This window comes from Leuresthes tenuis, unplaced genomic scaffold (assembly GCF_036924035.1).
Source record: "Leuresthes tenuis unplaced genomic scaffold, fLeuTen1.0.hap1 SCAF_17, whole genome shotgun sequence".
NCBI classification, from domain to species: Eukaryota; Metazoa; Chordata; class Actinopteri; order Atheriniformes; family Atherinopsidae; genus Leuresthes; species Leuresthes tenuis.
Genome location: NW_027325371.1, coordinates 20461011 through 20592041, shown reverse-complemented (window position 1 = coordinate 20592041; position 131031 = coordinate 20461011). Strand labels below are relative to the sequence as shown.

General features: G+C 42.6%; 6 protein-coding genes and 1 non-coding gene across 11 annotated transcripts; 1 reads left to right on the top strand and 6 right to left on the bottom strand.

The window, feature by feature from the left end:
- Nucleotides 1-23168: 23168 nt before the first annotated feature.
- On the bottom strand, nt 23169-36204 carry LOC140273975 (ral guanine nucleotide dissociation stimulator-like 1). The gene is made up of 17 exons (XM_072369641.1): nt 35838-36204; nt 33529-33818; nt 32832-32876; nt 32542-32741; nt 32266-32423; nt 31932-32177; nt 31675-31778; nt 31218-31302; nt 29923-29994; nt 29270-29356; nt 27829-27861; nt 27380-27501; nt 26968-27057; nt 26608-26737; nt 25213-25536; nt 24963-25077; nt 23169-24863 (listed from the first exon to the last, which is right to left on the bottom strand). Exons 1-17 carry the CDS (start codon nt 35859-35861, stop codon nt 24724-24726), a joined length of 2265 nt encoding a protein of 754 aa, XP_072225742.1. The 5' UTR covers nt 35862-36204; the 3' UTR covers nt 23169-24723.
- Nucleotides 36205-40559: 4355 nt separating this feature from the next.
- LOC140273976 (choline transporter-like protein 2) lies at nt 40560-57407 on the bottom strand. 4 transcript variants are annotated; one of them, XM_072369645.1, is made up of 22 exons: nt 57224-57406; nt 50545-50593; nt 50383-50456; nt 50206-50290; nt 49318-49402; nt 49012-49125; nt 48859-48919; nt 47897-48020; nt 47719-47802; nt 47518-47630; nt 46280-46411; nt 46088-46187; nt 45864-45956; nt 45368-45452; nt 44997-45259; nt 44787-44881; nt 44580-44683; nt 43947-44020; nt 43792-43862; nt 43568-43656; nt 43387-43471; nt 40560-41257 (listed from the first exon to the last, which is right to left on the bottom strand). In XM_072369645.1, the coding sequence occupies exons 1-22, from the start codon at nt 57249-57251 to the stop codon at nt 41151-41153; spliced, it is 2115 nt and encodes a 704-aa protein (XP_072225746.1). In that variant the 5' UTR covers nt 57252-57406; the 3' UTR covers nt 40560-41150. The 4 variants fall into 4 exon arrangements, with proteins under 4 accessions (XP_072225746.1, XP_072225745.1, XP_072225744.1 ...); XM_072369644.1 differs by lacking the exon at nt 57224-57406 and adding an exon at nt 52810-52989; XM_072369643.1 differs by lacking the exon at nt 40560-41257 and adding an exon at nt 41279-42939 and having other exon boundaries at nt 57224-57407.
- Nucleotides 57408-60144: 2737 nt separating this feature from the next.
- On the top strand, nt 60145-64475 carry gcdhb (glutaryl-CoA dehydrogenase b). Its single transcript, XM_072368645.1, has 12 exons — nt 60145-60240; nt 60893-61008; nt 61228-61260; nt 61393-61533; nt 61657-61719; nt 61992-62162; nt 62288-62417; nt 62815-63031; nt 63204-63307; nt 63438-63563; nt 63677-63837; nt 63928-64475. The coding sequence occupies exons 2-12, from the start codon at nt 60897-60899 to the stop codon at nt 63999-64001; spliced, it is 1332 nt and encodes a 443-aa protein (XP_072224746.1). The 5' UTR covers nt 60145-60240; nt 60893-60896; the 3' UTR covers nt 64002-64475.
- An 8485-nt stretch (nt 64476-72960) lies between these two features.
- farsa (phenylalanyl-tRNA synthetase subunit alpha) lies at nt 72961-82239 on the bottom strand. The gene is made up of 13 exons (XM_072368978.1): nt 82068-82239; nt 81717-81854; nt 80894-80992; nt 80680-80798; nt 78926-79018; nt 78171-78299; nt 77975-78090; nt 77816-77900; nt 77625-77724; nt 77186-77354; nt 76975-77052; nt 75518-75632; nt 72961-73424 (listed from the first exon to the last, which is right to left on the bottom strand). The coding sequence occupies exons 1-13, from the start codon at nt 82212-82214 to the stop codon at nt 73319-73321; spliced, it is 1494 nt and encodes a 497-aa protein (XP_072225079.1). The 5' UTR covers nt 82215-82239; the 3' UTR covers nt 72961-73318.
- Nucleotides 78730-78864, bottom strand: LOC140274366 (small Cajal body-specific RNA 11). The gene has a single exon (XR_011908322.1).
- A 591-nt stretch (nt 82240-82830) lies between the features above and the next one.
- Nucleotides 82831-93424, bottom strand: ilf3b (interleukin enhancer binding factor 3b). Of its 2 annotated transcripts, XM_072369694.1 has the most exons (18): nt 93345-93424; nt 92043-92139; nt 91343-91566; nt 91073-91247; nt 90837-90984; nt 89268-89359; nt 87995-88090; nt 87778-87889; nt 87598-87695; nt 87409-87520; nt 87153-87266; nt 86754-86959; nt 86488-86667; nt 86121-86402; nt 85860-85983; nt 85725-85772; nt 83760-84164; nt 82831-83667 (listed from the first exon to the last, which is right to left on the bottom strand). In XM_072369694.1, the coding sequence occupies exons 2-18, from the start codon at nt 92043-92045 to the stop codon at nt 83540-83542; spliced, it is 2547 nt and encodes an 848-aa protein (XP_072225795.1). In that variant the 5' UTR covers nt 92046-92139; nt 93345-93424; the 3' UTR covers nt 82831-83539. The 2 variants fall into 2 exon arrangements, with proteins under 2 accessions (XP_072225795.1, XP_072225796.1); XM_072369695.1 differs by lacking the exons at nt 82831-83667; nt 83760-84164 and adding an exon at nt 84324-85170.
- Nucleotides 93425-96924: 3500 nt separating this feature from the next.
- LOC140273851 (prostaglandin E2 receptor EP1 subtype-like) lies at nt 96925-104190 on the bottom strand. Its single transcript, XM_072369524.1, has 3 exons — nt 103964-104190; nt 101778-102691; nt 96925-99576 (listed from the first exon to the last, which is right to left on the bottom strand). Exons 2-3 carry the CDS (start codon nt 102642-102644, stop codon nt 99307-99309), a joined length of 1137 nt encoding a protein of 378 aa, XP_072225625.1. The 5' UTR covers nt 102645-102691; nt 103964-104190; the 3' UTR covers nt 96925-99306.
- Between the last annotated feature and the right edge of the window lie 26841 nt (nt 104191-131031).

Sequence of the window (131031 nt, the reverse complement as noted above, 5' to 3'; positions counted from 1 at the left end):
CTGTTTCCACAGAGGAGAGATAGCCTTGTACGGCACGTACTGTTCCCCATGGGCAACTCGCTCTTTTTTGGCATTGGGGGCTGATCTGCAATGAGAGAAGCTCTGCGGTGACATACTGACACACATTGCTCGGATGGGCCAGAAACTCCCTGGCAAGCTCGTCTGATGTAACACTGGCCTACTTCTCCGAGCTTAGTGCACGGAAATACCATCAAACGCTGCGCTTGTGTTAGACAGGAACGTAAGCGCAAAATCTTCCCTGCTCTTGTGAGACGAGTTGGAAGCCCTTTTGATTTCTCCTTGCTTGACAGACTCCACGTAACCTCGAGTTTGCATGTAAAGGTACTTGGAAAATGAATCAAAATTCCGCTCCGAGACGATCCTGCTTAGTGAGGCACTTTCCCCACAAAGCCAGGGGGGGGATTACTCATTTTTCTAGCATTATGAACAGGTGTGCCTCATCAGAATCCTGAATATTTATAGCAGTGGAGCAACACAGACTGGACTGAACAGCATAAATCTGAACTGGGAGAGTCAGCTTTATGTGATGTGCGGGACAAAGCCGGGACAGAGCCAGTCTGAGCCTCTGATTGATGCAAGCAGCTCAACTGTCCTGCCAACCTCCTGACCAAGTCCCACAGTATTCTTTGTGCTCACACAGAAAAGCACGTTGTGTAACCCTGTTTAAGCCCAGGTCCATGTGAAACCCCTTGTTTTCATTCAGTAGGTTGTACATGAACTAATAGATATATAAGTCAAAATTTACTGATAAACTACATTAACCTAATATCTTTTTCCATAACTATTCCATTTATTTCAGTGCTATACTATTCATTAAGACATTGTACTATTGTTGCCGTTGTGATTTTTGACTACTCTTTAAATAATGGGGTTTCTTTCTCGTTTTTTCCCCCACTAAACCAGAACAGGGGAATTTTCATGAAGGCATAAAGGGCAAAAGGAGGAGCGGTGAGGGGAGGCGGAGAGTTAACCCAGAGCACTAACTTCATCTTAGTCTGCAAACAAAGCTCCTCTTTGAGGCTGACACATCAGTGCCCTTCACAATGCTCTCAGTCACACACACGCACGGTCGAGAACATGAACGAACACGAACGCACGCACATTCCCGCATGTGCAGTGAGGAAAATGAGGTCTGGTGCTGGTGTTTAGCTTAACAGAAAATTCCTTACGGTACCTGCCACCCAAGGGATCACACCAAGGTGACACTCTCTGCAAGCACAGCAAAGCATGGGCCGCATAGTGCTGCGTCTCTTATTTTCCTAATTTGCTGCTGCAACGGCGCTTGAATAAACAGGTCAGGAGGAAAGTAGGTCACCGTGCGCGAGACGGGAGCAGGGAAGGGAAGGGAGAGGGAAACTAAAGAGAGGAAGAGACTGAGGGAGTGGGTCGATGAAGGTTAGGGCTCCATCCATGCCACTGGTGTTTGTCTCTGGCAGCGCCGAGGCTTTGGGCAAACAGAGCACAGGCTCTCATGTTACCTGGTTCCCCTTCACAGCCCGTAGGGAAAGGGGGGGGGGGTTGACCCTGGGACTGTAGAAATCTGCCTTGTTCCCAGGAATACGCACTATACTTGTCGAAGGCATTTTTGTGGCAGGTTGCAGGTCAGGTTCAGGTAAAACGGTGGAGGAATTCCCCTGCCAGCAAACTTTAAAGCACAGCTAAAACTACAAAACTCCATTTCTCTAATATATAATCTGTCAGTACAGCAGGTTAGAGTGGCTTTATACAATATATGAGTGGGCTGATATGTACACAATACTTATAGTTTCTGCACAAGCACACGTGCAAACAAGCTCGCATTGCCTGTTCAGATGCAAACATGAAGAGTACATACTGGATATAAAGTTCATGAAGGGATGACTCATACGGTTGGACTTGACCCAAGTCAAACACAGCAAAAGGGGCGCTGGAGGCTTTCTTCACAGTGTCTGTTAAACTTACATTAGGACTCATTAAACATTGCGCAAACTGAACTTTGTTCTTTCGAAGAATAATACAGAGAACCCATTTCCTGGAAGAGAAGCAAGTTAAACATGTTAGGGAAGGTCTTACGCGACTAGTCGACAGCTCGAGGCTCAGAGCTCACTTTATGCCGTGTTGAATGGCATCAGAGGGAATGCTGTCTGATCAGAAGCAACCCCAGACAGGTTCGGAAAGGAGAAAATAAAAAGGAAAGAGTGACGATAAGATTTAACAAAAGAATTTGATAGTGAGGGATGAGATGAAGCATTTACTGCTCGGTGCAGTTGTTCACCTACATTCAAACTGGTCTGAAGCGGCTGCTGGAGTGAATAGAGCTGGGACAGGGAGCGGCCTGGCACAGATTTAGCTTTTGACTCATTCCAGCAGCCCCCTCCCCACATCAGACTCTTTGGGTCACATACATATATATATATATATATATATATATATATATATATATATATTTATATATATATATATACACACACCTGCAGTGCAGTGGGATCCCCACTACTAGTGCTCCCCCTGAACAAAGCAGCAGAGTACAAATGCAGCAGTGAGCCGGCTGCCGTCTGGCATGCGGCTAGCCACCAGGGTGAGAGTTTTATCTGCAACAGCAGGCTCTGCCAGCTCCTATTAGAGCAAAGGAAGAAAACAGTCCGGCGGGAGAGACTGACGGGGAGAAAAAGGCAGGTGAGCGAACCTGAATCCGCACTAACCAGTTGGAGCTAAATTGTTTGGCGGGGATTCAGAAGAATAACCGATGATGGAGGCCTAGAGGTTGCAGAGTGAGAGAGAGAAGGAAAACAAAGAGCTGGCTGTGTTATTTTTCTCACGGGCTTCCTTCCTGCTGGGTAACAAAGACAGCCACTAACTGCAGCTAGAGGAGAGAAAAAAAAACTGAAAAATCTGCCCAGTATTACTCCCACTGAAACCCAGACAACACCCCCCCACCACCACCACATACACACAAATGGCAGCCACACCTGCATCTTCCTGTCAAAACAGCAGGTTGGCTCACAGAAGTGAAGCAGCAGGTGAGGACAACTCTAATACCACAGTTTCTTTTGTTTGTGCATTCATTGCAGTTGTAGGTGTAACTCCATCAAAGCAGTGCAGCAGCAGATATAGTTTCCCAGTAAAACACAGAAGGAGATGCTAGAGCTCATACAGCAGCAAGGCATGAAGGGGAGTGACACAAAGCCCTCTGAAATCCCACCGTTAATCTAGAACTCACTGTACTTTAGGTGTTTTTTGTTTTTACTTTGGTTGAGTAAATGTGAAAAGCGTATCCCATTACATCACTAAAGCAACTATCACAATATGTCATCTCAAAAGGCCAAGACAATATATCAAAGAATGAAATGTTGGCTGCCAGTGGTGGGGAGATAATGTTTAGATTTCACAATATCAGGACTAGATCAGGACTAGATGATGAGACAACAGTAAAACTTAGCAGGTCTTGGTATTAGATCAATACAACCTCAGATGAACAACATCACATGACATGTTACATCATGTTCTTATTTATAGAACAATTACTGCAATCTTCCCAGGAGTGGATTTCCCAGCAAGTTCACCCCAAGGCCAGACAGTGCAACGCTCAGAGAAACAGCAAAAAAAACAAGAGCTACATCTCAGACTCTACGGGCCTCAGTGAGCTTGTTAAAGGTTAAAGTTCATGACAGCACAATTAGAAAAAGACTGAACAAGTATGGTCTGTTTGGAAGGGCTGCAGGAGAAAGCCTCTTCTCTCTAAAGAACATGGCAGCACAGCTTAGGTTTGTAAAGTTACATCTGAACAAACCACAAGACTTCTGGAACAATGTCCTTTGGAGAGACCAGACCAAAACGGATATGTTTGGTCATAATGCACAGCAGCACGGAGAAAACCAAATCTACAGCAGAATGACTGATAAAGAAAAGAATCGAAGTGTTGTAAAGGTCCAGTCAAAGTCCAGAACTCAACCTGGTTGAAATGCTGTGGTTGAACCATTTCTGTGCATAAACAGTTGCTGCCAACCTCAATGAAGTGATGCAGCGCTGTAAAGAACAGTGGGCCAGAGTTTCCTCACAATGATGTGAGAAACTGATACACATCATACTGAAAACAATTACCTCACGTAACTACTGCTGAAGGTGGTATAACAAGCTGCTGATTGTTGAGGTGTTCTTAGTTTTTCACTCTCTGGTTCTGTGTTTTGGCTTCAATTACGTCCATTGAATAACAGCAGTGTAATATGCTGTGCATTACTAACCAACTGTAAGAGCCGGTAAGAACTTTATTATGTCCTGATAGAAGGAGCCCCAACTGCTCCCATTGACTCTAATGTAAAATCAGTTTTTTTTCAAATTTCTGGCGTTACAAATACAATCTCCATGGGTTCCGGGAGGACTCACCCCAACGTACTTTCGTCATACGTAACGTGAAGATAGCTAGCATAACCACCACGCGCTAGTCCTTTTGTACATCCTTGAGTAACTCAATTGTTTCATTGAAAGAAATCCCCTTAAGTCGCCATAGTAAACAAAAAACCTTTGGCAACCAAACAATCAAGACCTTCCAGACCAAATTTAAATACAAAAAACAAAATATTACTAAATTACCTAGTATGTGGCAAAAAAAAGAACAAATCTTTATCTTGCAATTTAGTGCTTATAGGCAGCTTTGGTCATGTGAGTTAACTAGAAAAAAAGCAAATTATGACAGCTGACTTGCAACTTATTAATTTACCCATTGAACAGGTCACTTTAGTCATCATCGCTACTATTGCCCCCCCGAGAAATTTGTCAGGAGCCGCCACTGCCTGATGTATGCATTGATAGATTGATAGTGCAGACGTACTTTTTACCATGACCGGATGATCTGAGAGTGGACGTTTTTACAATTCCTGTAACACGGTCATGAGGTACAAAGTACACATAAGAAACGGAGAAGGAATGCGTCTGTACAGTGGGATAAAACTCCTCCAGGCGATTTGTGTGAAAGTCTGCTCAGGAAAGCAGAACCGCTGTTAACATGAGCCCTGAGATGAGTGTGCTGGGGAGCTCTAGAAGCAGTCATAAACAACTCTTCTAATCTCATCTAAATATTGACTTGATGGCTATCAAAGGTTTTGTGACACACACACTGAACTATTTAATAGTTATGTGTAATGAGGACTACATTACCATGGAAGTCCACAGAGCTAAGCGCAAGCAGTAACATGTTTATGTATCATCATTACAGACCAAACCCTTGTTAAAGCATCTCCTTTAACTCATCTGAAAAACGCTGTGGTTGCAATAAGATCTTACAACTTCTGTTTCTTTTTCACATCGGCTGCATAATGCCTTCACAGAGAGCATATGTTGGGCCATCTATACTGTAGTGGAGGTCACAAAGCACTGGGGGAGGTATTACAGAACAGTGAACAACCTGCAGCCTGGATTTGTAGTTGAGTAACATACAGCTGCCTGTGTCACTTTGGGTCCGGGCAGGGTGAGTGTGAAATGGTTGTTTGGATTTCAGGGGCCTCGGCCAAGGGGGCCCAGGCATGTGCACGTGCACTAAGGAGATGTGTGTGTGTGTGCGTGCGTCTGCATGTAAGAAATGGGAAGGCACAATCGCGGCAAATTACCCTCACTTGCCTTGTCTTTGTTTTTGTTTTCAATTCTCCATCCATGGCTGAAAATTAGGTCAACAGTCACATGTAATTTGTTCCAGCCAGCAGAGCAACGAGAGTCAAGACATTAAAAACAGTCTTAAAGTCTTCCACAGATATTTCAGCAGCATTCAATAGTCAAGCTTTAAATCCAAGCCCTTCAAGCTTTATGCTTTAGACTTTTTGAGGCCCTCCTGTTTTTGGCCATCATCACCCAAAACACGAAGAGAGGTTTTCTATTCCCACGGTAAATGGCAGTTGGCCGTATGTTACGTTTGCTGTTGACTCCAGGCGCAGTGACCTTGTGGAAAGTCACTGTCGCAGGTGTAGAAGTGAATGTGCACAGGCTGAAATGTCTGTTTACGGGGAGTGGCAGGAACGAGGAAAAAAAAGAGCTTAACAATAAGTGTTGCAGAGATAAAGTGTCGGGCTGATAATAAAGTCTTGTATGCTTGTGCTCAGCTCGAATTTGTGACTTAAGAATTGGAACATGATGACTTTGACGGCTAAGGAGTGATGCATACTTGAAGTGTGAGAACCAAAGATGCATAACTTCACGTGCACTGCACACCTATGCTGTGGCAACAACAGGCGTTTGTATATTGGAGATGAGGGTGACAAAGACTCAGGGGCTAAATGTTAACATGTGCATGAAGACCAGCTGCAACATAAGCATGTACGAGCACTTCGGTTCAGGTGTTTAGGTTTTAGACTGCTTTCTTAAAGGCTTTATTAGGTCTTGATGGGTTAAACAAAGCAGACTACACAGACTACAAAGCATTTCTTAATGGTAATGAGTCCATTTGTGAGGCTGATTCCTGTTTAAATTTGGCATTGTGTATGTGAAGCGTTTATATTTATTCTCTAACCTTTTTACTGTCTTACAGAAAAGCCTTTAAATCAAATGATAAAATCACTTGAACTAAATATAACCCAAAGGTTAGGTGCGATTAAAATGAATTTTTGTGTGTTGTCCCGGAACAGACAGAATATTCAAAGTATTCACAGTTTTACGTCAAGGAACCTTATTGTGGCCTGTTCCCTGCCTCTCGCCCAGTGTCGGCTGGGATAGACTCCGGCCCCCTCGACAAACTGAAATAGATAGAGCGGATCTGAAATTGCTCCAAAGTTCATAGCCACGTTTTTCTTTTAACAGATTGCCTGAACTTCTGCCCACATATACTTCTGAGAGGGTCTGCCTCTCTAAGGTGCTCTTTCATACCCAGTCATGTTGCCTACCTGTTGCCAGTTAGCATAATACGTTACAGCATATTCCTCCAGCTGTTTATTTTCAGTGCCAGCCCTTTGTTGCCCTGTGCCAAACAGGGAGGCTGCTGCACTTGTTGCTGGAGGCAGTAATCTTAACATTTTTTTACACTGATTCAGCTGAACTTTATTTTTGTCAGCTGGCAGCAACCTTTAAAGCTACAGTTGTCTCACCCTGACAGTTGCTGTTGCTATTTCAATGATAACTAGGCAACAAGCCCGAGCAACAATCTGAAGGTCTGACAGCAGGTGCAGAACCTGTGTACGCTGCTGAAGTCAGAACTCTTATTTGCAACATGTGGAATGTGACACAGAACGTGAATTCTTCACTGAGGTGCTATAAACACATTTCAGGATCTAGGTGTGCCACCACAGGGAAAATCTGCTGGATGAGGCATTTATCAATATTTGACACATCTCAGTGAGCTCCGAAAAAGCCTTTCAAAGGTGGCCAAAAGGTAAAGTACTTTCTCAGGTTATTATCCAGTGTCACCTAGTGTCTGCTGGTGCCTGACAGACATAGCTTCAACGAAAAAAAACCAGATATTAGTCACTCAGTCCTTTGTGGGAACGCGGCATCGATGTCTGAGTGCTGGAAGCAGTAGGCAGAATGTAGGTCAGCTCCTCCCGCTTTCTTCAACATGGCCCCACCTTGTTTTTAGCGTTCCACCAAATAAGTTTGCAAGCGGTGGACCCTCAAATGAACTCGGGGGGCAAAGCAAATGAAGATGTGAACAAAAAGCAGGGGTCACTGATCAGTTGCAAGAGAAACTACAGCAAAAGGCACACTGAAGAAAATACAGATTTGGCCCTCCCTTTATGGCTCTGTCTCTTGGCGACCCCTCCTCCCCCTTTTGGTCCTCCTTGACTTCTGAGGAATTACCTTCCTGGGTCCAAGAATTCTAACCATATACAGCAGCCTGTGAGCTCACACACCAACAGACTAAACTGCAGTCACGTGTCTGCCTTTGATTCCTCCTCATCAGCCAACTGCAGGAATGTCATGTCTCTGTGGCGACCCCTCAGAAGTCCGACCGTTATACATCAGAAACTTTAGTTCTCTCAAGTGTTAATGCAGTGGCATTTGGGACCGACACAAAGCCACCTTTTAAGGAAGAAACAAAGGTGATATCTGATATGTGCAAGGGTGGAGGGGATTCAGAAAAACAAAGAAAAGGAGAGAGTGATGGGGTGTTTTTACATTTCTTCCCAGACAGAAGCTTGCAAGCATACTCACTTTGGGGCTCCTTGGCAGCAGCTGACTACACGGCTGCTGGTGGGTGACTACAGCCTTCCGTTATGAGTCTGCTGGTCAGGGAAGTGTGTCATACACTGGGAAAAGCACATTTTGCATCACGCCACTGACAGATGGAGCACTGCAGCCATTTTAAGCTGGATGACTATGAGGAAGATTTGACATAACAGTAAAGTTAAACCATAGGTTAAAACTCAGCAATGTGAAAATATCATAGGGGAGGGAAATGCTTCTGAATTAAGACTGGTGAGTAAATGATGGGAAGACAGTGAAGGCGCTCAAACCTCCAATACACGAAGGGTCAACTTTTACATTCTAATATAACTCAAAAGTCTGTGTATTCTCTCCCAAATTCAGGCATCATAACGTAATATTGGCTAGATTTAGCCAATCCCAGCAAGATTAACACGAATCTTCCAACTTCGTCGAGGCATGACTCACATACTGGGTGCAGTGGCGGTAGGTGTGCAATCAGCAGCGGGACTTGAGCATCAAAATTGTTTACACAGGAAAGCAGAAATGATGGAGGAAAAAAGGCAAGATAAGTTTCTGGCAAGCGACTCCCAGTGAGATAAGTCGAATATGATCTGAAAACAGACAAGCTAAACTGTGCTCTGTGGCTGGTTACACAACTGGTTACAAAAAGGACCTCTGTACTGGACTGACAGCACAGCGACCTTTGCATCAAGATGAGATATCAGACAAACAAACAAATAAATACAAAAATCCTGAGCTCGTTTACAGCTTGTGACCGGCTCAACTGTTTGGCAATTAATCAAACATTACATGTTCTTCCACAATCTTATTCCATTTTTGTGCATAGACAGCAATGTCATCACCATCCAGTCACCCATGTTTGCGTCGCTGCCTTAACAATGCTTATCTAGTGCTCACGTTGTCTGTTTCCTCCTCTCCCGTTGTCATCAATCACGCACACACATACACTGCCACAGTTCCAGTGTGCCACCAAGTAACCGATGCTCCTTCCTCCACGCGTACAGCCACTGAACCCACCCACTTATGTAGTTCCATCTAGTTTATCACAAAGCAGCAGGCAATAAGCCTCAGGTGAGTGAAACCTGAGAGGATTTTGAGCGGACATTCCAGAGAGGCCGACAGAAGATTATTTCTGCGATCAGGTATCAGAAAACCACTGGGAAGGTTCTGAGGTCAAGGCTGCACTAAACAAACACCACGTGAGCGGCACTCTGAGGCCAAACAGACTAAATGTCCAAAGGATACCCGATACACATCTACATTCACTGCCCATTTAGAGTCTCAAACAACAGTTTCAAGTCTTTTTTAACACAGCGTGAAGCTCATTTCGTGAATGAACGCAGTCCAGTTGTGTCCAAGAGGAAGGCTGCGGATCATTTTACGCATAGTTTGTGTTTGCACTTTGCAGAAAGCATGACGGTGTCAAACGGCGCGGGTCTGGAAGTTTCCAGATTGGAAGGATGACACGATACGCACGACCCAGTTCTTTATGGAGAGCAGCTTGGTCTGTCCAAGTAGCTGTTGCTCCACAGAGAGATTTTCCAACTGCTCTGAATCATTTCAGCTGCAGGAACACCTGCAGTACGCTGTTATGTCTTATTTTCTGTTCGCTTTACCTTCACCTCTCTGAATTCTTAAATTATTTACAATAAGCCACGTAAAAGTCCATGGGTCAGTTCAGTTTGTAAACAAAGAGGTGTGTGTGGATGGATGTGAAAAATTACACCACAGTTTAGGTCAGCCTGGATAGAGATCCGAAAAAGATCTGTTTACATTCGTTCGCATGACCATCTGAACTTCTCAACAGCCGAAATGGGCAGTTTTTTTTTCTTTGATGCAAAGCGTTCCATTGCTGTCTTTTTGTGGTTGTAGTTATAGCATCTTTGCTCAACACTGGGCTAATTCCCACTGAGACGGAAAGGTGAGGAAAAGGGACCCTGATTTTAAAAGTACATGACATTACCTTTTTCTTCAGTCAGAGATAATAAATGTGGGCTTCTGCGGTGGATGGGTAAAACTATACAGCTAAGTACAGCATAAATAAACCTCTAGCAGGCTGTACACTCCAAGGACGAGACAACATGACTTATTACCTACAGCCATGCCAGTAGGGAAGGGAAGGAAATACAAAAAAGTGTGCAGTATTCAGCTTTAGGGGTGAGGTCATGAGATGACAAATCACCCGGGCTATGGGGTTTTATTCTCTGGGATGTGTTTGTGCAACACGTGTAACAACATGTTGATGTGCAAGGTGTGTACGGATATGATGAGGAAGTTAGGTAAAACAGAGGAGTCATAGATGCATAAATCTGAAATAAATGAGCAGATTGTTCATTTTATGTATGACTTCAGTTGTAGTTATTTTCATGTTTTAAATTTCATTTATTATTCCATAAAAACGTATGATTCATCTACCCAACTGCTGTGTAGTCAGATTCCAACAAACATACAAAGACGTGGTGGATGCAGGTGGAGAGACGGCGCTTTTCTGACTGACATGTTTCAGGATGTGTGATTCCTTCCCACAGTGGCGATGGCTTCCTGCCACAGACAAAGGACGTGACCATGAGCCTGGACTCCCCCCAGGCCTTCGTGCAGATCTGGTTAATTGTGCCAGCTTGTCACTTGCTCTCACACTGGCACTGTGTGTTAATCCCCAACACTCCTGCGTGTCTTCCCTCGCTGACTGCAGTGCGTTTAGGAAGCAGCAGCATGCCACGCCGTAGAGGATGAGCGTGGAGACCGTTGAAGAAACGTGCAAAAGAAATTAAATGAAATGGGATTAAGTGGAATGAGCACATAACACATCTTAGAGAGTTGCGTTTACTCAGTAGAGCTGTTACTAGTCAGCAAAGCATTGGATGGAAAATTAGATTCAAGTTATTATTTCACAGAGACATTTAGACCTCAAGCTTTACAGCATTTATTGAGGAATAAAGAAGAAAGAAACTTACAGTCCACATCATTAGGGCCACGCAGGACCACAAGAGTCTTATTCTTCTAGTTCTTACAAATATTGAAGGCCCTCCTTCTCTTTTTTGTCTCCAAACTGTAGGAACTGTGGCTAATTATTGCTCATAAACCTCCTTTTATCGGATCTTTTGTAGCTCCCAAGACAAGGGTAATCATCTGTGACTAAGCTGTACCGAGACCGATCCAAGTCTGCCAATATTACACTTAAACCTCTCTGAGATGGAGCTCGGGATGTTGCGTAAAATAACTGTAAATAAGAAAAGAATATAACTTACAAAGAGTCACACTGCTAATTTACCTGTCAGACAATCGAGATTCTTACCCTCTGCAATGATTCTGACAAAAGGAGCCAGTTTGAGGTGTGTAGGGCATCTGCTCAGGATGTCTCGCGGGGGAGGCGTTTTGGGCATATGCCACTGGGTGATGGCCTCGGGGTGAACTCAGTACTTACTCAAATATTTGCTCTTTTTTTAATCTGATATCAGCAACGACCTTAAAAAAAAGTTCGAAGAGGGGATCCGGTAGCTGTGCTCTGATGTGGGTTGGCATTTGGATGGCATGATTTGAGTCTGTTCGCGAGTCACTGCAAATTTATGGGATCTTTTGGACGAATGGTGTTTCATCTCTTTGAGACTTCAAAAGGTCTGTAGAATCTATGCCAAGGGTCACCGAGGGTACACGTGATCAGGTGGCCTGCGGTGCCGCGGCACCTTTCTAAACATTTCATACTGGATTCATTTGTGTTTTCATACAGTCAAACGTGTGGACAAGGGTAAGCAAACAGACTTCAGGCTATAAAAAGCTGCAGCTTTCTCCCGCTTTGTGCCTCTACAGCACTCATATACTATGCAGAGATCCTCTATCTGACAGAGTATTTAAAAGATAAAGAGGATATTACTTATTGTCAAATTGGAATTGATTCTAAATCAGGTCTAAGAGTAAACGTGTCACTTGATTGTCTAAAATGATTTAATTTCATCTCAACTCATAGAAGATACCCTGTGATCCCCACCCGTCCTTACCACATAGAGTGATTCACTTATCACTCTGTCTGAGTGGTAAGTGATTCATCGTCTCATTGCAACACCCAGGTCTTTCGAGCATCTGTGAAAATACACGTCTTTTTTTTTTAAAACAACATTGGGAGGCTTATGCACTAAAGCAGCGAGTCAATTAGCAAGAAATGATAAATAATTGTAATAACAACTAATAATGACCAAAAACTGCTCTGGCAGGCTTAGACAACAAATATCTGGTGATCTGTTAGATGTTTACAGTGGGAATATTACGCTTCATCACCACTTTAGTTAGGTTAAAGGATGGGAAAGTTGGTATGACGTCATCAGCGATAACATAAGAGGCGGGAAATGAAAGGAGTAAATCCAGACTCACTTTTGGAGGGTCATAGCCGCTGATGATCTGCATTTTAACAGCAGGGAACAGAGACTAAAAAGGTTGTCAAAATGCACAGACTTTCAGCACAGCCCTGTAGGAATGTGCCACTGTGACAATTTTCTGTGCATTTTGGACAAATCTCGATCTTAAAATGAAGAGCTGTAGAGTGTGGGGTTTTCTGAAGTGGGTTGTGATAAGAGATGCAGATCAGAAATAGAAACAGAGCACAGTTAAAGCCCAGGAGCTCAGCTAAGTTAGCCGGCGCAGGATACGGTGGAGGTTTGTCATGACTTCTGTGCTCCGCCTGCATAGTTCTCACACTTACTTATGATCAATTAATCAAGTGGATTTGAAGTGCAGCACATTGCTGCTACTTACCCTCTTAATTTGAAAGCAGTCACGGTGTAGTTATTTTTCTGCATTTTGTCTTAGTTTTTCTTAATTACATAGCAAAACAGTGTAACACATTGTCCATTGTTGTTCATCTGAGCTTGTATTTACCTACATTTAAGACCTGCTAATGACCAGATGATTTTTGATTAAATCTCTCATACATAAAACCTGAGTTTTAAGTGAAAGAAGATATTAATATACATACATGTAATGGGAACCTTGCTACATTTTTCTTATGCATTCTTACTTGAAATGTTTGAAAACATTCATATAATCGATTTCTATACGGCTTTTGACAGAGACCAGGTACTTTCTAGCTCCGAGGCAACAGCGCAGAGCGCTGAGCAGCCACGTTTGAAAAGCCTTTTACACCATTTAAGTTTCTGTTTCAGTTTAGTATGAGTGCTTTTGGCTAAACAACTGCTCTAAAAATCTCAAATTAAAGCAGACAGAACATGTCTAAGAAGAACATGTATAAGTACAAGAGACTTCTTTTGTTCTTACAAACCACAGGTGGGCAATATAGACAAAATTTCAATCAGAAGAATTACAACTGAATCATCCTTATGTCAGCTTCTAAGTATGTTAATTATTTTCAAGAGAGCAGTATCTGCTTCTAAGAGTTCTGCTCTCAAAAATTATTTACTGCCCCCTGTCATAAATACATGCACACTATACCTGGAATTTGTCAATGATTAATTCAGGTTGTTATCTCAACAAAAGAGTGTAGTATCACGCACGCACACACACACACACACACACACACACGCAGGCACGTAGAGTCTATTACTGACTGTATGGTCCAAAACGCTTCTGGGAAAAGCAGAAAAAAATGTGTGTGTGCTGGCTTTGAGGCCACGTGAGTTGCCGGTTAACTAGGTCAGTCAGTAAGTCAGGAGTGGCAGGGAAGGAGAGCACAAACACAGCCTAACTCCATTACCTCATCCAGTGGATTAGTGTCAACAGGCCCATCCATCTGTCTAGGGCCATCCTGGTTCAAGTGACCATAAGGAGAGCGGCGCCAACTTGTATTCCTGTCCTCTTTTTTTCATTTTTCATGCAAACCAGACATACAATGTGTAAAAAGTGGACACACACATCCAGGTGAGTGCTCAATGAAAAAAGGATCAAATATACCTATACGCGCACAAAATGTGATGCACACAGCACACCGTCGGACCGGTGAAGTTCCACCTGTAGACCTCAAGGCTGAATTAGTGTGAACAGGCAGCAGACAAAAGGAGCACTTCCTGTTTCTTGTACAGTGTGTCAAAGGATGATCTGAGGTGGGAGACAATAACAATGGGTAGGCAGGGGGCTTCCTGGAGCAATAACCTCATAAACAACCCTTCAGGAAGATTCCAGCTGCTGAGGAAAACAGTCAGAAAGTGTCCTGTAGCAGTTACTATGTTTAAGTGAGTAATAGGATTTTTTTTTTCCTATATGGACAGACTCTCTGAGAAAGTCTTGTTAAAACTTGGAATGCACCGATAACAAGCTGATTCTTTTTTAAGCTTGACCCTTATTTTTTTTTCAGTCACTAAAAGCATTATGTGCATCGCACTGAGAAATACAAATTTTCTTGTCCCCTGGTCAGTAAACGCGCCATTTGAGAAGCTACAGCTACAGACGATTACTGGCGAGCAATTAATGTTAAAGTGACCACACTGGGTCTACATTGCTGACAACAGCCTAAAAAGTGCCCTGTTTCCTTCCGCTGCTTTTATTAAAGGGATACTTCTTTTTTTTTTCTAAGTGGGGTTGTGAAGTTAGTAGTTAGCAGCGGTCAGAGAACTCTCTGTTTGGAAAAGCAAAGAGAAAGAGAGACGTAAAAACATCCACAATGTAGCCTTCGCCTAACTGTAATTAAATTTATTTTGGGTTAGGGATCTAAGGTTAGGTTCTAGTTGTTTTAGACGCTAAAAATATACTCTTCTTTTGTCCCTGCTCTCAGCAGCTGTTAGCTTGGCTCCCTCATGAGAATTCCTCGCTGCTGCCCACTGCATTTAAGGTACGAACTACCATTACGGGGACCGTACCATTACTCTATTTCTGTTACATTCTGAGTAAATACTATCTATCCAGGAACATGGAGATCTCTTTGTTCTTTTTGGGTTTTTTTTGTTGTTGTTGTTTTTTGTACCAGTGACAGAGAAAGAAGGGCCTGTGACTGCATTTGACTTCAGTTATTGGAAAAGAAAATCGGAATTGGCCAAAATCCAAACATGCCGGTCAGATTCTTAGGATATCGGAAATTGCAATCGATGCACCTCTAGTTAAAATGCATACATTCCAAAAAGGCCCGTCTTCCTGGAAAACGCTGATGATCTATATATATATATGAGTGTCAGTATTCAGTGCGAAAGCTCTGTGAAGTGCATGTGGAGACGTTTCTGCAATGATGCATTTTGCAGCACTGGTTGTCCAGAAAAAAACTTTGCAAAGGCTCGCTGATAGTAAAAAGAAGGCGATACGATACGGTTGCAAACACTGCACATTACAGTCAGAGACCCTCCCTGCTCCTCCCTGCTGCTCCTCCCTGCCTGTCAATCCTTCCTCCTCTAATCCAAACACCTGGAGGGGGAGGGAGGAGGGCGGACCGCGGGCCCCATGTGAGTGGTTGCTCACATGCAGCCAGGACTCAACGTGTTACAGTAACACCTTTACTGGGAGCTGTTACGTAAAGCGGCTCCAGGCAGAGATGCCGGCACGAAAACAGCACACACTGACCCACTGAGCCATGGGCATGGGAAAGCAAGGGGTGGTCGGCAAGGCAACTGGACAGTAGGCATTCAAAACATCAGCTGTTGTTTGCGTTTGCTGTCCCACTGCTTACATGGCATGTTAAAAGTATGCTCCACAGAGCAGGAGACATGCAACCACACCATGTTGCCTGCCAAGGAGATACAGGAGAGGTTCGCATTCATCTGGTTTATTGGAAGAATGCTACGTGTAGAGAGAGTGAGACAAGATCTGAACATAAACAAAACTTTGCAGACCGAGTTTTTATGTCACAGTCTTAGCTTACTTTGTGTCTGGCTGTGACTTAACGTGTCTGGAGTTGTAAAGTTCTGGGAGTCAGACAAACAGGAAAGGCAGAATTTCCAGAAGGCCTCAGAGAGAGAGAGAGAGAGAGAGAGAGAGAGAGAGAGAGAGAGAGAGTGGCGGGTTAAGCTGGGATTTCTCTGCCAGTATGTGGGTCACTGAACCTGTAACATCAGGTTTTACAGCGCCTGTCGTGATGCTGGAAATAACAGTTAACAATACGTGTTGATTCAAGCCCTTTTATTGTACGGTGACCTTCTACCTCAGCCATGAGCAAATAAATGTTCGGATAACAAAACCAAACATGCTTGGAAACGTAGGAGCTGCCGGGGGGTATAAAGAACGCCTTTTTGTCTTTTACACTTGGAAAGTAGCTTCTAAAGTCCTGCTGCGTGAGCGGCCTCTTAGATTTGATTTGACCTACTATCATCTCCTCACGAACCTGCTTTTCTAGGAAGCCCTCCCACTTTCAGAGAACCCGCTGGGATTCGTGGCAAATGGCTTTCCAGCTCTTAAGCAACTCCTACATGCACAGATTTGTAACATTAGCTGTTTACATTCAACTGTAGAAAGACTGCTCTAAATTTCAAGCAACAAAAGGAAAAAACGGAAAAATAAAATTGAGGTGAAAATGTCAAAGAGGACAAAGCGCCTCTAGCTGTTTGGCCCGCTGTTTTTCAGAAGAAACTAGGCTATCGACATCTACTTAAATCGGAGAATAATAATGGATGCCATTGTTCATGAAGCCAGAGCCGAGGAAATGGCTCGGTTCTGGGTGGAAGAGGAAAAAAAAAGGCGAGGCTCAAAGAAAAAGTGGAAGAGAGTTAGAATAAGGGGGAAGGACAGCACGTGAAGGCAGGGAGTGTGTTGTCTGAGAGCCATGTGCTGGGGTTAGGCATGTGAGTGACTGAAGCTGTTCACGTCACTGGATGACTCACTCTGGAGGAGGCGACACACACAGACGCACAAGCGCACGCACGGCCTCATTCACATACACACAAACCCACACGTATACACACACATAAATCCGTCAATAAAGGTAATGTGCAGAAGTACGCCTACTGTCTAAAAATAGTCGAGGGCACAAACATCGCATAAGCAACTCTTGCCAACGCACTTGACACCACAAACCAAAAAAGAACAGGACCGAAAATGATCCTCCGCTCCGAGTCAACGAGGAAATAATGAGAGGAAGCCTGTAGGAGTCAAGGGCCAAACACATCTTGAGGGACACGTCAAACAGCTAGCCGCAGAGTCTGAAAACTGGGACACATCTGGAAAACAGGTCTCCTTCTTACATAACGTGTGCATAAAAATAACCTGTTAATGCACACTGCCTGGCTGTAACCAAACTCACGCTCTCTTAATAATTTGTTGGACCACCTTTTGCTTTGATTATGGCACACATTCAGCGTTCACACTAGGGTTGCATTCATTTTTTCCCCAAGGTCTTGTATTAGTTATGAGAGATTTGGATCACCGTGTAATGTCCTCAATACAACCCAAAGATTCTCAGTGGGGCTGATATCTGTGGGAGACATTGTCATCTTGGATTATGACTCTGCCGTCAACCCTAGATCCTAACGCTGCCCCAAAGGCTTGTACAGTATGCAGCCTGCATGATGAGTGCATGAACTTTTTGCTTGTCTTGATACTGTCAGATTTTCTTATGACCACATTTCATTCTCAAACACGTTTCACCACAATCCCTCCAGAGATGAGTCATTTGTTGGACAGTTCTTAATTAAATTTAAGTAGCTTCAGCAATCCGAGTTTGTTTGACGGATGCAGAGCAACAATCTGTCCCTCTTGAAGCAGCGTAACAAGATGTGACAGGATGTGTCTCACTAACATAATTCATGACGACAAGAGAAAGCAAAATGGTAGCGAGCCCATGTGTGGAAAATACATCAAACAGTATTAGATGGGAATGTAGCCAATCATATCTGCAGTTTAATTCAATATATCATGCACCATCATAATAAATGACACAGTGTGATCTGGAATGCATTTTTTCTGTTCTTCCTTCTTGAGATAAAGCCTGCCGTCCTCACTCAGGAGTGATATATATATATTGCCAAAAGTATTGGCTCATCTGCCTTTATACGCATATGAATTTAAGTTACATCCCATTCTTAATCCATAGGGTTTGATATGACGTCAGCCCACCCTTTCCGGCTATAACAGCTTCAACTCTTCTGGGCAAGCTTTCCACAAGGTTGAGGAGTGTGTTTAAGGACATTTTTGACCATTCCTCCAGAAGCACATTTGTGAGGTGAGACACTGATGTTAGACGAGAAGGCCTGGCTCACAGTCTCCGCTCTAATTCATCCTAAAGGTGTTCTATCGGGTTGAGGTCAGGACTCAAGTTCTTCCACACCAAACTGGCTCATCCATGTCTTTATGGGCCTTGCTTTGTGCACTGGTGCGCAGTCATGTTGGAACAGGAAGGGGCCATCCCCAAACTGTTTTCACAAAGCTGGGAGTGTGAAATTGTCCAAAATCTCTTGTTATGCTGAAGCATTCAGAGTTCCTTTCACTGGAACTAGGGGTCCAAGCCCAGCTCCTGAAAAACAACCCCACATCATAACCCCACCTCCACCAAACTTTACGCTTGGCACAATGCTGTCAGACAAGTACCGTTCTCCTGGCAACCGCCAAACCTCAACTCGTCCATCAGATTGCCAGACGGAGAAGCGTGATTCTTCACTCCAGAGAACGCGTCTCCACTGCTTCAGTGTCCAGCGGCAGCGTGCTTTACACCGCTGCATCTGATGCTTTGCATTGCACTTGGTGATGTATGGCTTGGATGCAGCTGCTCAGCCATGGAAACCCATTCCATGAAACTGTCTACGTACTGTTCTTTAGTTAATCTGAAGGCCACATAAAGTTTGGAGGTCTGAAGCGATTCACTGAGCTCCTGAGAGTGACCCATTCTATCACAAATGTTTGTAGAAGCAGTCTGCATGCCTAGGTGCTTGAATTTATATACCTGTGGTCATGGAAGTGATTGGAACACCTGAATTGAATTATTTGGATGGGTGAGTGAATACGTTTGGTAATATAGTGTATACATATATATATATATACACATATATAAAACGTGGACTGGTATTACTGCAAAATAAAACAGTATGGTCTTAGTTTTAGAACTCAGCGGAGACAAGATGGCAAAAAGCTGCGTGGAACTTCTGCGAGTAGGATCTTTACAAAGGTTAAACCGATCTGGAACGAGCCCTACCTGCAGAGACGGACAGTTAAGTATATATTATTTGCAACTTTATAACACAAAAACAAACTAGCTAAAACCGCATAGCTGTGTCAAGTATGAGTAAGAAATTCCGTCCATGGTTTATCACCTATATGTAAACTTTGGTTAAATTTGCACATAAGTCTATCCCTAACTTTTTCAAATTTCAATTTGTCTGACCACATAACAGTTATCAACTTTGTCTCAGTCCATTTTAACAGTCTATCCTTTTGTTGGCCCTGTCCAAAAAGTTTGGAGACCTATTGCTGCCATCATATCCAAGATGGGGTCATGTTTTTCATGAAATAGTAAAATTTCCCACTTTCAGCACGTTTATGAGACTTGCCAATCACTGCAGTCATTTTAGTTTACATTTCACACAGCGTCCAAACTATTTTGGAATTGGGGTTGTACAGTATTTCCCTTTCTGGAGATTGCATGAGTTCTTCTCCAGTATCCCGCTTGCTTAACCCACAGACTAAGATGTTCGTTATTTACGCACAAAGAGAACAAAGTTTATAATGATGACGCAGATTCACAAAACACATGATCAAGATCGTCTTAAAATAGAGCGATGTCATTTCTCGAGCTCCATACAAGAACTTCCTGTGTGTGATAAGGGAGCTGCATCGTGGCAACGGTAGCCGTAGTGAAGGAAAGGTACCCACGTTCATTTCAGTGGTGAGGGTGAAAAACTATGAAGAACCCATGTGGGCAGCAAAACATCTGTTCATGCTGTTAGGTTTGAAAGTACAGAAATGTCTGCATGCCCTTCTGCCCGTATTGCAAAACCCACAGTTATCATTCAGTGGGTTACTGTCAACACTCTCCACCCTTGCTTCTCTTTCTGAGAAAATGGGGAGCAAGATTGCCATTATCAAGCGTATGCAGGACCGACACATGCAAACAAGGCTCCCAGCTGGTTTTCTTAACACATTCACAGCCAGTAGCACATCTGGAACATTTGTGTAAATTATAAAAAGATGCAGACACATATTTAGTATTAACTAAACAAAAGCTGACTTCCTTTTCTCCCCAACAAGGGGAGAATCAGCCAGGTCAGCCCAGAGGGCGTCAGCAGAGATCAGGGGAAGCCTTATCAAACACTTCCATCAGAGCTTTTGCACCCTCGTATGTTCCCAAAATCAAGCAGAGCAACCTGTTTTTAAGGCTTCTGCTTGCACCTGCTGAGCTTAATCCAGATGTTAAGTAAAAGCGAAAGAATGTGAGCAGCTCTGATAGAAAAGCTGCAACTCATATAGCGCATCCTCTTGTAGCCTTGTTTGACTTTTCAACTGACATGCTTCCTTCTTGCCAAGTACACAGGACATGAAGTCATCACACCTTGTGCAAACAATGCAGAAACAGGAAAACGCTGGGTCTTTAGAGCTATCAGCAAGAGCAGGCAGCATTTGTGTCATGACAACTTGTGCATCTTTCTTTCATTTTTGTCTGTAAACAAATCAACAACTGGTCATAAACCATAGACATGGCCTCTGATCTTACCCGCAGTTTTCACACCTCACATGAAAAGTACAAGCTGACACGAAACAAAACCCCCTCCAACTTCCTCAAGCACACTCTGATCACTGGAGGTGACTGACAACTCAACTCCGAGTCTCATCAATCCTCATTACAGACCTGCTATATCGATTTCCTGGACAAATTCAGATAAGACCTTGACCGCTTATCTGGGCTGCAGAAAACTACTTCAAAGGCAGATAAATATGGTTTTGATGTCTCTGGGCTAAGGGCAGAGTAGACACCATAAGTATTTCCGCTGCTACATATAGCTCCCACACACACAGCTAAGCTCACAGCCGGGCATCACATACATAATACATGAGACAGTATGAGGAGAGGGGCAACGACCTGGTTCTCCTCCAGAACTGCTGACCTACGCAGTAACCCCTACACACAATGTGAGGCAAATCCTCATCTAATGAATCCAAAGCACATCCCTTTGCTGAGTGTGCATCTACCGCAGCCAAGTGCCTGGCTGGGCCAGCAGCACTAAACACAATCTTTTCACTTCGGTCAGGAATCCATTACAGGGCTCATCCTGGGAGCAGCAGCTGGACGGACGGACTGAGCCCCGTTTCTATTTAAGACAGCTAACGTCATGTGTACGCTTCATTTAACTTGTTAAGATAAACTTGGACAAAATAACTGTCGAACGTTACTTTTGAAATGTCCACAAACACGACACACCTCTGTGCTAAAAAAAAAAAAGGACGGTGACACTCGGGGAAACAAAATGTGAAAACATTCAGTGGAGGACGCGGCCACGTGGCGTTTTAGAGTCAGTGCAATTCAAGGGCTGATTGGCTCGCGGGAAAACGAGCAGACAGTCCTCTGGCGCCATTCGGTGGAGCTGCCGAGGACTCTTCGTGTCAACCTGCATCTCTCTGCCGTTTCACCTGTCTTCAATTTAAAGGTTATGCAGGTGGAAGTGGTAAGAACGTCAGCCTGTGAGACGTCCCAACGAAAATACGTCGAAGAAATACGCGAAGCTGTGGAAATTTTAATTTAACCGAAATAAACAGGCTTTTGTCTTTTTTTTTTCAAAGTGTTTGCAACCGTTAAAGAGCACCAGTGACGTTGCGATGTACCACGCACGAGCACCTGCAGAGGTCAATGACGTCATATGCAACGAGCGAGATAAGCAGCTTTTTTTCCTCAGACGACCAACAAACTTATCAGGAAAGAGCTCTGAAATTAAAATAAGCAACAGGGAAAAGGCACGGTAAGACACAGTTGAACCCCTTTTAATTCTGTATCTTGAATAAAATGACACAAGTACATTTCTGCTAAATCTACAACAGCATAGCTGATTAGCTGCAGCTTTTACAGAGAGAAACTTATCCACATATGTGGTCACTGTTTTCTCAACAGCACACACTTCACAAAAGTGGACATTCTCTACCAATCTCACCAAAAGACGTCATTACTCAATATAAATGTACAACCCCATGACAAATCTCTCCCAAATAATTGCATTTGAATTCACTATGTGTATATGTGGATGCCTTGAACCTCATAAAACAAAATTTGAAGTAACTTAGGGAGTCTTGACTTGATATATCAAACCAGGCATCCCATGCTGAGGAAAAGATGTCATCATTCTTCTGAGTGTTGTGCCTCACGGGCCATATACAACTGGAAAAGGACAGTAGCATTATTTCAGTTACCTTTCCATGTGTAGCCTTGGAATGTTACCTTTATTGTTACATACCATACATGTGCAGTGGATTTCTGATTTTGTCTGATCTATATTCATACAGTCAATTGACAACCAACACCCATTTACTCAAATAATGTGCCTCATACATGTGCTGCTACATTATAGGACAGTTATTTCAATTAGGGTAACTTCATGGCTGTTATACAGTTTATGTTGGCTTGCATATGGAAGACAAAAAGTTTTCAATTCTTATTTTACCATCAATATAATAAACTTATTGGAAACAGCGCAACAAAAATATGAAAAGCACCACTCTCAGAGGACTTTTGGATCAGGTGGGTTCTTTTTTTTTTTTTGCTAACTGGAGATGGCAGTTGTGACCTCTACAATAGACGCACTGTTGGACACTTTTCTCACTCCATTCATCAAAAGGAGGTTTGGTGATGCCGAGGTGATTTTCTTCGGGGCGATAATGCATCTTGCCACAATATAAAGTGCATTCAAACTCCTTTTCAGGTAAGACATATCGGCTCAATGACCGCAAACAGTCCCGATTTCAATCGGACGGAAGATTTATGGTGAAAAATTTCATACGATATGAAAAAAAAAAGATAAAACAGCTAAATGTGCATCCTCCGAAGGTTAATTGTATAAAGAGGCGATGGACAAGACTAAATGTTACGAATACTAAACCCACTGAGAATATTCATGTATATGTTGGGGGGGGCTTAAGGATGAATAAAAACATAAAAAATAAATACAATAAAAAGCAGACATGTAATGCTGGAAAGGTTCTTTTATTTGGAGGTTGTTAATACAGCGTGGTAATTTCAAATTTCTAGATTAAAAACAGTTTATTCCTTTTTACAATCGTGCCATTTTCAATCAGCAAAAGAGTGAACAGAGAGCAGCTTTTACAGGAAAAGGAAAAAGAAATATCCTACACTTCCAGGCGTCATCTGCAAAAAGAAGGCATGCTTCAGAGTGTGTGGGGAAGGAACTGGTGTTCTGTCTTCAACAGTCATCCGTACCCTCGAGCAAACTTTTGACCCCACCCTCCCACGACTCTGTGAGGAGACTTTAGAGTGATTAAAAACTTGTGATTTAACATGTGCGTCTACTGTACTCCTTTGCAAGTACCGCCTGGAGCTTAGACTGAGAAGTTGTGATCATATCTTCCATCTCTCAGAATCTGGGCCTCAACGGACGTCATTGAAATGATTCCATCTGCACCAACATCTGGTGAGGATCTCAATCAAGCCATGTCAGCGCCAGCTACATTCAGGCTGCGTAAGGAGCAACCGCATTTGTTGACCGTAACTTAAACCGACAACTGATATAACTTAATATTTTAAAAACACCGAAATGGGAGACGTTTCAAAATTTTTTTTTTCTTTTTAAAAGCATTTTTCCTTCCAGTCGAGAGACAACCCAATGAGTCAGAGATGTGTGGATAGAATAAAGGTGCGGTTAAAGTGAATCACAGTGGCGCCAAAGTGAAATAAATACAAAACATTTATAAAACTTTTTTTTTTAAACTTGAAACAAATCAAACTAACACTGAAAATATGAACATTTCACCCTTATTAATGTTTCATCCACATACAGCAGTCACGTGCACGTGTACATCGCCTCTAGTCCATCGGCCCGTGCTGTCGCAGTCGTCAGCTTCAGGAATGCCGCCATTCCGGTTGGGAACGTGGCGACTGCCACAGCAGTGCCAGAGGAACCGCCCTGACAGGTACAAACTGATCCCTGCTGAGAACATTCCCACCCATCCCCGGCACACAAAGCACACAAGGCTATGTCACCTGGAGTGGCCGAAAGCCGGCGGCGGCGTTCCAGTTTAGTACCGACTGCACGGCTTCTCCGCAGCAACACACTCCGATCCCTTTTTAAACACGGCTTATTAAAAGACAACCGGCGAGGTTGGTCATTTCTCCATGTTCGTGTATAAATAGGTCACGGATATCAGCACGTTGCTGGTTGGGAGTGTGTTTTACACCGCGTGCCCTCATGACACCGAGCAGCAGCCTAATAAATCAATACTGAGCAACATCTTCGAAACCTAATGGTAGGTTTCCAACCTCCAAAATGCGTCTGATTCACATGTTTCCTGAGCTCCAGAACTTTCTGCTGAGGGGAGCAATCTTCTCCAAAAAGTGCTTTTGTGACATCTTGTCAGTTCTCAGAGAAACGTTCCATTTTCATCGCTTTCAATATTTAAAGAGGATGGACCATCACGGAGGAAGCTTCTTCCAACATAAAGGCCATTTTCCAGGAACATCCAGTGAGCTCAGTTCATTTTCCCCAGACACAATCTGTATATAACTAGTGCTTACTTCATGAATCGTCCCAGACTAGAAGTTTTTCGGAGTGTTTTTTGCTGGCCTTTGCGGTGCTGCCGCAGAACGAAGTCGAAGTTTGCCGTCGTGGACATGGCGTAGAAGACGTTCGCTTTGTCCGGTATGAGCAACTCTGAAAAACAGAACACACACAAGGAAGTGTCAAAAGGCGCTCCCTGTTTTTTTTGTCACCTTCCCAGCAGTTACTTTGGCAGACTTATTCTGTTCCAACCTCTTTCCGGCGAGATGACCTGCGTCAGGGTGAAGTCTTGCATGTTCATGTGCTCAAGGTGATGCTTCTCTAAAGCCCTCTGAATCACTTGAGCAGTTTTGTCTTGACTGGTCAACTATGAAAGACAAAGAATAACAATAAGTCGCTTGAAAGGAGAGGGAAGTTTCACTAAGTCCCATTACAACTCATTTTACACGTTCAGATATAAGCACGTTAGATCCTTATACCAAAGACCGGAACACCAACTCACCAGGATGCTTTTGTACATGTTGCCATTGTTATGGCCCAGGTCCACGCTAACCCTGACAATGCAGGAGTCAGCCACCTGACGGTTATACACAGGCAGGGAGGTCATGGAAACAGAGCGTTTGTGCTGAGAGGCCAGAGGAGGCTTCGGCCGCGCGCCGGAATCGGACGACGGTGTGGAGCAGAGGTCCGTGCTGCAGTCAGAACAAGAGCTGGAGGGAGTAGGGGAGTCGGAGGAGGAAGCCGCTGAGAAGCACGGGGAGGATGAGGAGGACAAGGAGGAGGAAGAGAAGGCCTCGGACACATTGTTGCAAGAGCTGTGAAAAGACTGCAAAAGGAGAGGGAAACAGAACCAGGAGAGAGAATGTCGATGAGAATACAGTCGATGAGGATATAGCGCTTCAAAGTGATTATCTTGCAGGGAACAGCTAGGCTACAGAGCCAATATACAGTAAAACGGAGAGAGCCGTGAACCATTAAACCCTTCTCCAGCTCAGCGAAGGTCACGCTCAATTCCAATTCCACTTGTGACGAGCTCACCGCAGTTTCGATGGTCCTCCAAAGAGGATCTTTTGTGAGGGGAGATTATGTAAGTTTCCCATCTTATTTCTCTGGCTTTGACTACTTTGAAAAAGGATGAGCGTTTGTGAATCGGAGAACTAGAAACATTCCGAACGCACAGTGAGCATTTTGTTGAAAGCAGAGCCTGCCAATGCTTTCAACAAAGAGTAACACTGTTAGCACAACTGAAAACAAAGGATGGACAGAAAACTGAGATGGGACAATGAGGGTGATACAAGTAGACACAACGGCCCAATCCCATCTTTTGGCATTACCCCTTCCCTTTAATTTAAGGGTCCTCTTGCCCCTAAAACTTGTCTACTGAGAATAGTTGTTGAAATATCCCTTTTCACAGGGTAATGTTACGGAAAAGGACAGGATTAAAACAGGCGCTCTCATATCTAATTTTGAAACCAACATTTTCATGTAGATTCTCAAAAAACAAAAACACCTTTAAGGCCTAAAAATGTGCAAGCAACACATTAGGCTTTCCAAAGACCCTTAACACAGATGAGATGAAGAAGGGATGTCAACTATGTAGGGCCGGGGCGAAATGGAGAGAAAGGCGGAGGGTGTTTAAACCGCTTCTTCCCTTGATTATCATGGACGATATGAGATCATCTGCAATAAAACTGAATATGGAATTCTCATTAGGACATGGTGGGAAACACATTTCTGATACCTCTCTTCCTGGCTTTTGGACAATATGGCCAGACAAAGTGCACATTTACATGACACTAGAAGAAGAAAAAAAAGACTAACTGCTCTGCTTGAAGCATGTCATGTAAGCCTCATCATTTTGCCCTACACTGCCATTCCCCTTCAAACAGCTGGTTACCTGCAGTCTGATGGAACAGGACGAGTTTGGTGCCGAGAGATCCTCCATCTCAGATCCACTGGATCCAGAAGATGAGACGCTGATCTGGTCAGCAGGGACTTTCCGAGATCCATCGCTCATTGTTAGGAGACTGGAGAAAAAGATTTCATTTGAGAACACCACATCATTCTATAAAAATAATGCAGTTTTCTATTAAATGATATAATGTTATAGAATGTAGTTTCACTGCATATAACAAAACAGAGTTTCTTACAGCTTTGGCACGCTATAGAGTTGTGTGCAGGCCCGTGTGCTCAGTAAAATGTGCATGCATGGTGCATGTTTGTATATGCAAAGTGGACCGCGTAGCGTGACACTCACAAGGAGAGTTTCTTTGAGAGTGTGCGCTGGCTCCAGGATGAAGGAGAACACAAATCCACCGGAGGCTCCAGCTGTCTCGACAGTTCATAGCTGTAACAAATAAAACACACGAGTCCTGTGCCATTAGCATTTTGATTTGTCAGTCTAAAGCCACTAAGAGAGACTATTTTAATTTTACAATGGCTCTAGTTTGTTAGATCAGAATAACTAAAAATCCCTCCTCCCCTTAATTTGAATATTGTCAAAGCACCTCACCTTTATTTGCCCTCTTTGACAGAAGAAAGGTTTTTATAACGCTGCTTTCAGATTATGTAACAACCAAACTTATCAAGCTTTCAACAGGCCTTTTCTCTGCTCGTGATCCTGTCATGTGTTGTGGGAAAAAAAAAGTACAGCTCTTTCTTTGGCTCACCTCTCCTGATCAGTGAGCAGCTTGTGTCCGTGCATCCAGGCAGCAATTCTGGGGTGATGGGGTAAGCTGTAGTGGGAACAGGATGCCTGCAGCAGACGGATCTGTGACAAGACATCAAATTCCTGTAGAGGGAGAGAAAAGTTAATGCATAAACAGAAGAACTGCAAAAACACACTGCAAGATGTCCTGCCTGTTGCCATTACAATAGCTGTTTGATAGATTATATCTCATTTATATATTTAAAAAGTACCATGAGACATCTCTAGCATTAAAGATTCACTAAGGAATGTGTTCTATCTTCTGTTTACTTTGATAATGCATAACTACCATACACACCCAGCCAACATGAATATGCCGAAACACCTTTGGACTTTTTATTTGACTGCTGTGAGCAAGAAAGGTCAAGTAAAGAGGAAAGTGTCAAAAATGATATAAGAGAAACAACTTACCCTTCTCCTCTTCTCAAAGTTTATGAGTCCACCCTGTCAAAAGAATGAATTGTTAGTACTTCAGTCCATTATTTATTACTCTGTACAATATATTAGAGGGTTAGCCCTACTAAGCACTATGTAAAGAAGAATGGAGTTACCCATCTAAATGTAATAAGTCCAGAAAATTCCAACAGTATGTGTTTGATAACAACAAAGACTCGTAATTATAGCTTTTGTTGGTGATTGATTGATTGATCTTGAATACAATTGCGATCCCTTAAAAAAGTCTTTAGATTGTACTAGAGATTAAATGCATATTTGAATGTATCAATATTTTCTACAGTTAATCTGATACCCGGTTTACCTTAAAAAGGTTTTACTATAGAAATGTTTCATTTCTACAGCAGCAATTTTACAGACACAAAAAATTGATCTGGAAAAAAAAACAACTAATCAAAACCAAATATACTACGTCAGATTAAAAATTTGTAATTTTCCCTTTGATGCAGGTTGTTTGTAAATGAAAAACAGACATTATCTTAGCAAAATACCATTAGCTTACACTGCTTTTTGAACAACTAAAGTTGGGTTGGAAATGGTCTGTAAATGGGATTGTTCACCATACTGGCCCCATGTGACTTACCCTCATAAGTTCTGTTTAGGTAGTGAATAAATATGGGCCCAAGTAGCCTTCTTATCTCGAGCCTACTTGGGCCAACCAAATAAACAAACTCAGCTACATTTTTCAGCACATGCAAGACTCGCATGGCCACACATTTTTCTCCATTACATTGTTTGGTACGATATGGTATGAATACGTACAAATAGTAGACATTTTGTTTTCCACTACAGGTAGAACCACCTCAAAAAAGGCGCAATTTTAAACGGGTGGCGCCAACTATAAATTTTGACATGTCATCTTGATACAAAAAACACAGCAATGAAGCCCATTTTATGTTCGATTCTCAATTTGCCACAGCAAAAGAACCTTTTTCTTAGAAAAAGGATGATAACAAAAAAAAGAAGAAATAATTGAGACTGCTCCGATAGCTCAATGACAATACTAAAGGCTAAGCTAACCTGAAAGCTAGTTTGCAAACAATGGCTACTGTAGCAAATGTTCACCATTAGAATGATAAAATATTTCATTCTCATAGTCAATGAACAATAAAAATAACCCAAAAAAATAAGTATTGTAGTATTTTTTGTTTTTAATAACCAGTATTGATGGTGCTGGTAGCGTTAGCATTATTAGCAACAATGATGTAGTCCCTTCTTGGAAGAGGAAGAGTTTTGAGTTACTATGCTACCTGGAAGTGACTGCAACAGGTTTAAGAAAACTTCTCACAACTGTGTACTGAACAAAATCCAACACTATACATTTTCAATATATACAAACTTAACCCTTACTGTCACTGTCAAATACTGCGGCAGAAATTTTACTGAGACTATGTCGTACCTCCACAGTGTCTGGCAGAGCAGTGTCCAACATGGTGAGGACAGTCAGGTAAGTGCCCAGGTACGGAACCACTCCACTGGAGGTACTCTGGAAATACACAGTACATAAACACATATTCACAGGTTTAAACAGTAGTTTATTGTGCCACTGTATTCACTTGTCATTTTTAAATCCAATCATTGGCCTTTTTTCCACCCTTTATGTCCGTTATACTGACTTGAGCTGAACATGACAATGTCCACACTGGGCAGAAGTCAGTTAGCAGCACTGTGGGCTCAAATTTCAGCCTGGCAGAATGTGCATGAGACTCATAAAAAGACACCAGTCTAGTCTATTATTACTGTCCTATAATCCTTGTGACCTGAAGCCATTTGAAACCTGCTGAGCACCGAGTGAGTCTAAAGATAGGGTTTGGACTCGGCCATGCCAGAGATACTCAACTAGCACTGAAGGGAATTCAGCTCTCTTGTGGCTTTTAGAGGTGGATAATATATGAAGTACTTTGGATGAGTCATGCGCGTTTGCATGACACCAACTCAAAGATAAAAGATCTTGTTTTACAACATTCCTATTGTGTGTTGAGTTCGAACTTGGTGATATTCAGCACTGGCTTTGTCTTTGCGCATGTCTTCTTCTTTTCTCATATAGCTTACCATCTGTCTGAGGAGTCGACACTTCTTGAATATCTTTGGAGAAATGTTATCCACTGTCACTTGGCCTCCATCCTGTCGAAGACAGACAGAGCTATATTCAGTTAAAGCTTTCAGACACATACGTGGGCACCTTACAGATTTATATAATTCATAAAGATGACTATAATTAGTCATCTTTCAAAGGAAGGGAGGCCACTTCCAAGCTTCTTACTCGTAGCAAAGAAACTTGGGCACCATCTACATCTGAGTCTATGTGTTTACGTCAATAAAAAGCATTCTTCATACAAACCAGCGCCTTCTCTCAATGACTAGCTGTTATTTTGAAGCAGCAAATACAAGTTGTTGTGAACAGAAAGTGCTCGTGATCTGCTGACTTCAGAGTTCTTTCACAAAAACCCGACACGAGACACCTCTGACACAGCTGCCTAAAGACAACTTCATAGAAAAGAAAGGAAATAGGGAACACCGTGTACTTGAACACAAGAGGCCTCGCTTGTTGTCCATTAACGCATATTTCTGTAAATATTAACTAAGAGAGGAAGCTTCTTTTTTTTTTTTTTTTTAATTATTAAGAGAAAGAAAAAATGTTTGTGGTCAAGAGAACAATAATTTGCAGAGTGTGAACCGATCGTTCAGCTATTTTTCCCCAAAAGTATTTCAATCAGCCTTAAAGTGAAAGATCAGAAAAATCACAGCTGCACCGTGTTAACCAATGTTAACATTAAACAAAAGATACAGAAAGTTATTTATAGCTTGTCCCTGCCGTGACATCTAATAGGAGAATAAGCAGAAACTTTAATTAAAATCCAAAGTCCTGCCAGCCATTTTAACACTTTGTCCAGCTCTGTCCCAGCCCTGGAGGGACTAACCGACCTTATCCTCTGCCACTAATGTATAGAACATGATTCATCAGGGTATGTTAAGTCAGTACTAACTCTCTCGGAACCATAATTGTTAACCGTCATCAAACCAAAAATCTGGATGTGGCTGCCAAGTTGAGGGCAAGGATTGGTCCAAAACAACCAAGTCTCAGCCACAAACATATAACATGAATCCAAGAAGAAGTCAAGATTCAACCACCTTGTGAGCCAATCAGTTTAGCAAGAACCCATCTGCTTTGCAGTGGAGAACTCTTGCTCAGTGTCATATTTGGATTGGATGAATACAGTTGATTTTTTTGTGACATTTGTGGCCAAATCGGTCATTTTCTGTGACTTTGGGGAAAAGCGTAGGTTCAAACAACGAGGATTAGGACTGAAACACCGAAATGAAAAGTAGGCGTTTTCCTTTCTCACCTCCACCAGGAGCTCTCTGTTGGTTAGAACACAATTCTCATCAGGGAAGGTCTCCAAGAGATTATCAAACGTGGCCATGCTGTCTCTACAAAAAAAAAAAAAAGAAAATATGAAGTATGTGCCCAGATGTTTAATCCAACACTAAATATTCTAATAATTCAACTATTATACAAAATAATTGGTGTCAAAGATTTACATATTTCTACTTGGAAGTCGTTTACACCAAACTGAGAAGCCAAAATTAGGCCATACTTGTTCATGACCTGAACTTGGATATGGGTCGTCACACAAAGGTCAAACATTTGCTGACTTGCTCCGTCAGTGTCACAGAATTGCACTCGATGAGGGTTCAACGTCCTCATTAAATGGTGATTATGTAAAAAAAACCATAAAAACACAACCATAGCGACGGAAAGAAGAACGTGGCCTTTGAAACGACAGCGAGCCAACCCCTCACCTGCTGACAGCGGCCCAGGTCTTCCTCAGCCTGTAAACTGCATTAGACTGCAGGGCAGACAGGATCGCCTTGAGGGAGGAGAAGTTCTTCAGCCGACGACAATCCTGCAAAAGACACGGCTTCATTCAAAAATATCCCCTTAGGCAAGCTTTGTGTTGACTAACCCCCCCGCAAAACATGCTCTTATAAATACCCAACAAGTTTCCAGATATTTTTCACTGAAACCACCGCAGGATCACTCCGTCACTATGACCGACCTGTGCCACTTTAATCCACTTTTCTATGACGCGAGCCCTCTGCACCGGCGAGGAGGCGGCAGGCAGAGGGCAGGAAGTGCGACCAAAGTCGTCCGGCTGGCAGAGCAGGGACATGATGACCTGGTTGGTGATGGCGTTGAACTGCGCGATGGTGGCTCGGATGGTGGGAGACATGTTTTCCTTCTTGTCCCTTTGGGACCACACACAGCCCAAACACTGGTAGGGCATCACTTTGACAAACAGAGCCTAGAATGTAAACAAAAGCCTTTAACAAAAGCGTTTAATCATTAAAAAAAAGGGAGCGTTAAAAGGTGAACAGTATCCTGCAACATACAGCGTCCGTTTGAGTGAGCTGTTCAGCGACGGCTGCAGCAGTGAAATCCATGATGCCACCTTGATCCGGAGAGTTTTCACATCCAGAGTCTTCATCACCAGATCCCTCTTGGTCTTGCTCAAAATCTGCTGCAGCAGAACTCGCTTTTGAAGCCACTTCTGAAAGGGGACCGAGGCAGGAATTGAGAAAAAGTGTAAAAGTTTTCTACTCATTATCTGCTTGAGAACAAAGGCTGCATTTCTGTCGTTATATAGACATTTTGGGGTACAGGCTCACCTTCTTTCTGGAAGCTCTTGAGCAGCGTCTCAGTTTGCCCAGCCAGTGAGCAGAAGTTGGGCTGGCTGCGCATGCCGTCATGCACCGCAGAGCTGATCCTCAGGTGATCCAGCAGCAGCCTGAGCGCCGGGTGCAGCGGAGGGTCCCTGAAGTCCTCGCTGTACTCATCCAACCATGTCTGGACGAAGGCCAACAGAGGGCTGGGGAGGCAGCAGAGGACTCGTTACTCTTTAACCAGTCAAATAACACTTAGAGCCAGAGTAACACTTAAGTCAAAATTATCCACCCACCTCCTATAGTCTTCAGCGTTGTGCAGGTCTGAGACAGCACTGTCTCTGTAGGATAAAAAGAAAAAAAGAATTAAAAAAAAAATAAAAAGTCAAAGTGCACACAGCCTAATGTTTTGGTTTCTTTATTTGGTAGATTTCTTCATCATTATTTGCCAAACTAACCCTGACCTCAAATCTTCCCGACCGCAGCCTAAAAGCTCTGTGCCTGTAATTGTTGTTGTTGGCGAGAGCCTCCAGATAATGAACACCTGCTGGGTACTTATCATTACATCAAAGCTGGCATGAGATGCTTGCTTTATCAGTGGAAACACGGAGTCAAAAGATCTCTACGCAACACGGTGACGGTGCATGCTGTTTTCCAAGAATTGAGCGGCTAAGAAATACCACACTGTGGGCCTTCAACATTCTGCATCAGGAAAGATGAAACTGTGCAATATATATATATATATATATATATATATATGTCAACGAAAAACTTAAAAATAATGCCACACAAAGCTTTATTGGTTTTTTTTTTAGCTTCAATCGAAAAGACTCAATACCAATACATTGTGACACCCATAACAGTGCATGAAGCAGTGTGTGTGGATGGGAATTCTTCATAATTTTCACATGATTGTCTTGTTTGTGCATCAAACTGAATGATTTAAAAAAACTCAGCATTCAGTGGCACAAAGAAAATAACCTACGACCGCACCTCTGGAAGAGCAGCTCTATGAGCTGTGCGGTGCTGGTGAAGGTTCTGTATGTGGAGAGGAAGATCTTGCTGTAGTCCTGCTCCTGGCTGTTCCCATCAAGGAGGCGATTCACCAGCAGGTCCAGGGTGGCGGCCTTCAGACGGCGCACCTTGCAGGTCCGGTACTGGACGAAAGCGCAGCACGGGCTCGTCTCGTCGGGGTTGGGGGAGGAGGGGACGGGCTCCCTGCGCAGAGTGACACCGTACACTGCGCCGTCCTCCTTCTCCTCACCCCACTCCTGCACTGGGTTCTGGGAACGACAGAGGTGGAAAAGGATGTTTGAGTTTCACAGAAATCCCTCCGTCACCCAATGCCTTGAAAATATTACAGGGACGTTCTCAAATGTAGAGAATGTTATGTTACTGGGTTCAACAGCAGGATCAGAGGTTGAGACATGAGGATGTAAAAATAGCAGCAAGCCACCACGGCCCAGTAGCCAGGTGAATCTACACAAAAACAAGTGACACATCAGCCCACCAAGGCTCACACTGATCCCTTAAGAGCCGCAGCAGCTACGTAATATTTACTTCTGCTAATAACCACCATCCAAGTCTGCACTGACTGCACAAACAGGTTCATTTGTGATGACAGTAACAATAATAATAACAGCTGTGGCGTTTTCATCCTCTTCACGTGCGGGTAATAACCGAAAGATGGAACAGATGTAGTTACTCTCCCATGAAGGAAAAGCACTCATATTTCCCTGCATCACGTGACAGCTGAGCTTCCCAAAAGTTTTCAAGGTACACATGATTGTTTTTGAGCAAATACTGGCACATCAAACCGTTTGCACATCAAAAAAAAACACAAGACGACCATGAGAAAGAGGCGGAGGGGCCACGGGCGACAGTCCAGCAGCGGCTGCAATGACCTCACTGACAAACTGGTTGTATTCAAACCGAAGGTCGGGCCTCGTTTGATCTCAAGAGGGCTTCTTTTTTTCTTTTCTTTTTTTGCAAAATCAGTTTAATAGTGAAGGCTCCTTCAGAGCATTCAACAGCACTCGACACAACAGAGGAACCGGTTTTATCAAATGTGAATACTGAACAGATACTGGCTTGTTCAGGCACAACAAGACTGCAGCTGTGTCGCATAATGCCAGCAAACATTATGCCAGTCATTTTCCAGTGAGAAACCAATGGCAACTGTGATGAGGGGACACCTAACGAGAGGGGAAAAAAAAATCGACACGGTCGCCATGGTCAAAGTGAAATCCATGTGGCAGTTTATATCTACATGTGCTGTTAATCTGATGTGAATGCAAAACCTTTCACTTTGTGAGTCTCAAGACATCTCAATAGTTGCTGTGCATACTCAGAAAATAGGATTTCTAATCGCTCCAAAAAATATCTGGATCTGTCCCACAGTTCAGCCTCATTTCATCTATCGTTACGCTTGTTTGGGGAGTGGTCGTGTCATTTAAACTCCCAAATTAAAACACCAACTCCGTCGACTTCAAATCCAACTGTAACACATAAGAACCCCAGACACTGGTAACAGTTTCTGCAGGACTCTAATCCCATCTGGGTTAAATGCAAATGGCTTGCAAATCTATAAAGCTGCCTTCAAAAGACAGCCAGTGCAGCCAATATGTAAGACTTATCATTAACACCAGGTTAGCAGAGAGGGAGGATGCGCATGACCACATGTAAATGATTATTGAAATTTCATTTCACTGTGAGAGTTTAGGTTATGTGACTGCAGAGCAGTATCACACAAACCCCCAGTGTCTCTCAAAGACAAAAAAAGGTTGGAACCATGCACTGTGTGTGGTGTCCGCAGAGGGCTGTCGGTGCAAAGCACTTCCAGCTCTGCACCAGAATAAGACAATGTACTGATGGAGTGAGCGGCTGGAACAAACCTCTGCAGGGTTCAGTGCTGAAGACAGCCAGGCTGCAACATGGAAGTCACTGTCGGGAGCTGCGTTTTTATTTTATGCAAAGCACTTTGAATTGTTTTGTACATGAAATGTGCTATACAAATAAACTTAACTTGACTATTCTTGTTCATCTGCAGCCTGATGTTTTTAGGCCTCTCTGGTGTTAACATTACATGTCACACAGACACACATACATATATCTATATCTATAGAAATAGAAATATTAAAAGAGTTCTGAGTTGAATCCCTCTAAGCCAGCATGGTGTTACTTAAGCTGTGCCTGAAAGTGATACTTCATATTTTCATGCAAGCGCGTCAGCGATTTTGCAATATTATAAGAAATGCCTAAAAGGAGATACTGAAAACACCAATGTCTCAGATCACACTTACCATGGTGAGCTCCCATTTCCCCATCTTGTCTGGTCGCTTAAGGCGCGTTTCCCTCCATCTTCACAGGAATTGCACTCAAACTTATCTATTTTTTTTTTTTTACAAACAGGGAACTCAGTTCATGGCTGCATGTTGGTAGAATTTCACAAACTTTTAATTTTCTTTTTCCCCCTCTCCTTAAATTCCCCGCTCGGGAACTACGTGTAGAATTCCAAAGACTACTATCGGCACAGTTTTCGCTGCATTTTGCGTAAAAGTGTCGGTTTTCGTCGTCCGAACCAGTGGAGACGAGCCCGGGTTGTTCCGACTTGTCTGCGCCGAGGAGCGAACCTGGAAGCGCCGAAACCCGCCGGGAGCTCTCCTCCGTGTCAGCAAGGTGACTGAAACCAGTTTGGCTTTATAGTGGGAGGCGGCTCTGTTGGCAAGCGCTGCAGGAGGTGTGTCTGCGAGTGTGCTTCATAATGCCTTCAAGCCTATTTGGAAGCAGCAACTTGAGAAATAAGACATTTTAGCCCATTGTAACAGAAAGCCACCATGTACAGTGCAGAGCATTAAGTCTTTCTTCCAAGCAGCCAGATCTTCGTGTAATCTTTTGAAGTGGTCTTTCTTGAGCAACAGCCCTCCAGGCTCTCTGAAGGCCTGCCGACCTTTTTCCTTTCACATTGGCTGCTTTTTCAGACGTTTTCAGTCTTTTTCTTCTTTCTTTCGTGTACCTGACCATTTTCAGAGAAATGTGTCTTCTTATTTCTTAACTCTGACCTGTGAATCGTTCAAGCGCAAAAAAAAAGAAAGAAAAATAGGCGCCGAACTCAGTGTCCAGTCATGCACATAACAGACAGCTTCGCAGGCAGCCCATCATAAATTTCATTTTCATGCTTTTTGCAGCTAATTTGCAGCTTTTTGCAGCTAATTTGTTCCCATTTATTTGGTTAAATTGACCGAAAGTACCAAAGATAACACAGTTTGACAGGCATAAATAGTATACTCACAATATTAAAACTTGGCATATCTCAGCATGGTGTGCAGCGTGTCCTTAAAGAAATGTGAGGAAACAAAAGTGGAGGACAAAAGAAGAAGTGACAGGCCTAAATAAAAACTATATACAGCAGATGAACAGTATCTGAAAGTGAAGTAAAGACCTGACATGGGACCTGAGAGATGCATCTGGACCTTCAGCTGATCCATCTACTGTTCACTGAAGCCTCATCAGAAATGGTCTCCATGGAAGGGTGGCTGTCAGGAAGCCCTTCTTAAGGAAGGGAAACAGGGAGAAAAGGCTATGCCAAATGACACAAGAAGTGGACTGAAAATCAGTGGCAGCAGGTCTTATGGAGGGATGAATCCTCCCCAGAGCCCGGACCTCAACATTACTGAAGCAGTGTGGGATCATCTGACAGAGAACGGAACAAAAGGGAGCCAACATCCAAAGAAGAGCTTTGGGATGTCCTTCAAGAAGCCTGGAGAACTATTCCTGAAAACTGCTTAAAGAAATGACAGGAAGCTTTTCTAAGAGGGTTCAGGCTGTGTTGGAGAATAAAGGTGCTCAGATTGGTTAGAATTATACAAACTCTAATTCAGCTTTATATACTGCGTATATTTTTCATGTTTGCACATATCTTTGAAAACAAATCACCATTTTAACTCTTTCCAAAAAAATCTGTTCACATCACACCGACGGTAAAACATGAGTGGCAACTAAATGTCTGATATGTTTCTGCATCAGTAGACAAGTTGACAAGAAAATGGAAGCTTTGATATTTGGATGAACATCAGTAAAGACAGCAGAACCAGTTAAACATGCCGTAGACGTGCAGACACATGAAATAACCAAAACAATGTAAGATTATAGAAAAACAACGTGACCACAGGTTTAACAGATTATCCTAAAAGGTGTAGATTGGGGAGGATTCCCTTAAAGCAAAAGCTAAACTCTTCATGTATTTTCCTCCAGTTACTGAGTGATAGCCTGAGTACCAATACCACTGTCAGCCCTCTGTTTGATGGCTTAATTCAAAGAAGAAGGGGCAAGTCTATGCAAATCCTTAGATTAAAAAAAAACAAGCACATTTCAAATTAGTAATATTGTCAAAACTCAATAGATTATATTTTTTCAAGAATTTTACAGTGAGGGAATACGATTGGTTTTCTATCAAAGCCTCTTTTATTATTGCCTCAAGTGTTGTTCCACCTGAAAACGACCTCCTTGATTTTAAACCCGGTAGCGCCACCGTCAGAATTCCTTCACTTGTTTCAGTTTTTAGAGATTAGATTTAATAGTGTTTGCCATGTTATCTGGTTGACCTTTAAAAGATAACATGAAGCCCAGTGAGATCACAGGATATTCAAATTTAGCTGCGATTGTAAAGAATCACAAGTGTTTATCAAGGTAAAGCCCGTAACCTTTTAGCTAGGTCAAAGAAATTCAAGGTGAGCGCCGGGGAACCATCAGAACCTTTCCTGGAGGTCACATCATGGAAAGGTTTGGGCAACGTTCACTGGAATTCACTGGAATTGAAAAAGGGAACATTGCCAGGATGTCAGCTAAACTTTTCGTCACGTTCAGACGATATTCGCAAAGTGTCACCGTTGACCTTTTTCGCAGACATTTGAGGAAAGCTCACATGTCTGCTAGGTGTTAGTAGAAGTCACGACAGCATGGTATCGCTCCTGTGGCACAGACAGATCTCCCCTGATTTATCAGTCTGAAAAATACGACTTTGTTGTCAGAATCATTGGCAGACACGGTTTAGTTTGTTTCACCTCCACTGGAAAACATAACCATTGTGATAAGTAGAGTCAAAAACAGCTGCTTGTCTCCTGTGGGGATGAGTTAGCGTCAAAAACAATGTTTCATTTAGGTTTAATAGTCCAATCCATAGGATTCAGGCTTTTGAACTTTGGATTCAGGAATTCAGAGAATTTAAAGATAGGTTGTAGTTATAGTGGTCAGGAATGTGGACAGACTCTCCTTTATCGAGAGAACACACGGGACAAATACCTTTTCAAAGACTTAGCATTCATGAGCTTCACGACAAGCACTGGCAGAGGGTAATAACCGACATCTTGGCACAGTTCAATTTGGCCTAAATCCTCGGTCATTTTTGCGTTCCATACAGCTGCGTTTTAAATGGTCAATGATTCAGCTTTAAAGCTGATCTAAACCATTTCCTGTGGGGAAAAACACTAAGTGTAGTGTGGAGGGTTTTGCTTGTTGTGATGAAAGCATTTTTGCAAGGTTCTTGAGCCTCAACATGCAGCACTCAGCAAAAAAAAAAAAGTTCTAAGTCCGCCGTAAACTAGCCACCTGGCACAAAAAGAGCAGTCAAAAGAAATCTTAACTAACTGGTGAACAGTATAAATTTCAGTCTAGAGCTGGTTAACTCTGGTCTTCCGCTTCTTCTTTTGTCCTCCATTAGTCCTATTTAATGACATTTAGAGACATGGCAAGTTTTCAGCTAACAGCTCTTTGGGAATCACCTTGTTGGTGAAAAAAAAACTATTTTGTGTCTGTCACACTTTGTTACCTTCAGTGTTTTTTGTAGATGTGTCTTTGCAACAGGCTGCTAGTAACAAAGATCCAAATGATGGATTTTTCTCGGCTCTGTGCTCAGTTGCTTGTCGTGTGCAGACACAACACTGGTTCATCCCTTTAGTTTGGGGCCTTGTCTATGCCAGAATAATTAATAGGTCAGTTAGTGTAATTATGTGCACGGCATCACCATCCTTACCCAGTTATACGTACATGCATGTGAGCGAAATCAAGTTTTTGACTGAGGTATATCCAACACTGTGGCACTGTGGACTTCATGGGGAGCCATACATGCTGATCGGCCTGTTGTTACCTCGTCTCTGGGAGAAGTACAGCTGAATTCACCGCACAGACATGGTCTTTACGACACTTAAAAGGTGAATTTGTCAGATGACGCTGCGGTTATAAAAATCTGGATTTTATTAGAGCAGAGCGACCGCCTGGAAATGCTTTAAGCAGAAAGGAGAAGTTGACACGTAGTCTTAATGAGCCCATTTCACAGTTTCTGATGCGTTTGGCCATCTGACAAAAGAAAAGGAAAGTATGCGAAGGAGAGCAGCTTCATCAGAAATTTGGCTGTATTAATATATACTTCGACTTTACTGTTTTTACAGAAATGTGCATGAAGATGGAACTTTCCTTCTGTTGACATTCACAATACCAACAGGAGATCTGTTTAGAGATATAAACTTATGTGCTCAGTTGCCAACTTGGCATCTTGATTATAAGAACAAACTACATTTGGGAAATATCCACCAACCAGAAACTGTGGAACATGCAGATTCAGTCAGACTTCAAAGACTTTTCAAGGTCTTCTTAGCTCCTCAAGTTTATGGAGGTTGAAGAATTATTGTGCTTGTAGCGAATCCTGTAGTGTAGCATTGTTTCAGCAGAGCAGAGAAAATGGTTGAACTCTGTGGCAGACCTCAAGAAACAAAGAAACTTTCTGCCATGGTCTGTGGTTTCTGACATTTTGTTTAGTTAAGACTGCCTGGTTTGACCTGGTTTTCTGACAGTCTTTGTTAAGCTCCTGTGCGTAATTAAGGCCCGTTTTGCCACGATACGTTTTCTAAGGTTTATTTCCTGTTATCCGGGTTGATTTCAGCTGGTTTGGTTATTCTTGAGACTTGAAAGCGGACACTTTGGACGCCACACGCACAGGACAGCTGAAAGAACGACTGAAGAGGCAAACAGACTTTGTAGAAAAACTATGCTTTATTTGAAAACATTTCAACCTCACAAGGAAGAGAAACCCATAGTACAATTCTGTACAACACTTAGTATAAATAGAAATGTGTGCTTCTGTTTGGATTACACTTCTCTCCAGGCGGCTGCTGATAAAAGTCGCGCCGCAGCATCAGGCGCTTTTGGGTTATAAAAAAGGCCTCAGCTGCTGGTAGTGGTAATGCTTTGGTAACAACACGGTTACATACTCAAATCTAACATATATGTCAAAAATAACAAAGACACGTTTAACAAACTTTAACAGATCGTGTACCTTCATGTAACACTCGCATCTAAAATAAAAACATACTCAAAGCAATCTGCTTTTTTTCCATTTAAAAAAAAAAAAACAACATACTAAAATCATGATGGGATGCTTAAAGGTCAAACTGGAAATTAATCTTAAAAAACATAAAACGTAGGAGTCTCACTGAAGGAACGAGGAACCACACGTTAGACCGAAGGGATGAACCATTTGTCTGTAACAGTAGACACTGCTGAATCGTCACCTGGAGGCTCCTGGTGACTGAAACAGTCTCGACTCTGCTTGATCGAGCGCTCTACTGAGCCGGCTCGGCCTTGTTCTTCTTGTTCAGGACTTTGCGGAGGCTCTCGGGCATCAGGTAGGGCCTCTCTGCACTGCCGTCGTTCCTCTCGAGATCTTCCACTGGAAAGAGATTCAATTCAGAGTTACTGCTCTTAATACGACTCGTAGCCTGAACGGAGATTTTGAATGCAGCACTGAACTTCAATTTGTAGTTAGGAGTCGGAAAAAAAACAAAAAAAACTTCAGTTTGGTAGAAAAACAAGAGAAAAATCACTTTAATGAATAGTTCAGAGAGTTGAAGCAGCATACTGTTAAACCTTCTTTGTAATGGAGCTACGACATGCACCAGCTTCGCTGTAAAACGTTCAAAGCAAAAACCCACAATTACTCAACTGTACAGACCGGTCTGATATGGCTTAGTGTGATCATTAAAGTTCAACTGTAAACAACTGGGAACCTTTGGAAAAAAAAAACCAAAAAAACTAATTCAACACTGGAAATGAGGCAAATGACGGGCTTCAAGTTTCTCCTGGCTACAGGCAGTGAGGGAGGAACTGTTCGAAAGGCAACAGAAAGCCATTCATCCAGCATCCGGATATTTACCTGAGCAAGTTTTTTCCATCGCTTTTCAAATGACCACAAAGCAGCGAAAAAGGTTCCCAGAACCGTGTAATATAGTAATAATAATAAAAAATAAAGATAAATCAGACTGCATTTCATGATATTAAACCATGCAACGAGCCACATACATACCAAAGTCCAGTGAACACCTTTAAGACGGATGCTAAGCGTTCAGTCGACCATTCCCTAAGCCACACCCCTTTCGTTAGGATACAAACAAAAAGCCGGCGTCACGTTTTGAGACCGGCTGGCAGCTTCTGCTAAAACCCGTCAGCTGTAGTTGGCGAGCAGAACAGAACTGATGTGAGCTCCGTGTGATGGTTAGAAGTGCCGTTTCCAATTGACTCGTTATGGGAAACGTATATCTGGAGCATTTCTACAAAGACGGTCTTCTTCTCCTCCAACTTAACCGTTTGGCTGCTGATATGGAATTAATAATCGGGTTTTCCTTTCTTGCAACGAGCATGCATTCGTCATCCATACGTTTCACTTTTGGAATTAGAAGAACTAATGAAACGCCCCCCGTCTGTTGGCTGCAACACCATCAAGTCAGCGGGTGGTCGCTTCCTGAGCCGACGGCACCTTCAGCATCACACACACCGTTTGAACCCAAATTGGCTGGTTTTGAGCTAGTGGCGCCTACAAAACTTCCATTTCTAATTCCACAGTTTGCCTGGCTTACTGGAGGGAGGGCTTTAGCAAATAGTCGACATTTCCACGCGGTAAAGAGCACGAAAGGAAACAAAAAGGAAAACAAAACGACCACACTGTGTGCTACGAGCTACAGAGGAGAGTCTTTCATCCGGTTCACAACCCGACGGCTGCGCCACCTGAAGCCAAACGGCAAATCTAAGGCAAGATGATCCACAGCTGCACTACAACCAGAGACGAGTGAATAAGACACGAAGGGGAATTTTCCTACAAATTCCCGAGAATGAAACAAAGAAAAACAAAAAAAAAAAAAAAAAAGGATTCGTTTGTGCCGCTGAATCAGGTGAAAAAAGTCTTCCTCTCTACGCTGCATCCTCCTGATTCTGCCGTTTCGGGCTGGGCGTCGTCATCGTGCTGCTGCTGAGCAGAGGACGGATCCTCGGCCTTGTCCTCCCACAGAATCTCACGAAGAGTCGACGACATGTAATACGGCCTTGCAGCCGAACCGTCGTTGCGTTCCAGGTCTTCGCCTTATTGTGTGTGTTTGTGTGTGAGCGTGTATTTGTTTTAGTGTTAATGGGTGGAACAGAAGATTAGTGTGTAAACAAAAGGGGTAAAAGTGGTCAGTAGGAGGGGGAAATGGAGGTGTTGAATTGTGGAAAGTGAGGAGAAAGAAAGACAAAAAAGAGAAAGGAAGTCAAACAGCAAGCAAGCAAAAGCACCCACAGACAATGCAGATTCTGAAAGTTAAAGCTCATCACAAAGCAGCTGCGGTTTTCAGTTAACTTTGGAACAACAGGCCAGACTTTTTCTCCTGAAATAGTAGAGAATGTTTTACAGCACACCATGTTCAAGCCATTTAGAATTAGTGACAGCCCAAAACCGAAAGCAGGGTCAGATGAGGTTTGATGAGCTGTGTGACATGTCAGCATGTTTGGCCTCAGATTCACCAACACGCCGGAGGATGCATCACTTACAGAAACAGAGGAACAGCGTGTCCACACACATCGCGTAGACACTGAAGAATCCATGGGCGATGAGGTATGAGCCGATCACCACAGTCTGGCGAGGACGACAGAACCGCACATTTATTTTGTTTTTTAACTCATGATGCGCGGTTTCACAGTAAAACACGATTAACTGAAAGCGCCGACTCACCAGGATGGGCACCCAGTAGTAGTGGAGGTTTGGAGCCGTATCGTCAAAGGCCTTCACTCTTCCGGAGAAGAAAAAGAAAGCAAAGACTCCTGTGGATGAAAAGACCAAAGCGACCGGTTTTAACCGATTCCAAGTGACACTCCCGTGACGAACGAAGCAAAGTACTGCATCCAGATCTGCCAGTATTGATCATACAATAAGAAAATTAAGATGTTAACACTCACCCACGAGTCCAACGATGAGCAGTTTGCCCAAAAATAAGAGGAAATCAGTCACTTTATCCAAGACGGCCACTCTGAGGGATTCAGGATTTTCATAAGATTAAAACCACATCTTTACGCACAGCCAAAACAATTCCAGATAACATTCTAAAAATCACCTGATCATGTTCCTCATGAGGAGGAAGAAGGCATCTTTCGCAGAGGTGCAGAAGTTTTTGCCATATATCGCCACCTAGAGGCCAAACACACACATTACACCCATTTTTAATGACAGCAGAGAGGTGCAAGTTTAAAGGGTTACGGTTCTGATCAATGCATCGTCAGCAGGCTTGTGCAGAACTTAATCTTTTGAAAGGATCCATTTAATCTGAATCAGGTGTGGTGAAGCAGGGAAACACCTAAAACCTGCGGGACAGCGGCCCTAGAGGACCGGATGTGGACAGCCCTGGTTTATGAGGTATGATGAGCCCGAGCTCAGCTTTCAGAACCTGGATAGATCACAGTGGTAACAGATGCTGCATGTCTGGAGTATGAAATCTATGTTGATGTTTGACACTGAAATTAAACTGCTAAACTACAAGTCCTTTATAGCATTGCGTTTAAAGATGGAAGACATCAGCGGCTGACAGTAAATCAACAGAATTAAGATGCACGTTTTAGTTTTATAGACCAGTTATCCCAGACTGGAGCTGCAGGTTCTGTCGAGCCAGCTCTTGCAGTGAAAGCCCGGCTTCGCGTTGCATCCCTCCGGCTTCGACGAGTTAAGTCGGAACAAAACGAAAACCACGCACCATGATGTAGGCGTTTCTGTTCAGGAACTTGATGAATTTCTCCAGACACCAGAAGCAGCACTTCAGGCAGCACAGCAGGAATTTGGCAAACTTGTTCTCGGCTCCTGTGGAAGACGGCACAATCGAAAAGTCAAGCGAAACGTCCCCTAATCCGATCCAACGTATCCAAGAGATTCTTCACACTGAGGCATCAGTAATCTAACACACCTTTCAGCTTGTGGTCCACATACTCCAACAAAACCCTGATGATCTGAATGATTGAGAGGATGAGCGAGCCAAAGGCCAGACTCCCTGTGTGGTACCTAAAGCCAGACACAAGTAAACCTTAAAGTAGTAAAACAGGACGTGCGTGTGTCAACTGAGAGCAACACAACAAGACAATCACTGTGGATAAAAGAAAGAAAGAGTTCTACACACCTGAGAGATCTCCCCAGGGAAGAAAACACAGGGAAAGCAGGCATGTCGTCTGGCTTCACAAAGGCCCAGTAGTAAGAGGCAAACGCCCCGGCTAAGGTCATCTGTCCCAGAGCCGTGACAAAGTTGGCACACCAGAAGAAGAGAAACACGTTGTAGAACTGCAGGCCGATCAGGTATTTGTGGTACGCAGTCTCTCCGCCGTAGAAGGCAAAAAGGCACTCGGAGTCGGGGCATTGCGCTTTCATGGAACTCGTCGAGTAGTTCTGTGCACGGAGAGAAAGAGATCCTGAGGATGTCATGTGCAACGTGAGCAGCACCGATTTTATTCAAAGCATGACATAGGAACTGGAAATGAAAGTAGGAAAACTTACAGCTGGTTCACATGTTGTTCTGGAGTGCTCACACTCCGTCTCGTTGAACACTTTGTAGATGGGCTCATTGGAGGTAGACAAGAAACTGGTCTGTTCCGTCAAGGCCAACAACCAATCAACCACTTCCATGCATTTCACTTTCTATCTGTGGAAACAACCGATGTCCCCTCTTTTAAGCCCACCAATGCCCAGGCTCCTTATTCTGAAAAATATCCGTCACATATACTGCGGCAGTCTGAAGGGGTTCGGTCAGAAGGATGCAAGTCAGAGGCAGGGACCTTAGATGTGTGGCCCTCTGCTGGCTGATCAGACATTTAGTGTGAAGCAGGTGGTTACTTTGTAATCCCTAAATGACTTCAGGTTCAGATTCAGTTCAAAATGTTACCTTAATGTTTAGGAGCCACCTGACACACCCCCCCCCAAGAAGAAGGGGAGAATGACACTATGTGCTGAGAATAAGTTTCAGTGCAAATGAGAGTTGAGAATCAAAGGATACACAGCAGTTACTGCCCAGTAGGCGATGACCACGGCCAGGAGGATGAAGGTGAACAGAGGGTAGAGGAGAGAACACATCACATGTCCGACGGCTCTGCAAACAGGACAGCAGCATCACCGACGGTTACATGCTTCCAAGCCAGAGAAAGTAAATCCATTACAGCGCACCCCGCTGATCTAACTGTCCTCCATCTGTTCCTCCAAAAAGGCAGTGCAAAGCCTCACCTGCTGGCTTCTTTAATGAGAGCAATGGCGATGAGGATCCTCTTCCTCAGGAAGATGAGCAGTAGGATGATGATGACCTCCACAATGGCCAGGATAATCACTGAAAGAATAGGAGTGGGAGACGGTATGAGTTCGCCACTTTGAAACGACAGTCGACTCCGATGCTACGTTGAAGTTTGGGTGTGTACTGACTGAAGGCCAGCCAGGTCTGTCTAATCTGCAGGTAGACGGCGAAGTCCGTCTGGAAGCCCAGATCCTGTAACGTCACGTTCGAGCCAGGTTCCCCTTTCAGGGAAGCGTACTCCATGTAGCAGTGGAAGATGCCTAGAGAGCAAAAAAAAACAAAAAACAGAGTTAAAAAAAAAAAAAAAGTGTTTTTTTTCTTTTTAAATTAGAAAGGGGAAGTAAGAGGGACAAACAGTGCTTGCACATTCACCACAACAGTGAAGACTTTGAAGCAAATTTCTCCAGGCACGCTCATCTCATCTATAAGCTGATTCTGGAACATTGTTGTCAAAGTTGCAGCAATAACAGCAAACAAAGCTCCCAATGCAGATGCTGCTGCAAACAGGCCACAACAACGCAATAAAACAGCCACAGAACTCGGGTTAGGGCACAGGGATTCCTCTGAGCTTCACTCTGACTGTTTGTTTCCGACATTTGGAAAGGCTTTCACAGCCATAAAGCTCAGAAGGTTCACCAAAGCCGATTTTTCCACTTACAGTCGGGAGAATGTTCCAGAGAACAGGCGCCGTGTGCAAAACATTCACCCATCCCAACTGAACGTCTCAGAATAGTCAGGCGTTGAGAGAAAGTGAGAATATTCCAGAGCAGCAACTGAGACTGGAGAAAGTTGTGCCTAATTCTCCTCCCTGCTGCTCTCCACTCACTCCCCACTACTGCAGATATGCTCAGAGACACAATGTTAACTCACCGGTGGTCATAAAGGAGCATTACTTCCCCATTTTAAGCAGTTAGACTGAAAATGATTCCTGCAGAGTACTTTCTGCATCACAATGTTTGCTAGGCCTCCACCAGGCGATTAGCTGGTTTGATACTTCATCTTTTAAAAACAGAAGCAGTCACACAGTAGCAGAAATAGTTAATGCATTCACCATTCAATTTCAAAGTTTCATGACAGAGCGACAGGAAGCATCTGTACTTCATGCTGTGTTATTCTTTACAGGCCGGCAGCTAACACCCCGATTCTAAGATAATAAAACGAAAGCATTCACAACACTGCAGCCGTCTGTACGGGTTAGTTCACTCTAATCTGGCCCCTCAAAGCTACAACCAATAGAATTTTCAGAAATAAGTGGTTTTATTGGTCCACCTTTGTAGATATTCCACATAAAAAAATTTAAACTTCTGCTATGGTAACAGCTCGACTGATGATTACAGAGTCATTTAGAGACAATCATGCGCCTTACCGTAGCCGATCACCAGGATCACCAAGGCAATCATGATCCAGACCATGATACCTGCCAGGAAGCGCAGGAGGACAATGAAGAGCAGGCTGGTGAGCATGGCGATAACCAACCCTCTACAGAAAGGTAAGACAGGAGAGTTCAGTTCAGACTGACGAGATCAAAGTCAACAAGACGCAGGAACCATGAGGATTAACCACTCACAGAAGGATCCAGTACCAGGACTGTGTGTAATCCTCAAAGATCTTCATCACCACCTGACGGGCCTCAATAACCACGGTGGCGTTCCTGGGGAGAGAAACCTGTGTGTTGATCCAAGTCGACAGGGTGGAACTCCCTCTTGTGCTACTTTTCGCCACAATGATTCTACCAGTGCACTCACTTGACTCCGTCCACAAGGTCCTTGGCGTCTCTCATGTTTCCGGTTCCATCGTCGAAATGAGAGTTGTTTCCCACAGTTATCACACCTCCTTTTAGGCCCAAGGCTGGGAAGCACCTACGGGTGACTGAGGGACAGTAGAAGAAAAACAGGACGTCAGACAGAGTTTAAACCAATGAGATTAGCTCCAATTACATTTTAGATACAGTCAGGAGAAAAGGGTCTTATTTTAAGTAAATGCAAAAACCAAAAAAAACTAAGCCAAAATGCAAAAGCAGAGTGTGAAAAGCGAAGTACATCCCCATCATTTACCAGCTCGCAGAGTTCATGCTGGACTCAAAGACTGCATGGTTCCCAGGTCCTGTGGCTGCAGAACAAGCCCAAATCATCAGCCCCCCACCACCGTGCTTGACAGTTGGTTTGAGGCGTTTGGTTTTCACCTTTGGTGCTGCAGTGCATTATGGCATAAGGACACCATTCCAGAAGTCTTGTGGTCTGTTCAGATGAAACTTTACAAACCTAAGCTGTGCTGCCACAGAGAAGAGGCTTTCTCCTGCAACCCTACTTGTTCAGTCTTTTTCTAACTGTACTGTCACGAACATTAACATGTTACTGAGGCCTGTAGAGTCTGAGATGTAGCTCTTGGATTTCCCGAGTCTGACCTTGGGGTGAACTTGCTGGGATGTCCACTCCTGGGAAGATCGACAGCTGTCTTGAACGTGTGAAGAACCTCTCTCACTTCTAAGATTGATGGGCAGGAGCAACTACTTCGCTAAGATCATTGCTGGTCAGCTAATCAAGCACATGTCATTAGCAGCACCTGGCTGCTACTTACCCTCTTTATTCATATGGAAGCTGGGTGGATTTTTCACACACTGCTTCTGCATTCTGAATTAGTCTTGCCAAATAAATAATGACCGAGTCTGATCATGTGTTGTTTCCTCATGTGAAGTCCATTAACTTACAGGGCTTGCTGGGCATCAACATAGCAGGACAGAGACCTGCTTTGAGGATTGCTGGTGAACCCTGAAAGAAAGGAAAGAAAGAAAAAAGATATATGCATATTCTAATCAAAGAATAACAGTGGGAAAAGTAACTAAACATAAAGAGCAACCCACCATTGATCTTGTCGCACCCTCCTTGCAGAAGTTTTTATAGTAGTCGAAGTCATTTTGGTTGGCCATGGCTTTGATTAAAGTCATGAACTTCTCAGGGCATTTCTCCACGCACATCTAAGGACGAACATGTACATCAGGACACGCAAACGTCATGCAAGCGCAGGGAAAACACAGCACAGCAAGAGGAGTACTGGCATCATTGAAAGAGGAAGGGAAACAAGACGACTATGCATACGTGAGTGGTTACTAAAAGAAAGAGCTCAGAGAACACACAGAAAAAAAAAAAAACCACGGTGTCGTTCACACCTGTGTGGTCGGACACTGGAACTCCAGCAGCACCATGGGACTGGCACACTTCATGATGTTGAAGTAGAACAGCTGGCGCTTGTTCCTGGGGGAGGCAGATCAAAATTTAATTTAAAAAAAAGATCAGAAAACCATCAGACGGTCACTTTCAGTTGGTAGAAATTAAAAGCTGACAACTTTTGTCAGCTGACGACACTTCATTAAGTCAATTTTCTTGCCTTTGTCAGATCAAAGTCTGAGATTTTTTCCCAAAATTTCCTTATAGACAGTCCACTGATAAATCATGCGCCTCACAAATAACAATCACACAGAAAATCTAAGAAAATACAACTTAAGCATTATTATCACAGCAAGTGGATACGAAGACTGCAGGTCTGCAAATTTAGTGCCTTACACCTAAAAAGGCTCAACTGACGGCAGCATTTGGAAATTCATTGAATGGTTTTTGTGTTCAGTAATGACAGTTCTATCGAGGATCAGCGCCTAAACAAAACCTCGCATACGACACGGATCAGTTTGGAAATTAAATAAAAGTGGTCAGAACAGGGGATGGTGTTGAGAGCTTCTTCCTCTCGTCCCATTCTCAGCTGTTCCTGCAACAAAAGTGGGGCATTCTGAAGAACTCCGACCACACACACCAACATAATCCTTCTGTCAGCCACAGTATCTGCAAACAATAAATGGTCATCACTGATTGTATTATTCTGAGCTAAGTTGGCGATTTTCTACAGTTCACCATCAATCTCCTGGCGGGAAGCCATCATCTCTCACGAGAAAGTAGAGCAGAGCCTGTTGGTTTGCTGTCGATTTATCGAGAGCTAATTAGCATTTTGATATGGAAATTTTAGTCCTCGATGCGGTTACACTTCTACTTGGAAAGCAACTCACTCAAGTGGGGTGCCAACCTGCCCACAGAACTGGCCGCGGCTGTCTGTGGGGTAGATCAACTTCCTGGGGTCGCCCTGGGACCAGGCTGGAAGCACATATTTTTAAAAAAAAAAAAAGGTTGTAAAACTAGCTCTTCGTTTGCATTTTAAACAGGTAAACCAAACTGCAACTCCTTACCCAGAATTCCCACTGCAATGTAACCCAGCACGGCGAGAACGAAGAAGATGCAGCAGACGATGTCTGTGCAGCCCCTGGAACCCAAAGAGAAAAGAAGCCCCTTGTGTTTACTGGAACTACACGGCATGAAAGTCAGCAGCGGAAACCACAGCTCCACCTCACCTGTTCTGGATTGGACCCTTGAAGGTGGGATCATACTTCCTCGGTTCGCCTACATGAGAGAAAACACGCTTTTATAACTCAGGGAAATCTTATCAGAGGAGTGCTGAATGCGTGGCCTTGAGTGAGAAGACTGCTTCCCATTAGCTGCTCAGTAATTCCCGTTAAAACCAAATGTATGGTGTGGAAATGTGGGAGCTGATTTCAGGTTAAAAAGCAGCGTGCCCTCTTCTTCCGCCTATTCTTCTGTCAGTTGACGTTTCCCTCCAGGCCTGACACGCTCAGCAGCCCAACAAAATTCCTCCCTGGTGACTAAGCCGGAGCAAAGCCACGTGAAGGAAGGAGACAACATGACACGAATAACTACTCTGGCTTCGAAAGTCACACAGAAAGTTTACTTTGACAGAAAAAAAACAAAAAAAACAATATGTCATTGTATGGGGTATTTCAGTCCTTGAACCCGACCACTTTCAGAGGAAATAGTTTTGGGTTTTCTTTGTTTGTGAAGCCATTTAATACTGACCTATGAATCATTCAAGCATTTGAAAAGAAAGCAGACAAAAATAACAGACAACATAGCAAAGAACCATCTTCTAAATGGCATATTAAGGCACCTTGTTACCAGAGACCTGTCACAAACACGCAATTTATTCCCATTACTTCAGTTCCATCTATTAAATATACCCAAGATAACAGTTTGACAGACACAGTAGTTTATTCACACCAACAAGGTGATTCCCAAATTCCCTCTGCTATTAGCTGAAAACCTGGCATATCTCAGCATGGTGTGCAGCGAATCCTTAAACTGGTGTCAGGCCTCAAAAAATATCTGCAGTATGTGAAAGGGATGTCCTTAAGAAAGAGGGGAAAAATATATATAAGAAATACAGCAAAGACCTGAGAGATTCATCTGACCCTACAGTTGAGCCATCTGTCAGGAAGCCAGTCTTAAGGAAGGGAAACAGGGAGAAAAGGCTGAGCTATGCCAAATGACACAAGAAGTGGACTGAAAATCAGTGGCAGCAGGTCTTATGGAGGGATGAATCCTCCCCAGAGCCCGGACCTCAACATTACTGAAGCAGTGTGGGATCATCTGACAGAGAACGGAACAAAAGGCAGCCCACATCCAAAGAAGAGCTTTGGGATGTCCTTAAAGAAGCCTGGAGAACTATTCCTGAAGACTCCTTAAAGAAATGACAGAAAGCTTTTCTAAGAGGGTTCAGGCTGTGTTGGAGAATAAAAGGTGATCAGACCAAACACTGACTTTCAAAGTCATTAAAGTTCTACCAACTCTTGCTAATTACAAATAAACCATATTTCCACTGTAGCACAGGCTTCCGTAACATTTCCCTTTTTCCTGGCACAATGTGAAGAAACGAGCGGTGACTCAGTACTGAGTGTCAAAATAAATCTCAAACGAAAGTATGTGAAAGGAGGTGTTGAATTTCCAGCTAAAATGTACGAATAAAACTGTGTTATTGTGTGCGTGTGCCTGCTGTGGAGCTGAGAGTTCAGCGCCGCTGAAGACATGGGTGACTTAAGGTGAGTGGGGTATTCTGAATAATAAGAACCCCCCCTCTTTCTTCTGTCAGATTCTGCAGGCTCAGCAAACAGTTCCATTTGACGCAGCTTATCTTGAGGTCAGCGTGTCAGAAGCAGAGGCCAGAGTCTCTCATATCTAAGCAACTTCGTCTCTCGGCCTCATAGGTAATGTCAGTTCGTGGCATTTCACCAGTCACTGCTGGGAACTGAAATAAGAAAGCAATGTGAAGAGCACAACGCAGGAATGATGGATTTACATTCATGAAGACCACCACAGCTGCCTGGTTAGCGCCTCCAACCCTTACTGTAGGCTGAACATACAGCAGTCATGACACCTTAGAGTCTAGACATATGTAGGATATTCTCTGTGGCGTCTTGGCAGATCAATTATGCATGTGGTGAGTCGGGTAGAGCTGAAGCTAGCACTTACCGCTCCGGCTGTTAGGGCAGCCACCGCTTCCTGTATGGAAGGGTGTCGCAGGCTACTTGTGTGTTTGTTTTGCAGCGTCCTTTGGTCACCTGTGACACTCTTTAACAAGTTCAGATAAGGACAAACAAGGCAGCATTTTTACTCCGAGGCCTCCAGATAATAGACTCAGCCCAGTGATGTGTGTGCAGCAGAAAAACCTCCCTGCGCCCACACACACTTTCTGCCCCACAGTGTTTACAAGCTGAAAGAAAAGAATGCCTAAAACTGTAAAACAAAAAGGTTAAAAGAGCAGTTACCATGTTTTCCATAAAATTCTCCATCCTCTGGCATGTTGAAATTCTTTTTCGGGCCAAAGGCTGAGATGTACAGAGGTCCTTTCGCTCGACTTCACGTCCTCTTCCCTCTCTGCTGGTATAAATGACTCAGAACGAGGGAAGTGCAAGCATTGTGGAGGGAGAAACCAGTCTAACCTGTCCCTGAATAGGCAGGGAAGCTCCACCTAAACTCACACTTACCCCCCCCCCTCTTCTGTTTATCCCGAAACAGCCGCTTCTGTCCAATCTGCGCTCCACCTGTGCGTCTCCCTCTATCTCCTCCCCCTGCCAAAAGACCTCATTTTGTCTGAAGCATGAAAGCCACACAGGCAAGAATGTAAACTCCTCCACGGGGGAGGACGGGAGTGAACGAGGAGAAGGTGGAGACTGTTTTTTCTTCTTCAGATGTTTCAGAATCACTAGTGAAGACAACAAGGAGGAACCCTGGCTGCTTTGCCTTGTGGAAGGGGCTGATTAGTTTCAGGTGTGTGGGGGCATTTAAGAATATAAATGCCAACAGCTGCGCTGAGGAGGCGGCCCATGTTGTTAAAGTCAAAGCTCAGTCATTTGGGTTTCACTTCGAATAGCGGCAAACGGCTCAAACAGTAGCGACTGAAATCCCCTCCATGAACGCTGATGCACTGCACAGCAACAGGAAAGCTGCTCATTTCCCTTTTCTTTAACCCGTTCTTGGTGGCCGGATGTTTTGAACTTCGCTCCGTTCTGGGTTGACCAGCCAAAAGCAATCAGAGCATGTTAAATGAATTCATCACTTGAACAATGAGTGCACAGACAGAAAAAAAAAGAAAGAACAGAGAGAGAGCGCTGGAATGAGTGAATGTTTCCATCTGCTCTGCGCCTGATTCGCGGCCAGCTTTGCAGCTCATTTACCGACAGTCAGCAGCAATTCCATCACCAAAAACCTGTGGCGGCACAAGCACTCTGGACGACTTCTTCACAAGTCGTGTGCAACTATAAAACTCACTTGTGACAGATCAGATTCATTGAGGGATTAGACAGAAACAAGCATTTTGTTTCCACTTTCACTTCCCTGAGAACACCCAGAGCTCACAGCTTCTCCCCCTGCTTTTTTTTAATTTTGTCTCCCACGTCTTTCTTGAAGGCCAGAGGGAGTGGTCTTCCACTTGGCCCGAAAGGCCAAGTTCAGATCTATTTATAATGTGAAAAAGGAAGCAACACAAAAACTCTCTCTAAACGGTTGCATACTTTTAAAAAAATCAGGAAACATAAACTTCAAGCCCAAGTCTGGAGTAAAAGTTGTTGTTGTTGTTTGAATGGTCCGCTGTCAGTCTTTTCTTATCTTAAAGTGTCAGCTAAATGAATTTCCACATTTAATCAGAGACGACGCTCAACACGGTCTGTGTTCAGCTGTTTTTATTACTGGCTTTGTAAAATAAACACATTTGTCCCATTTATTTCACTTTTGTCACGACACTGGGCATTTGCACCACACGTGTCTGTAAGTCAGCTGACGTTTGGGTGTGTAATGTATTCACTCAAGAGTGTGAGTGTGAGGCAGTGTTTTATACGGCTCCTCATAGGAACTACAAGGGTGGGGACCAGCCAGGTGCTGCTGATCAGACCTATGAGTAACTGATCACCAGCAGGTGTGAGCGCCTGCAAAAAGCAGACGTTTGGGCAGTTTGATGGTCTGAGGGGCATTCAGGTGTGTGTTAACACAATGCCAAGGAGGAAAGACATCAGCACTGAGCCTTAGCTTGAAATACAGCTGCTGTTAACTGTTCATCATGGCTGCCCCGCCTATCCTGCATTCATTTGGTGACATCGTCAGAAATGAACATCCCACATACGCAAGCTGCAATATGTAGGTGAGCAGTAGGGGTGTGTGTAAGCTAACGTCTGATGTTTCCATGTTCTGCATCGGATGACGGGCCTTGCAGACCATCTACGATACTTTTTCTGTCGTGATCCTAAAAACTATAGCAACTATCAGTCCCATATTAACCGTTTATTGGAGGGCTTCTGCTTACATCCTGTAAACCCGGCAGCAGCTTCCAGTCTGAGGGATTGTGTGCGCCCCCTTGTGGTAGAGAACGGAGACGGTTGCTTCTGCGAACGCGAGGTAAAACAGCAACTGTGTTTTCAGCCTCATAGAAGCAACTGTTGTTCACCACCAATCTGAGCAGGGTTATTTGGCCGTTTTCAAACAATATGGAGTCCCTCATTTTCAACGTTCAATAGTCAAACAATGTCCTTTGGACAGACAAGACCAGCATGGAGATGTTTGGTCATAATACACAGTAGCATGTTTGGTGACAACTAGGCACAGCATATCAGCACAAACAGCTCAAACCAACCGTCAGACACGCTGGTGGAAGGGTGGGGATTTCGGCCCGTTCTGCAGACACAGGACCTGGGCACCCTGCAGGAATTGAGTCCACCATCAACTCTTCTGTATACCAAAGTCTATTTTTGACCCTATATTATATAGTATAGTATTCTAGAGTAAGGCCATCTGTCTGACAGCTAAAGCTGGGCTGAACCTGAGTCATCAACAGGACAATGATCCCAAACACAGCAGCAAATCTACAAAAGAATGTGTGAAAAAGAAAAGAATCAAGGTGTTGCAAAGGTCCAGTCAAAGTCCAGCCCTCAACCTGGTTGAAATGCTGTGGTGGAACCTTAAGAGAGCTGTGCAGAAACAGCTGCTGCCAACCTCAATGAAGTGAAACAACACTGCAAAGAAGAGTGGAGCAAAATTCTTCCACAATGATGTGAGAGACTGATCGCTTCATACAGAAATGGAGAACTTCAAGTTTTCCTTAACATTTGCAATACTGACCGTAACACATACACGAGTTTGAAGAGACGCTGCCAAGCAGTGCTTGAAGGAAAAAATAATGATAGCTGGTAAAATTGTAAGGGCGTTTAAGATCAGCCAGAGTCCCATGTGTCCACTGTGAGTGGTGAGAGTATCATCACCAACAAGCAAGGGGAAACAGTGAGAGCTTGTTTTTGGCTGTTTTCTTAAAGCTGGAACAGAATAAAAAGGTGAAATGCATGCATATGTAAGTCTGAACCAACTTTAACAAACAGCAAAAAAGAAGCCAGAGAGTCTCGGGATCGGGTTTCAAACCACCCCGTCTAAATATGGCTTATAATTACACCTAATCTGTAGCAGGGCATGGCTTCGTAGCTGCTTCAGATCCTGTCATTGAGGTTTCTTCGTATATATCCCACCCTGAAATTACTCCAACATGGAAAAACCTGGGGTACAACCTACAGTTTTTGTGTTACGCTGAGTTGTTTTTGTCCTAGTTTCATCTTTCAAGATGCACAGAGGAATCTTAACTTGGGCCATCCGCTTGAAGAGCTGTGCGAGGCCACTTCCTCATACCACCCTTAATTTCTTAAGTGAGTTTTCCTCTATTCTCTATCCACGCACGCACACACAGAGCTCTCGGAGGCTTGGTAAAGGGAGTCAATTAGCCATCATGTGGCTGGGAGAGTGGGAAAGGGTGTGTGCAGACAAAAGAGGAACAGACTATGGATGTCAGCAAGAAGGATTTTGTTTTAAAACTCGCAGCAGCAAAAACTGGAGGCTGCGTTCATACTTTTGCACAAGAAACAAGGTTATTGACCCAAAATAAGGCCTTAGAAGCATTCTCCCCATGAAATGCAGTTCTTTTGTAAGAATCCTACAGAGATCTGTTATACTCAGCATAGAACAGTGCATGCCACTGTGAAACACATGGAGTAAGCATAATTACAACCACATTACATATTTACAGCCACATCAAGCAATTGAAGGGTGTTTCAAACTAAGAATAGGCTTCTTATGAAACGAAACTGTGGAGCCTGACAACTGGAAACTTCCTCACTTGTTCGAGGTATTTTCTAATAAGCTAAGTTCTATACATAGTTGGGCGACAGGCTGAGCTCCTGCTGCCTCTCATACCAGTCTGAGGAATGTGGCAGCAACTGGTCAAGCACCAGAGAGAAAGGGACATTGTGCGCCCTGACAATGCACGAGGCTCCCCTAAAACTCAACCGAAGGGGGTCCTCACTTTTTTTAAAAACACGAGCAAATAAAAAGTCTACGCCGTGTTCAAGGCCCGTGACCGAGGGTGAAGTCGGAAGAGTGAGTATCGATCGCGTTCACGAGGTCCAAGAGAAAGTGGTCTTTAAACCAGCTCACTTTGCCTACAACAATAAAAAAAAAAAGAAAAGAGAAAAAGAAGAAAAGCAGAGGGCAAGAAAATCATCCGAAGGCTAATGTTTCTGGGACCGAAAAGATAGTTGCAACACATCCGCGAGAAACGATATCGCCTTGCGCCAAAGCAAAGGCAGTTAAAATGTAACTAATGATAAGGTCTCAAGCAAAGCGTGTCCGTATGGAGGTTTAAACAGTTACCATATTTTGGCTTCTCTTCCAGTTCCATGGTTGCTCAATGCTTCCTCTGGACCGCAGTTGTTCACGAGAGACGACTACAGCATGTTTCCGCCCTTTGCTGTGTGTAATATGCGGCTGTTCTGTCAATTTGTTTACTTCGTTGAACACTCCAAAATCTTGCCTGTCCCGTAAACATTTAAAGAGAGATTCCCAAGAAGGCGTCGACCAATGAGGACACAGGACATCGTGATTGACAAGAAACCAAGCCAACCACCGACCGAAAGAGGTTGTCTTATCACTGGAGACTGTGTCTCATTTTCAGCACCGTTAATTCCCAGATGCGTAACTTTCTATTGAATCGCACGAGCTGTCGAATAAACAATAAAAATCGGCCACGAATTTTTCTGAAAGTTTAACCAGAGTTAGATGATCTCTTTGGCCACCATCATTAATTCGTATTATTGAAAATAATTATAATAATATATATCTGAGAAAACCCTTTATTACTTAATTAATTTATCAAACGATTATTAATCTCAAAATAACTAAATAAATTTACCAGCAGTATATTCATTCATAATTCAGACTGAAGTATGAAGGCATTTCCTGCTCTGACTCTGCACTCTGAGAGCCAGACAGCTGCAGTGTGCAGCAGTAAAGGACAGGCTTTTGCATAAATAAAAGCAAAATTACTCTGTGAATAATGTATTCACGTTTTTTACTTCAGCAAAACCAGTAAAGTGTATCAGTAATATATAATGTAAGAAAGACGACGAAATAATGTTGCAGTGCATGGATGTACTACAGTGACATCTTGTGTCTTTAGCATCTTGTTGTACTTAACTTTAGCATAGGTTTTCAGTTTAATAATACTATTAATCTCCAAAGGTAAATTATGATGCTACTGTACCAAATATTGTTATAGATATGTTATTGTAGAAGTGTTGTTGTAGATCTAATGAAAATAAAAGTTAGCTGGAAACTTTTGGGAAGTTAAAATGTAGCAGAGAGAGAGATGTATGATTGAAATGTTCAGAGATCGCCATCAATGGATTTAGGTGTTGTTTTTCATAACTTGGCAACAGCTTTGCTGCTTATTTCACTCATACCATCAACAGGGAACACAGGTTAACTCTTTCGGAGGACAACACTGACAGAAACCGACAGCCAACAGTTAAAAATCCAGAGTGCAGAAATGCTCCTCGTCAGCAATTGTCCAGGATTATCAATCTGTTGGTAACAAGGACTGCAGTCCCTCCTCCTTAACTGCTACTTCTCTGTTTTCAGTCTTTGTGGAGAGGCGTGAGTCATTGGAGCGTCCATGTCTTAATCAAACAAATAACATTGCCTTCCTGATATCCCCACCGATCTCTGCCATTTTGTCTGCCAGACGTCTCCTCTTCAACTCAACAGTATTTGGGGTCCTTACCTTGGCATTATTTGGGCTTTGAAAAGCTCAATCAACTGCTCCTACATGCACATTACTTTCATTTATTGCCATGGTTGAACATCGCAACAGATTTTTACTAAAAACCCAACAAAATTACTAACTTCTTTCCAAATCAATATCATTCCGGCATCCACAGCATCCAAACAGATTTCGACAAATGTTTAGAAAAAACATCTGTTTTCACAGAAAAAGCCTATTATAAAGATGTCAAGAAGAAAACATAAAACCCACTTTATGTCTAGAGTTAGTCCAGCAAGCTGACACTAATAGAATGCCATTCGATAATTTTATTTATTTTGTTTACACTCCAAAATCAACGTACTCAATGTGAATTATCACTACACAGCCTGCAAAACAACAGCATAATACCTTTTGTGGCACATGAGGGAGCTTAAAAATGTCATGTAAAAAAACACGGCTCAATTGCATTGTTGGAGATTTAGGATCCAGTCATTAATAAGTTATGCTGCCTTGACTTTCACTTGTTACTCCACCATATTTACTAAAGTCAGACTTCAGATAGATTAGATTAGATTAGATTAGATTTCCCTTTATTGTCCACACATTTGGGGTGAAGGAGTCTGTCACTGAAGGAGCTGCTTAGTGCTCTGACGGTGTCCTGCATGGGGTGGGAGACATTGTCCTCTGGCCTACTTGATATGTTTATTCGAGTCTGTACTGTATAGCTCTAACAGATTAAGCTAGTTTGAGATACTCATAATAATATTTATGCTGTTTTATTCTGGAACTGTTCTACTCACTAAAGTACAGTTCAATAAATGTTATTTAACGCGGATGACTCATAAGTAATCTGTGACATATGTCCTGCATCTGTAATTGGGGGAAAAATATCTTAATGGATTGACAATACAATCTTTAGATTCATAAATGGCAATAGTTACACTTAGATCAAAAGGCATAATGTTTTCATTTGAAATGCGGTGAAGTTGTTGTTATTCAAAGTATGCAAGTATAACATACGTGCATTAGTAAACCATAAATTGATTAAACAATATATTTATATACTGTTATTTATATATTTAAATCTTTGGAAAGATTACCATCAGAAGTGATGTGTTTTTGAATATCAATAGGTCTGGAAGTATTAGTATGGCAATATTTCAAGTACATATTGTGTTTATTGTGTTGACTAAAGATGGTCACATATTGGGTCATTAAAGCTAAACCCCTCCTGGCAACTGGGTTAACTTTATTATGGGAACTGAAATATGAATAAAGCCAACTTTCACTCCCCCGAAATCAGCCAATCAGAGCTAACTGGAGAGGCATAGCGTCCTTTAAACTCGTCTTCAGACAAAACAAATGAACACTAATAAAGAAATAATAATATGTTTTCAAGTCTTCATGTCTTACATGCTTTTAAAGAAACAAAATCATAATTTTTTTTACAAGAATAATTATTTAACGTGTGGTTAATGGTGAGTAATTTAATTTCGTCACCATAATCAACAGGGAACGTCCGGCTTGGTATGCTTTACGTAATGACGTAGGCTTATTATTTTGACGTTGAATTTCACTGCGCTGTGAACAGAGCCTGGAAGAGGGTTGTTTACCCCACATAACACAGGTAATTACCAATCTTAGAGCTGTCGCCATTATTTTTATCTCATGTTTGTAAACACAAAGTACATTTTGTGAGAGGCCATTCTCAACTTTACTCACTGGAACTCAAGCTGGCAACTCGCTGTCGTGAGCAGGTGCTATTAGCTTGTAGCCCACTGTGCAGTTACCTAAGACCGCACAAGATTGGCTAAGGTAGCCGAGCCTGGCTTCATACAGAGCTCACACGGCTACGGTCTATTGCTTTTGACGGCTGCTTTGCTCTGAATACAGTTTGACATTTAGTTACAGACAGCCTCCCCTGTTGTAATCTCTAAAAGCTACTTCTGCTAATGTGAGTTTAGCCTCTCAGTCATCTGGGTCATGGTAATACAAGCAGGCAACTCCTGCGTTTCTCGGATGTTGAGGACGTTTCACTTCTGAGGAAACCTTTCGGACGAGAAGTGAAACGTCTTCAAGAACCAAGAAACAAAGTCCTGGTTTTATTTTATTGTTTTCAAGCTCCTTGGATTGCTGCTACCAATGTGAACTCTTGTCAAGCACAGCTAAAGTAGAAAGTTTCTATCACCTCTTCCCCTGTAAACTTCATGAGTAGCTTTTGTATATTTAGAGCTAATTGTTTGATGAATGCGGGTCGTGACATTCAGTATCTTTCCCAGACTCATGTCCACCATGGCACTGAGAAGCGCTGTATGCCGTCTCTTGGTCAACCCACACAGATGCGCCGTCATCTCAGCTTCCAGAGCACAGGGAACTGCAGCACCTGCCAGATACGGTGAGTGATACTGTACCATCAGCCACACATTGTTTAAAAGGGATACTCTACTGGTGTCCTGCCATCCAGGGGGGGTAGGACTGTTAGGAAACTATCATCAGCACTACTGTGTGGTGTTCAGCCCATCCTCATCATTTGAAGACGTTTTCAACGTTCACAAATTAAAATTTGACAGTCTGTGCGTCATATTTGTCATTTCTCATCTCTTCATAATACCAGATGCAGAGAGGCCTGAACAGAAGTCTAAAGCACGTAGGTGTTCACAACCACTCAATAACCTTCTAAATATAAGACAACAACTTGCCAAAATCTTTTTTTTTTTTTCTTATTCCTCACGAAGGTTTTAAAAGTCTGATATTAGTCTTTCTGTTCAATGTCCGGCAGCTAAGGTCCAGTTTGACTGGCGCGATGGCCTCGACCTCGAGGGTCAGCTGACTGAGGAGGAGATCATGATCCGGGATTCCTTCCGAACCTACTGCCAGGAGAAGCTCATGCCTCGCATCCTGATGGCAAACAGACATGAAGGTGACCAATAGTGGCTGATAGCGTTGGTGCTGGAAGGTTTGGCCAACGTCCTTTCAGTTTAGAATCAGAAAGAGACATTTGTGACGCATCCCTCTCATGACAGCGTGTTGTTTCTGTTTTCAGTGTTCCACAGAGAGATTGTGTCAGAGATGGGAGAGATGGGAGTCCTGGGCCCAACTATTAAAGGTTGGTTTGCACACTTTGGGGTTTCATGCCGTCTCCTTCATGTCGAGCTGGAACACTTTTTTTTTTTTAAACCAACCAAATTTCTGGCACGTGAATTACATAAAATGGACTTTGTCCATTTACCCACTGGACCTGTGTATGTTGTTTGTTTCTGAGAAATCTCTGTGGTAATGACAGAAGTCTGTGCCCGGTAAAAACCGACTTACTTTCTTGCTTTCCTCTCTGCTTCTGAATGGGCTTGAATGACTCCTCTTTGTGCGTTTGATGCTAAGGTTTCGGCTGCGCTGGGACGAGCTACGTGGCCTACGGTTTGATCGCCAGAGAGGTGGAGAGGGTGGACAGCGGCTACCGCTCCGTTATGAGCGTGCAGTCCTCGCTGGTCATGCACCCCATTAATGCCTATGGCACAGAGGAGCAGAAACAGAAGTACCTGCCAAAGCTGGGTGTGTAGATAAAACTGCCTCCTTGTTTTTCTCTGGTCGATGGCCGACGATAGTTTCTTCTGTTTACAGATCTAAGTGCTTTAACTGTTGTGTTTTTAGTGAGCTATTCCTTCTGTCACTTTTAGCTCGGGGAGAGATCCTGGGCTGCTTCGGCCTGACGGAGCCCAACCACGGCAGTGACCCCAGCAGCATGGAAACCCGAGCCAAATACAATCCGTCCAGCCGCACCTACACCATCACAGGCTCAAAGACTTGGTGAGTGTTCTGCTCCTGATTTTTTTCTGCAGCTGACGTGTGAGAACAGCTCATGTCAGCGGTTGTCCACACGGTGGCGCTCTTCACAGCTGAAGTGCTGTGTGAAACGCATATGCTGGAGGTTACTTGGATCACGACTGATGTTTTGAGGGCCGTGCTTCACCTTTTCTGTTAAATTTCACTTTCAATTTCAACTTTTTTCAAAACAATCAAACAGCCCAAGACCAAACAATGGATTGTTTTTAACACGAGAGATATTAAAGCGGATAAAGATGGAGAATCGGTGTTTTGACCCGTCATTGGACTGCTTGTTTGCAGTAACTAAGCGTTTGTTGCTCAGTGTAGAGCAAAACGAGGCTGATGTCTCCCTACTGCTTCCCTTTGCCTCCACCTTCAGGATCACCAACTCTCCAGTGGCAGACATTGCTGTGGTCTGGGCTAAGTGTGACGACGGGAAGATCCGCGGCTTCCTCCTGGAGCGCGGCATGAAGGGCCTCTCCACGCCCAAGATCGAAGGAAAGTTTTCTCTGAGAGCTTCGGCCACCGGAATGATCCTCATGGATGAGGTGGAGGTTCCCGAGGAGAACCTGCTGCCTAAGGTCTCCGGCCTGGGGGTGAGTGGAGTGACGAGAGGCCTGCTGTCATTCTGCATTTGTTCTATTGGATGAATTATTTAGCAATGAAATGCCATCGGTGCTTCACTGGTTTTGTTCCTGCATACTTTATAGTTTAATGGGTAAAAATCCAATTGACCAGTGCACCTCATACATCCTCTGTCGCCTCCAGGGTCCTTTTGGCTGCTTGAACAACGCCCGGTATGGTATTGCGTGGGGTGCTCTGGGTGCTGCCGAGTTCTGTTTCCACGCAGCTCGTCAGTACACACTCGACAGGTGAGGAAGCTCACGTGGAAATGTTTCTTTACGCAAAACAAAACAGAGATGTTTTGGTGTCCCCTTTGTCGTAGTGGAATGTTTCTGGATTAAGGATAAATCAACGTTTTTCTTCTCCTTCCTCAACCAGAATCCAGTTTGGCGTCCCTCTGGCGAGGAATCAGCTGATGCAGAAGAAAATGGCCGACATGTTGACAGAGATCAGCATCGGGCTGCAGTCCTGCCTGCAGCTGGGCAGACTTATCGATGAGAAAAAGTAAGGAAACTCGGCCACTCTTTTCCTCGCGCTTTCTGCTTTTTTTCCCTTTTTTTCCCTCGATGAAACTGCGCACGGTTTAACACATCTGGACCACGGTGTTTTCTCTACAGAGCCGCCCCAGAGATGATATCCATGCTGAAGAGGAACAGCTGCGGTAAAGCCCTGGACATCGCCAGGCAGGCCAGAGACATGCTGGGAGGAAACGGCATCGCGGACGAGTACCACATCATCCGCCACGTCATGAACCTGGAGGCTGTCAACACATATGAAGGTGAGGAGGGAACAGAGAGCCGTACTCACCCACCCCCCAACATGAGCTTCCCCTGGTCATCCTGTTTGACTCCTGCTTTCTCCTCCTCAGGCACTCATGATATCCACGCCCTGATCCTGGGCAGAGCCATCACTGGGCTGCAGTCCTTCACCGTGGGCAAATAGGTCCAACTTCTCACCGCCGAGCCCAACAAACAAGCCTCGGCAGAGACAGATTTAACTCTCGTGTCAGATCTGTTTAAAGTCAAAAAGCAGTGTTTTTTTTCTCTCCCAGGCTTGTAGAAAATAGATTTTACATGTTAAGTATGCTGCTGAACTTTTGGGCTGATGTGGGCTGTAATTTCTTCTGGATTCATATTTTCAACTCAAAGAGGGCTATTTTTTCCACAGCAACAAGCGGTTTCACTGAAAAGACTCTAATCTAATCACTGTGGCGAAGCAGTGTGGGATGAGGACGCAAGGTCGCCTTATTCACTGTTAATCCTGAAAATATGTGTTTTTAAGTGCTTTTTGTCGTTGTGTTTGAACTGTTAGGTGTGTGGTGGTTACTACTTCGAGCACTTTACAGGCTTTAACACTAAGATGTTAGGTCTTTGCAAGAGGTCACACATGTCAATCGGAGACTTGAATGAATAAAAATAAAAATAATTCTTCATATGTCTGCAGGAGAATCGTGTTCACATCAAATAGAGCGAGCAAAACCAGTTTATCTGCATGAAAGCAGATGCTTGTGGCTGCTTTTTCACTCATTTTCAGAGAAATGTCTTTTTTTCTTAGCCACTTAACACTGACCTATGAATCATTTAAGCATTCAAAAAAGGCACCTAACTCAAGGAATAAACCGGTGTTGTCTCAACATGAATTGAATCTTTAGACACTTTGACACTTGCAGCCAGTCATAAAGACACATCATTTGTTCCCACTTCTGTTGCTGCATCTCTGAAACATACCAAAGATGACACAGTTTTGATGCGGTGATTCTGTTTCCTTTCCTTCATTCTTAAGGAAGGGAAACAGGGGAAAGGCTGAGCTATGCCAAATGACACAAGAAGTGGACTGAAAATCAGTGGCAACAGGTCTTATGGAGGGATGAATCCTCCCCAGAGCCCCGACCTCAACATTACTGAAGCAGTGTGGGATCATCTGACAGAGAACGGAACAAAAGGCAGCCAACATCCAAAGAAGAGCTTTGGGATGTCCTTAAAGAAGCCTGGAGAACTATTCCTGAAGACTGCTTAAAGAAATGACAGAAAGCTTTTCAGAGAGGGTTCAGGCTGTGCTGGAGAATAAAGGTGCTCAGACCAAATGCTGACTTTCAACCTTGTTAGAATCCCACACACTTTGTTTTTGCTTTATTCCCTTATTTCACATCTATATTTGGACATGTTTCAATGAATCGCTGCTCCCATTTCTAAAGACGTGTAGCATTTCCGTGTAGACAGAACAACATGCTGCCGTCAAAGGAACTTAGCGAAGGAGAAACGAGCCATAATCTGTGCAATGGTAAAGAAAAAGCTCCTCACATCATCCAGCATGTGAAGAACACTCATCAGGAGGAGGAGCTGTCACCATCCAAGTCTGATATAAAGAGGAGTCTCCTGCAGTTTCAATAGAATGAAGGTCCAGATTAAACTCTCACAATCGGAAGCTACGGCATCATGTGTAAAAGACATGGAGGCAGAGATGGTATGATCACGCATGGCTTCCAATGCCGCTGGGTCATAACTCTTTATTGATGTGATAAAGGACTAAAGTAGCCAGATTAACTGTGAAGTGTATGAGGATAGCTGTAGACTGCCCACTCAGATTCAGCCCAAAGCAGTAAAGTTGGCTGGCTGGAGTTTCAGAGAACATATGAACGCTGACACAATGTGAAAGGAGCCCAGGAGTTGTTTAAGGCACAGAAGTGGAATATTCTGCAGTGTCTGGATCGATTGTCTGATCTCAACCCCACTGAGCTGCTTTTTCACTTCCTGAAAACCAAACCAAACGCAGAAAGACCTGAGCAGAGAGTCAAGATAGCGGCAGGAGAGGCACATGAAACAGTACACGGGCAACAACCTGGGGGATCCACGGGGGCATGGTGTTCTGTTTGGACACACACACTCTCACACACACACACTTTCTGCCCTTCCATTTCCATTTCACTTCCTATCCAGGACAGTTAGGATGGAGTAAACCCTACAAAAATGTTCTCCGTGCTGAGCAGATAATCTCTTTGTTGCTTCCCCCCCTCCCTCTTTAAATCCATCAAGGTATGATGGATGTGAGGGCGGGCGGGCGGGCGGGCCGCTGGACAGATAAAGTCCTCCATCCTCTTCAGCCTCATTGCATGTGTGACGCTGCCACTTTGAAGTGAAGGGAATTAAAAAGCAGCAAATCCCTGGCGGTACATGGTGCTCAGGCATGTTCTACATGCTGCTTATGTAAGAAAATTGCTTCTTCTTTTTTTTTTTGGGACTAATGGCCTTTAATCTTTTGGGTATGTGTAGTTTGGACGCACTGTGACAAATTGCACCCCGAGTGGACGGTGTCCTCTCAATCCTTTCTGTGAGGGACGACACGCCGGTTCTCCTGCTACATGAAATCAACTGAACTGGGAAAATAAAAGGCACTGCTGTCTCTCGCTTTCATCTTATCATTTCCAGCCATTAGCAGCAGCCACACTTGGATGATTCGGCGTATAGGCGTAGGAAGGGGGGGGGGGACAATATTGATATTAATATCAAATTCATTCTTATGCCCTTGATCAGGCAACTTCTCAACTAAAGTAATGTGGATTGTGAACTCCACCGGGTTCGAAGCCCCATCAAAATGAATCACCCTCAAGATGCATATCAAGTGGCAGATTTAGCAGGAACAGACATGCTAATTCTCAGATTTAACCAAAACACGGGATTATGATTTGTGATTGGGGATTTGAAAAGGGGGTTAAATCACATCTTGAGTTTGATTTAAGGGCTTAAGGCCCTATCAACCTCCACGATCCATTTTCCTCCTTCGTGGCAGGTAGAGTTCATGCTCAGTAGATAAGGAAAAAGGTGGATTTGGTTGTCAGTGCTGGTTCAGTACTAAATCCTATTAGTGTGACACAATAACTGACATTTTGATGACTGTGCAAAACGTTGAATTCAGTTGTTTTAGACAAGTCAGATAAATGCTGATGAGAAAAAAACGGTTTGGTCAACAAGTCCAAATGGTGAGTGATGCTTCTAAATGAAAGGTGGAAAGATAAGCCTGAGATAGTTCTTGTTTCGTCTTGTAGACTATATCTAATTCATTATACATCCAGTTTTCTATTCGAGGTCTGCAAGGGTTTTAAAAAAGGTTGGGATCCTTCATATCGACCAATTAGTCTCTTAAATGTTGATTTTCAAAATATTATCTAAAATATTAGCGCGGCGTCTTGAGAAGGTTTTGCCCTTCATTATCAACACTGATCAGACAGGATTCATTATTGGCAGGAACTCCTGTAACAACACGAGAAGGTTGTTAAAGGTAATTCAGTTGTCGCATCAGTAGAAGTTGTCCAGTATGGTGATAAGTCTAGATGCCGAAAAAGCCTTTGACAGGGTTGAATGGCACTTTCTTTTTTCCTCTTTAAATGCCTGTGGGCTTGGAGATACTTTCAGCAGCTGGGTTAGGTTTTTATATAACAGACCGCTGGCTGCTGTTCGGATCAATGGCCAGCTTTCATCATACCCTTTGATGCAGGGGGATCAGGGCAGGGGAACCAGGCAGGGGTGCCCTTTATCCCCATTGTTGTTTGCTATAGCGATCGAGCCCCTCGCAGAAGCTATAAGGAATAGCCCAGATATCACCGAAAATTGTCTAGTTATATAGTTACTCTAGATGGTATTTCCTTGGCTTCTAGTTCTACAGTGAGGAACCTTGGAGTTATTTTTGACCAGAATTTATCATTTGACGCACATATAAAACTGGTTTCTAGGACTGCCTTCTTTCACCTTCGTAATATTGCTAAAATCAGGAACATCCTGTCTCAGGGTGATGCAGAGAAACTGCTCCATGCATTTGTTACTTCAAGATTGGACTACTGTAATTCTTTATTATTGTGCTGTCCCACATATTCTCTGAAAAGCCTCCAGCTGATCCAAAATGCTGCAGCCAGAGTTCTGATGAGAACTAACAGGAGAGATCATGTTTCTCCAGTTTTAGCTTCTCTTTATTGGCTCCCTGTTAAATTCAGAATAGAATTTAAGATTCTTCTCCTCACATATAAAGCTCTTAATGACCGAGCTCCATCATATCTTAAAGATCTCATTGTAAGGTATTTTCCTAACAGAGCACTTCGCTCCCAAACTGCAGGTTTACTTGTTGTTCCCAGAGTTTCTAAAAGTAGAATGGGAGGTAGAGCCTTCAGTTATCAGGCCCCTCTCTTGTGGAAGAAGCTGCCAGTAAATGTCCGGGAAGCAGACACCCTTTCCACGTTTAAGATTAGGCTTAAAACTTTCCTTTTTGATAAAGCTTATAGTTAGGGATGGCTCAGGTAATCCTGAAACATCCCATAGTTAAGCTGCTATAGGCTTAGACTGCTGGGGGACCTCATCTGTCACACCTTTCCTCACTTTGCTCTCTTTTTCCCCCTGTTTAATTTCTCAATTGATTTTATGTACATGTGACATTATTGTGGTTATTAACCTGTGTTCCAACAGGTATCCTTTGAATGGTGTTATGGTGTTTTTCCCCTCCACCCCAGCTGGTCGAGGCGGATGGCCACCCTTCCTGAGTCTGGTTCTGCCAGAGGTTTCTTCCTGTTAAAAGGGAGTCGTTCCTTTCCACAGTCGCCACGCTCAGGACTGGAGATTGGACTGAAGACAAGTTTCGGTGCAATCTGTTGGTTTCCTTAGCTAGGATATTGTTTTTTAATTGGCTCTACATGAATAAATTGGATTATTTTGAATTTAATTAATTGGATTTCATTGGATCATGATTACAATGAATTGAATTACAATTGGCTTCAATTGGATTATATTATTTAAGTGCCTTCAGATGACATTTGTTGTTATTTGGTGCTATATAAATAAACTGAATTGAATTTAATTGAACTGAACTTTTATCAGCAACAAGTCCAAATGCCAGGTTCAGGGTTGTATCAGGGCTCTTGGCAAAGCTAATTTCGATTTTACACCTTAAAAAATGTGAAAAGCGCACAAGACAATACACCTGAAACACAGTGCCAGAATGTCTTTATGTGTAGTCAGAGGCAACATTACAAAAGTGCTAAAAGCATCACTGTCACAACTTTTTTCGGGAATGTGTTGAAAGTCTGAAGCAGCAATTGACGTTTATTGGCAAATTCAATGACGTTGATAAGATCAAACATCAAGTCACGTTGAAAAAAATCATATTTGCAATTAAATTAAATTCAAAGGATAGGGAAAAATGTTTTGCTTTTTTTTTTTTTTAAAAAAGGGTTGGTTTAAGGGTTGGATTTATGTGTCTTTAAGTTGGGTCGTTTGAACTGGACTACAGACCATTCGGAACACTTCTTTCCTCCGCTGTCAGTTAAAAGTGAGAGACAATGCAGCCTTTGGATCAGTGGAAATAGCTCTCTACATCCGAAATGTGTGGCTTCTTACTCGGGGACTTCTCCGTAACTTCAGGGAATTAGTTTCATTAATTCGGGATGAGCCGTATAAAAGGGAGCCGGTGCGTGAGAGCGCGTGGTCAAAGTGGGCGGACCAGACGGTTTACAACTGCAGGCAGAGCGCGCGCCTCTTCTCAGCACCTCGGACAGAGCGCGAGGCAGCAGCAGCACGGAGCCGCAGGGACGACCACAGCCTGCCCTCAGATGAGCTGCATGCATTTGTAACTTGGGAAAAACAAAGAAAAGAATAATAAAGGTAAAGAAAATAAAACTACTATCAAATGTTTTTATTTTCTTTCTTCTTCTTCTTTTTTTTTTAAAACAAGATTCTCTTGTTTTCAGTGCAGAATTGGGAAATTGGCCCCCGCGCTTCGCTTGACTGTCTCTCCTGAGGAATATCACCCCTCGCGTTTGGAGAATGCTCCGCGTATAACTGACGAGGAAGAAGCCCACAGCAGTCCCCGCCAGCCATGAACGGTTACAACTTCACCGGCTTGAACATCACCCATGGAGCCCAGGTTTACCCGTACTCAGAGGACCCTCTGTACAAGCAGTACAAGCCCCCCGTGAAGGAGCTCATCCCTTTGCCGAAGGGAGTGCTGTACCTGATCATGGCTGCCCTGGTGGTCGTTGGAGTTGCCTACGCTATTGTTGGACATCTCATCAAGGATCTGGCCATTGACATAGCAGGTCTTTAAAGTGTCCTTACAGTCTGACTTAGGGTACAAATTTAAGGGTGATGTGTATGGTTGGAATTCTGTAACTCAGGGTTGCTATTCGTGTTTGGTTCAACAGAACCAGGAGGTTCAGTATGGCTGATGGAGAGTTTAATTACATGTGGTACCTTTGATGTCTTTAATTTACAGCAACTTTCCGTTAACAGCACCACCCAGTCGACAAACTTCAGTTCCCAGAACCTTCGAGCAACCAAAAGTTTGTTTTGGTTGGTGCATGTTTCACCAGGAAGGTTTTTCTGTTAGTTTTTAATCCCCCCATTCTTTGAAAAGACTTTCCTCTCCACATCAGTCTATCTAACCCTAGCAGAATCACGGGCTAACGGTACGAACGCTCTGTGCCTGCTCTAAATGTGCTCATTGATACCCATTTATCAGATTACGTTGTTTAATTTTACTGAATTGTCACCGTCTGCCTTCTTTAGATTGTCTTCTGGGTCCGCATGGCGACGAAGAAAAGAACACAGACAGCAGCCCGCCGCGCATGACGTTCAGCCACCCTCCCTCAGCACATCCGATCGGCCACAACGCCTTCCACGTGTGGGACCAGGACGACGTAATCATCCCTCTGTCCCAGGACGAAAGCCCCCAGGGAAGCCCGCTTCTGCTGGCCGCCATCCCCTACATCCCCTCCTTCTTCCCACACTTGCACACCCCAACAGAACACAGTCCTCAGGCCCTCCCAGGAAGCCCCGGGCCAACCAAGGAGATCAGCATCCCGAGGGAGATCTGATTTTTGATGAGTGGCCTTGGAATCTGAGCCTGCGTCACACACACGAGGCGATAGGACAGCGGGCCTATAGCAGCAAAAGAAACTGCAGCGACTTCTCTGTGTCTCTAACATGTGAAAGGGATCTGCCAGTTTTATGCTGCATGACTTCGTGCAAGTCGTGCAAAAAATGAAAAGAGGAGGAACTCAAAGAGCATCTATTTTCTTGCAGGATAAAATAAAGTAGTTTTTTCTTCTCCAGATCAAAGCTCACTTGTCGTTTTCATTCAGAGGAGCTACTGTAAGTCTAGTGTATTTCTCCTGGAGATTGGCAGATTGTCCATCTGTTCTTCCATTATAATCCACCCATGTAGCATACGATTAGCTGCAGAGTCAGCTCGCAGATGTAAAACTGCATGTTTTACTGTGTGAAAGTAGTTCCACCTTTGTTATGTTGTCACTAATGCGTGACTCGGGTTGTGGGAGAAGTTTCCGGAGCTGCTTCCAACCTGTAAATCCAAGGAGCTGGCTGTCTTGCGAGGTTCTCCAAAATGTTATTTCGAGACACCGAGGGATTAGAGTAAATCGGAGACTTAAGAGGGTTCCAACAATCCAATCTGTACACACACAAGACGCATTAATCCTGCAGTCTTTACCGCAGGTGTCACAAGTAGCCACGGGATTCCCCTGTCTGACCTGCAGATTCAAACAATGCAGTTTATGGCACCAAAGCACACAAGGCATGCTGGGAAGGTTGATCTCCCGTCACATACCAGCTCACAGCAGCTTCCGTTGTCCATGAGAAGGGAGTGTTTACAGTCCTGGGACTGCCAAAAACTCATTTCAACATCACACCAAAATAAATGAAGAAATAAAAAGTTCTGAATTTAAAAACACATTTTTTTACTTTTTTACAAAGTGCTGAAGACAGCAGTGAAAAGTTTCAGTGAGATTTTGAGTATCTGCAGGCAGACTGGACCTGATTGTTCTGATGCAAAGTCCTCCACTGCTAAATCTCAGGTTTTTCACCCCGTTAACATCTCCCTTAGGGGTTTTTTAAGGGTTACAAGACATTACATGAGCATAAGCTGCCATCGGTGCTGATTCAGGACTTGTTTTACATCTGTAGCGCAGTGTTAGACAACCCGAGAAATCGGTGAAGCTTTACAGCTAATTTGCGTACGTTTTTAATGCATCAATGAAAAGAGATGCTAGCAATCTCTGGGGATAAATTAGCCACGGCTAACAGAACCAAGCCTGGACAAACAAGTGGGAGCCGGCAGAGTAATTGAGGGCTTGCTGCTGCTGGTGGGTCCATATGTGGGTGTGGTCAGAAAAAAAAAATTGGCCAATTCTACAATTTTATAGAACCTGGGTGACTTTTTAAAAAAGTCACCCGTTGTTTTATTTATGTCACATGATCAGCTAATGCAACAAGAGCTTAGGGAGGTAACTCCGGGACTGAACTGTCATTGCACTTTATTTCTCAGCAGTGAAATGATGTAAGGGGCGCTCTCATTGGTTTTGAGATAAGCTGCATTGAGAGGGGGACTTACAGATAAGAGGATTGCTGCAAATAAAACTTCATTTTAAGTAGTCATTATAGAAAACAAAGGAGAACACGAGGACAAAAACAAACATATTTCCATCCAAACATGGACACATACAAACACGTTTCTATATGTATATATATTTTTTCCCCCTAAATAAAACCTTATCTACCATCTCGGGGGATATTAAGAGACTCGTGGAAAGAATAAGGGCGGTCTTGCCCACAATCACCTTGTCAAAGAAGCTAAAAGGTCAGATGTAATCTCTCATTCCTGGAATCTCATCCAAGTGCATCAGTGAACCCTTTTTCCATCACAACAGACACTATTAGAATAGTCCAGTAATCGCTACTGGGAAAAAAGCACAAACAAAACGTCAGCCAAAATATTCTCTCAGCTTAAGAGTCTTTGTTTGTATCTGTGATCTCATCTGTTTTTAGATATTCAAGTACTTAACGTGAGATTTTTCCAACTTACATGAATATGAGTGAGAAGTAAAACTTGACAGAAGAATCAGACCATATTGAAAGCTAGAAAAAAAAAAGCTTTTTATTTTGTTTGTCACATTCCAAAAGTAGCATTTTTTTCCTGTACAAGAGCATTTGATGTACTAGCTTGGGTAAATTAGCCGTAAGTAACACAGTCGAGTGTCGCACTGCTGTTTTAAGCCCTTTGGCTTATTATACTCAGATCTGTCTGAAGCACTGCGTGGACAGAAACCTCTGTGAGGCCGTTGCTTTCAGACCAACAGCACTTGAGCTGAGCTTTGACTTGGAGCCACCAGAGGCTGGAGGGCTTTCTCCAATGAGACGTAGAAGTGCAGCCTGGTTAAGTTAAAAATGGGTCCTTTCAAAATATCAAAGATAACAGCTGGGTGAAACTCAGGATTCTAGTCGGCATACAGGGCTGTCGTAGACCATCTGCAGGTTCACCTTGTGTCCCACCAGTTCTCTGATGTTGTTGATGCCGTATTTAATCATGGTGGGCCTGCAGGTCAGAAGAGAAGGCTGAGTTAACAACGGGTATCTGTCATCTGGATGGAGATCATGCTGAGTAATGTCACGTCTGGTTATCAACTCTTTAAAGTCTGTGTAAAGCAAGACGTTTGCACGGGATCACATTTGAAAATTTTTTCAAAAAAATTGCTTGAAACGTATTAAAAGACTGAGAACAATGCTGTACTGAAGTGTGGAATTTTCAATCGTTTTCTGTTCAGGGTCTTAAGGGTTGATCTGAAATCATTGCTCCTTGATAAATTCAATCGTATTTAACGTGAGCAATAAGCCTGCTTCAAGCCTGCTTCTGCTTCTCGAACTAGCCAACACTGTTATTCCAACAACTAGCTAACTGTTCTGGCTCCATGACAGAAAAGCATCTTCCCTGGATGTCGGAATCAGCCAAACTTGTACAAATACATTAAACTGCCAAGTAATAACGAGGTGAAGAACTGGATTCATTCTGTGAACAAAAAAAGATAGCATAGAAAATTTTGGAATAGTTCCACACCAGCACAGATAATCTGATTTATGATTGGTGGATGAAAGAGACGGTTATTAAAGCACTATCGAGGTTAGAGTGCTGCATTGCAACTCAGAAAACTGAAGTTAGACCAGTAACTAATTTTGTGTAGATCCACAGTGATGGAGAGTTGAGGATCACCGTCAACATCTGCCTCATTTTCAATTGGCAGTTTTAAAATGAAAACAACAGGTGACTTTTTTAAAAACTCACCCAGGTTCTATAAAATTGTACAATTGGCCAATTTTTTTTTCATGGAAAAAAAAAAAAAATTCTTAAAATCAGTCAATCTAACCCTAGCAGAATCACGGGCTAACGGTATAACCATTCTGTGCCTGCTCTAAATGTGCTCAGTTTTAACCAGCTATGGCTGGGATTAAGGACTGCATTGCTGGGACAGTTTAGTGAAGGCAGATTGACTCACTCCCTTCAAATCATTTAATATCTGTATTTATTATCCACAATTATCATTTTTGACTTCACATCTAAGCACTTCATTTGTCCTACAGCACCGTTTTACAATTAAAAATGACAAAAGACTGATTCTTTATGATGCAAAAAGAATGCTTATTTTGGGATTATCATCAGGACAATTCTATTACAGCACAAATAAATAAAATTAAATGGCAGCTGTTAATTGCATTAAATTAATCTACTGCTAAGATGTATTTTATGCCCCGTAAAATGATTTTAATCTTAAGCTTTCAGCAGCAACCTTGAAGGTGTTACATGGTCCTAGAAGATTCTGTCGGACCAACCAGCACAAGGCTCTAAAGCTTTAATCAGCCAAACACTTTCAAGCTACGCTTCTCGGCATCTTCTAGGAACGGCGATTGGATTTTCAAAGAACAGACTGGTAAGAGGCTAGTGCATTTACACCTGCTGATCTGTCAGAGCTAGATCTTCAGCATGAGCCATAAATCGTGCAAAGAACCAATATCAAACCATGAAAGCCCAGAGTTAAAGGTTACCTCGCCAACCCCAAATCCTACTTAGTAGAACAGACCTCAGGTCAGACAGCTCAGTGTTAGAACAACAGAGGGCTGGGTGATGCACAAAGGATTACTCAGCATGGATTATTAGAGCCTTGCCTCGCTGACTTGATGCGATGTTATTAACACTCATAGTTGTCCCTTGTTAGAATCCCAGTACAACTAGTATTGTACAGTTTGCATTACAGTGACCAGCACATGAGGTTTATGGAATTCTAACACATACTGGTCTAACGAATAGAAGAGATAAATTAACTCGCTTTGAGCACATTAAGATTTTGAGCAGCTGCGAAAAGACAACAGAGTCTCAAGATTTACGCAGGATCTGAAAAAAATGACTCAAATAAATAGAACATAAAAATCATGTATAAACAGGAATAATCCTCTTCAGGAAATAAACATTAATATCTGAAATGGGGGTCATATGTGAGCTATAGATGGACTGACTTACACTCCTCTAATCCCTACATGGGAACCTCTTCTGCAGTTTTCACTTACATACAAATATGCTCCCATTTTTTAAAGCCACACGTGAGCAGTGTCAGCTGAACACAGCTTGTATTGCCTCACCTCTCCAGAGACAGGCCCCAGGCAATCACCGACACATCTTCAGGGAGGCCCATGGGCAACAGCATCTCCGGTCGGAAGACCCCGGAGTTTCCCACCTCCACCCACTTTTTCAGCCCTGTATGTGCAGAAAGAAATATTCGGACAAAAGCCACAGAAATGAGCTGCACTTGAAAGCACAGGCGGAAGAAAACAGGAAACAGCTGTTTTGGTGTTTTCAGAAAAAGAATACAACTGGATAAAATGCATTTCAAATCCATAAACTAAAATAAATAGCTATTCCACACCTTTGGATTTGTAGTTCCATAATAACTTCCTGAAAGCCCTTCCCTGAAACAACACAGTAAGGCCACATACTGCATCTCTGCGTGCAAACTTGCCATCTTGCTGATGCTGACATTTTTAGGGGCCTTATAAACCAAAACCAATAGGCAGTCGGACATATGTAGTGTCATTGAATGGCCACTTTTGATGTATTTTCCAGCCTCGTACCATCAGCATTATCGTTTTTTTCCTTCCTGTTTCCATTATAGCACAGTGTACGCACAACCGCTCCCTTCTGAACTGGCGACTTATACCATCTTGTGCAGGCGTACATTGTACTTCCTGTGTACATTTTACATCCTGGTGGGCAGTTGTGTGTTCAAGTGCCATTTTGTTTGGCCAGACGCTGGTGATGTCAAACACAGCCATCACCGTCACCACAGGCTCCTCACATGGCTTCGGTAAGAAGAGCCCTTACAAACCACTGGCAAGGGATGCGATGTAGCCGAGTGTGCAGAACAGCAGGCATTCGAACGTTGCACATCCACAGTATTGACTCTCTTACATGTACCATAGATTTTTTTTTGGTAAAATAAAACTGCTGCTTTATACAAAATGGACAAACAGCGTTGTCTTTGTTTATTACGTTCCCATTTCTGGTGTAAAAACCCAAAATAGTTCCTAACGCAGCTTTACGCGGTCTTTGGTGTTGCCATTTCCCTCTTAGAACAGCTTTGCTCGCGAGTTTCCTCCACTTTCAGAGCAACATAGCAAACATAACATTAGTTTCTTTGACTGAGAGGCTAGCAGGGCATGCATGAGATCAAACTGCTCCATGAGCGCCTTCAGCAGGTTCACAAGACAAACTACGTCAAATGGCTGCATCCGTCTCTACAGTCTGACGCACTTCCACACCAACTTAATTCGAAGTTTCCCTATGATCGAACAAATGTTGGAATTCTTAAGTAAAAGTGACAGCCCTATCAAGTGATTTGATTTACTGCTGCCTTGCTTATTGAATAGCTTAAGCTGTAGCTAATGCAGAGGAAAACTGATATGACACAGATGGAATAAGGAATAACACCAGATAGAAATAAAGAAAAGAAGACGGGACTTAGTTGATTGAAACTGAGCCTTAAATGGATTTAAAACTACAAACAGTCACTCAAACATGGCCGCCGGTAGTCCGACTATACCTTCGTGGTAGCTGAACACCTCCATGCTGGGCTCTGTGTACGGGTTGTAGGCAGGCTTGAAGCGTAGTTTGGTAATTCCTGGAAACAAGAAGGGCAGTGTGAGGTCTTTTTTTCATCCATCTAGAAACACAATCAGGGCCCAGGAGAGCTGGTCGTATAATAAAGTCTTTATATATAATAAAGTTTTCATTAACTCCACCGTCTTCCTGACCTAGTTTGATGAAGAACTGATGCAGGATGCCCATGAGGTCTCCTAATGTCAGCCCATAGTCGGCCACCACGCCCTCAATCTGGTGGAACTCGGCCAGATGGGTGGCGTCCAAGGTCTCGTTCCTGAACACGCGGTCGATGGAGAAATACTTGACCGGGGTGAACTTCTCCTGGTTCGACATGTGGAAGAGCTTCATGGTTACTGACACGGGCCACACATGTGGTTAGAAGGACGTTTGAACATTACAACTCTTACAGTCCAGAACTACCTACTGAACTAAGAATTACTCCCATTCAGACACATTATATATCTATTTCTTGTTTTTATTTTTGCAGCTTACTCAGCCTCATATGTGAGCGATAAAAGCTTTATTTCAGTGCTAAAATCGGACTGCCATAACATCAAATGATTCATGGTACGTTGTTCTGTAAACGGTCACCTGTTGCGCCAGCTTATACAGCATGCGTGCGCTGACTGCTGTAGTGTGAGTGCGGAGGATGTTCTTCTTTGCCTCCTCTATCTTCCAGTCATATTTGTACCTGAAACGCAGCAGGATGTTGGATCATGCTGGTGGCAGAATGAAGCCAGGTGCAGTGATGGGGACTATACCGGCTGGTGATCGTGCCTCACCCTTGTGAACCGTAGCCTCCCTCTGAGTGGACCCTCTTCACTCTCTCCAGGTAGTCTGGTGGGAACTCGTGGGCGAGCGCCGGGTCTAAAAGATGATGTTTTGAGTGGCCGTTCACAAATAACACGAAGAACATGAGTGACACACACAGCTGGGCTCACCGGACAGGAAAAAGGTGTCGTGTTGGTCTCTGGCCGGATGCTGCTGCGGCTGGAACAGCGAGTCAAAGTTCCAGAAAGAGCTTTCTATGAAGTTGTTGGTCGGCATCTCAGTGAAACTACAAAGAGGAGAGAGTTCGTGTTGTATGCTTGCTGAATAATCTGAGAATTTGGTTCTCTTCTCTTCACAAGTGCTCACCCCATCTCCAGGAAGATCTGCCTGAACTGTGTTCGCACCTTCATCAGCGGGTGCAGGTGGCCGCAGTCTGGGGCCACGCCCATGGCCTCAAAGTTGTAGGGCTTAAACTTCTTCTCCTTCCAGCTGCCCCTGAAAAGCAGATGAAACGAGAGCGGCTCAGGATCCCGCCCTCCACCCGCATCCTCTGCACAACAGGTAATGCTTACACAAGCTTTCTCCAGATTCGTTTTGCCGTGCTTTAAATCCACAACAAATCTGCGGCGGGTGAGCAAAAAGCGGCATCAATTTGAATTTTGGGACGTGGGAACATCTGGAAGCTGCTTTTAGCTAAATCCCCTCCATCATAAGCTTTCATGCAAACCTGAGGCCAGCACTTTTTTCATTATGATGCCTTTTTTTTTTTTTAAAGCTTCACCCTTGACCCGAAAACATGACAAGCTGCATTATGAGTGTATTATTCAGCCATTTGTCCATATTATATTCCAACGTCCATTACAGTTATAAGTTTAGATAAATGGACAGTTGTTTCTTCTTAAGTGTGCCTTTGGATTGCTGTCAGGTTGTCCTGCTCTGCCTTTAGGACAAAGTCCACATCTTTGGACTTGTCCCCAATTCTGAGCAGATGTTTCTCTGTGTCCTCAGTCTGAGGCCCTGCACGCTGTCACTGACTGACAGACGGGGCCAGACGGGACACGTTTTCCATTAACATCTGTCCTGGAAAGACGAGTTATTGAATAAAAGGAACGGGAACTCACGTGGCAATCATCTCAGGGGTGAGCTCCGTCTCCTGTTTGGACACAGTGGTGCTGAAGGAGCTGCCCTTCATGATCCAGTAAGACTTAACTGTCCTAAAATAAGAATAAAAAGATTTCAGAAACATAGAAAGCAGCGTGGGATACGAAATGTCTAAAAGTATTTTTGTTACTATGACCATATAAAAGTCTTGGACAGCTTTAAAGTTAGTGTGAAAGCTATTACTGAAAACCAGTCGAGTTAACCAGGCCTGGAGTTATTTGGGTGCATTCAGATGATGCTGAGGAGCTAAAAGCTGGCGATGTGAAACGTACACGCGAACCTCACCGATTTCTTCCCCACCATCTAAAGAACGCGGTACGGCCGCGATGACGTCACGGTGTTGTGCACGAGTTGTTGTGCACGAGTCGATGCGCCAGTTGCTGCGATCTTCTCCGACAGAGGTGCCGCTGCTACGTGAAGGTTACGCTAACTACTCTACGACGACGAAAGTGGAGAAGAAAACGATGCCCGTCAAGAGCAGAAACAGCAGCACTGTGGTCAGTGGTCAGCATTCTCACCTCTGCTTACATAACAGCCGAGCCTGCAGAAGTTGATATTTCAGTAGGTGTGTTATCACTATAGGCTGATATAGTACTTATATATTGTTATATGACTTTTAAGTGGATTGTGTTACCTTTTCTTTGTTTGTTATGAAATAGCGTGCTTCAATGGACACTCTTGGAAATTATCGTTGCCTTTCAGGATGCAATAATAATAATAATAATAATAATAATAGATGGGTTTGCTGTTGCATTTGCTTCTGCAGTTTCAGTACAGACGCACTTCTTCGCTGAGCCTGTTTTCCATCCGGTTTGTCGTTCTCTGTGCTTTTCATGGCGTGCGCCAGGCGGCAATGCGCCATTTTGACGCCGTGAGCGACGTGTCAACTATAAGAAAAGCTTTAGAATATGAAGGAAGTCCCTGTGCATCTGTGTCTGCTTCGTGTGCGAGGAAGAAGAGGACAGAAAGACCGATGTCAGCCTCGGTTCAGTCGTGTTTTCTGACCTGAATGCTGAAGATTTCGTGACAGGAAATAAACTGTCCCTGTAGACAGAGACTCTTGGTTACATATCGGCTCTGTACATCTGTAGTTGGGCTTCCAGAGTAAGAGGCTTTTGGTAGAAAACACAACTTGATCTAAATCCAAATGATACTTTGGTGATCCAACACCAAAACGTTTTGATCCGTTTTAAACTGAATGTTCTTGATTTGTTCAGCATGATGAGCCACTGTTTCCCAGAAGTGCTGAGATTAATCACGGATGGCGGTTTAAATTATAAGATAACGCAGTAAGGAAAGCAGCAGAGAGACTTAATGCTTATTATCACGCATCAGTTTCTAAATCTGACGACGGTCTTCAGAGTTAGCATGATTTTAGAGCTCTTACACTTCATGTGGTGGAAACAGCATTTTCTGTCTGATGAAAAATCAGCCTCCCCTCACCGCTGGAAACGCAGTGCACACGGCACATCTGTGCAGTGTTGCCAGATCTGCTTATCGACAAGTGACTTGCAAACGTTGCCAGTCGCGGCCTGTGGGATTCTGGGGCTTGTTGCTCAAGTGTATCGGCTTATTTGGGTTTGATCCAAACAGCATTTTTTGTCCTCGCGTGCTTTGAGGCTTCTGTCTTTATAAGAGTTGCTCACTTGGGGCTTATTCCAACAGATCTGGTTGCTGCTGCCACCTACTGGGAGACAAAAGGTGCATCACTTACACTTCAGACAGCAGTTTTCTCTTCTTCAGCTCATTCTTCTCCTTCTCCTCCAGCGGAGCGGAGTCACCTTTCTGCACCAGAAGCAGCTTCTCTCTGACCTGGTCTTGTATGCTCTCCACCTGAGAGGCCACACAGACACACACAGCTTACTGAAATGGGACTGTAAACCACAAAAGGACACAACAGCTATGCGTCTGTGGAAAGGGACACGTACAGCTCTGAATATCCTGGGGCCTCCCTCGTGGGACTTGTCCACTCGGATCCACTTGTTGGACATGGCCTTGCTGAAGCCGATCTTCCCGAAGGACAGTTTCTACACGGAACAAATGCAGAGGTCATTGTTTTGTTTTTTTTTCAAACGGGGAAGTAGTCTGGCTTTCTACTGACAGCGAAACATACCTAGTACATTTTCATTAGTGGTTATTCAGTCCCTTCATCACTTAATCAGACAAACTTCCACACTTTCAACCCCAGCAGAAGTCTAAGAACCAAAACATAAAAGGCGCAGAAGGTCTACTTGCCACTAACGGCAGCTATCAGAAAGCACAGAGCGGCCATGTGGTCATGCAGATTCCTCTTTGGAGTCCTATCAGTTGCACGTCGACGGGAAACTATGATGCAAAGCGGGACATTAGCTCACTGTCGGTAAAAGAGTTGCCTCCTGATTCTTCCCTCCACTCGCTTGAGGATGCTGTGGATCTGATTAAATATGTTTGCGGTAATCAACGAGCCTCAGCCACCATTCCAGATTCTCTTCTGTGGTACACTTTTTTAATATAAGTCCTTGGGGTTTATATAGAGGGTGTCAAATGTATCCGTAGTAAATCCATCTAAAATTATGCCAATTTAGGCCTGTACAATATGAAGCAAACGGAGTGGGTTTGGGGCAACTGCTTTTTTGGTAGGCTTCACAAACTGATGGGGCTCTCGTCTCTACATATTCGTGAGATGTAGAGTGAATGGGATTTTTAAAATTGGCCAGCAGTTTATGTGTCACCAACACAGCGTCTACCTGACCAGTCCACCTGGACACTCACCATGAGCTCACTCTGTGGCAGGCCCTCCGAAGGGATGGAGCTGAAGACCCGGGCTTCATGGCTGCCCTGCTCGGCTATCTCAATGCCCTCCTCCGTCAGCTCCCAGTATTTGGAGGAGCGCAGCTCAGCTGAGATTACCTGGACAGTGGAGAACAAACACGACCGTCAGCTTACCTCAGTGCTACCGTGACTCATATTCATCCAAACCGCATAGCGAGGCTGAGATATACTTCACTGCAGGTCAGCAGTTCCTTGACGTCCAGCTATCCCCTCTTTAAACCCAACCATATTGCATCAGTCGATAGCTCTGAAAGCCTTAACTTCCGCTGTCTCTCAGTCCGGGAAACTCACGTCGCCAAGCGCCTGCAGACTTTTCACGGCTCCGACGATGACCTGGTGGTCCACCCCAAGGCTGGCCGCCACATTCAGGCTGTCCACGCCGTCGTCCACCTTCTCAATTCGCTGTAGCAACGTCTCCACGACGCCGGTGTCCGCCATGTTTGAGACATGCGAAGCCCAGAAGAGGCCGGATATGACGTAGCTTCTGCAGAAGCCGAATGGGTTCAAATAGCGAGGCAACAAGATTACCGTAAAACACTGTATTTAAGACTGCTTCGTGCTTCATTTTTTTCATTTTTCTTTTCGCTAAATGTGTTATTCTCTCTTTACTCTGTGGAAGTTTAATTCGGCTTCGGCAGGTAGTGGAAAATACATAAAAACGGCCATTTCACTGCTTTTTTGACCACCATAACCAGGTCCAGATGAAAAAAATGACAGACGATACAATAAAAGGGCAATTTATTCCCTTTATGCAAAATGCAGTGAAATGTCCCTTTTCTCCCAAACTGCTTTAATGTGAAATTAGAAAATGGGTCCTTTATAAGAGGTAAAGTAATGCACTGAATTTATGTGAGAATCTAAATTCTGGGAAAATTGTACGCTTCTATTTAGTTTAACTCAAAATTTCAATTGTACTAGAAAAGTGAAAAGCCTGAAGCTGCTTTATGCTTTAGTTGTGAATCATTAATAGGAATAACATGGGCCACTAGGTTGTGGAAGATGGAAGAGGGAATTTAGTGCACAAATACTTAATACTTGGAGTCAAAACTATGAATTCAAAATAAAAATCATTTATTATTACAAACACACTTTGTTACACATTAACAAACCCACCCAATCCTAAAGCTACACTGAGTGGAAACATGGATTTGACCTCAAGAGTGTGAGAACGTTCCAGTAATCTTCAAAACTGATGGTTAAAATAACTACATCACATCAGGTAAATTACAAAATAAGCCAAAATTACAAACACTGCAGAAAAGAATCAGCATAGAGGGACATTTCTTTAACCACAAAAAATAAATTGTGTTGCTTAATCTACAGCATTTTACGAGTTTCACATGGGGAAAAAAATGCTGCTGCCACTCTTTAAGAAAAAAGAAAAAGTGTGAACCAGCAAATGAGTGATTTATAGCATCAGTCTTCACATTTAGGGATGAGGAGGAGGAGGACTGGTAGCAAAATAGAAAGGTTACAAATGAAATTTAAAAAATAAAATTAAAATAAAAACACAAGACGAAGCACGGACCAGACCACTGAAACGGACCACTAAATTTAACCACAACTCAGCTCTGACATTTAAGAAGTCCACAAATCTCATTTTGTGCTCACATCTGCTACATACAAACCCAAAAGTACATAGGAAGCAAACATGGAAATGGCAGAGAGCACAGGCAAAGTCGTCTAGAACTTTCTTTGGAGAAGGCTTGAGACACTGATGCAGGGTGCTTGGTGCTGATGATTTGGAGAGGAAGGGCAACAGTCTATCTGTACTGGTAACTCATGCCTCCGTCCCCTCTGCCGTAGCCCGGGTTATGGTACTGAGAGGGGCTGGTGCCAAAGCCCTGGTTGCTACCTCCCTGCAAGCTGTAATTGGACTGGTTGTTGAAGCCTACGAGGAAATAGTTGGAAAATTAGTGAAAAGATATTTCAAATTGGAAAAAAACCCAAAAACTTTTAAATGGCCGATTCCCCTTAACTCACCATCGTAACTGTAGTCCTGGTTACCACCAGCACCTCCGGTCACCTGGCTTGGGTATGCAGTGCTGTACGAGTAACCACCTGCACCCCCTTGGTTCTGGTTAAAATTCTTCTTCCCTGGCCCGTACTGGTTATATGCCCCCTGCCCCGAGGAGCTGGGCTGATAGCCTCCGACAGGTCCTAGGTTTCCTCCCGGGGGACCTGGAAAGGCTACCTTCCCACCCTTGTGCATTGGAGGCTTCTTTTTGGGGAGCTTGTTGGCAGCAGAGGCAGTGTAGGCTCCATCACTCTGGTAATAAGAGCCATACGGGCTCTGTGTTGATCCTTGTGCTGTGCTGGATGGAGGCCCACCCAACGGGCTGCTCAATGCTCCAGCTCCTCCATTTGCACCACCATTGTTGTAGTAATCTAGAGCATAAGAGCAGAACACAGTCTTAAAACAAGCAAACTATTGTGTTTGTTAAAGCTTCTGCTTGTATGTTGATTCAATTCTTGTCATTCAGTCAGAATGAATAAAGAAATACTGTAGTAGCACAGTCACAAATGTCACATTTATTTAAAAAAAAAAACAACATATAAAAACAGCTTGAGCAAGAAGTCTTCCATCACTTTACATACATCAGTTCTGTAAGTGCAAACTTAAAGCCAACAGCCTCAATTCATCAATGCCTACTGCTGTTATAGATGGGGCACCACAACAACTAAGTACTGCCAGAGTAAGACCGTCATGCATTCAGTGTAGTCGAGACTTAACAGTGATGCTGATATGACACAGAAACATCAGATTTTACAGAAACAATGTGGCCATTTAAAAAAACAAAAACAAAACAGATGATATAAAATCAGCGTAACCACGATTGGAAGAAACAGAAAGGCAAACAGAGTGAAATTCAAACTAATTCATGTTGAGGTTTCTAAGTGTTCTCATCAAAGTAAACACTGCGGAGACAAAGATAGAAACCAGACTGAAGTGGTCTCGCCAATGATCCGAAAGGCAGTATGTTGTCCAACTCCTTCGCTTAATCATGCTCATGAAACAAAGCCCAGTCCACGCTATGATGAATGGAGACATTCTGCGATAAATTTGCGGAGGTCTGGGTGCTCGGGTTACGTCCACAGCAAGTCGACAGAATGGAGAATGGATGTCTTATGGCTACATGCATGCAGTGGAAGATCGTCTCCCGAGGCGTCGGGACGTGACAAGTGGAACTGGCGTGACCGGACAGAGGGTTGTTGTCACTTTTTTCCCAGGGTTGCGGCCTTGACGGTGAAGGGAGTTTCGTGATGCTGCTGGAACACTACTGAGTATTTTGTCCATTTTAATCCTCTCTACAGGACTGTTTTTGTTTTTCTAAGACTGGGGAGATCTATGTCGCAAACTCGTGGTAGCCATAGCAGTCTGAGACAAAGTCACCTAAAGAGTGAGACAGGGCAGAGAAGGGGGGAAAAAAAAATCAAAATTAGATTTGGTTTATTTTTTAATTGGTTTTGTTTTTTCTGCCTCAAAAAAAAAAAAAAATTGGTGGCAGGCCAACGACACATTTGATCGGATTGTTTTTAAACTATGTTGGTCGTCTTTTAGATTTCTCTGCTCCTGTCACGCTCAGGTAGGTCAGTCCTCAGAACAGGCTGCCAGTAGGAGGAAAGGGGGTACACATAAGAGGGGGGGGGGGGGCTTGTCAAAACAGAATCAGTCCTGTGGCTTAAAGCAGAGAAATGTAAAATCACTCAGCTGGGATTATCCCAGCATGCCGTATCGTTCTCGATTATCTCGATTCTACAGAGAAACCGTTTAAAACAAACTACAATCCCAGAGTCCTGGCGAGAAGCACCAAGCCGCAGGACACCAGAGCATCTTTGCCAACACAACAGCAGACATATTTGATAGAATTCCCGCACGGCAGTCAAAACAAAGGGCCGATCATGACAATAGCAGCGTTAGAGAAGGAGAAACTGTAGAATACTCACTGTAGCCGGAGTTTGCGTTGTTCCCATAACCGTACGTTCCAAAGCCACCTGAGAGGAGGGCACAATAGTAATATGCAGATTTAACACTTTCAGTAATGGCAATCAAGTCTAACCACAGTAAAGGTTGCTTTTTACCTCCTTGGCCATAGCCCCCTCCATTGTTGAAGCCTCTGCCTCTTCCGCGGCCTCGCCCTCCTCTCCCTCTTCCTCTGGGCGCACCTGCTTCTCCGCCTCCCATCATGCCAAACCCTGGAGTGTGCTACAGAGGAAGCACACATCATATAAAGTCTGCAGTAACTCTACATTAAAGTAGTAATGGCTGCTGGGTAGTCATGGGTCAAATTGTTAGGCTGATGGGCCCAGCAGCAGCTGCATTATGTTTCATGGGCAGCTTACCATGGGTGGTCCCTTTTTCTTTTTAGCTGCCTCAGGCATAGAGCCTTCAGGAAACAGACGCTCCAAAGCAGCCAGGGCTGCATAAGCCTTGGCCACCTTTTTATTGGATCCTGTACCCTGGAACTTCTGCCCATCGATCTCCACCTCCATGACAAAGCGTTTGTCGTGGCTGCCACCGGTCTCTGAAATGAGCTCATACTTGAGGCCCCGCCGCTTCTCATTCAGCTCCATGACGGGGTTCTTGCCGTGCTTCGTCAGAATTGGTCCCTGCTGCCGAACAGACTTATTGGGAAGGGAAAAGGATCAGACTGAGAGACCGTTCAGCAGGACAGTGAAGAGACAAACCGCCGCTCGCTGACACACTTACCTCTGCGGCCTCGGTGCGGTCTGCGTTGGCCGTCTCCGTGGTGGCGTTGGTAGTTTCAGCGGGTGTTACTACTGGCTTTACCTCCTCCACAGTTGTTGGCACTACAACCTCTTCCACTTTTATCGCTGGCTCGGCAGTTTTGACTTCCACTCCAGTGGGAAGGCCCATGTCCTGCAGCACCTGGGATCGTCCAGCAGAGTCATGAGCTGGCTGTGTAATCAAATACTTATTTCAGACGTTTCAGATCCTGTAAATGCTGTGCTCACCTTGACGGCTACATGCAGCTTGGCTGTGCGTTTAGATGGGCCGGAAGCCTCAAACGTCTTGCCATCCACCTCTACGGCCATAGTGAAGACTGGAACATGAACCGGGCCAGTCTGAGATATTAGCTTATACTGGAGACCAGGTTTCAGCTGATTCAGCCTCATTAGGGCATTCATAGCCTGAGGGGGCTCAGCCTTCTCCTCTGTAGCTGGAGGAAGAGAAGACTTAAGTATCATCCCACCAAAAACAACAGTGCACATCAAAAGCATGAAGTATGAGGGAATTTATTTTACTAAGTATAAAGAAAGTGAAAATGTATCTTATTTATTCAACTTCCTGTGAATAATCAACCATTAAAACCATCTTTTTAAACCCATGGTTCAACAAACAGGAGCACTTACATTTCTTCTGCAGCTTCTTCTTCTTTTTATTAGGACTCTTGTCATCAGTTCCTTCCTCCTCCTCAATGGGCCTTTTCATTGGTGGGGCGTATGCTGTGCTGGGTGGGATTTGCACTGAATCGCAGCACACAAAATGACCCGTGAAAATACATTACACAACGTCTATGCCTCTACTCTGTAAAAATAATAACAAAGACGTCTCGACAGTGACGGATTTAAGCTCCTTCAAAGTCACAGAGAAGAACACGAGGCTTACCTGTGTAATCGATAGGAGTCTCACTCCGAGGTTTTTTGGGCATTTTAGAGGGAAGGGGATCCATTCCAAGCACTTTGTGAAGCTGTCCGAAAGCCGACAGTCTTAAGGCATGCTGGGGGTAGAGGAAAGGTGGTGGAATTACACATCTAATAAACCGTGAGAACACACAAACTACTTCATTAGTCTCACTTGTGCGCTGGCTGTGATGTCTTCTCTCTGCTGCTGGTCCAAATGACCGATAGCATCCGTGGCCTCCTTCTCGCATGGATCAGATATTCCAGGACCATCTGCAACAGTTTAGGGATTGTGTTTAGAGCAAACATGACACCAAAGTAAGAATTATGACTGCACAAGCAAATAACAGCATGCCTGCCACGAGGATTCCTGAAGCGAGACACTCTAAAACTCTGCGCAGGGCTTCTCCTGCCCCCATGGGCCGGTTTCCTGTGCCAATTGCTTTCTCACTGATCAGCTCCAGTGGCTGCACGGCAGAAGAGAGGGAGACTCAGAAACAGCACAGATTTTTGAGACGCTACTTAATGACTGCGATAGGCACTGAAGCTACGTGTGGGTGTCTCCTGCTCACCCAGCCACGAAGCGGGGCCCATGTGGGGACGCGGGCGCACAAGTCCCTCAGAATCCGAATGACAATGACACAGGAGCGCAGCCCGTTGGCTCTGGCCTGGAAACACAAGCAGGGGGTGGGGGAGGGGAAGGTTTGAGGCAGACAAGCACTTTTAGTCAAAATAAAAAGGTCGCTGTGTGGAACAAAACAAGACCAACATCCAAAGCTAAAATAAATTAATGAAAATAAAACCACACAGACTAGAACAGCTTAGCTTTGTCATTGTGGAAAGATTAAAAGATATTAAGACGATCACTTTGTCGGAAGACCTTATTTACGATCAATCACATTCATGGCTAAGTCAGCAGCCAAAATGATCGGTGGTGTAATTTTCAGATGTAAAACACTTCCATTTGTGGGGGAAAAACCATGCGCGTGTCTTAAAAAGATCAAGAGAAAAGGAGAGAATAAAGCCACCTCAAACTTAAAACCAGCCTTAAAGTAGGAAAACAAGTAGACAATCTTTTTTAAAAGAAGGTGGGGCTTGTTGCGCGGGCTGTTACTGAAATGAGCTGTGGTTCAGTTAGTCACAAATAGGACTCGAGGTGCAATATTCCCATCGATTTTGTGGCACACAGCAACAAAAGCAGCCAGAGAGCAAGAGAGGTTGAGGACGCACACCATACTCATACACTTAGAAGCTGCAAAGATGGAGTGTTACAGGGAAAGCCAGAGATGATGTAAGCGACAGAACTACGAGTTAACAACAAGGAGCATTTATCTCCAACTACCAAATGGGCCAGTAAAAAGTGTTCTACAAGTAGGTTGCATAGATATCTATTTCTAGAAATGGAAAAAAACCAACAAGTCATTCACAGCAACACTGACATTACAGAAATATTGCACCTGGACACGTGGTTGTATTAGTCGCAGATTGTGTGGATTTGAGTTAGACGGCAGCTGTGCTTGAAGGAGAAAACTAAAAATCTCAGGGGCTAAAAGCAACAGTTTGCTTTTAAATGAATGTTACTGCGTATAGAACCTGTAAAGTGAGCAAAGCGACTGTAGAGCAATGTGATGACAACTGTTTCCTAAGAAACGAACACCCAGGTCATCAGGTAATGCTACAGGAAGTACACCTCAAAAGAGTGGGGGGTGGGGGGGGTGAGTAAAAAAGAAAAACACAGGGAACTTCCAAATGAAATAAAAATAAATAAATAAAAAAGAATAAACAGCAAAAAAACAAACTCAAAACTATTTCTGTTTTAGAGACAAATAAAGACAAGATTCAAACCTGGAACCACTTAGCGTGGCGTAGAGATGCCAAGGCAGTTAGGCATTTCTGCCTGTCCAGAACATCCGGGGGATCGTTGACTGAAAGCGTTTCTATTGGCAGGTGGAATAAGAAGACAAGGTACAGTTTGACCAAGGGGAGTTCTGTCAGCCGGCCAGGGGGAACACAGGCAGCCTTCCCAAACCACAGGCTGGAGGGGGAAGGGGAGGGGACCCCTCCACTGGAGAACCATAAAATGCTCTCAACCTCCCAGTTAATGTGGTTTGCACGGCTCCGCACACAACTATTACACTAAACCCCAAAAGAATAAGTGGGTTGTCTAGATATAAGCTGACTTAAAACTAAAAAAATCAATTAAAAAAAAAATAATCATACGACGTATATAAAAAAAAACAACAAACAAAAAAAAAAAACAAAAAAACAACATAAAATTAAAAAATCTATTTACTGAGGGACTATTGGTTTTAAATGGGAGGAAGTCTCTCCATGGTTGCTTCAAGTCAGATAAATGATTTAGTGTCGGTGCCAAAAAAAAAAAAGTCCACTTTTCTGATGTTAACAGGAAGTAGAGCCCCTCCCCTTTGCCCCCATACAGGGTACACTGCACTTTGCCCCTTCCGAGACAGAGAGCGGCCAGTTGGTCAAAGGTCCAGCGTCCCTAAAAATTGACAAACTAGAAGGCTTGACAGAGAGAATCAGAATTGGAACCACAGGCAGAAATTATCAGATGCACAAAAGGTTGGTATCAAAACAAGTCCACACTGCAGCAAAACTGATGGCTTTAGAAAAAAAAAAAGAAAGGACCCAAACCGGGCATCACAGCTCGCACGGGGCTACAGATAAGGTCAAGGCTCCGCCCCCGCTGAAACCAAGATCCTCACTCAAGTTGAAAGCTCTTAAAAAGAACATAAGAAACTCGAAATCTTAACGTTCTTCCTCCGTTTAAGCTGACTGATGCTCTGCAGGCTTCATTCAAGAGTCCCTAATGGCTGCAACCATCACATGTATTGTGAGTGTGGTTGGACACACATGCCGAATTCAAGTGCCCCTTGTCGTTATCTGTAACCCCGGGCCTTTCCTGATAAGGAACATCAGAGACAGTCAACAGCCCACTGCTGGGTCTGACAACCAAAGACAGTTTCATCGGGTGTGTTGCTACTCATTTTTGCTGCAATGCAAACCGTTCATCATCAATGATAAAACACATGCAAACACAGTGGTCTCTCTTTTAGTCTTTGGTTAAATTCTCAGTAAGCCTTCATTTCATCGGTGACCTGATCTTTAAAGGGGAAGAGAAAACCATGTCTTCAGTGGTCAGTAAACTACCTGCCCTATACTGTATATTGGGCCATCAAAAATGTACAATTACATTACATGGAACTATGAGAGTATCTAGAGAGCTATAAGCATAGCAGAGTTTCATTATGTGATGGTGTGTTCTTTCCCCCTAGCTCCATTGAAGGCCCAATAAACAATATCTGTCTAGCCTGGTTGCCTGCCTGGCCTCCCTGCTGCAGAAGGGGTGCCACTAAAAAAAATTAAAGCTGAGGTCCTTGTGTGGGGGCTTACCTCCAGCAGCAGCCCTCTCTATCTCCTCACGAACCAGAGGAGACGTCAGGTGAATTGTAAGGGTGAGAGGGGGCTCTTTGGTGTTCTTGATGACTATGCTGGCTTCACAGATGTTCTGGGTTACAACATACTTGTCTTCTGTTATGGTCTGCAAAGGAGAAACCAGCTGAGCTACAGAGGACCAGACTGTTCAGGTCACAAGTGTGGTTTTGTGTACCGCTGAATCATATTCTCACCTTGAGCTGCGTAACAAGGTTTTCAGACACTTTCTTCAGCAGATTGACGTTAGGTTTCTCCTTACAGAGGAGCACCAGCTCTAAATCCAGGTCCCCCTTTAGCAGCAGGCCCTTAGCAACGAGGCCCACCCTCATAACGCCACGCAGAGAGCGAGTGGCCTGATCCTTGTGCTCACTTTTAGAAGACACAGAAGATACAAAACAAGAAAAATAAAACATTAAAAGTGGGTAATATTACATCTTCTAACTGAGCAAGAGGATGGATCTCACCTTTCTTTATCAGCTTCAGTGCTCTCAGAGTCAGACTTGGAAGTTCCCTTCTCCTGTTTATCCAGCCAGTCAGAGACAGCCTTGAGGGCTCGCTCTGTGTGAGACACCATGTTTTGTACACTTTCCAGCTCCTCCTGAGTTGGGTAGATAGCAGAGTGTTTGGCCATGACATGGCGGTCGTCGTTCATGAAGACACGCATTGCTCTGTGGCGCATTGGAGGAGGCTGGAAGAGAAAAGAAACATGACTGTGAGCTAAAAGGAGAAAAACACTTCAGGTTTCTCGTGAATAATGGCCAGCAGAGACATGATTCATGATACAAACATGCAGGATGGAGTAATCAACTCTGCTGCGGTACAAATGGAAGATTGATTTCTACTTTTGCAAATCCATTAGCATCTGTGCACTTTAGCGGTGGACATCAAACCATAAATATTTACTATTTATAGTACAGACCATTCAACTTCAGTCCATGTCAAGCTTAAACTCTCAGTGATTAAAGACACTGTGTGTGTGTGTGTGTAATCAGGCAAAAGACAATTTCAGCGGGAAGCACGCATTTGTGAAGCTCCAGGCATGCACGAGTGACAACATGTTGAAACCAGTTCTTAAATCCAATGTAACGCGTTTATTGACTTTTACCAGAGGCACATAAATGCCCTTTGACTTTTGACAAAAACAACAGAGAGGGGTTAAATTACCATCGTTGTTCTGAAGAAGGCGGCCACTGCTATGTCCAGTGAATGATCGTAGTAAAAAGCTCTTCTTGGTAAGAGATGGCAATGCTGTTGTCCGTTTCTGGAGGGGGGGGACATAAGTCAAAGTGAACAAAAATAAAGCCAGTTGGCAACCGCGCTATGTCGGCAAAGGATGCATTGTAAATATAGGTGATTTCATGACACCTTAACTACATTATGGTGACGATCAACAGGCTTAATAATTACTCTGGCCACAAATATGTCTGAAAGGTCTTTTTTTCTTTTCAATGTGAAATAAATTGGTCTTTAACCACAGCGACATAACTGGCATAGAGTAACATGACTGACAGAGAACCCAGCTATGTTGTTAACCAAAACAACCGCAAGCCACAGACCAAGAAACATCAAAATAAAGCCTAAAGCCTTGTGTTGGTAAGGTGTCTCTTGCTAAACCTGATGAGAGGAGGCAACTATAAAGAACTGCGGTATTATAACGGATGACTGACTTTTCATTTGTGTTGCCTCCATGTAGTTCTGAGTGCTACCATGGCAACAGAAGGACCTCTCGTTCATCTATCGCGACACACCCACAGAGCCAACATCATATTTTAGTCAATTCAAATTCAGAATCCAGCTGCAAAAGTGAATGAGGTTAAACTCATAACCCACCCTCTCCCACCCCCACAAATAAATCACCGAAGAGTGGCATCAAGCCAAACTCCCCTACTCAAGGCAAATACCTACAGGACAGTGACGCAGCTGTAAATCTGACCATGAAACATACTCGTCAATTCAAACATAAAGAGTGCCATGTGAAGAAGAGTCAGTATCGAACCGAACGGCTCCATTCGAGGAATTTAAAAATAGACGCCATTTTAATTCGGCACAGAGGCTGACTGAAGACGGCAGCTAGCTAACCGCTCGGACGAAATAACACTCACCGACTGTTACAAGCTCAGCTGGTATGACACCAAACTGCAAAAGCCAAAGACATATAGTATCTATGGTTCCTGTCAGTCGCGCAATCAACTTACACGAGAGTGGCGACTTGGAAATTAGATTTTGGGCTGGTTAGTTGTCAGACATCAAAATGGTCGAGGAGACAAGAGCGGCGCAGGACCCCATTGAATCTTCAACCACAATTAGCAATAGCGAGCTAGCTTTGCCGAACAAAAGCCAAAATACAAGCTTCTAAAGGAAATAAAGGCGTGTTAGAACAGAGCAAGAAGCCTCGATACTTAATTTGATGTTCAAATAGCTACAAAAACGTCAAGGGCAAAATATGTATGTTTTCTTGGTACTTACTGTGATATTGTTGCCGCTTACAGACCGTGCTAGCCTGCTGCACGCTAGCTTTCAACTCTGCAGCAACAGTGTTTAAAGCGAAACGCCCACGATCTGGAAAAGTTGGCGCTAATTGGTGGAAACTTGGGCGAAACTGCTAATGTAGCCAATAGAAAAATAGAGGTACGGGACAAAGGGCGTGGTAAGCAGTACCTCATCGACATCGCTCTGGTGGTCAGTATTGGGGGCTTGCTGATCATATCCATTTGTATTGCAAGTAATGCAATTACTCAGTTACAGTTAAGATAACATAGGACGTAATTAAGTGCGTTTTAAATGTTAGAAAAGAGTAGAAGAAACAATATGGCAATATTGTTGGAGCAGCTTTAATATGCAAGTATTAAAAACTGAGCTGCAAATTTATGTCTCATCTCACGTTTCTTTGGGGTTTAACAAAAACATACTAATATCTGCAATATCTGATAGATTTATTTTTATCACCGCTAAATGTTACAGCCTGTGTTATATGCTGTTGTTAAGCCTAACCATTATTTGACATTTCTCCATTATAAAGTTAAATGTCATATCCTCTAAATAAACAAAGGATTACCAGGTGAAACAGCACTTCCATATTGTATCAGTTTAGTCCAACAAGACTGTGTACTTCAAGGAAATTGTCATTATCTTCGCTACATACGTGTCGTTCATCATGTCATCAATCTCGATCATCCATCTAATGTGGAATTCCGAGAATCCGTTATGGTGATTACTTTAATCCCAGACAGCAGTTTTAATACAGATCATTGTGCATAAATGACCTTTAGCTTGACTGAGTACTCACTAAGGGGATAGAAGGGATATAAATTATTGCAGCTCAACTGTGAGTAAGTGTTTAACTTCCCTGGGAAGATGCTGTTACACGCAATGAATCAGCCCATGGTAAATATGTCAGCATTTAAAAAGCTCTGGAAAAGCTCTTAAACTCATGTTGGGAAAATGATCAGGAATACTGTCTGAAATTCAAAAGCATAGGATATTTAATCATCTTGTAGCAAGGGAACATTTTACATGAAGAGGCTATGATGCAGATGTTCAAAAATGCAGAATTCTCAGGAAACTTTCAGAGGATAGAGGAGACGGAGGGTTGCATTTTTGCTGATACGAGTCATGAGACATTCCCCTCTGCCATCCTGGGAGCAGACAGTGGTGCTGATAAGTCCAAGGTTGTGGAATATTCTCATCTCGGAGCAGACAGTGGTGTTGATAACGCCAAGGCTGTGGGACACTTCCTCTTGAGAGCAGACAGTGGTGACTTCTCCGAGTGCAGCTTATCCTCATGGATAGGTACAATATTTGCAACATAAGCAGTTACACAGAAGTGGAAATGATTATGTGGTCATAAAGGATAAGATTTTTTCTATCAGCTCACTAATGAACATGTAATGTATTGTATCTTGTTTGTAAATGGCCATTGTGAAAACATGAGACTGGGGTTTTATGGGAGTTATGTGAGGTCTTGAACTGTAGTTAGTGACTGAAAAAAATAGGAGAAATTAATATAAACTCAGTGAACACTGGCAGTTTTGTTATATTTGTGTTATATTTGGACAGATGAAGGCACTCTGCAGTATTATAAGCTATAACGGCGACAGGTTGTGGCGCTACATGTACTGCACAGACATGAGTGGTAATGAGATGCTCATCTAACCTTTGAACAACTTTATTGCCTGTACATTTGTAAGCAAACTGTAGTTTTGCTGGAATATTGCATTTGGAGAGGAAGGTGTCTCTCATGCAGGTTAAAGTTGTGCGATCTCTGGGCACTTTGACGCCAACAGCAGGGAGGTAGAGCTTCAGATCCTGTCACAAAATGTTGGTGTTCTTGAAACTACTAAACCACTATCAGCAAATACTAATAAATAGTCAAATATGAGACGGTGTGAGAAGAAGAGGACGCAAAGAAGGGAATGTTTAAAATAACTATATAAATAGCACATTCAATTACAAATGATGCTGAACTTTAGAGAATTTAAAAAAACTAAAGAAATTCTTTTGATTTCAAATTAAATCAGTTGATCAGTGATTGTGTCCAACTTTGTAGCATCAAAGTAAAAACATGTATTTGGGTGGCACATTTCATTCATGACTGAATTTTCACCGCCGTCCAATGATTTACAATCAAATAAATGAAAGAGATAATGTGACTCTTCGTCAGTTTCTGGAAACAGAACTTTGTGTTTTAAAAACACATCTAAAATGACAAATCAAAGAGGTGTAATATAAATCTCCAGATATCTTGTTTTCATATGATTGCCTCATTTTTACTGCAGAACTCAGTCTTTAGAGATCAGAATAGAATAGAATGCCCTTTATTGTCATTATACATTATACAAAGAAATTGGAGAGCTTCTCCTGTGCTCAGTGCAAAACAATTACAAGTAAAAAAAAAAGTGCTGATTTGCACAATGATAATATAAGAGATAAGAGAGTATGAATATGTTGAAAATATAGTAAGAGAAAAAGTATTGCACATAGCGTTCAATGAGAACAATAGCAGCAGTTTTCATGTAACTGTACATGTTATGTACATGTGAGAGTTCAGGGTGTTGATGGCTTTAGGAAATAAACTGTCTCTCAGTCTGTTTGTCCTTGCTTGTAAACATCTGTAGCGCCTACCAGACGGCAACAGCTCAAACAGCTGGGAACCGGGATGTGAACTGTCCTTGGTGATGTTGTGAGCTCTGCTGAGGCACCGGGTGGAGTAGATGTCCATCAGGGAGGGGAGAGGACAGCCAACGACCCTCTTTGCTGCTTTGACTGTCCTCTGAAGCGTCGCTCTGTCTGCCTCAGTGCAGCTCCCGTACCAGGTGGAGACACAATACGTCAGCAGGCTCTCGATGTACTAATGTACTAAACAGCAGTGCACAGAACACATCATTAAATGGGATGAAAGTTTAAGTCTTTGTGGAGAGAAGTGAGAATCTGTATTAATTTCCTCTGAACTGTGAACCATTCTTGTATAGCACATGGACAACAACACAAACTTCAAAGACATTTCTTAAATTTTAGAATGAAAGCTTATTTAGCTCAGAGTAATAAGAGTGGAGAAAAAAACACTATAAATGAAATAAAAAAACATTAAATGACTACCTTCGTCTTGATTTCACTTCTCTTCTCCTCCTATTGATTGTTTCTGATACTTGGAGACTTCGTCCTCCTCTTTTTGAACATCCGTTGGGATAAATTTGACTTGCTACGCAGGCGCCGCTCAGTAGATGGCGCCCTAAGAGACCTAAGTTTTAACTAGATGTGTTGCCACCTGTGACTCTCTAATGAGGTTCCATTTTTTTTGGAATCCATCTCAACCTGATTCTATTTTTTTAAAGGTTCAAAGTTCTGAGAAATGTAGGCCGATAGTTTATGTTTCCTTGCAAAGAAAACATCAGTTGTGTGACTTCTTTGTTTGACTGTATCAGCTTTATCTGTGGGCTTGTTTCCACAGGATGTTCATAATATGAGTGAAGGTAAAGAAAGGAAACATTATCATACCACAATAAAGTGGTAAAAGGCATTAGATTGACCACGATTCAGATGAAGATGAAAGATTTAAAGGAAAGAATTTATTATGTACATAATACATTCTCTTTTGCTGACAATATCACATTCAATTAGCTTTACTTCAGTCCCCCTGGAAAAACTTGGGGAAAATAAATGCACTGTACGTACATTCACCACACACAACGCAGACAGACATTCGCGTCAGAGCACAACACATTTTGTTTTTCACATCTTCATGCTGAGGTAAAAGCGCAGCCTTTCTTCTTTGCTCACGTGTGAGCGTTAACACAAGTCACTGACTTTACACTGGGTCAGATTACAAAGCTAACAACATTTAAACACAAAACCTTTGAGTTGAGATGCTTTCTTAAGGACTCCACTAAGTCTTCAATTTAGGAAAAAGTTAATCTATTCAAGTCCAACTCACAAAATCTTTTACTTACTTATAATGTGCTTAAACAAAAGACTTTCTACAAATACATCTGAAACATCATTGGAGAAAGAGAAGCCAGCTGAACAAATGAGACAAAAATATTGTACTTGGAAATGTATCTTATAGTGGAAAATATTCCAATACTATAGATCTGTGATTGGTAAAAGTGCAAAAAAAAGTGTTTTAGATCATTTCTTTGAACAGAGCAGCTTCGGCTCTGGGATGTTAGTGGGCTTCCTCACATGAATTATTTCCGGATGACCCACAATCTCTTAAGATCAATTTCATGGACGTTTCCTTAACGTTTGCTGATTCCAGCCAGCCCAGTCTCACCAGATAACCTGAAATAGTTATATTTGTCCGCTTGTCTAAAATGGACCACCGTCACAATAAGTAAGATTGTACATTGTGAGACGATCACGTATCCCTAGGTCATTGCTTTCTGTCCGGCAGGGTTTATGTGACACGACGGGAATCAGGACAAATGAACAGTGAACCGTATCAGCTTTAACCACGTAGATTCAAGTAACTTTCTAACTCTGTATTTTGTAACATGTAGACCTGACCATGTGCTTTAATTCCAACCCTAATGATATGCTTGACCTTTCCCAGGTGAGAGCGCAGTAGAAAAGCAAAAAGTCGCAAACGTCGTCAGGACAACAACTGTAACACTTCTGTAAAGACTGTCCTCTTCCCCATAACGTGCCCGTGTAGCGTTTGTTCATGAGGGCAGTTACAGCGTGTCATTATGTTCAAATAAATATGCGACTTCTTGTGGTTGTGAGAGCAATGGCATTGCGTTGTATAAAAGACCTCCCAAGTCATTTTGATTTCTAACCCAAACCACATGATTATTGCATGACATTATTGCCTAAAGTCTACAGGAAATAATCTAATAACCTTCTAATAACCCAGCCATCCTCTGTCTTTACGAGGGTTTGGGGGCTTGTTGAGTGAAAGACTTGACAATGAGATCTACTCCAATGTGGAAATACATTTCTAAGTTATATTCATCCCTCCCTCCGCTTGTAGGGGCGTAACTTTACAGCACACTGTCATGAACCCTATGTCACCATGCTTTACAAATGGGATGATGTTCTTGTACTGGGATTCATTGCTTTCCCTTTTCCCAGCGGAACACTTCTCAATTAAACTGTTTTGCTCTCACAAAGTTCACAGAACATATTTCCAACATTCTTGGGACTTGTTCATGTTATTAATCAAATGGCAGATGGGCAGCAAAGTTCTTTTTGAGGAGTTGTAACTTTTTCCTTGTATCCCTGCCACGCACGTCTTGATGCTCCGCATTCTCCTGATGGTGGACACATGAGCATGAACTCAATTAGTGACCTCGCTGTCTTTTGTGCATTTTGATTGATGAGGTGTCTTTCGGTTTCCTACATTTGGGCACAATCTGTCTGACTGTGGATTGGCGGAGTGTCGAACTCTTACCAGATGGTTTTGCAACATTTTTCAGCACGATGAGCATAAATAACTCTTTTTCTGAATCTCCAGAAACTGCTTCGCTCGACCCACAATGTAACAACATGTGAGGATCAGACTTTCAGTAAATACACAACCTAGTATAACATTTCATCTCATTTGTTTCTGATGTTTTTGGCTGTATTTGTGCAGAATCACTGCAAATCCTGAAGGCTTCATAACTTTCAAACACCACTGTATATGTGCTCTCATAGAGGACAGGCTGCTATTGCACTCTGGTGCAAACTAGTAGCAGTTTTCTCTGAGTTGGGACCGTTTTTCCCTTTTTGCTCATACAGAGAACCAAACTCAGACGTTATTCTTAACCAGCCAGCGTTTCAGTTCTGAAACACTGAGATCCCCACTCATTACGCTACATCAACAGCCATCTGGGTCGCTATTACTCCTACCAAACATAACAGGAAGCTCTTTATTTTAACACCTGTTGATTGACGATAGCGTCCATCTCACTGACATGTGAAAGACATAGATGTCAAGTCCCTTTTCTTCTTACTTTAAATCGTTTTTCTCTGTTTTCAGAGGAGAGTTTGCATCCAGGCGGACGGAGCGGAATATGCTTCCCTTGAAGCTGGTCTGCTTTTTGGTGATGCGGTAGATTTTTCTGAGGATGGCACGTCGCAGCAGGATGTAGACCCAGGGATCCAGGATCTGATTCCAGGTTGCCATTCTGACACCGGTCACCATGAGCCCGCTGTAGGTGATTTTGTCACTGTGTAGAGGGTCAGTGTAGGAGCGTGTAGCTGAGATCAGTCCAAACACCTTATAGACAAAAATAAAGAAAACAAACAAACCAAGATCATAAGTTTAGTTTCGCATCGTCTTATAAAGTGATTAACAAACTCCTGTCCAGTTTATTGCAGAAGAATCTGATGCATGTGCCAGAACACACTTACAGCTACCGTCAGTCAGCTTAAACCTGACTGATGTGGTGGGGTTTGAGGTAGGTTAGTTCCAACTCTCACTGTGAGGCCAAACATTCTCAGAAACATCAAAAGCTTGAGTTTCAAAAGGGTACCAAATATCCCACAATGTGAATTGTATATGATATGATGCACATGTAGAACATGGTGTGATAAAGGGAGAAAAAAAAGACATGGAAAATCTGATTGTGGCAGATAGCTGAGGGTAAGACTATTTTTTCCAACTTCACAGAAAATGAAAAGGGATTTTAAAGCTGAAACACACTGCAACACATCTGTTGGGCAGCTGCTGTAAGCCCGAAATGCAACAAACTCTCCTCTGCTTTAACATTGTGAAAGACAGAGCGTGTCAAATAATCAATCTGGCGTGTCAGTTTGAAACAATGACAAGAAAAGGATCTTAAAAGAGAGGTTAAAACGGAGGTGTGACAGGATGTGATTTCAACAACATGAAGATACAAGAACGCCAGGTTTCTACGGGATTGTCCAGACTACCTACAGCTACTGCCTACCTCTAATCATCACTATTAGTAACTCTCTTGTGATGACGGGGCTTTCCTAATGCAGAGGTCGGACTTGTTCCAGCAGGTGCGCGGAGAGTTTCAAGAACCGCTTTGTTCAAGTCACTATTTCAAAGTATTAAATCTACATCGTTCTTAAAACATTATTTAGATATCATGACGGTTTATTGACAGGTTTATCTGTCTTTCAGCATCATTCCATCACAGGTAATCTGTAAATCGGTAAACTGTTCTTCTCCGATAGGGAGACCTTCCAGGTGAATTTAACATTCAGAAACCATCTGGTGTTGGTTGATTTCTGACTTGAAATATTGTCTGTGCTCCAAGTTTTATACAGTATGCGTGGGATAAAGGCAGGTGAAGGATTTTCGCTTCATTTTGTTGACATATTAGGGTTTCAAAGGGAAATTATGCACAGCAATCAGAAAAGAGCTTTATATGTGAATGCTTCTGAAGAAGAGATGGCTCGGAGTATTTCTTCTGTTTCGTTGGATTGATTGTAAAACATCTCAGGTACCAACTTTTGACAGAAGTCAACACTGAATACTCCTAGTTGTCATTATATTTTTGGATTGAAGTCTTTAAGTTTAAGAAAGTATTTTCTCACAGAATATGGAATGATTTGCACAAATCCCCACAAAAAGCTTGGTGAAATAGACACAAAATTAGTATCTTTTTCTTTTTACTGGTCTGAAAGTGCAAAAATCTTAAGCTACACTTAGATTTATGTTTCCATTGCCGTACAACAATGACGTGCGTTTTTGTCAACTCCGAGATAAATGAAATATGCTATAAGCAAGGTGGTTTTTACGTTTTTTTCTCAACTATCAAAAAATCCAAAAAATCCAGACAAATCAAAAAATCACACACTCAACTCCAAAACTTCAAATTTCCAGGCTGAAACCAAACTCCGCTCCAAACTAAAACTGAAACAACACAAAAGCGCTAAAAAAAACACTGGCAAGATCATTTCAAACAAGTCCCTAAAGCTGAAGTTAGTCATGTTGCTCATAGAACTAAATGAATTCAACGCAGTGTATAAAACAAAAAAAATCTTTCTGCTATCGCCTCCCATCTCTGATCTTGTTTTCTTCCCTTATTCCTCCTCCTCTCCTTTGGCCTCATCCACTTCCTTTGCATATTTCTGGATCCTTCTTACCAAAGCAAACGTATCTATCTCCTGAAGGTCCTAGTTAGTGAGTCAAGGATTTGAATGCTTAATATTTCGAAGCGGATATTTTTTATTTTTTTTGCCAACCGGGTTCAAGCTTTGCTGACTTGAATAACTGCTTCTAACTTCCATTGCTTTGAGCACCTAGTGTGGGTTATGATATATGCAGGAATTTGTGTTTAGTTTTGCAGATACACAAATCTGGTTAATCTGTCAAAACAGGGGAATAGTGTTTATAGTTTAGGGAAAATGGAGATTTGTTTTGGCAAACGGCCTCATGGTTTTGAATTTTTATCATCTGATTAAAGTATTCTTCTGTCTCACTTGTTAGATTTTCCACAAACTCACCAGCAGAGGGCTCCAGCAGATGCAGGAGGTGACCATGATGCCAACTAGCTGGACCACCATTTCTGTGTCATGAGACCTGGCTGAGAAGCGCTGGGAGCAGGACCTCTTCTTTAGCCGGGCTATGACAAGAGTGATCCCACTGATCGTGTTGCACACAAAGGCCAGCGCCAGAGAGCTCAAAGCCAGTCCAGAGAACAGTATCATGAAGGCCAAATCTGAGGCTTTCGTGTCCTCCATAACCCTGATAAAGCACCACGTCCCTGGGTATTGATGAGTGTAGTCACCGAGCTGAAAGGAGGGCAGCAGGGCCACACATAAAGCCAGGAACCAGATCATACTTAGTGCTATTTTCGTCCGCGCTGTGGTCACCAGACGAGCGTGCAGCAAAGGTCTGGTGACGCCCAGACAGCGTTCGACAGCCATGGCGCAGCCCAGAAAGAGTGGGCATAGTCCAAAAAAGACCATGGAGCCTCCTAGAAACTGGCATGAGGCATCTGGATTTGCAGGATCCCCCAGAAAGCTGTATGTATTGTTGCCCTTTGACCCAGCGTTCGCTGAGTATCTCCTCATGACCAACGCTCCAAGGATGATGTGTCCCGCCAGATCTGTGGCCACCAGCGAGCTAGCAAAGAGCAGGAAAGTGGCCTTTGACCTTTTGCGGAAGCGATTATAAGCTTTGATGAGAATGATGAGGGCCACCACGTTGAACAGGATACCCAGAGTCATGTTGAGGCCTGCGGCTGCTGGGTTCCGTTGAGCGGTGACATTACGTGCCACCACATCCTTCACCTCAGGATTCTGCACCATGATGGTCTGGTTAACAGAGGCGATGATGCCCGAGGAGTTGAAGCGCGGCATCGCCAGCATCACAGCTGGGCCCCTGGGCTGATGCTGTTCCTGTAGCCGAGAAGGTACTGAGAAGATAAAAAGGACCGGATTAGAATGATGAAACTGATCTTTTGTTCCAGAACGAGGGAAGAAAGTCCCCAGCTGTATGAAGTCTGCATGATTTCTTTCAACTTCCTCTCAAAGTAAAAAGAAAACAGCCACACCCTTCCACCAGAATCTTTCATGAGTATCTTGGGAGCAGGAATGACCACCGGAAAGTAGTGCATATGTGCACAAAAACATTTAATTTCAGAGCTGATTTAGGGAGAACACAACACACAAGGGAATATTAAGTTTATATGCTCCAAAAATGAGCTCCCAATCAACGATTGAAGAGTTATTTCAAGCAAAATTGTAACTGACTCAACTATGCATGTTATTGAAAAGTTGGCTAAAATACTGAACACATTCAGAGGTGAAAAAACCCCACCCAAACCAGATCCCCACCCTCTCCCTCCCCTACCTGCTCTCCAATGAAAGTTGGACTGCCCTCCCTGTTTGCAGAGGGAACTTTAATTAACCTTTAATTCTTCTCACCACCATTACCCCTGCACACCCTGCATGCTTAAAATATTCTCACACAGGGGACTAACCTCTCTCAAAGGGCACGTAACGCTACCAGCGCCAAAGACAGTCGTTAGTCTTTATGATAACACATTTGTTGACAGCTCTCTGTGAGGTTTTCAAGAAAAGAGCCTCGGTTTTCTCTTCATACAAATCATCGAGGAATTCTGAACAAGTCCCAACAGTTGCTGTTGAGTACGCATTCCTTTAAAATGTCATTACACTGCTGCAGCAGTAACGGGACTGACAGCACTTTAAATCAAATCAAAATGATGCCTTCGTGCAGACATGCAAGCCGATTAAATGTGCATTTATTCTCTTGAAGTTTGTGTTCATCAGATTTAAAAGCCTGACCGTGAAATTCCATTGAAATTGTGCTTGTTTTTATTGTCTTTACACACATCTGTGCACTTTTTCCTCATCTCAATAGGATTTTTCTCAATAGGAGTTCTTTTCAGATTTCCATGATTTGAGACAGCAGTTTCTCTGTTTAAATGATATTTTCTGGTTTTAAATATGAATCTGTAATTGTAAACATCATTTAAAAATTTCTAGACGCTTTATTTTTGATGCACTTTATTGTCTCTTTTGAATGTTTCTTATGTTTTCAAATCATTTCAATCCATCTAAACACTTCATACTTTAGCACCATTAAATATAATTTGAACTGAAAGCCCCAGGGTATGTGCATTTGGTCCTCTGAACATAATCACGTAAAAAGTTACTTTACCTACCTTTGATTTGACAAATCCATGGGGATGATCAGCATCGATTTGATCTGGACAATTCGTCATAATGGGTGCTTCTGAAGAGAAATTAATCCAGGTTGTTCTCCTTTTGTGTTGTTCCAAGGTAAGAAAATGTCTTCACCTGAGATGTTTTCTTGTTCTGCAGCTACATAGCAACTCCTCCCTCAGAACAAGCAGCCTCCCTGTCGCGTTGCACAAGCATGTTCTCTGTTACTCTGCTGCTGGGTGGCTTTTATACTCAGCAGCTGCACTGAGCTCACATCGCCTCTGGGTGTCTCAGTCACTGAAAACTAATAATTTCCTCAAGGCAGAGACTCTCTGGAGTATGTGGAGTGAATGTGCTTCTAAGAGAAACCCCAGGGAAGGAAATTGATAGCCTAAAGGTAGCTTCTTCTGGATTCACCTCACCAATAGTTATGCAGGATACAGGGGTTAAGATGTTGAGCTTAAAATGATGATGCTTGACAAACAACTGATCTGAGATCGCTTCAATTGTTTCTAGATTCAGTTCTAGATTTAGCAACGTTATTTGGCCACGAATGAGGTCAGCTCAGTAAATATAGTGAATGACCAGTTTTTTTCAGCACAAGCATATTCCAAAATGGTGATGTCAGAATTCATCAGGTTCAAATTGTGACAGAGTGCTCAGGGAGCATGGTACATCATTTTCACAGTGTCTAAAGCCCGCTGAGAATCTTTGGCATCTTTGGCATTAGCTGTAAGTGAGAAAGCCTAATGAGAAAGCCTTTCTCATTTGTAGCTAATGCCTGCCACATCCCAGGCTGGGTGAGCTGAGTCGCCAGCCACTATCCATCGAGACTGGGCCGAGCGAGTGAGTAGCTGCTAGCTTGGTTTGGTGATGAGCCACCAGGGAATGTGACGTCAACGTTTTTTTTGGATGCCATATTTCTATTCTTGCTTGCTCTGAGACTTTTTTTGGTATGCACAGGTCCGAAATGTCAACTTCAGGATGTCTCTTAACTCAAGCTGCAGGATCCGCTTCTGAAATCATATCTCAGTCTTGCCCAGTACAAATATAGAAATCACATTTTTAAGGAGTATCAGTATTAAAACCCATTACATCTCACATAAACTCTTCTCCACAACATTTGACCATTTTTAGCCAAACAAAACAAACTAATTAGCCACCAGTTAACCTAAACAGAGGTAGTGGGAGAGGATTCCTCACAAGATGGCGTTACTGTCCCAGCATACAGCACAACTTTACTATCTTTGCATCCTCTAAAACCAGTAGCCACTTGCACCTGCTAGCTTGGCTGGGGAAGTGGGCGCTTGCCTGCATTAGCCCCCGGGGCTAACTTGCGGTGGCTTTTGATTTAATGTTGGTCCTGGTGAGTAAAAAATCCCCATTCATAGAATACGGAAAAAGTAGTAGTCATACCTAAACAAAATTAAGGCCAGTATGCGCCACCTAGTCATCGTCATTGTTTGTAAATCTTTCAGAAATTAAAAACACTCCCCCGGCTCAACTTTGGCTCGTCAAAACAGCCTCAGCGGCCCTGTGTTCAGTTTCTGTCAATGTGAACCAGCTGTGCTCCCAACATTACAAACACCTCTATCACACAGTGCAGCTGTGATTACATAAGCTAACCAGCCAGACTCTTGCCGCCGTGGCCTTTGGGAAGTAATGCTCCAGGCCGCACTTCAGCTGGCAGAGGCACACTTCAAGTGGATAAAATACAACTATTGCAGTAGCGTGAAATGATTAACAGATAGAATCTGGAGCCTCTCAAATTCTCATCATAAACCAGCAGACATATCTCATGTAAAACCCCTCCTCTGTTGAGAGGAGGATGATGTTGTAAGTCATATTATGTCAAAACAGTAAGAGGTATCTGTGGTGAAACGATAATGCAAACATACACAATGTGACTCTTTGTTCATACACATACTGCAGCTGTGCAAGGGAACTGATCTCTCTGACAGGCGCTGCAGTGAACCATGGAGTGGTATGTGTATGTCTGTCAGGGCATTTCAATAAAAAAGTTGGTTTTAAAGAAATCTTTTAGATTCACAGTTCTAAACCAAATTTGTTGTGCATTGCTTTTGACTGAGCAAATGTAAGACCTGTACAGACAAGTGCAGTTAAAAGTAGCTCAGTACCCTGGGGAGGAGTAAGGGTAAAAGAGGGTGATCTGCTGATAAGTGTCCATTACGATCAGGGGCCAGGAAGTCTCTCTGCTCTGCAAAGCAAAAGATACTGAGGGAAGGGGCTGCCAGTTAGTAGCCATTTCAGATTAACATATAACAGCCTAACACCGCTTTCCATTATGTGTGAAAGATCATCTTTTCCTTTCAAAGGCTTTCTGACTATGCCACTGTAGTTACGGAATAATGGAAACATTTAGCCAGCTCCAAGACAGCTCCATGTAAGTCTTACAAGTGCAAGACAACTCTAATTCAAACTTTTCTAAAAACTCACACCTACTTCTTTAGGTTTCTTCAAACCCAACTGGGCAGAGAGTATTTCTACGTTGATCCTGAGGGAATCACCTCATTACACAGGCATCCACTGGCTGAATGACACTGCCATGGGCCCAAAAGACACAGATAAGCAGAAACAATGGCTTCTGAAGGAAAACCCATGAGTTGCCTGCAGGGTCATCATGATTGCTCAATTCCTACTTGCCTTTTATCCAATCAAAAGTCAACACTGGGTCCACTAAAACATTTTTCACTTGACTGTGTTTGTTGTTGGACTCATGTCTGGCTGCTGTTTGTTTCTAAAACCACTCTCCGCATTCCTGTGAGAAAACACTGCCTCAAAAGAAGAAAAAAAATGTGAGAACCTCATAATGGCCCCATTCTTTTGTCCAGGTGTTTTGGTATAAATATGCATGCCATGCTCTCTCGGTTTACAGTCAGTGCTCTGGGGAATGAGCTTTTGTATAAAATAGGAGGCACCTATGAAAATGTTTGCGACTCAGAATAAGCAACATCAAAGTTTCCCATTTGTGATGACATATCTCACTTTCTATTTGTTACAAAGCAACATCCAGGTTGTGTAAAAATCAATGCATGAAAGTAATGTATTCTAACAACCCCCCATCACCCCTCTGTCTTCCCCAGCAGTGTGGCTGGAGAGTCTTGGGAGAGAGTGGGGGTGAGCCTTTGAGGTACATCTTTAATCAGTGGAAAGAAAAGTCTGCAGAGCAGCTGTATGTGTGACCAAAACGCATATCTGTGGAACTGGTGCCTACTTGCTTTCATCAGTCCCTCCTCTCGTTTTCTGCCCTTTTTTGGCATCATTGTCAGATTGCCAAAGCAAACTAGACCCTCACTCGTGTTATGTTTCTTTTTCAGATTATGCTGTAACTTTCTGTGTAGAAATCAGTATAAAAAGGGTAACGTTTGGTTGAACACTCTTTCAAACATTACAGTTATAATACCTAACTTCCTTGACACAGAATACCAATTTGTTCCTTTAATGTAAGAGGTGTAAAGGTTTTAAACAATATCATTCTTTTTAGACACACTTTTAGAATGTTCATATTCAATGAAATCGAATAGAAATTGAATAGAAAATATATATATACAAAATATATATCTTATATTTATAAATATTGTTTTTTTCCCCTTAGTAATTGATATTTCCATTTTCCTCATGTGGATATCCACCATATTTGTTGTTTTTTCCTTTATAAATGTTTTTTTCCAACTACTTCCTCTATTTAATTACAACCACGAGCAACATACCCTGTAGTGACTCTCTCAGGTAGTTTATTAGTCTCAAATTTTGAATGTAAAACCCCATTTCAAACTTCTTTAAAATAATAAGTTACCAGTCACCACACTACCAACACAATGCCTGCGATAAAGATATGGAGATTTGGTGGAAGAAAAAAAGTGAAAACTCTGTGACACGACCTGGCTCAAAGGTCGCATCAAAGAGGAGGAAGCACACGGTTTTAAGGTTTACAAAAGAAGTATTTCATTTATTAAAGTAATCCAAATCCAAAACTAAACTGATTATGCAACAAAAGAGTAACTTTGAGGAGTGGCAATCAGTTGTCAGTAGTGCAGTGATGTTGTACATGGAAAATGTGCTGCTAATGTGTTGTATCGTGCAAAACATAAAAACCAAAAGGTAATGCCAACAGAAACCAAACTATGCTGCTGTCCTCAAGGAGCAAGCCTCCTCCAAAGGGAAAGGGACAGAGCTTTTATCACCACCTCACAGAACGAGTTACACTAATCAGAGCCCAGCGCTCCAGTCAGCTCAGGATCTGAGGAGAGGAAGATACACACCCACACAAGGCCCTGAAAGACACCTAAAGGACCGTGACATCTGTCACTCACTCTTCTTGTCATGATCTGTGGTTTTTGTGTTCTGTTTTCCTGTTTTTTTAGCTTGTCTGCACTTTTGTTTTTTTTTCTAATAAGTTAAGTTTTCTTGTTTCCCCTCGCCTTGATATCTTTCGTCAGTCCTGAACTGCTTTTACCCCCCACCCACCACACACAAAAAAAACTGGATTTCCTGAAGGTAGCTCTATTTGAAGGTATGTCCTCCATACTTCAGCAACACAGATAAATGGAACCCAAAGGATCCCTCTAAAGGAAATGAGGTGATAAAATAGAGAATAAATGGGTTATCAAGGGGGCTACAAAATCCTTCACAGGTCTTACTCAGGGACTTGGGGAGTACAAACACATTAAGTATTTAAGATGGCCCCAAATGCAACAAATCTCATCTTCCTTGCTGCAGAAGGTTTATGAGATCCACAAGAAACATCCAAGACATAACTTTAGGAAATCGGTTTAAGTCTGACAGACTTAAAGATAATTTGCCAGGACAAATTGGATAAACTCAACTAATTCAGGTGTGCCAAGTTAGGAAAGCCCAAGAAGACGCAACTGCTTTTATTAAGAGTCAGTAATGCATGTCAAGGGACAGTGTGAAGACGAAAGAATGTCTTAAATTAGCCCTCCTTTAGCGACAATAGCTGCTTCATAAGGCGAGGAATAGTCATTTGATATTTGGAAAGTGGTTAGGAGGATTTTTATTCATTCCTTAATCAGAAAATATTTCAGTTTATTCAGACATAATAGAGGGAGAAAGCGTTTCCTTTGTTGCTGTTCCAAAAAATACCAAAGATGTTCAATTATGCTAAGATATGGTGGTTGTGTGGGCCAGTCCAGGTTTTCCGTTTTTCAGTGTGATTCTGAGCATTGTCATCATGGAAGCTGCACTACCATTTGGAAATAGCTAATCATTCAAACGTGACCTTGTTGTGCTGTTACAGGACCAAGATATTATCTCCAAAACCATCAAAAAGCTGCCTAGTAATTGGGATCGAGGGCTTATCGTCAGAGAAGATTAAATTCTTTCATTGGTCCATTGTCCACTTCTTGCGTTTTTTGCACCACTTTACGTGTTGTTTAACACTGAAGTGGGAAAGAAAAGCTTTGGCCATCGGCAGCCCTGCACATCCAGCCACACTCAATAAACTTATTTGGTTGATACTGGTTTAGTGGAGCTCTGCCTTCACTTCAGCGATTGTGGTTCTGTGGTTGTCGCTTTTGGTCCTAAGTTGGCTGTTTTTTTCCTTGTTTTTGGTATTTAGGTCAGATTGTAGACACTTTTTCCTCCCAGAGCATTTAAAAACTAATTTATGCAGTAATTTTCTGTGAATTCTGTTTTTCTAAATCTACAAGCTTACACAGCATTGAAAGAAAAAAGCAGTTGAATTAGACGTTGTAAAGTTGATTTATTATCCTTACTTAATTCTTTCAGCACTGCTTGTTCCAATGTTTCTCTTTTGTCGACTCAACATCACCAGACAAATGTGTAAACGAGAAAGAGTCCAGAACTTCCAAGGGTTTTAGCAACTGGCCAAAACGCATGTGAACACAACCGAGTGGACTACAATTAATCAAAAGAAAAGGAGTGAGACCACACGCAAGCTGAGCTCACTACAGATGTTTGTCTGCTTTGCAGGCTAATGTGTTCTGTTTTACATTAATGCTAGTTAACGTTAGTGCTTTTTAAGGAAGATGGGTGATAGTAATACATTTGGAGCAAGCTCCACCACTGTATTGATAATTAATGATTTCCTCCGTTATTATGATTTCCTCCTTCCTCCTTCCTTCCTTTATTGAAAACGCAGTGCTGAAATGTCAGTTTGCTTGCACAATGACAGGTTGGGAATGACATCAGCTCTCTTCCTGGTTCATGTTTCAGTTGTATGCCGATGGAAGATAACGCAGAGAAACCTGCTTCAGCAAGCTAACAAAAATTTGTTTGTTTGAATCCCACCAGGATCTGCATAGGACATTATCTCTACAAGAATCTTCGGGATGTCACGTCACCACAGCAGACCAAAACATCTGCTGTTAGCCACTACAGGCATTACTGGTTTGAATTCATATGACTTATCTGTTCCGGGGCTTGTCCACTATGTTTGGCTCTGCTCTCCCTGATCCCACTAAACAGCTCACAATATCATTCCTGTCTTTCAGCAAGTATAGTCAATCCGTGGCCGCTCCCATCCGGGTCTTATTTAAGTGAGAAATGGCGGCAGCACAAGAGCGTGGATCACTTATCACTCAACTACTCCATGAGCAAAATCTAATGGAAACTCCATTAGTGAATCTGAATGTGAAAAAAACAGGAACTATTAAGCGTGTGAAAGATTAAAAAGGTCAACCAGAGAAAAAGAGAAGTCATTATTTATTGTATTAGTTTGTCTCATTCTTGCCACAGTTGTGCAGTCACAGAAGGAAAACAATGTGGGAGAATAATGTTTATTATTTCTTTATTATTTTCAGTGGGAAATAATGTTTATTTATGAAGACCGCAATGTGCAATGTGTTATTATGTAACCCACAGGCTTCAGTACGTAGTCATGGCCCAGAGTCCGGATGAAAAGTTAAGAAGAAAAAAAAAAGATAGCTCAGTTTATGTGAAGCTGTGACCTGGGTCTGTGTCACTGAAACACTATTTAATATCATAAATCATAAACAAAATATTACTTTATTATCAAAGTTCATAAGTAAAAAAGGAAAGACAATAGCATTCTTTACACTCGCCCTCCAGTCCACATATTTATCCACAAAAACCACAGTTAATAAAAATATACAGTATGAATTATTTCCTTTCTTTCATCAAGGATGACCCAGTGCAGAGATAGTAAAGGAATCACTGAAGCTCCTTTTCTTAGCATTTAGAGAACTTAAACAGCTCTTATCTGTCTGGCAGGACACAGATGCAGGATCGATTTCAGAATAAGATTGTTTATTATAAATAAACTCTCTTAACAGGTCTCCGAACAGAGAAAATAATCACTATGAAAATGACTATGGCACTGATCACTATAACTATAGTTGTGACAGATGCCGGTATAAAACTTGATCAAAAGAAACGAAAATTCTATAAAAGATTACTTTAAATTTCGCACACTCTTCTAAAGAGGTGAACAAAGAAAATCTCTCCTTCTATTGGAGGCACTACAAGATTAAACAAAGAACAGAAAACGAGCTTCCACTCCTATAACGGAGGAGCTATGAAACATTACAACAAAAAAACTCGAAAAGAGGAAACCAAAAATGACTATGAAAATTTAGTCAAAAGCTAAGCTGAGATAATCACAAAAACATTTACCAAAAGAAACTCTGAAGGAGAAACGCTCAACTTCAGGAATCCACCAATGGGTCAAAACACAAGGTACCACAATGGTCAAGAATCTGGGTATTTTCAGAACAACAAGGGATATTCGGAGGCCGGGATGAAGACTGTAAAGTAAAACACACTGGCAACGAGACAAGGGAAGACAAAGACTTTATACACATGAGGATCCAAGGGGAACAGGTGGAAACACTTGGGTAATCAGGGGAGACACGCAGACACAGGACATGGGAGAAGAAGTTCATTTTCAAAATAAAACCGGAAATGACAAGACAAGTTATAAAACTAAAAGTATACAGGAATCATGACATTATCACAGCTGCTACTGAAATACTCTCAGGTCATTTCATTCAGTTGGGAACTTTCACAATTAAAAAAGGCTGTTCGACCAGACCCTAAGTGAATGTGGGGCACAAGGAGAACATAAGAAGGGTATCAGACAAATCAGGCAGATGTAAAAGCTGCACTTTTTCAGCCAGACACTGGACTCTTCCATCCAAAGTGACTGGGGTGTTCACCGGTGTTCTCTGTCTCCCAAAAAATCTGCAGTTAGGAGCCTCAGAGACAGTCGCCTCATTGCTCCAACCACAGTCGGTGCGTGTTTCTAAAGACTTGTGGTTTCCCACATCCAGTGATTAAGAAGGGAGGGTAGTGATGAGAGAAAACAAATGGCTGACATAAGATGTCACACATAATCTCTTCCTATTTGTTTTCTTTATTTCTCTAAAAACTTTGACAAGAAAGTAGCGATGAGGAGTGAAAAAGCAAAGGACCAACTGATAATCCTGACTCAAGAGAGACCAGTTCTGTATGATATTAGTAAAAACCCTGCACATGCTGCTACGTTTACATCTTTTTTAAAACATAGGTGGTCTTTCGGTTTCTCGTACTCCTCCTTCGTCTTTAGAGTGTTGTAGTTTAGTGATTTTGTGGGTTGGTTGAGTGTATAAGAGTCCTGACCTGGAGAGCCATCAGGTTAGCTCACCTAGCAAACAGATCTACAGATGATGTGGTCTTCACAGTTCACATTTCCCTGCCTTTGGAGCGTCCTTACGCTTGTGTTACAGTGTGGTGCAGTTTGCTGACACCACAACTATTCCATCATCATGTCTGATGATGAAGAAACCTCCTTCAGAGAGGAGACCCAGCAGCTGGTCGAGTGGGACAAAGAAGATCATTTGATTCTGAAAAGCACTAAAACCAAATGGATCATTTGTCGGGTTTCTAGTCACTATGGGATGAAATTCTGTAGCACTCTTTTGAAAAACTGCACCAAATGAGTGAATAAGACACATTTACACAACTTGTTTGAAATCACTTAACAAGGCTGTTTTGTGTCGTCAGAGGGTTATTCATGGCGTCGCTTCCTTTAGGAAAAGGCCAAAACCACCTCAAGTAAGCATATACACTTTTTAAAAAAACTTTTCTTTCTGTTTTTACAGTGTCCCATCACACCTTTTTCATTTACATCGTCTAAAAGCAAATCCCAAAAAAAATGGTAATGGAATCCCGGCTAATGTGCACTTCAGGAGATCCACGGTGATAACCCGTCCCTACATCCACACAGTTGGCAGGGTCGTGGAGAGCATCTGAAACGTGAAATTGCTGGGAGTCAACATAATAAAGGCGCTCTCGTGTTTTTTCGACACGTCACATGATGAAACAGCCCCAAAAAATTCAAAAAGACCTGACTCCGTCCTCAGCTGCTCCTCAATTTATAAAATAGCATAACAGAGAGTGGCCCTGTGCCATAGTTGGTGCATGATGGCTGCACCACAGAGAACAGAAAAGAACTGGCACATAAAGTCAAAAGGATAAGATCAGCACATACAGTCCAGACACTTTGTTGGAAAACCATGGGCACAAAAAGGCCAGGAGTATTAAAAGCGAGCACTGGTTCTGTGAGGGAACTGTGGAGCATGCTCAGAGCACCTAGGCTCTGAGCATTTAGTATAATTAAACGTATACGTCCATCCCAGCTTGAGCCTATCCCAGCTGTCATTGGATGGGACACACCCTTGACAGGTTGCCAGTCTACATAGGACCAACGCCAAGACAAACAACACTGCACTCTCGAACTGACTCTCTCACAGATCAACCTAAAATGCATATTTTGAACTGTAGGAAAAAGCCGATGTAGCCAGAGAGAATCCACGGGGGAGAACATGGAAAGTACATACAGAGTGATGTGGAGATTTCATCCGGGAACTGTATAGCTACAGCACAAATCCAACTCCCAACGGCAATTCCTGGGGTTATTAATCAGAATTTCAAAGTTTGATTTTGTATGATTTCAGTTGGCCCTGCAATAGACTAGTTCTGATCTGACTAAGCAGCACCCAAAACTGGGAGGACACAAGTGAATGTTTCTGTTCCATTATTATTCAATAATTATTTAATTCATTTCAGAGCACGGGACACTGTCCTACTTTTAAAAGATTAAATCCTTGAACAGGGACATATGACTCCACTTTGTGTCAGTGGAGAGTCATAGTTTGTCATTTGAATGCACCATCCAGGAACAGGCTGTTGCAGCACCTTTTCCAACACCACATATGCATGTTATGTCATTTAATTTTCGAGTTGTTTATTGGTAGGAATGTGTAATTATGCTTTCTTTTAACGCACTGCTACGAAATTGTCACACTTACCAGAATTGCTTATATAAGTGTTTATATACAATGACAATAAAACATCCCGCCTATTCTGTTTTACGCGTTCGCTGAAGTGACTCAGTGACCTGCTCCCACACAAATACTTCAGGTTTATTTAGAAGACCAAGACTGTTCAAAATGTCCTTTTTATAGCTATGTCATTCTTTATTATCGCTTCAGATCTTTTACGGGCCATTATTTTAGTTTTTTCTTTCACTGGAACAATGGTCTCACAGCTTTGTTTCCTTCTTCGAAAAGTCATGACATGTTCTGAGTCTATTTTTAAACACCGCTGACTTTCCATCAGTCTCTGCTCAAGGCAGCGGCGTTATCCCTGCGCCTACTCACCCTCGCACTTATCCTCACACAGAGCCGTCTTCGGGAGGAATCAGAGGGTGAAGCTGTCACTAAGACTAAGACACAGGGGAGATAAACACCATAAAAGGTCATGCAAAAATGAAAGGTTGTGTCACAATCCATGGCTTGAGTAGAAGGAGGAATCGGACCAAAACACAGGATTTACAGGTGGGCAGGGGAAGAAACAGTGACTTTACTGAAAGAGCCAGTGAAAGGCTGGAAAAGCAAGGTACTAATTAAGAACTAACGAGAAAAACTAAACTCATGACAGGTTGGCTTTTACATGCAATCAAGTATGACTGTTTCCTGATGATATGTTTATATTGCGTAGCTCGACATGGACTCACATTTGCAGAGCAGATAACATCTCCTCAACAGCTTTTCAGCTGCTTGCCATCGCGCTGCCATGTGACGCTATAACACAAAGGCAGGACACAGAACTTTCCATTATGCATGTGTGCATGTAGCAGTTATTACATCGGGTGAGTTTTAGAGCAATCCGGACTATGACATTTTTAACGAGTGAATATAGTAACTCAGTGGTCATCTGAGGACAAAAACTCTTGGTTTATAAGCTGTTATCTTGAATGTGTCATTTTCGCACATGCACAAGCCATCCTTGCTCACAGATGGAATAAATATGTGTTGTGTTGCACGATCCATGTGCTGTGAGAGCTGAAATATATCTAATCTGATTTCTTCCTTTGGAAATGAAGGAGGTGTTCTTATGTGTGCACGAGAGATTCTCAAGATGAACAATCACAAGCCAGTCCACCTTACCAGACTATCTGTTGGTCCAAACATAAAGGTTTGGACCCATCATTGTCCTATAATGGTATCTACGTGCAAGTTTTATGTGTGAAAGCAATCAACAATGGTGACTCTTATTCAGTGGCTGGGTTTGCGTGGTTTTGCACGGTACACCTGATTGGCTGATTACTATGACAGAAGAACATGTCATCCAACCACCTGCTAAGTACCTGCTCTTTTCCGAATGATTTCTACAGAGAACTTTCCAGATAGACTTGTAAAACAAACCATCTGGTACATCAGGTTACAAGAGTCCACCTACACTGGAAAAGTAATAAAAAACAGATGGAGTTGAGTTGAGCTGAGCCACATGTTCTTGGAAAGTTCTATTTCCGATAAAAAGCCCTGGTGATATGATCCATCATCGGGGATTTCAGCTTGTCGTCTGACCCCGCAGCCTTCATGATTTTCTGAAAATGGTACAACTTGCCTGTGAAATGTGCTGAATACGTAAGTGGCGCAAACTAATCGGTTTATGGAACAAGCTTTTCAAGCCAAAATGTTGGGACGACAACAATATTAAAAAGGAAAAGAAAATTCACAGAGAGAAATTGATTAAAGCTGCAAATGACGAACAGTATAAAGCGAGGCAGACAAGCAAGTTAAACTTTGTAACCTTTCAAGTAAGTACAAAGGGTGAAGTTCAATTTGACAGTTCTTACAAGGAGCTCTGCTCCATCTACTTTAGAATCACTGCACCAGGTTATGCACAACTCTTGCTTTCAGACACCACCTCGTCTGGCTTTATTAACCGACTGTTATCCTATGCTGTAAAACTATCTCCAAAGGATCTGCACACAGTTAACGCAGGCACACAGCAGCTGTACCTTCTGGGCTGTCATTCTGAAACCAGACAAAATGCTACTCTATGAGGAAAACAGCTCAGACGTCACGCAAATATCCAGATTCTAAAGTGAAATCATCGAGAGCACAGCGGCTCGTCTCAGGATGAATCCAACACCTTCAAATGCGTCCACTTCAGTTTCTTTAAAAGTCAAAAGACCTTGGGCAAAATTGACATTACAAGTATAGTGTTGCCCAAGTTTTTCAGTTCCTTTGATTATTACAGAGATTTTTCACCGCTACAATCTATAAAAAGTCATAGATTTATGTTTATTACTTTGGGGAGTCTACATTCAGAGAATACATGTTCCCTTTCCACAGGAACTACTTTCTACTGAAGTGTCTGCAGTCTCACTGGACCTCACCTTTTTACAAATCCCCAACTTAAACGCTGTATATGTGCAAAAAAGAGCAGGACGTTGATAGGTCTCCAACACTGGACTTTAATTGTGGTTGCACACTCAGTGTTGCTACAAGGCTTGAGGCCATTAGCCTATTAGAAATTTACTGTTTGGGTTGTGGTGGCTGTGGAGTGGGAGTGGACATTGGATCTAATTTGGAAAGTTTTTAATCACCATCGAGTTATGGACGGTGTTTCACTTGAATTAACTTTAATTTCCAGAGCTTTTTCCTCATAAATGAAGCCACTAGTTTAGAAAGTCACAGGGTAGTGAAGGCTGTTCTTTTAAGGCTCACAGTTCTCTATCTTGATATTGATGAAACAAAAACTCTCCTTTTTTATGGATACTTGTCATGGTGTAGAAAGTCTAAGCTTGTTCTCCACTTAAAACATTCAAATAGGTCAATGATTCATACACTTAAAAACCAAATGGGTCGTTGTTGTTGTTTTTTAACTGTCGCCATCACAGGCACAGGGACACTGATTACTCATACCACTTCCAGTAACCAATTTCTAATAATTCTCAAGTGTGTCCAAAAATAAACTGTTTTCCATGACGGGGGTTTTGTACGGAAGCCCTAAAGGGTCATACATACATACATTTTATTCCATCCGTTTTCCCGTGATAACGAGATAATTTCCCTCCGTTTTCTCGTGATAATGAGATATTTTTCCTTCATTTTCCAGTGATAACGGGATAATTAATTTGAGATCTCGAGAAAAAAACAACAACAGTCTCCTGCTCCTCTGACATCTAGACTATTATTTTGTTTTCTCGAGATCTAGAATTAATTATCACAGGAAAATATGGAATAAAATGCTTCCATAGTTTTGGCCAAACAGTAACAACACAACACTTTCACCATTTCACACACTTGATGCGAAAATCAGCCCGGCTCAGACCCAGTATCGTAACCAGTTTCCACACAGCGCAAGTGCAAACTGCCGCAGTCACATGAACGGACAGACACACACAACAGAGGCAAGTTGAATATGACAATCAATCAGGTGTTCAGAGGAATCTGAAAGGTCACATAATCACAAGAATAATTAGGAGTGCCGTTTAAGCTTTCCTCCACCATGATTTTATCGACAGTTATTAGCTGCAGCACAGAGTCATATTGTCACTCAGTATCTGATCCAAACCAGCGACAGAGAGGTGCTTGAGCTGTAGCTGAAGAGTCTGCTCCGGCCTAAACATTTGTTTAACACAATGCATTATGTTTGCTAGCTTGACAACTCTTATGGCAAAAAAATATTATTATGAGCAAACTGGATCTAATTTCTGTTTCTCATCTGAGATGTCCTCAGGTGAAATTTTCTATGTGGTTACTGTAGCCCAACTGAACATTCCTAATTATAACACGCTTAAAAGTTTGGAAAGTGAGATTTTTGAGCAATTCAGCCCAGCCGCTGTGTGTAAAGGGGCCACTGCGGTCATGCTTTCAGTGGTCCGAGCAAGGCTGCAAAATGTCATGTTTAACTTTGGCTGCGAATTGGCTGAATTTTTGATTCACTTTAAATGTACTTGAGGATTTCTCTTTGTGATACTGTGCGGCTGTCCCACTTCAGATTCCTGAGCTGGACAATGTGTTCTCAGTGCTCGGCCGCATGGACCTAAGGGCCGAGCATTAGTCTGTTGAGATCTGGCTGTGAAATCAATTTGGCCTTTCACATTTGATGGGAAATATGCTGAACTTGTCTTGCACAGTGAACCTCACCCAGTGAAGGGCGAACACTCCAGCTCACACATAAAAAATGCTTAGTAGTGCATTTTTTTAGTAGTAGTAGTGCTTTTGCACAGAAACATAGTGCTTATTCCCCTTGTAAACTCCTAAATAGTGTTGACTAAATGTCCAATCTGGCCGAGAAGTTAAGAGGGCAGAGATATAAATGAATATGGTGTGTGAGTCCATACTTGGTAATCAGTGTAATTTCTATCAATTTAAAAAGACACAGGTTGCAAACAGTTTAATGTTTCCAAAGCACATGTAATCCTGCCAACCAAAATATATCAGTGTTTAGGATTTTGGAACCTTTGCTGTTTATCTCCCCGACTGTGTTTGCTCTTCACTCAGTCACTAAGTCTTTTTTTTTCCCCCAGTTCATTCTCACACTGCAGTAATAGCATGCTTTAGATGTCAAAGATCTGTTATAAACAAACAAAAATGGTTTCATGAAACCCTTTTTCTCCCCCCCTTTCTCCAGTTCCACCACCATTTGAGCCAAACATATTTGATTATGATGTGAAGAGGAGCCATAGAGGACTTGCAGAGAAAACAAATTCAGAGCTTTAAAGCTTGCTCTTTGCTCAGTGCAAGCTTTCCTATGTGGACGGGTTGAGGATCATCTTTTGTCTCCACAAAACACCACTCTAAGCCTCTTGCGCCATAAATGTAGCTTATAAAAGATTTTTAATTATCTAGTTTACGGTTAGCCAAAGAATTCCAAGTCATTGGCTCTTGTGTTTACTGCATCCCCAAACCCCTCAGGCAGTAAAATGCACAACCTAATGCTTTTGGTGTCATGTCGTTATCTCCTTTCAAATAATCTCTAATTTGACACGTTTTCTTTCTCTCACATTTCTGTGAAGCTTTTACAGTATTCACCCTGAGGGATAAGATTCCAACCCGTCCCCACCCACCCCATCCTCCATGTCAGTCCAGGAAAATGTAATGCACTCTGAGGCTGTGCAGATGTACATGAACCGACACCCACGGAGACGGGCCGGATTTCCCGGAACAATGTTAATGGAGTAGTAGCAGAGCAAAATTGCTGATCAAGTTTGTGACCTGCAGATGGACTCTCGAGAGCCTACTTATTGTTCATTACATGAAATGTTGGCTGCATTACATGTTGTGTGGGCTCCTGCCAGTAAAATAAAGCAAATGATGAGATAGAGAGAATAACAAAAAAGTTCAAGTAAAAAAGTAGTAGTTACAGCTACTGTTTACAGACATTTTTCATCAAAAATCATCCATCTATTGTCTTCCGCTAATCCAAGGTCACGGAGGCAACAGGTTCAGAAGAAAAACTCATACATCCCTCTCCCAAGGCGTTCCCAGGCCAGATGGAATATATAATCAATTAAAAATATTACATTTTAAAAACCAATTAATCAATATTCATGTTTTGAAAAAGTGAAGAAAACATGATGAGTCAAAGTAGAAAGGAAGTCAATACAGAATTAAAATTTTTACAATTATGGCTGATTTTTTAAAAGTTTGATTTTATTCCGTATTATCATATCTTAAATTAGTATTTATTACTTAGAAGCATTTATTTTTAAATACTCCATACTCAGGAACTTCCAAACTCACCCTTTATCAATTACTATTTTGAAAAAGTTAGAGACGATAGTGATGTTTATATTTTTAAGGGAAACCTTACCGTAACACTACATTACACAGTTGCTATCTGAAATCCTTAACACTGTAAACTTGGGATAAATTGTCAACTCCCTACATATAAAGTGAATAAATACTTTAGCTAGGTTATCGGTAGCCTGAGAGCTAACATTAGCTGTAGCAACAATCTCGCAGTTGATATCTAACATGGAGGAAATGAGGAGATATCATTTTCATTTGTTTTTTCTTACAGAGAGTGGTGCATAATGCTAATGTAATTATAAAGCAGAACATTTACAGTTTGTTATGGATGATCTGGTTGGTTGTTAAACAGTAGCGGTAGCACTTGTTGCTAAGTACGTAGAGCGTCACCTGCACAGGGACCCAGGAAGTGAATATAGTGTAGAAAGATGTTTCAGCGTGTTGCTGGTATTTCAACACTATCTTGAAGTAATCATTATACACGCAGTACAACTTGCACTGTTGTCACCTTTCTTTGTGAAATACCGTTACTTTATGTAATGAATAGTTTCTCAGTTGCCATCCCTGCCAAAGCCCAGTTCTGGAGAGACCAGGTCTGCTGTGATTGCTCAAACAATTAGTGAAAAATAGACGGTATTACGAAATATATTCCCTGGTGCTGTCACCAAACAGGTGGAAGAAAAAGCCAGGACTACAAACAAGGTGTGCAACTCCTTTTGGTTTGGCTTTGTATCTTTGCAAACTTTTTTAGCGTGCAAAGGAATTGGTAACACACAAAAAGCCTCATATGGCCTAACCTCAAAAGGCAGTATGAATCAATTCTTTTGTTTTATTTCAGAGTTAAAATTTTGAATTTAAAAGCGCTATTTTATATATGTGAACATCTGTACAACACAGGAACTCTTTGCTGAGTAAAAGGAAAAACAACAGGAAGGCATCCACTTGAAGATGATTGCACAATGCAAACAATGCAAAAAAAATATTTGTGTTAGATTTTTACATGTTTACCTCTGCAGACATGTTAATTATACAGTAATGAGCCAGTTCTTCCTTCCATATGCACAGGGATGATGTTTTATTAGTTTCACCCTCTCACCTACCAAATGTTTGCGATAGTAGTCTGACAAGCTAATGGCCATAAACTAATTTAAATGTTAAGGTGCTGCTCAAACTGTTTGTTTTTGTTACACAGAATTATGTCCAAAACTCTCATAAAAGGTCTCATTCACAATGTGCCAGCGAGAGTGTAATACTCTGTCCTCCCGGTGGCCTCCTCAATTGAGACCAGATGCTGCAGATTCTTCCCTCTGCAGCACATCAGCCCAACACAGCCCTCTGTCTGTCACGACTGCACGTTGAAGTGAAAAGGCTGCCATTTGTTGCGGGAAGAGAGCTGCTCGCTCAGGTGCCTCTTCCTGGGTTCATGGTCATTTAACCAGTACTGTTTTACATAGCATGTTAGCAAGATACATTAAAGAGAACAATCACTCAGTTTAAGGGGAGAAAAAAAAAAAAAACTCAGTCCCTTGCAAACAGCTTCTCCTCTCATAAAAATGTTTAGTCAGTTTTAGCAAATTTGAGGTCAGTTGATACCGTCCACTCCCGAAAAATCCCACACTTTTTAACTAAAGCCTACCCGCTCAATGCAAGTACACCCATCTCGTAGCAGCTCTTCTTTTATAGTATTTTTACCTTCATGCTTTTAAAAACACTGTGTTGCATCAACCATAGACCGGTTTGTAAAACTAATGAGAAACACTTACTTGCTGAGGTCAAGAAATAACTGGAGCTATACAACCTACAAACCAACTAATATATAAAAACTGGACAAACAAATCAAAAATAGACAGCTGAAATAAACTACCACAGTAGTATTTGTGGGGTTCGATGCGGGCTGCAGCGTAAAGCTTCCTGTTGGCACTAGTGCAGGCACATGACATGAGTCATAAAACGTTTCTGATTGGTTAGTTGGACCTGCTGAAACTGTAGATGACAGAAGAAAGCATAGTTTTCTACTTTACAATATAAAAACCCAGGTGGAATCTTTTTCATTTTATCAGTTTTAAAATAAAAAGGGAAAAAAGGAGGAATTTAAGGCTGATTTGATAGTTAAACAGATTTCTTCCTAGTTGCAAGTGTGAATTCTGTAAAGACGTTAGCTTTCACACAAAAATAGCCACACTAATGCAATTTTGGAACCATACTAAATAGTACACTATATGACCAATATGCTAACATGGTGATCATAAATCATTAAAAGCAGGCTGCCGTTTGGCTCGGGCGGCCGATGTACGGAGGCCCCCGGGTCTCTGTCCCGTCACGGCTGAGTCAAGCCTGGTGCCGTTTGCTCTCTGTACCCTGTTTCCTGTCAAGCTACTTTCAAATAAAGGCCATTAAAGCCAACTAAACCTTGAAAAAAATGAACTGAACCGTTAAATGCTTACGTAAACTGTAATGGACATTACACATGACATCGCAGGTGACATTTAATGGGTGAATTGTGGAAGCCAGATCAGGACAAATAGCTGCAGTCTCCTGTGGTGCGAGGTCATTTTTGTGCTGTATCTGCCACACAGTCTCTGCTAACACAAGTGAAACAATAACACCATTGAAAGATAATATCACTTCTTGTTCATTTTACCTTCCTTGAAATGTCAAGCAGTTTGATTTGCAGTCTTTTTCTGTATCATTTATTCAATCACCTCCAGTCGTTTCCTCTTGGCTTCAAGAAGACTGTAAAAAGGGTAGTGCTTGTTTCCTTCAGCACCCCTGTCCACATGCTGTTTGGGTAACCTCTTATTCCCTTTTTTCCAATGGGTCAAGAGCTAAACTTATCTATCCACACCTAACAATATGGAGGCCCATACATGTATGTATGCCCAGAGAGCCCTCTTTAAAGAGAAGTTAATAAAAAATGCATTAGGGAAGTGGATTAGAGGCTCTGCTGGTGCGTCAGCATCTATTGATCACAAAGCAATGAGATACAAGGTTGTTAGCAGCTGAAGGGACTCAGTTTGTTATCCATACTATTTTAAGCATTTGAACCTTCCAGCACACATAAAAGAAAAAGAAAAAAAAAGAGAAGCAAAGTGTGTGAGTGATATAAAAAAAACATACAAAAAAGAACTAGTAGGGGAGGATACTGTATATATAAAGGAGAAATGGGAGAAGGAGAGTAATATCAAGATGCAGATGGAAACATGGGGGAAAATAAATGTACAACAGTGGAGGAGCACATGCTCTCTGTCTTGGAGAGAATTTGGGTGGAAAAATGTATGTTTTTAGAGTTCCAGCACAGAGGATTTCTCTGGGAGGAAGTACAGCTTGCTGGAGATGTTGTGGTGACAGCAAGGCAACATTCAGTTTTCCATGTGTTTTGGGACTGCCCGGTCATTTCAAAATATTGGGATGAAATTAAATTGAACATGGAGAAAATCATGATCCCGCCAGGGTTTGAGACACTATGTCAGGGGCTTAGACCGGACACTGAAGGGACCTGGAAACAAATACATGTACGATATTTTACTACTAGCGAGTAAAAAGACAATCACGAGGAAATGGTTTGGCAAAAGACTATCCTACAGATGACGAGTGGATCAAAGTTATTAAGGATATTTACATAATGGAGAACCTAACATTTATTAAGTTGGAACAAGATAAATCTGCTGGGGAATTTGGTCAAACTATCTAAAATCCAAGTGGAAAAATGTCCCAAACAGTATGGTGAGATTGCCTTTGGTCTGAGGAAACCGCGGCAGGAGGGAGAGGTAGCGACTGACTGGCTGGAGGGTGTAATCTAGAGTAGCGGTGGGTGAGCAGGCAGGGATTGAGGCAGATCCAGAAGGCCGAGAGATATGAGGAATGCAAAGAGATCCAGGGAATCCGTAAGACTCAGGAGGACGAGGCCGAACTGAGGCTGGGACGAGGAGACAAGGTAAGGTTAACAAAATATTCCTTTAGAACTGAAAACACTAGAGCATGCCAAGTTACCACAGAGATGGCAAAACGATCTGGCAAAGACTGGTGCTCCTGCTGCTCCTTTTGGTAGATGCGCCACAGGTGTGTCAGCAGGCAGCCGCCAGATAACCGGGGAAACCTGCTCACCCAGCCTGAAACCCAAAACACACCTCCAAACCAAGTCCGATCATGACACTAATATTATTACTTGGGTTGTTGTTGCTTGTGTCATATTATCACCCCATGATAAGATACTGCTTGAGGGAGAAAACATGGATGAAAGATGGTGTAAATGGGGCAGATAAACTTTCTATTATAACGGCTGTTATTGTTTTTCTTTAATTATCATTATCTTTTTCCTTTTTTTGGGAGTTGAAAGTTGCCTAATATTTTATATATTATATATATATATAATATGTAAGGTATATATAGTGTCGTGATAGAGAGTGTAAGTGCTTTTGTAAGGCTGTCCTGTTATTTAAATTCTATTTTATTTGTATTCATTTATTAATTAATTAATTAATTAATTTATTTATTCTTTCTCTTTTTCTTTCTTTCTTTATTTTTTAAGCCATTTTTTTTTCTTTTATTCGTGGATGATGAGACTTGTTTACAAAATGTAGAGCAACATGTATAAGCTGTCTGTCTATTTTGCAAATAAAAAGTTTAAATAAAGTTTGAATAAAGGATGTGACATTGACTCCATGCCAGGATGAATAATTCGAAGTTATAGTCCTTTTATTTGAAATTGGCTTTTGTTTGCGAGGACCTTACATATAAACATTTATTTATGCTCCGTTTGACAAACTTCTAAAATGATATTGCAGCCCAGAGACATACTAAACGAATCTGCACCCTGAAAGTGAAAATTAAACAATAAAAAAAGTGGTCCAAGGTTATTGCGCACTTTTATTCTTAATACTACAAAGTGAGAAAACTCACTGCCTATAATCTAAGCAAAAGTGTCCACTTCAAGGTATTTGTTAGTTCCATCATTTGTTTTGCCGAATGAGAAGCAGAATTGGAGCAGAGGTAAAACGACATTTTCCCCAATAAGGCCCCTTTTTTTCTCTCTCTCGCTCCTTTTTTATGTTCCATCTTTTCACTTCATAAGCTTTGATCATTTTAAACTACTTTCAACAAAAAAACAAAAGGCAACCAAGTGAGGACAGCTGCAGGCACAGGTAACAGAGTGAGGATCAGACAAGATTGTACTCCAATCCCAACATGCAACACTGTTTGCTATACCTTCACACTCTGTTGACCATGAAGTACATTGTATTGGATCCAATGGTTCCCAATTGGCTCTTTTCACAACATGTTGTTGTTGCTGTTCCGTTGAGGAATCCAGCAACTACTGCTTGAGTGTTTGGATTGACAGTGTTGGGCAGAGACCCACAGTTACTGATGAAGGTACAGCTAATGTAAGCGTATGTCCCACTGTGCTCTTTACTGGGAGTTTCACATTATCTCCTTTTTTGGACCATTGCTGCCTGGTTTGTTTTGCTTGGCTTCCGTGGAGAAGGGAAGTGGTGGAGAAAGAAAAGAAGGGAAAGAAGATGGACCTTACCAAGACTAATCAAACTGCACGGCTGAGAGTGAGTCATTTACCAATTAATATTTCATTCTAAAATCTGATCCCTCTTTTTTTCTTAATTTATTAAAGTAACAAATTATATCACATACAAATATATTCAGTGATGTCTTCATTTTATGAAATCAAATGTAGTGGAGTTTATGAGACTGTGTTGAAAATAAAGATGTTATTTGATATTGAGTCTCATTAAAAATGTGGCTTTTTCTGTACAGAGGAAAGATCTGTTTAACATTTGGTTTTGAGGATTAGAAATGGACTGAGCTGGGATTTTAGAGGCTGAGCGTGTCACGTGTGGTGGAGGATGAATTGACCCAAAAAGAAGGAGGCTGAAGAAAAACTGAACCTGATTTGCTTCAAATGAACAAAAAGCGCAGACAAGCTGGGACACCAAAAACCAACTGTGGAAACAAAACCAAAGAACAGCAAGAAAACCAAGAACTGAGACACCTGACTGAGAATATTAACCTGAACACGAATGGCGAAGGATAAAAGGTGATACGGGAAGGATCTGGCTCTGACTCAGTGAAACAAACGGGAATATATACTCAGGGGAACTTATGATTAAGTGATTTCAGCTGAGAGTAACTGGATGGGAAATAGGTGAGAGCTGAGAACCAGACCGGAGGGATCAGAGGAAGCTAAGAATAATGACCACGATCAAGACACAAGACTGAAAGTGTAAGAAAACAAGAACCTAGGACCAAGACAATAAATGATTATACAACGAAAAACACTACAATAAATTAAAAGGCAAAAACAATGGAACGCAAAACTCCAGATCATGACAGATAGTACAATATGAGCGCAGAAACTAAGTTTGATAGCGACATGCTAGTCATTGTTAAATGAGTGCATACTGACTACTCTTAAACAAAAGAAACACAGCGATGTGTTTCTATTGGTATGAAAGAACATTCTGTTAAAATTCTGGAGCCCCTTCTGTTGATTGCTTTATATTGAAAGGTCTCAGACAGGCTGTGCTTTTCAAAATAAAGTCATGTTACTCTCTAAAGCCGAGGTTTGTCACTGCTGTTGGAGCAGCTTAAAACTGGGCAGGTTGCTCCTGATTTCCTACACATCATTGTGAAAACTAGCATTACACAGAAAGGAAAAGAAATGTATACACTTCTCTGTATTGTTTTCCAATCAGCGAAAATGGCAAGGAATACCACCATAGTCACGTCATGTTACTTCCAGCTCTTTCAGCAGTCAGACTCTAGTTTTTCATGTTTACATTCATTACCTCATTTGTTTAGTTCCTGTTTACACATCACAACTACTAGATTAGGCAAAGGCTCTAAAACTACCTGGTTAGGGTTAGGAAAAGATCATGGTTTGGGGCTTAAATGCATTCTCTCATAATACTTTCCTTACATCATAATATTGCTGACATCCTAAGTTATGAGTGAATGCAACAGTTCACAATATACAGTATATATACCAAATCTACAGTGATTAACTTTATAGAGTTACAACAAGATCAGACTCTCAGTCACAGATTTGCAAGTTGTTGCTGAAAACCTTGGTTGTTTCTTCACTGGGATATCAGTTCAAACTAATTCACAAACATTAACAACATCAATATAATATATATTTATGTGAGAAATACTTGTTTGCTATGGATCAAGCCTTATTCGGATCACTTTTAGATTGGATACGATAAATTCAAATGTGGGAAATGTGTTGATTCTGTAACGGGTGGTGTATGGACCCAATTGCAGTACAAAGGACTCAGAAGACAGTGGTAAGAAGTTCAACGCTTTACTGAGACTCTGGCAGACAGTCAAACGGTTTAGAAACCGGCAAACAGGAATCAGGAGAGCAGAGGCAAAGTTCTTGGTCAGGGACAGAAGGCTGGGTCAATTTACCAGGAGGCAGACGAAGCAGGGAATCAGGGACAGGCGAGGTCGGTACCGGTAAAGCTGGCAGGAGAACGCTGGAAAGACTTGCATGGCAAAGAACAATCTGGCAAAGGATAGAGTGTGGAGCTGGTGACTATATGCTGGGCTGATTGCATGTGATGAGTGGCAGCTGTGTGCACAGGTGAGTGGAGTTAACTGATGAGGTGTGTGTGGCTGACAGGCTGAGTGGGGCAGAAGCAGGATCAATGGAAAATTACTGATGGCTGGATGACTGAACTGTGACAGATTCCTGTATGCACAGCTGTGTTTTGAGCTAAATGCTAACATCACAGAATGCTTAGCTAATTAACAGTAAACTGGGCTGCAGCTGATCTGAAAATGGCACTAGATGAAAAGTAAAATGATAATCAAAGCTGTTAGATTATGCATTACTGACTCTTTGAGAATAATTAGATTCTAGTTTGCCCTCCAGATGTTTGTGAAATTGTCCCTCTCTGTTAAAAGGACATGTTAAGTGGATCATTTTCAGCAACAAACTTAATCAGAGAAACACTTTGTTTGACATTGTATTAGCTGCCTTCTGCCCTGAAGGGAATAGTCTATAATCGTCTTGTGTTTTGACATTTACAAGCACCCGTGTACAAACTGGCTATCATATCTGACTGAGCGCATTTACCTTCAAATGATACTCACTGCTGCAGTCTGCTACATCATCTCTTACCACCCTGATCATTTATGGATCAAGCAATTCCTTTCCACTGAGGCTTACTGTTTATCATGCAACTTAATACAAATGCAACAATTTTCGTGTCATAATTTCCTTTTTCTTTTTTGAAAACAGTGGGTTCTTTTCCAGGAAACTGCAAGAAGTATGAAAAACTGTAGTGTGGAGGAGAAATAACACATCAAAACAAACCACTAAGTTGCCGTCCAGCTGAAAGCATAAACATGACTTGACTTGAAAATACACTTCAGTGGAATCCTGCACAGTCAGAGGTTGTGGAAGGGAGCTTTCCATCCATCGTTGCCTTCACACACAGGAATCTAAACAACTGAAGCTTTTCCTTGAGGAATAAGCCTAGCCAGAAGCTTGAAATATGGGCTTGTTTTAGGTTCACCCATAAAAGTCACCACTTTTTTCCATCATGGTTTTAAAAAGTGGGAGAGACACCAAGTTCTGGTTGTTGTCCAGCTATTTTATATAAGCTGAGCTTTAAATAGTTGTGCTTGAAAGTATTGAAACTCTTTTTGAGTTTCTTTGGAAATATGACCTGAAGCATCACTAGTCTTGCACTCAGTCTTGAAAGTAGACTCATCTATTCTAATTAGTAGCAGACGTGTTCCCTTTGCGTAGCAACCACTGCAACTAAATGTTCCCGTCAGCCCAATATTAGCGCATTCTGCAGTACAGGACAGCCTGAGCTCTGAACATTAGTAGGTTTCCTGAAATGAATTGCGCACATTCCAAAACATTTCTGTTGAATTAAGGCCAGGGCTTAATCTCTGTTATTCTAATATATTCACTTTATTTTTCTTAAACATGCTTTGGTTGAACTTAAATGCATAGAATTCTTGTCTCGCTTCATGACAATATTTAATTTCACGGAGACATATGCTGACTTTTTTCTTTAGATTTTGCTCACATAATGCAGAATGAATGTCATTCAATCAGTCACAGCAAACCATCATGGCCAAGACAAGCCCCCAAGCATGACACTACCACCACCGTGTATCACAGAGAGGATAATGTGCGAATGTTGCAGACTTTTGCGTTCTCACATGACACTGCTCTGGAACATTTCAGGAACGCACCGTGTGTGAAACCAGTATAGGACACAGCAGACACACCACAATGTTATGCTTGTTAAGCAGTGACTTTCTACTCTCAGCCGTGGCATGCGCTCCACTGTTTTTCAGTGTTCTACTGAAAAAAACTGGACAATAACTTTGCTCATTGTGTGAGAAGCCATGAGTCACTTGGAAGTCATCCTGAGTTCCTTTGTGTCGTCGTGGAATATTACAAGCTTTTGCTCGAGGAGTGATCTTTTTTAGACCATCACTCCTGGGGATGGTAACAATGATCTAGATGCTTTTTCCATCATTTGTGCACAGTCAGCCTGCCTGTGAGTTGGTGGAGTACAAACTCTTTCAGAAGTTATGCAACATTTTCCAGCTTGATGAACTCATTTTCTGAGGTCCTTTGTTCATACAATGATACACTTTTTGAAAACATGTGGTCTTAGATTCCCACTTTGATAGATTCATGTTATTAGAATAAGACAGGGTAACCATTTACATCTGGATGTCATCCGACTGACTATAAACATCCGAATTATTTCATTTTCAAATCAACTGCTCATCCCAGAGGTGCACAACCTTTTGCTATCCACAACTATGTCATATTGGATAATTTTCCTCAGTGAAAATATTATATAATATTATTTTTATTGGGTTTAATTTGTAAAATCTATTCTCATGGTGGCTTGATGTTAGATTTCTTTCTCGTTTTTTTGGTCTTACTATAATTCATCAATAACAACAAGAATATTCTATATGCTGTGTAACCTCGATTTGGGGAAGCAGGGGAAGTGTAAACCAGAGCTAAACAACAATCACCAACAATAGCCATTATGTTCGAACAATAAACACTTCAGACACACTCTGAAGGCAATACTGTCTCAGTGTTCCCAGCTCATTTCATGACTTTCTTTTTTTGTTTGCAGCACAATAACTCTCAATTAATAATAGGACCTCTAGATATGTACAGAGATAAACAAGGGCGGGACTCAGCATCGCTCAACGCCTCTTTTCTTTGGACACTGTGGAACTCAAGATGGATTTTCCAAAGCCTTGAGCCAAAGATTACAACAAGATTCAACTTGTGTTGAGAGAATAAAACAAAATATCCACAAATATAAACAAACAACGGTAAATAAGAGAAAATAGAAAAATTCTTTTCAGCTGAATGATTACAGCGTCAATAAAGCAACATCAGTATTCCTTTAGAGTCATTCTTCAGGCCACAGGATGAATGTGAGCTAACGGCCCTCCAGTTGTTCAGTGCAGTCCATACACTGGGGTTGTCCCTGAAAATGACCTGTGTGGCTGGAAATGGGGGTAGATGAGGGTGACAAGACTTAAGATAAACAGTAAAACCACAGGCTGCAAGACCAAAGCAGTTATCTAAAAGATCCCATGTTGGGCTTCAAACAAAGCAGATAGTCAAACAGCCTCCTGATGTTTGAACTCTGAGAGGCTCCATCCAGCAAATCTGTTTGCTCTCGGAAAACTCAACCAACAGAATGGTATGCAATTTAACATATTAACTGCTGTTAGCATGTTACAGCTAAGACTGCGACTGAGCTGCATGTGGTGACGTTGCACTGTGGCTAATCTATATTTTTATGTTCTTCCCATGCATGCTTGGATTCTCTCCAGGTACTCTGGTCTCCTCCCACAGTCCAGAAACATGCATGTGAGGTTGATCGGTGATTCAGAAAGATTGTGACCTGTCATGGGTGTACTATGCCTTTCACCTGATGGCAGCTGGGATAAGTTCCAGGCCCCCAGCAACCCTGAGCGGGATGAAGCCAATATGA

Excerpts from the sequence above, each read along its gene's own strand:
- LOC140273975 (XM_072369641.1), bottom strand. The coding sequence starts at position 35,861 with ATGGGGAAATGGGAGCTCACCATG. Across the intron at positions 25,537-26,607 it reads CCTGTTCCATCAGACTGCAG|TCTTTTCACAGCTCTTGCAA; the intron begins GTAACCAGCTGT and ends CTCCTTTTGCAG. Across the intron at positions 24,864-24,962 it reads GGTCATCTCGCCGGAAAGAG|AGTTGCTCATACCGGACAAA; the intron begins GTTGGAACAGAA and ends TCTGTTTTTCAG.
- LOC140273976 (XM_072369642.1), bottom strand. The coding sequence starts at position 52,843 with ATGCCAGAGGATGGAGAATTTTATGGAAAACATG. Across the intron at positions 50,457-50,544 it reads AAGGGTCCAATCCAGAACAG|GGGCTGCACAGACATCGTCT; the intron begins GTGAGGTGGAGC and ends TTTGGGTTCCAG. Across the intron at positions 47,631-47,718 it reads TCCTGGTACTGGATCCTTCT|AGGGTTGGTTATCGCCATGC; the intron begins GTGAGTGGTTAA and ends ACCTTTCTGTAG.
- gcdhb (XM_072368645.1), top strand. The coding sequence starts at position 60,897 with ATGTCCACCATGGCACTGAGAAGCGCTGTATGCCGTCTCTTGGTCAAC. Across the intron at positions 61,534-61,656 it reads GATGGCAAACAGACATGAAG|TGTTCCACAGAGAGATTGTG; the intron begins GTGACCAATAGT and ends TTCTGTTTTCAG. Across the intron at positions 61,720-61,991 it reads CCTGGGCCCAACTATTAAAG|GTTTCGGCTGCGCTGGGACG; the intron begins GTTGGTTTGCAC and ends TTTGATGCTAAG.
- farsa (XM_072368978.1), bottom strand. The coding sequence starts at position 82,214 with ATGGCGGACACCGGCGTCGTGGAGACGTTGCTACAGCGAATTGAGAAG. Across the intron at positions 77,725-77,815 it reads GGAGGCTACGGTTCACAAGG|GTACAAATATGACTGGAAGA; the intron begins GTGAGGCACGAT and ends GCTGCGTTTCAG. Across the intron at positions 73,425-75,517 it reads TGGGGCCTGTCTCTGGAGAG|GCCCACCATGATTAAATACG; the intron begins GTGAGGCAATAC and ends TCTGACCTGCAG.
- ilf3b (XM_072369694.1), bottom strand. Across the intron at positions 89,360-90,836 it reads AGAGAGGGCTGCTGCTGGAG|AAACGCTTTCAGTCAACGAT; the intron begins GTAAGCCCCCAC and ends ACCTGCCAATAG. Across the intron at positions 85,773-85,859 it reads AGGGGGCTATGGCCAAGGAG|GTGGCTTTGGAACGTACGGT; the intron begins GTAAAAAGCAAC and ends CCCTCCTCTCAG.
- LOC140273851 (XM_072369524.1), bottom strand. The coding sequence starts at position 102,644 with ATGCTGGCGATGCCGCGCTTCAACTCCTCGGGCATCATCGCCTCTGTT. Across the intron at positions 99,577-101,777 it reads TCTGCTGGAGCCCTCTGCTG|GTGTTTGGACTGATCTCAGC; the intron begins GTGAGTTTGTGG and ends TTTGTCTATAAG.